Source organism: Bubalus bubalis, chromosome 2, assembly GCF_019923935.1.
Source record: "Bubalus bubalis isolate 160015118507 breed Murrah chromosome 2, NDDB_SH_1, whole genome shotgun sequence".
NCBI classification, from domain to species: domain Eukaryota; kingdom Metazoa; phylum Chordata; class Mammalia; order Artiodactyla; family Bovidae; genus Bubalus; species Bubalus bubalis.
Genome location: NC_059158.1, coordinates 26,370,380 through 26,510,913, shown reverse-complemented (window position 1 = coordinate 26,510,913; position 140,534 = coordinate 26,370,380). Strand labels below are relative to the sequence as shown.

The window sequence follows — 140,534 nt, the reverse complement described above, 5'->3', positions numbered from 1 at the left end:
ATTACATCAGTCAGTATGTCTTTCAGGGACAGTGGTGTTCAACAATATTCTATAAACTTCTGTACATTACCCAGCCTCCTCTGCAGTTAGATTGGAGTCATGTGACTGGCACCAGCCAATGAAACTTAAAAGTGGGTGTAAGTTCTGCTTGCTCTCCTTGTTATTGCAAGCCTGGAAGCCATTGTGGAGGTGATGGTATACAAGATGTTGGAAACTCTATAACCTGAATCCCTTGAATGACTGCAGAATGGAGTCCCTTTTAGTGAGCTAAGCCATCGAGATTAAATTTATACTGCAGTTTAACATCTTACTGTAACATAACCTTGCTTTTCTATAATGGAATGCTTAACTGAAGAATAAAGGTCATAAGTTAGAAGATGAGCCAGTGGAGTTAATGGAAGTTAAGAGATGATGAATTTTTAAAAACACTTGTTTGTTTGTTTTCTTCTACTGACAGTATAAGTATTCCGTGACTAGAACAGTGCTTCTGCAGGGCATGCTGTTGAGAGGGTAACAGGCAAGAAGGCCAGGGGTCTCCAAATGGAGGAAGCAAGCTGCAAGTGTCTCTTGAAATTCTGTGTTGCCATGACGACACCTGGTTCCACCAGAACTTAGCTTTTTCTCAAACATTGGGCTGATAATAGCTCAACAAGCCAGTATTCATATCAATTGTTTTATGGCTGGGGGATGACACACCTCACGCCATCCTAGCTCAAAAATGCATATTGTGGGAGAGGGGCCTGGTGAAACTCCATCAACCTTGAGGTGTCTCTCTTATCTGATTAATAGTTTTCTAAACATCCAGCTAAAGACTAGCGGGGGAGCACTCTCTGTCCCCCTTCTGATGTCTATGTCAGAAGCTTTGTCCCTTTTCATACTTTAATAAAACTCTGCTATGCAAAAGCTCTTGAGTGATCAAGCCTGGCCCCTGGTCCCAAAGCTAAATCTTCTTTGAAGATAAAGAATTCCACACTGCTCACTGTAAGCTAGCACTGTCCTGATCAACCTAGTCTCCACCCTTTGGGAATGAAGGGTTTATTCCCTCAGTTGTTGGGAATGTTTCTGACTGATACCTCTCAGTTGTTTGTCCCCCTTTGGAATTACTTTAGGTGAGAAGAGCTGTCTCATCCAGTTTTATTCTACTTCCCAAGGAAATTCACCTCCAGTGGCAACTCATTGTAGGGCTATAAAGGCCCTGAGTCTTGCCTTAACTTGTGTCAACTCTGAAGGACTCATAGCTTTGGAACTCCCTGGAGTTAATTTGAGGACATTTTCTTGACTGCATAATAATCCAACTTCTAAAATCAAGAGTCATCCTATGTAATTCTTGTTTTAGTTTCTATTATAATTTAAATATATTTATTTTTGTGTCTTCTTCCCTTCAATATGACCAGTGTTTTTATCACTCTTCTTAGAAGATGAAGGTATTGGTGCCACTATGCTTTCCTTCACCTCTTCTTTATGCTTCCACTTGCCAAATTGTGGTGTCAGGTATTTTAAAAAATATATTGTCAAAGCTAAAAATATTGGCATTCTTCTGTAATAGTAATTGTCTTTGGTCTTTGCTCATAGCTTAATTTTAAAAGTTGGGTGGGGGGAAGTTATCACTTTTAAACAACTTTATGTAATCATCTTAGGCTTGCCTTGGAGCTGCAGTAGTATGCTTTCTTTTCAGTGATGTCCTGGGTTGAATCCACTGTTGGATTCCTTACTTTCCTATTTTCTGAATAACAGCCTCCCTTTTCTAAGTCATATTCTTAATCAACAAGTCATAATCTTAATCAACAATCAGTAAAACTATGTGTGGTAGGCAAATTTATATCCTTTCATTTCTAACACTATTTTTATTCTTTCTTCATGCCTGATCATGATTTTGAAAAGATACACATTTGTTAATAGAAAACATTTTCTTTAGAACTTCCAGACCTGCCGGGGTCCAGCCCTGGCGGATCCAGGGAATTCGAAGCGGGGACGGTGTTGGCGAGGATCAGGAAACAACTGCTTAATTAAACGTTAATTAAGGATATAAAGAGTAATAGAATAAGGATAGCTCAATATAAAGAGTAATAGAATAAGGATAGCTCAGTAGGAAAATTCAGTGAAGAAAAGAGGCTGAAATAAGGATAGCTCAGTGAGGAAATTCAGTGGAGAAAAGAGGCTGAATAATTCAGTCAGAAGGTGAGAGAAAGAATGACATGGGGAGACCAAGTTTCGGTGAACGAGGCCCGCACTTTATTTTCCAAAGTAGTTTTTATACCTTAAGTTGTGCATAGAGGATAATGGGGGAAGGGGTGGAGTCATGCAAGGACAGCAGTTCCTGGTCCTAATCGAAGCCAGGCTTTCAAACTTATCATATGCAAAAGTTCAGGTGAATTACATCATCTTCTGGCCAGGAGGCCTGTTAACATTTTAAGAAACTTATCTTTCTCTAAAGGTGATTATTCCAAAGTCAGGCACCAGCCTCCAAAAAAACACTGGACAAATTCCTATAGGGCAAAGGTGAGGTGGGCTCAATCAAGAAAAGAATTAACTCAAGGGTCCAAGGTTACAAACATTGAGGCTACTACTTACATTTCTATACACCCATTATATCAATCAATACACTGCCAAGGACACAGTAGGTAAGGAGTATGGAGACTTAGCAGCAAACATTGGCCCAATAAGTGAAAAACCCTTCACCAATACAATTTCTAATCAATCTTTTAACTACTCAAAGGAATCTGTGTTTAGACAGTTTAGAACATCTCCTGCCTCTCACAGTTGGGAGGCTCTGAACAATCACATGTGGCCGGAAAAACCTATTCAGGCAGGCTAGAGGATTTCCAAAGGAGTTTGTAGGTTAAACACTGTCACACCCAGGAATTATTAACTTGGAGCTGTAAGCTAACTCTTTTTTCAGAGAGAGGTAGTGGGGGACAGCCCCCCATAAAGTCAGAGGTGTAGGTGAAAGCACAAAGCAGAAAGTAGGCAGACTCTGGTTTTGAGGGTAGATGCTCGAGAATTTCCAGGGGGACTCCTGAGGCTCGATCCCGCCTTTGCGTACGCCGAGCCTCCTTCCTCATGACCTTTGCCATGGGCGGAGCTGGCTCCCAGCACAAACCTTTCTAATTATCTTAATTATAGCTAATTATATAATTATAGCAATATAGTACAATTAATTATAGTAGTATCTGGCAATCTGATTTTTGTCTATTGTAAGTTTATTTTATTTTTTTCCACCATCAGGATGCTTTATGGTCTTCTTTTAAGCCTTGAGGTCCTGAAAATTTTTAAATGATATATTTAGGAATGAGTCTTTTTTCACTAATTTTGCTAAATATATGACAGTCCCCTTCCATGTAAAGAGTTAAGTTCTTCATATCTGGAAAATTTCCCATTACTATTTGTTTTGGTAATATTGTATTTAAAATTTTTGTTCTTCTCTCTAGCTCTGTTATTTGATGTAACAATAGACTTTCCTGAATGTATTCTCTATGTCTTATCTTTTCTTCCATACATTACATTTCTTTGTTTTCTTTTTTTAACTTCAGAGAGATTTTCTTGGTTAATTTTCCAAGCTTTATGTTAAATTTTTCATTTTTAGTCCCCATTATTACTTTTATATTGGTAAACAACCCACTTGCCAATGCAGGAGACATAACAGACATAGGTTTGATCCCTGTGTCGGGAAGATCCCCTGAAGTAGGAAATGACAATCCACTCCAGTATTCTTGCCTGGAGAATTTCATGAACAGAGGAGCCTGGTGGACTACAGTCAAGGGGGTCACAAACAGTCAGACATGACTGAGCACACACAAGCAAGCAAGCGTTACTTTTATTAGATGCAATATCTTTTTTCCCTTCTGATAATTCTAATTAGAAAGGTTTTAAAGTTTGTTTAAACAATTTTGTTTGCTCTTTTTTTCCAGTTTATTTGCTCTTACATTGAACGTTCTTTACTATGTGATGATTTTTATTCTCATCTTTTATTTCATGTTGTAAGATTTTCTTAAACATTTGCTCTGCCCTCCTTAATTTGTTCTTTAACTACTATGCACCATCTTATTTCATCTCAAGATACATTTCTTTAAGTTTCTTCTAAACTCTACCAAATTTTGCACAGTGTCTGTGCAATACTCTTTTGTGTTGTCTTTTATTTTTCATTAAATTTTTCAGAGCTTCTGATTATATCTTTGTGGAATTATTTCATGTGTGTATATTTCCTCCCCTGGAGTGTAGATTTTTTGAAGACAATGAATATATCTCTTTTCACATTATTTTAATATACTGAGAACATAGAATGATATGTATGATAACATTGGTACTCAATAACCACTTTTGCATTACTAATTAAAGTAATCATCAGGTTACCAAAGTTTGGGGATTCAGTTCAGTCGCTCAGTCGTGTCCAACTCTTTGCAACCTCATGAACCACAGCATGCCAGGCCTCCCTGTCCATCACCAACTCCCAGAATTCACCCAAACCCATGTCCATTGAGTCGGTGATGCTATCCAACCATCTCATCCTTTATCGTCCCCTTCTCCTCCTGCCCTCAATCTTTCCCAGCATCAGGGTCTTTTCAAATGAGTCAGCTCTTCACATCAGGTGGCCAAAGTATTGGAGTTTCAGCTTCAGCATCAGTCCTTCCAATGAACACCCAGGACTGATCTCCTTTAGGATAGACTAGTTGGATCCCCTTGCAGTCCAAGGGACTCTCCAGAGTCTTCTCCAACACCACAGTTGAAAAGCATCAATTCTTCTGTGCTCAGCTTTATAGTCCAACTCTCACATCCATATATGACCACTGGAAAAACCATAGCCTTGACCAGATGGACCTTTGTTGACAAAGTAATGTCTCTGCTTTTTAATATGCTGTCTAGGTTGGTCATAACTTTCCTTCCAAGGAGTAAGTGTCTTTTAATTTCATGGCTGCAATCACCATCTGAAGTGATTCTGGAGCTCAGAAAAATAAAGTCAGCCACTGTATCCAGCCAATAATAAAGGGAAAACTACTTTGCTTACCTTTACTATTATTCTTTGTTGCATCTATCTATCTATCTATCTATCTATCTATCTATCTATCTGTCTTTAGGGTTACATTTTTGAGAGGTTCCTGTAGTCTGGATTAGCATTTGTATACTCAAAGTTTCCTAAGTATGATAAAACTGAATAAAACTTTAAAAAAATGACATAACTTTAAATAGAATGCCCCTCTGCCTACTATTTTTTGCTTTCACTGAATATTTTTTTAAAAAAACTTTGAATTATTCAAAATTTCAACTATATACCGTAGTAGGGAGCATAGTACCATGTATTGGCAATCCAGCTTTAACAAGTATCAACTCATGGGGAATTTTGTAAACCCATCTACTTAATCTTACATGCAGACTTGGAAAATAATCTCAGAATCATATCATTTCATTCATAAATATTTTACTACAGAAATATAAAATGCAATGAGTTTTTAGAAATAATAATGCCATGAGCACACCTAAAATTAGATACATAATTCCTTAGTGTGTTTAGTGTCCAGTTTTTCTGATTGTCTCACAAGAATTTTTTAAGTTATTTTATTTGTATATGAATCCAAACAAAGCCTAGCATTTGGTCCATATATTTCTTTTTTTAATTTATAGTTTATCTGTTCTCTATTTTTCCTAGCAAATTATTTGCCGAAGAAGTGGAATTATTTGTCCAGTAGAACTTCCCATGTGCTGAATCTTGTTGGTTGCATCCTTCTAATATAATTTACCCTGAGATTTATGGTTTGGGTTCCAGAAAATAACAATAACACAAACTGTTAACATTTTTTGACTGCTTAGTATGTGCCAAGGAGAAGGCAATGGCACCCCACTCCAGTACTCTTGCCTAGAAAATCCCATGGGTGGAGGAGCCTGGTAGGCTGCAGTCCATGGGGTCGCGAAGAGTCGGACACGACTGAGCAACTTCACTTTCACTTTTCACTTTCATACATTGGAGAAGGCAATGGCAACCCACTCCAGTGTTCTTGCCTGGAGAATCCCAGGGACGGAGGAGCCTGGTGGGCTGCCGTCTAAGGGGTCGCATAGAGTTGGACATGACTGAAGCGACTTAGCAGCAGCATTAGCATTAGCATGTGCCAACTAAATGTGAAGTGCCTGATTTGTATATTAAATCCTTCAAAATCCTTGTCTGTATGTGGTAAGTACAAACGATATATTTTTATGTGGTTTTCAGTTTGTAAATTTAAAATAGCATATTAAATGTTAAAGTCTTATTTTATGCATATACTCTGAAATAATTCAAATAATTGTTCAAGAATCATGTAATTTGACATCATGAGGACTGATTTCCATCTTTGTTTATAGTAATGTCATATGGTGGCTGATAACAATAAATATTTGCTCTTATTTTTTGGAATTAATTTTATTTCTGCTAAACTTACACAAAGACTTAATGAATTAATCCCTTTAATAAAATGTAACTACCATGAAATGTGCTTTCCTTAGTATCTCATGGGGAAGGAGAACAGCATTTGTCTTTTTCCAGGACACTGATAGTAATGCTATACAATATAACCTGATATTATGATAACACATATAATGTAAACACACACACTACCTCCAATATTCTGGGTTGTTAGCTGATGAATCATTATATTTACATAACATTTACTTGAAATTCTATTGCCAAGAAATTCTCAGCATATTTATGTATTTTTAGGTGATCTACATTTCTTTCCATATTAAAATTGTTATTTTATACATTTGGGATGATAATTACCAATCTAATTTTATTTAATCACTCATTTTAGAGTAGGTTTAGTTTCATAGCAAAATTAAATGGAAGATAAAGAGATTTCCACATATCTCCTGCCCTTACTATAAGTTCCCTATTATACACCTCTCCTAATAGTGGCACATTTCTTACAAATGATGAACCTACATTGACACATTGTTAGCATGCAAAGCCAATAGTTTACATTAGGATTCACTCTTAACGTTCATTCTGTGGCTTTGTGTGACATGTATGTACTATTGTAGCATCATACAGAGTAGTTTCATTGCCCTAAATATCTCTTATGCTCTATTACCTATATTTTCATGATCAGCTCTGGTTCAGATTCCCTGCATTTACTAATTCCTTGCCTGGACTTTAAATTATTCTCTTGCTTCTACCTTACAGTCAGCTTTTAATTCTACTCCTCGCTTCTCTTCAAAATAAGCATGGATAAAGATCCGTTGCATATACCATAGCTTGACTAAAAATTCATAGGCCATAAGGAGGAGACATATTTTTTATTAGAGAGTAAAAACACAAAGTCAAATATTACAACTTTCCCTGAGTTCTCTCAGCAACCCCTTCACCAGTAATGTGTCACTAACCACTATACCCTGTCTATTCTCGAAGTCTAACCCAATCCCACTCCCACCTTATTTTGGAGAGGAAAAAAAATTCTCCAAAAACATATGAAAAGAAATTCATCTATAGCTCCAAGTTTGAATCTCCTAAATCATTAAAGGTCTCAGAAAAACAATTTTCATATAATATAATCCATTCTTTTAAAGAAAATATGGATATAACTAGCAATGTTTTCTTATTTATTTATATACTATGTATAAAGTACTTTCTATATGACAAGATTATTTAAATTCTGTCAATAACTCTGCAAAGAAAGTGTTACCACCCCACTTTATGAATGGGAAAATAAGATTCAGAAATGCTAGATACTTTGCCTAATGCTATAATTTAAAATCCTAGCTGTAAAGTGCTGAGTCCTGTATTTGGATTTAGGTTTCTTTGCACCAAAGTCTACTCTATCAGTTGCTGTGCTCATATTGTGTCTTTTTTTCCCCAGACACACTTTTTCTATTTTTGGATTTAAATATATTAAAAAAAATCTTTACAAGGTAAGTCAGAAAGAGAAAAACAAATAAAGTATATTAACACATACATATGGAATCTAGAAAAATGATATGATGAACCTATTTTCAGGGAAAGAATGAAGACACATTCTCTCAGGGAATGGATTTGTGTTCCAATCACATTTTAAGCTCAATGATGTAGATGGCCTGGGCAAGGACAGTTTCATACATTTCATAGTTGTTCCATAAAATAATCTGCAATGCAATGCAATGTATGGACTTAGTAAGACTGAGGCAATGAACCTAAATAATTTTCAATGGCAAAATGACTCCAAGTCAAGTCACATACTTGGAGTGAGGCCTTGGACACACTGAGGAGAGCCAGAGAATCTCATCTGTTGATCCACCTCCACTACAAGGACTTCCACTAGGAGACAGTGAGTCTAGAGGAGGATATGGTCCATTATCCCATCTATGCTGTTCCTCCAGAGATTTCTCTCTTGTAAGCTTATATTTTCCTTTGCCAGGAGGGGTGAGGGGCAGGAGCTGAGGATATCAATTGGTTATTTCCAGGGCATACAGGGATGCACAGAGATTCAGTGAGCCTGACTTCAGCTTATCTGCCTAGGAGCATCCTGGAGCCATATTCACTCTATAGTTCCACACATGCCATGTCAGGAAAAGTCTACACGGTTTTCTAGCAGGGATTCACGTAAGACATGAAGCAAACAACAGCTGTGTTCTTAAATATGTCTGTGGTTTCTACTTTAATCCATTTTCCTATTGTTTCTAACTCTAAATAAGGACAAAGTATTTGGTCCTTCTCAGATACCTGCTTTATTTTCTTATTTTAATGTTTTCCTAACAAACATATTTTTTTTCCTACCTAGATAATTCTTATCTTTTCAAGTGTGAGAGGGGAAGAAGAAAGTTTCTCTTATCACCACTAATTCTTTTTTTTTTCCTTAAGAGATTACATTATTATTATTATTTTATTTTATTTTTTAACTTTACAATATTGTATTGGTTTTGCCATATATCAAAATGAATCCACCACAGGTATACACGTGTTCCTTAAGAATTAAAAGTTCTGAAAACTAATTTTGACTCCTGGTACTTTAGAGATTCAAAATTCCTTTTTCCCAACTTATTTCTCTGTCAAAATTTTAAAGTGATATTAAAATAAGTATCACTTTACTTCTTGGTTTTTGTATTTTTGTTTTAACTGATCTGCACCAAAGGCAGAGAGTATATATTACTTTCATTGATGTCTTAATTTAGGGGTGGGTGGCAGCGGCTAAGGATGGAAAAAAAAGGAAGACAGAAATATTAACTCTAGTTAAGATAGCAAAATATTATCAGTCTCTACAAGCTGCTCCAGTGTTACTGGGCATGAAACATAATCTGGGAATTGAGGTTAAAGGGGCCTGAAGCAGAAGAGGCCATGGTTCTAATCAGCCCTGAGATGAAAGATGGGAAAAAGTCAGTAAAGACCTCATAAAGACATTTATTTCTTCCATGGATATATTAGTTTAGGGTCATTGGTGGATTAGGTAGCTGGGTGGGATATCTCAAGGATTCCATAATAGGTAACAATTGAGAAAAGAAAAAATTAGAAGGTCAGGGGGAGAATCCCAAATGTATGTGAGCTCTGAGATGATACAGCACCTTAAGTCCCAGAGAAGAAGTATGAGGAGGAGGGTAGGAGGAGAGAAGGTACATGATGTACTTGGCCAGAAAATAGTTCTATGTCATCTAGCAAGTCCATTTTGTCTGTTCTCGAAGATGGACAGTGCACCTGCAACAGGAAAGACATGAGATCAGTGGGTTCCAGGGGGCTCCTGTGCCACTGTCATGCTGTTTTCCAGTTCAGCAACTTTCAACCACATTTGTGTCCACAACCTCTTCCCACTTTCCCCTGTCTGTACTATGTCCCCAGATCTAACAGATCGGAATTCTTACCTTCCTTCTGGAGTGTGACTCACAACGGCCCCTGGTGTCTGGAGGGGCCACCTGAACGCAGACCTCGGATGATGAGGACGGTGCCCACCACGATGCCCACAAGGCCCACGGTCAACCCCAGGGCACAGACCACAGTCTCTGTCAGCTCTGACATAGGGGCTGGAATCTCAGGTTCTGTGAAAGTGAAATTGTGGAACTCAGAATACAGAATGTTTCTGTGCATGTGGGTGGGATGGGACGAGGAAGGGTTGGCTCTGCAGACTTGGGGTATGGGGCTTAGGAATGAGAGTGAGGTCTGTCATTAGAAACCCTTGGAATGGGAAGTTTAGGGCCATGAGGTTTAGCAGATAACAGGCAGGGTGTTCTGGACTTGAAAGAGAAAAGAATGTTCCAAAAGGGTGGAACTCATACATACCCCAGTGTTTTAGCAGTGGCTCATCCAGGCCCCAGTGCTCCACTTTGCAGTCATAAACATCATCATCAGAAGGGAGGAAGGTGAGGTAACTGATCTTGGAGAAGGAATGATCATCCTTGGAGAGGAAGCTGGTCTCAGAAACACCTTCTATCACTGAGTGTCCATTCCTAAGCCATGTGATGCTGATCACAGGAGGAAAGATGTTGTCCACGTGACAGATGAGAGTGTTGGGCTGATCCAGCATCACGGGAGACTTGGAAAACACAGTCACCTCAGGAACCTCTGTGGTGAGGAAACAGCACAGATTTGAAATGGGAATAGCTCTGCACTGCCTCCTGGGGGAGCCCTCCCACCAACAGTTACCAGTCTGACAGAGGAGGAGCTTTTCTTTCCATTCTGTTTGGGAGGCACCATATGTTGCTTCTGTTTTATGCCTATGCCCCTGTTTTTGATGACCTGCCTGTCAAGTGGGAGGTCTGTGGGACCTCTCCATGAAATATTCAAAGATTGCATTATGGGAGTAGGGATCTTTCTATCATATGGAAATACGTGAGTTGAAAGAAGGCAGAGGATGAGGGTTCAGCTATTACCATGAGAAAATGTGGTGACTCCTTGGAAAGGAGAGAGTTTTATAAAGTGGTGAAGGGTATCTATCCTTAGGGAAAAAGGGAGTGAGGCCTGGTTTGAAGGGGTAGATTAATAAAGAGAGGCAGAGTGGGGAACACATACTGTTGGTAGCAGCAGTAGAGTTGGACTCTTGAATCATAATCTCCAAATTATATTTCACAATAGCTATGTTTCTCAGCGCACCCTGAGGGTCAAAACTTCTAAATTTACTAAACAGAGGCAGATGCCAGACAGTCTCCTTCTTTTCCAGGTCCACGTAGAACTCTTCATCTCCATCAAATTCATGGGTATAGTAGCCAGAGGGACCATATGAGTGGTAGACGTTTATGCCATAGGCGCCAATGTGGTCAGCTGAGTCGGAGTGAGGAGCAAGAAAGGGAAAAATAGAGATAAGATCCTTATTAAGCAAAGTGAAAGAAGAAATTGACCATCAAACATTGTGGGCTTCATTTGTGGCCCAGTTTCTAGACAAAATTCCCAGTACCTGCTCCTTCTTCGCTCTGTGTTGGTAGTTGTTTAGTTAGTTAAAAAGCCTTGCAACAAAGCCTCCTTATCTTTGCAATGCATCTTGACTCCTTTTCCAGACAGGAATATATGTAATATCCTTTTCCTCTGGTACCTGTCCTGGACTACCAACTGTTGCTGAAGAACATCACTCCACTGTGTCAGTTGGAACTAATTCACTTTTACAGTTTTAGCCTCAGCTGGATCCATGGTCCTGCTCAGTCGTGGTCCTTCTGCTTTCCTGAATCATTTCTTTTCATTGCTAATCTGTATACCCTCTAGGGGACAGAAATCACGTCTTTTCATCTTTGAATCCCCAAAATTTAGCTTGCTGTGTTCTCAAAAATGTGTATTAAACATTGATTGTTATTCCTGAGAATTACAGAGATTTGGGGGAAGACTGACAGACATAGGTAGCCTAACCATATGAAGTCAAAATCAGCAGTGACCAGAGCTGCATTATGGCTTGTGAGCCTTAAGCATTGTTGTTTTTGTGAGTGCCTCCTTTTATAAAAATATTAAAAATGTATTTTATAGCCATATGATACAAAGATAAACATAATTCAGCTTGGATTAAAATTTAAAGCATTTCCCCCTATTCTAAAAGTCTGTTTTTCTTCTAATTTTTAAGGAAACAATTTTTATGAGCCCCACAAGCAATGCAGGCCCTCAGCACTGTGCCCACTGTGCCTAATGTGTAAATCAAGGCTGACAAGGATGCTCTGGTGCGATGAGGAAAAGAGGAAAATTGGAAGTGCTCTGGAGAAGCAGTTGAAACTAGCACTACCATACAAAATTAGAGTGGTAGCTGCCGTGGTTAATAACGTTGTTGAAGGTTAGAGTAACCTTTCTTTCACCTCCCCTTTAAACCATTTGGCTTTTCTACTTTGGTTTTTACAAACCCACTTTTCCTGTCTATGAAACAACAGAGATATGAGCCAGGGATGGATCCTGGAAGGAAAGGAAGATGAAGAAATGTAAGAAGAGCAGGTGGAAAGAGGGGGACAGCAAGGCAGAGGGTCCTAAGGGACCATGTAATTAACTTGTGCTTGCCCAGTTTCCTTATACAGGTCTTCATCACATGAACTGAAAGATAGGCAATTTGGGCTGACAAATTGAGAATAATATAATTTAATTCTCCAAATTTTTCTTCATAAAGTTCTTAATTTTAAAAGTGAATATATTCTCTACTTTGTTTTAGAAAAATATGAAGTTATACTTGTGATAGTAATAATTTAAAAATAATAATCATTGATATTTATGTGACTTCATTACTTGGAAAGCATTTCTACATGCCTTTTTTATTTGATTATTTGTGAGGTGACACAAATGAAGTAACTGAGATTAAGTGAGAACCATGTGGTAAAATGCTTTGTCTAAGACGCTCAGCTGGGCTTGCTCACCTACCTGTGCTAGAATGCCAGCATAGAAATGTATGTAGATCTGAGACCAAGTAAAGGTTACTCTTCTTCATATCCACACAGTATTCATAATTCATGGAACTATATACCCCAATATAAACTTTAAGAGAAATACATGAAAAGCTTCAAAAGTTATTCAGAAAATTTGGGAGCAATAGCTCATGAAATTTTTTGTAACAAAACATCTACTTGTGAAAACATCTCTAATCTTTGAGACAATTGTGAATGAATGCCCTAGAGCCCTCCAGAACGTATTCACTGGATCCAATATCAGAAACAGAGCATGCAACAGCACAGGCAACAGAGAGAGTGGGTCTGGACCCTGATTTCCTGAAGGTGCAATGACGGTAACTTTTATATTTGCTTAATATTGAGAATGCTTCCAGGAGTCTCTATTTCTAGGCCAACCCCCACCCCCCACCCCTCCAATTCCCTGCTCCCTAACTTCAGTCTCCGTATCCTTCAACCGTGCACTCACCCACAATGTCTTCACCTCCACAGGGGCTCATCATGGTGGTCAGGGCGAGGGCCCCCAAAATCAGGGCTCTGTTCAGGATCATCCTGTTCTCAAGGTGGTCTCAGAAGTTGCTGTTCTGAGTTGCAGAGCAATGATGTGGGCTGAGTTGAGAGGGAATTCTAAAGATACCCAAGCCACACTCTGTCAGGTTAGGTTTTGACCAATCAGAAAAATCCTCTATGATGACACCTCAGTTGCCAGATGAAGACTTTGTACTAAGAGGCCTGGAAGGGACTGGGAAATCCCCTGGTTCTGATGCAGCCTCCACTCACAGTGGACCAGAGGGATCTGTCCATGAAAGGAGGGAGAGTATTAAATCAGAGTCTTCTCATGTATGTGTGTATGCCTGTTGGTGATGAGGGGTGGGGATTTCTGAACAGCCTCATGGATAGATGAAGATACAGCTAATTTGATATCCAACAGGACATTCTGGGCTATAGCTTCCAAAAAAATCTGCCCTGAGTTGGTCCCCCTCCCTGGCAGGTCCCATTCCTTCCCCTTTCCATTGACTCTGTATGTAGGTTAACTGTCTTTCTCTTTGCTTCCATAGTGCATATGGAATTCTCTAAATATTGAGTTGATCTAAGTGATTTCTGCCAAGTGGTAGCCAAGGAATACCTTTGGCTTTTCTACTTGTAGAAATCCAGTTGAGTAAATTATTCTTCTCATGCTCTCAAAAGCTTTAGTATTTGCACTCAGGGGAAAAAAAAGACTTGTAAGGTCATATAGTGCTGCCTAAAGTAACTGCATGATCTTTCATTTGAATTTTTCCCCTGCCTTGAGTATTCTTTATGTTCTATATTTTGATGAACCTATCTACATTTAAAGGAATTTGGGTATCATTGTTTATATTAAAGGACATTCTTGTTGACTTGCTGTACAATTAAGTATGTCAACTCAAATATTGAGGGTAGAATTCAGGGAATTGTCCTGACTTAGAAAATTAGTTTTCTTCCTTTACTCTATATTTTAGTATTATTTATCCTGCCATATTAAAACTCCAGATATTTGTGAGGGACTAATGATCGAGCTAAAGTCAAAGACAATTTTTATAGGGGGAACTTATTTTTTCAAAATAATTTATGTTTGTGTGTGTGTGTTATGGAAGCCATAGGTTAATAGGGGTTGAATTTGGAATCAGTCTCCCTGTCCCTGTTAGATGTTCCTCAGTTTCTCAGCACTGTCTTATCTCACAGTGACAAAGACTATAAAGAAGAGTGAGACAGAAAAAGCCCTGGTGTCTAGAGCTGCTTGTAATTAGGCCTTGTTGCCAGGGGCTGGCCTGCTACTCACAGCTAGGTTTTTGGTGTTTTCTTGTTGAACATAAGCAATGTTGTACAACAGCATCAGACAGCCATTCTGTGACCAGGATGGATCAAAACAGAAAACAAGGACTCTCAGAAATCATAACACAGACAAAACATGAATATGAACAGTGTCCAAATCATGAAAATGACCAAGCATGCTTCTGTCCTAGATAATATGAATGACCTCTGCTTCGTTACTAATTACAGCTTTAGCCTCAGTACCTTCTAGGTAAGAGTTACTTAGATGCCTGATTATAGAATTACCCCACTCCACCACCTATTATAATTCCTGACAGAATCTAGTTGAGAACAAAGTCACTGTTTCTTAAATCGTCCTCAAAATCACCAACACAAGCCTAAATCCTATAGTAGTTTAAGGGTCAGTTTCATGTGTTGCCAAGGCTATGGTCCTCAGTTATTCACTTAAATACTTATCTAGATGTTATTCTGAAGATATCCTGTACATGTGATTAAAGTCCATAATCAGTTGACATCAGGTAAAAGAGATTATTTTAGATAATCTGGGTGAGCCTGGACCAATAAGTTGTAAAGCCTCAAGAACAGAACTAAATTTCCCTAAGGGAAAAGAGATTCCACTGTGGGCTACAGCATCAGCCTGTGGTGAGAGTTCCTGTGCTGAGAGTTCCAGCCTGCCTTTCCTGACAATAGCCCACCTTATGGTCTTGCACTTTTCTAGTTCACCCTCAGTTCAGTTCAGTTCTCAGTCATGTCCGACTCTTTGCAACCCCATGGACTGTAGCTTGCCAGGCTTCCCTGTCCATCACCACAGCCCGAAGCTTGCTCAAACTCATATCCATCAAGTCAGTGATGCCATCCAAACATCTCATCCTCTGTCATCCCTTCTCCTCCTGCCTTCAATCTTTCCCAGCATCAGGGTCTTTTCCAATGAGTCGGTTCTTTGCATGAGTCAGTTCACCCTCACATTGTGTAAACTAATTCCTTGCAATAATTCTCCTAATAGATCTCTCCAAAAAATTCTGCTTCTTTGATTCCAACATCATCACACGAAGATACCCCATGATTCTCCATGGTGAGTTTATGAGCAATAAAACCAACTTGTTCATCCATGGATGTATTTCTGATGGACTTTGACTGAAGACATTAACAGAACTTCATTATAATGTTGTGAGGAACATACATATACTGCACCTGGAATGAAAAATTCCCAGGACTTTTTAACTATACTTGTAATACATTAATATTAATATCATCTCCATTTGACAAGGAGGACACTGAACTTCAGAAAATTGAAAGTATTTGTCCAAGGTCGCACAACTGATGAGTGCAGAGCTGAAAAGTGGCAAGGGCAAACAATGAGTAGGGAGGGGTCACCTTTGTGGCTTCAGAATACAATGTCCTAACATATTTAGGATACATATTTGACCCTATAAGTGGTTTAATCATTCTTTTTAGTCTCTTCTGTTATGGATGGATCAGGAGAAATTTTCAGGTTCTACTTGAGATATGCTCTTTTTACCACACAGCATCCTCCTTTCTATGCAGTAAATAACATATTTCACTCTCTCTCCCTCTCTCTTTTTTTTTCTGTATCCAGACTTACCTGCTTGACATTTTACAGAAATCACTTTTGATTTAGCAAATGGTCAGAAGTTTTCTTGCTGGTGCGTCAGAATTTCACATACTAATACTATAGTTAGAAAATACAACTCAAATAAAAGCAAAAATAAACAAATGGGACCTAATTAAACTGAAAAGCTTCTGCACAACAAAGGAAACTGTAAGCAAGGTGAAAAGACAGCCTTCAGAATGGGAGAAAATAATAGCAAATGAAGCAACTGACAAACAACTAATCTCAAAAATATACAAGCAACTCCTACAGCTCAATTCCAGAAAAATAAATGATCCAATCAAAAAATGGGTCAAAGAACTAAATAGACATTTCTCCAAAGAAGACATACAGATGGCTAACAAACACATGAAAAGATGCTCAACATCACTCATTATCAGAGAAATGCAAATCAAAACCACTATGAGGTACCATTTCACGCCAGTCAGAATGGCTGCGATCCAAAAGTCTACAAGCAATAAATGCTGGAAAGGGTGTGGAGAAAAGGGAACCCTCTTACACTGTTGGTGGGAATGCAAACTAGTACAGCCACTATGGAGAAGAGTCTGGAGATTCCTTAAAAAACTGGAAGTAGAACTGCCTTATGATCCAGCAATCCCACTGCTGGGCATACACACTGAGGAAACCAGAATTGAAAGAGACACGTGTACCCCAATGTTCATCACAGCACTGTTTATAATAGCCAGGACATGGAAGCCACCTAGATGTGCATCAGCAGATGAATGGATAAGAAAGCTGTGGTACATATACACAATGGAGTATTACTCAGCCATTAAAAAGAATACATTTGAATCAGTTCTAATGAGGTGGATGAAACTGGAGCCTATTATACAGAGTGAAGTAAGCCAGAAAGAAAAACACCAATATAGTATACTAATGCATATATATGGAATTTAGAAAGATGGTAACAATAACCCTGTCTACAAGACAGCAAAAGAGACACTGATGTATAGATCAGTCTTATGGACTCTGTGGGAGAGGGAGAGGGTGGGGAGATTTGGGAGAATGGCATTGAAATACATATAATATCATATATGAAACGAGTCTCCAGTCCGGGTTCGATGCACGATACTGGATGCTTGGGGCTGGTGCACTGGGACGACCCAGAGGGATGGTATGGGGAGGGAGGAGGGAGGAGGGAGGAAGGTTCAGGATGGGGAACACATGTATACCTGTAGCGAATTCATTTCGATATTTGGCAAAACCAATACAATATTGTAAAGTTTAAAAATAAAATTAGATTTTGCATAGTTAAAAAAAAAAAAAGAAAATACAACTCAAATTAGGAAGTTAGGATGTTAAACCTCAGGATCAGAATTGTATCTTTGGTGGGAAGTTGAAGACCAGTCTCAGATCTCACATTCTGTGGGATGCAGGGAAAGTCCAAGCAAGGCAATGTCACTCACTAAGAGAAGATGGGGCTCTCTGCATTTAACTTGACTCCGTATTTTCTTTCTCTGCTATGAGACAATGAATTTTGTCTTACTTGCTTCTGTCTTCAGGTCATAATTTTAACATAAAGTAAAATTATTAGTGAATTAGACTCAGATAGAGGAATGGTATACCACTTTGACAAAAACCAATTGCCACCTTTGTCTAAGAGGAAAATAAAAGACCCTATTCATAAATTAATAGTGGAAATAAAAATTGCACTAGAAAATATTAATTTTGTCCAATAATTTTCCTAAAAATTTCCTGCTATGGATTTAATACCTAAAATTGGCAATGTAAATGGAATGTGTCATTGTAACTTACATCTTTGGTCTCCCTCTAAGAAATTACTTAGGTAGAACTCATGTTACTTCTAATTAACATTTATAACATTCTCTATTTCTGCTTCATTGACTACGCCAAAGCCTTTGACTGTGTGGATCACAACAAACTATGGAAAATTCTTAAAGAGATGGGAATACCAGACCACCCTACCTGTCTCCTGAGAAACCTGTTTGCAAGTCAAGAAGCAATAATTAGAAACAGACATGGAACAACTGACTGATTCAAAATTGGGAAAGGACTATGGCAAGTTGTATATTGTCTCCCTGCTTATTTAATTTATATGCAGAAAACATAATGTGAAGTGCAGGGCTGGTTGAGTTACAAGCTGGAATCAAGATTGCCAGGAGAAATATCAACAACCTCAGATATGCAGATGATACCACCCAAATAGCAGAAAGTGACGAGGAACTAAAGAACCTCTTGATGAGAGTTAAAGAGGAGAGTGAAAAAGTTGGCTTAAAACTCAATATTAAAAAAACTAAGATCATGGCATCCGGTCCCATCACTTCATGGCAAATAGAAGGGGAGAACACGGAAGCTATGACAGATTTTATTTTCTTGGGCTCCAAAATCACTGCACACAGTGACTGCAGCCATGAAATTAAAAGACACTTGCTTCTTGGAAGAAAAGCTATGACAAACTTAGACAGTGTATTAAAAAGTATAGACATCACTTTGCTGACAAAGGTCTGGATAGTCAAAGCTATAGTTTTTCCAGTAGTCATTAAAGGTGTGAGAGATGGACCATAAAGAAGGCCAAGAGCTGAAGAATTGATGCTTTTGAACTGTGGTGTTGGAGAAGACTCTTGGAGAGTCCCTTGGACTGCAAGGAGATCAAGCCAGTCAATCCCAAAGGAAATCAATCCTGAATTTTCACTGGAAGGACTGATGCTGAAGCTGAAGCTTCAATTTTTTGGCCACCTGATGCGAAGAGCTGACTTATTGGAGATGACCCTGATGTTGGGAAAGATTGAAGGCAGGAGGAGAAGGGGATGACAGAGGATGAGATGGTTAGATAGCATTACCAACTCAATGCACATGAATTCAAGCCAGCTCCAGAAGATTGTGAAGGACAGGGAAGACCAGTGTGCTGTAGTCCATGGGGTAGCAAAGAGTTGGACAGGACTTAGCAGCTGAACAACAACTCCTTGTATGTTGAAATGATAATATTTTGTATATATTGGATTAAAGTATATTATTACAATAAAAAAGACAACTTAGTATTAGCATAAGATTCAGTTCAGTTCAGTCGCTCAGTCATGTCTAACTCTTTGTGACCCCATGGACTGCTGCATGCCAGACTTTCTTGTCCATCACCAGCTCCTGGAGCTTACTCAAACTCATGTCCATTGAGTCAGTGATGCCATCCAACCATCTAATCTTCTGTTGTCCCCTTCTCCTCCTGCCTTCAATCTTACCCAGCATCAGGGTCTTTTCAAATGAGTCAGTTCTTTGCATCAGGTGGCCAAAGGATTGGAGTTTCAGCTTCAGCCACAGTCCTTCCAATGAATATTCAGGACTGATTTCCTTTAGGATGGACTGGTTGGATCTCCTTGCAGTCTAAGGGACTCAAGAGTCTTCTCCAAAACCACAGTTCAAAAGCATCAATTCTTCAGTACTCAGCTTTCTTTATAGTCCAACTCTCACATTCATTCATGACTACTGGAAAAACCATAGCTTTGATCAGACAGATCTCTGTTGCAAAGTAATGTCTCTGATTTTTAACATCCTGTCTAGGTTGGTCATAGCTTTTCTTCCAAAGAACAAGTGTCTTTTAATTTCATGACTGCAGACACCATCTGCAGTGATTTTGGAGCCCCTCAAAATAAAGTCTCTCACTATTTCCATTGTTTCCCCATCTATTTTCCATGAAGTGATGGGACCACATGCCATGATCTTAGTTTTCTGAATGTTGAGTTTTAAGCCAAATTTAGACAAATCAATAAATGGAATAGAGCAGTCTAGAAATAGAACTACTTTTATTCTGTCAATTGACATTCAATATAGGTTCAGTTCAGTGAGTTCAGTTGCTCAGTCTTGTCTGACTCTTTGCGACCCCATGATTCACAGCAAGCCAGGCCTCCCTGTCCATCATCAACTCCCGGAATTCACTCAAACTCACGACCATCGAGTCGGTGATGCCATCCAGCCATCTCATCCTCTGTCATCCCCTTCTCCTCCTGCCCCAATCCCTCCCAGCATCAGAGTCTTTTCCAATGAGTCAATTCTTCGCATGAGGTGGCCAAAGTACTGGAGTTTCAGCTTTAGCATCATTCCTTCCAAAGAAATCCCAGGACCGATCTCCTTTAGAAAGGACTGGTTGGATCTCCTTGCAGTCCAAGGGACTCTCAAGAGTCTTCTCCAACATCACAGTTCAAAAGCATCAATTCTTCGGCGCTCAGCTTTCTTCACAGTCCAACTCTCACATCCATACATGACCACTGGAAAAACCATGGCCTTGACTAGATGGACCTTTGTTGGCAAAGTAATGTCTCTGCTTTTGAACATGCTATCTAGGTTGGTCATAACTTTCTTTCCAAGGAGTAAGCGTCTTTTAATTAAATGGCTGCAGTCACCATCTGCAGTGATTTTGGAGCCCCCCAAAACAAAGTCTGACACTGTTTCCACTGTTTCCCCATCTATTTCCCATGAAGTGATGGGACCAGATGCCATGATCTTTGTTTTCTGAATGTTGAGCTTGAAGCCAACTTTTTCACTCTCCACTTTCACTTTCATCATGATGCTTTTTAGTTCCTCTTCACTTTCTGCCATAAGGGTGGTGTCCTCTGCATATCTGAGGTTATTGATATTTCTCCCGGCAATCTTGATTCCGGCTTGTGCTTCTTCCAGCTCAGTGTTTCTCATGATGTACTCTGCATATAAGTTAAATAGCAGGGTGACAATATAGATATCTGATAATTTAATAGGGGAAGACTGATCTTTTCAATATATGGTACTATATAAGTTAATATCTGTACAGAAAAATGAATCCTGACTCCTAATGTATACAAAAATTAATTCAAAAGTGTCTCGAATTTATTAGCTAAAACTGTGAAGTGTGTAGAAGAAAACAGGACAATATCCTTGGATCTGAGGTGGCAGTGACTTAGAATGCAAAATCACTAACCATAAAATATTGATTTTTTATAAGATTGGTTAATTGCATTTCATGGAAATTGAAAACTTCTTAAGAAACACCATTGAAATGCAAGCTACATAATAGGGGAAAATACTTGCTTTATATATCTAATAAACTGTATCCAAACTATTTCAAGAATTCTAATAATTCAGTAATAAATAGACAAAGATGTTAATAATAATAAAAAGTGAAATATTTCATAAAAGACTTTAGGTACCTTGCCAAAAGATGAATAACAAATGGTCAACACCTTTAGTCATCAGAGACAAGCAATTGGTATTGTCCCTTCTCCCTTTCCCAGAGTAGCATACAATATGATCCTTTCTTGAATGTGAATGTGTTAGTCACTCATTCGTGTCTGACTATTTGCAACCCCATGGACTGTAGCACACCAGGCTCCTCTGTCCCTGGAATTCTCCAGGCAAGAATACCAGACTGGGTTGCTATATCCTTCTCCAGGGGATCTTCCTGACCCAAAGATCGAAACTGTGTCTCCTGAATTGCAGGCAGATTCTTAACCAAATGAACCACTCGGGAAGCCTTACATGCAGACTAAAGCAGATAACTATTTGCTCTGAGTTTCTGGAACAAATGAATTAGGGAGAGGATTTGCTGAGGTGTTATTTTTAGTATTTTGGAATTAGACTTTGTGATCAGGCTGTCTGTGTCAGCCACCGTAGCCTGAGGTCAGGGTTCTGCTCCTTCTTTCTTTCCTGTAGTTCTGTCTTTGACTCTGCATCTACCCTAACACCAGATGCCTCACCCTGTTTGTTTCCTATGTGCTCACTTGGATCCCAAAGTCTGTAGCTCAAGAGTCTTTCTCCCATCTGATTGTGACTGATTGTAAAGTAGACTAATTGTAAAGCTTTAGTGCAGAGGTTCTCAGCCAGCTGGGTGTAAGAATTACCTGGGAGATTTTAAAATATGCTTGAGCTGTACTCTCATATGTTCTCATTTAACTTGCTAGGAAGGAGTCTGAGCATCAGATGATTTTTATGTGCAGCTCTGTTTGAGACCACTGCTATGAAGCAGGGTTTCTAGAACTTTATTGTACATCCAAATCATTTGGGGATATTGTTCAAGTACAGATTCTTATTTACTAGGTCTGGATGGGTCCTGAGATTCAGCTTTTCCAACAAACTCCCAAAGTCTACAGATCCCTCTTTCAGGGGCAAGTCTCTGCAATAAGATTTCTAATCTCTGCACTATTTTATTTAATTATAATTTAGTTTTAAACATTTATTTTATTAAAACTACTCACACTAGATGCAGTATAATACTTTGTTGTTAGGAGACTGTCTTGTGCTTCGTAGAAAGTTTAGCAGCATCCCCTAGAGCCATCCAGATCTTTAGATGTTTTTTAAAACCAAAAATGCCTCCTGTGTTGTCAAATATCCTCTTGGCAGAGAGTGGAGGGGACTGCTTTGAGAATCATTGCTCTATAGTACTAGTCCCAAAGTTGGCTGTATCCTGGCATCATCTGGAGACCTTTAAAGATACTGATGGTTGGCTCATAGATCCTCTCTCTCTCATAGATTTTGAATTAATTGATCTATGGTGTATCTGGGCATCACAGGCTGAATCTCCTTTGGAGAGTGGAAACTCCAGGATACTCTTGTATTTCATTTTCCTTAAAAGCAGATTCGTGGAGGGATATACTGGTGGTGGCTTGAAGGAGATGATAGTTCTAGTTTGCGTAGTGATAATCAGTCAGTCCTAAAGAAAATCAACCCTGAATATTTATTGGAAGGACTGAACCTGAAGCTCCAATACTTTGGCCACCTGATACGAAGAGCAGACTCATGGAAAGGATCCTGATGCTGGGAAAGACTCAAGACAAAAGGAGGAGAGGGTGGCAGAGGGTGAGAGGGTTGGATAGCATCACCAACTCAATGGACGTGAATTTGAGCAAACTCCGGAAGATAGTGGAGGACAGCCTGGCATGCTGCAGTCCGTGGGGTCACAAAGAGTCACACATGTCTTAGTGACTGAATAACAACTTGATATTCAAGGTATAGTAAGCTTCTTTTATCCAAAGCTTCATTACCTCAAAACTGTTTACTACTTCAAGTTCCCCCTGATAATAAGTAAATAGATTCTCTGGTATAGTTGATTAGTGGAAGAAATAAGTATAAAATACAGTCTCTGGTCAATAATGTATATGGGTATGGATCAGTCTAAGAGTTGAGGAATCTGTCTCTAATATATATGAATGTGTCAGGCTGGACTATTAAGAGATGCCTTGCATTTCACAACACCTAGGGTGTGGCTGGAGTTCAGGTGAACTCTGATTCTTTATTGGGAGACTGATGGCAACCAGAGTGGGTTGGGGCTGGATGAATGGGGTGAGTGGGTGGGGAGGGTGTTAGTCAAGCTGTTGAAGTTCAAAATAAAATATTAGTAGCCTATGAAAATGATGTCTCTGATATTTTTTAGAAGTTTGTCAAGTGAATGTTATCACTTTACTTGTAGAGTCATCTAGATACTTAAACATAGAGGCTGTGCTTTAGGACCTGTAGATCTAATTTTTGTTAAGTGGGCAAAGTCTGGACAAGAGACATGCACAAGTCTAGAGCCCAGATTCAATTAACCATGTCAATCAAGTACACAGTTTTCCTTCTCCTACTGTTGCCAACTTGGTTTTCTTCTTTCTGAGTCTAGAAGATCATGTGACCTGTAAGTCATGAGCTTTTAGGACATGGTAGTGAATGGCCCAATTAGCAATGAGTCTGTCTTTAGTGCCATAATCACATTAAAAAGATGATGTTGCAACTACTCTTCTATAATATGTAAATTGGTTTTCTCACTCCCCACCCCATGGATTACTATAGTGAATAAAAAGAGCATCTTAGAACCATTCAGATCTTTGCGGCTGAAAAGGAGAGATTCTTGGTCCTTCAGAAAACTGAATACAAGCTGTCATAAACCTGGAAAGTTTATTTCTTTAAAATACCCTTGTGGTTTAGACTTCACTTTCTAATGCAGGGTGTATGGGTTCGATCCCTTGTTGGGAAGCTAAGATCCTACATGCCTCATGGCCAAAAAAACAAAACATAAAATGATATAGTAACAAATTCAATAAAGATTTTTACAAAAATGATCCATATAAAAAATTCTTTAAAAAAAAACACCCAAGCAATGGAGTTTGAAAGACTGATGAGACACATTTTTGAAGGTGACAGCCTGAACATCTGGTATGGAAAGGGTAGATATGTTTGTGAAGGTCCCTCCTCCAGGCTGCAAGCATATAAGGCAGTCATAGACTTAGAAAAATGTATTTATGTATTAGACTCTGTGGGGTCTTAGTTGTGGCACATGGGATCTTCACTGCTTCATGTGCGATATTCTGTTGTGATGCATGGACTCTCTAGTTGTGGCACAAGGGTTGTGGAGTGCATGGACTCAGTAGTTGTGGTTCATGGGCTTAGCTGCTTCGTGGCATGTGGGATCTTAATTCCCCTACCAGTGATCAAACCCATGTCCCCTGAATTGCAAGGTAGAGTCTTTACCACTGGACCATCAGGGAAGTTGCAAGCATAGACTTTTGAGAAGGTTTTTTTCAGCCTTGTATTTCTCAAATGCCTTGCAGATACCGCTGACATTACTGGTTGGGTGTGAGGTGACAAGGGATTGTCAATTTACAGTCAGAACAAAGGTGAAATTCACTATTCAAGTGTACAGCTCACTTCCAAGATAAATGCAGACACCATGAAGTCCCGTCTGCCTTTGTTTTATCAAGTAGGGCTGGAGAGTTAGTTCATACTTGTGTGTCCCTTCCAACTACTGACTTTAGGAAAAGTTTCATCCCCTCAAAATACAGAAATATTTGAGAAATTATTGTCTCTTTAAGAAAAGGAAATGAGTGCTTAAAAAGGAAACATTTTTGAAAATTAGTGTAGTTGAGAAGATAGTAATTATAAACCAAGTGGTGAAGTTAATAAAGTGTTCATTGGTCTTATCTAGTTATCATGCCTACTGACTTTTAGAATCACATTGTTAATTTTACAGTTTCAAGTGGCATTTGATTTATATTTTATCTCTTCAGCTCTTCATGTTACGTTAAATACATTAGTAAAGTTCGGTTACGTTTTTTGCTTCTTACATATTACATTGTGTTGTTATTGTGAAGACAGATACTTCTGTACACTGTAGTTCCATTACTGTGAGTTCTTTGGATAACTTTGTTTTCCAGAGACAAGTGATGTTACTCTATACCTGATCCTCATTGGCTGGAGATAACATGTTCAATGTCATTTTGCTGTTCCACTTAAATGTAACTTCTGCAAATGTTATTTGTCAGTTTTAGCTTATGTTTTCTTTGTGGGCAAGAGGTGGTGGTGGGGTGGGGCTTGAGCTGAGCAAGAGAAGGCTGTAAAGCTACTTTGGATGTGTTTTTTCTTTCCCTCTGATAATTTGAATCTGTCTCTGGGATTTATTTCTTTAGGTCCAAACTGTAATTACTAATATGGTGATCAGAGATAATGGAATAAATCATCTCCATATAAGAAAAACAAAATAATACAAAAAAGAAACAGCAGCTTTGAAAATTAAGCAATACAGTAGAAAAGAAAGCTAATTATTTTATTAAAAATTGCTCAATAGAGTAGCAACCTTATATAAGTAGATACTTTTTAATATTGATTTTTGAAAGCACAATATCCCATGTAGCTTTTGATGGAAGCATCATGATATCTATGTGTTATATTCTTTTCTCAGAACAACATATTCTTCTCTGCTTATTCATCTTCTTTTGTGGTCTCAGAAAAGTTTTATAATATTTTCAGTAATGACTCCTTGTTAAATGTATGACTTTTGCTCTCGCTGTTGTTGTTCAGTCACTCAGTCGTGTCCGACTCTTTCTGACCCCATGGACTGCAGCATTTGCCCTCATTAACAGATATTTTTTTCTTAAAAAAATTTTTTTTAATTAATTACTTATTTACTGGCTGCACTGGGTCTTTGTTGCAGCTTGTGGGCTTCTCATGGCGGTGGCTTCTCTTGTTGCAGAGCACAGGCTCTAGGTACGCAGGCTCAGACAGTTGTGTTACATGGGGCTCCGTAGTTGTGGCACTCGGGCTCTAGAGTGCAGGCTTAGTGGCCCTGGGCTTAGTTGCAAGTGGGATCTTCCTGGACCAGGATTCAAACCCATGTCCCTTGCGTTGACAGGCAGATTCTTAACCATTGCACCACCAGGGAAGTCCTTCTTTTTCTATTACTACTTTTTCTTATAGTCTTTCATGGTTAAAAGAAAAAGAAAAGAAAAGTCTGCCAGAGACAAATGATGCTGCCTCCCATATGGTCTTAACTTGCCTGAGAGGCAAATTTTCAATGTCTCATTTTGGTTTCAGCTAAACCCAACTTCTGCAAAGTTTGTTTGTCATCACAGTGTGGCTAGAGGAGAAGCATTGTGGAGACTGAGGGTGAGGAAATGTAGATAGCACTTATGTGTGTTCCTTCTAGGGTGCTCTGCTTCTCTGTCTAGAAAAGTGTACCATGTGAAAAGAGAAGAGACTGGCTTAGCAGTCAGCTGAGGGAACATGTATTGTGTTACCCCTATAATGTAAGTCACAATCAAGTGCTATAATTTAAACCAAGAATGGGCTCTCACCCATACACCTGTAGAGAAATGACAACCGTAAATACGAACATCCTAAAGTGTTTCTATTTCTGGAAATGCTGAGGATGCTTCATTTCTTTATGTCCACTCAGTACTAAGTGAGTTTCCTGATATGCCAATTAGGTCTCATGGTGTAGGCTCCTATTTACTAAACTGTATTTGTTCATATATATACAGTTAAGTATATGAATAACTATTTGTAGTCCACAGTTTAGGACTGTAGTGTTGGAGAAGACTCTTGAGAGTCCCTTGGGCAGCAAGGAGATCAAACCAGTCAACCCCAAAGGAAATCAACCCTGAATATTCATTGAAAGGACTGATGATGAAGCTGAAGCCCCATTTACTTTGGCCACCTGAAGTGAAGCGCCAAGTCATTGGGAAAGATCTTGATGCTGGGAAAGATAGAAGGTAATAGGAGAAGGGGACAACAGAAGATGAGATGATTGGATGGCATCACTGACTCAATGGACATGAGTTTGAGCAAGCTCTGGGAGATGGTGAAGGATAGGGAAGCCTGTCATGCTGCAGTCCGTGGGTTCGCAAAAAATCAGACACTACTGAGTGACTGAACAAATATGCTCATAGAATTAACTGTGAATTTGACCCACTGACGTGACAGTGACATTCTTTGGCATTGCCTTTCTTTGGGATTAGAATGAAAACTGACCTTTTCTAGCCCTGTAGCCACTGCTGAGTTTTCCAAATTTGTTGACATATTGAGTGTGCACTTTAATAGCATATCTTTTAGGATTTTAAGTAGCTCAGCTAGAATTCTACTTCAATTAAAAAAAAAAAGGCCAAAAATATGCAAAAGGATATAAAAGTATGCTTGAGAACTCACTAAGATTGGAAATTTACATATTTAAGGCCACAATCCCAGGGGAACCATGAATGCCTGTGGGAGAAGAAGAAAGAGAATAGACACAGTGGGGATGGTGTGGGTAGATAGCTTCACAGAAATTCTACATAATGCTCCTTATTCAAATATTACTTATGATAATTTCACTAAAGTGAGATGTAAATGGAATTTCTTTCCCCTCATCCCCGCCCCACCACCATGACTTTGAGTGTGCCTTTTGAAGACTTTAGTCTGCCGGAGACAAATGATGCTGCCTTCCTTTCTTCATCCTATTAGCTAGAAAGGAAAGTATTTTATAATACATCACAATTCATGTAAACGTGGTTTATGCAAAGATTTACGTCAATATCCTTCCTCTTCAAACACAGCCCTGGCCTAATATCCACTTCCCAAATATCTCCTCTCTTCCTGATGCTGCTGCTAAGTCACCTCAGTTGTGTCCGACTCTGTGTGACCCCATAGACGGCAGCCCACCAGGCTCCCCCGTCCCTGGAATTCTCCAGGCAAGAACACTGGAGTGGGTTGCCATTTCCTTCTCCAATGCATGAAAGTGAAAAGTGAAGGTGAAGTCGCTCAGTCATGTCTGACTCTTCATGACCCCATGGACTGCATGCAGCCTACCAGGCTCCTCCGTCCGTGGGATTTTCCAGGCAAGAGTACTGGAGTGGGGTGCCATTGCCTTCTTCTCCTGTCTTCCTACAAGAGTCAAATAGATTATTAGTTTCTCCAAGGTTTTTCAATAGTGATATAGTCTTCGATCAATCCTCCAACAACCTTCATATAAGATGTAAAGAGCATAAGAAACTATTAATAAGGAAGTGAATCAAAGGAATGTAGGTTAAGGCTCCCAACTGTGAAGGCAGTTTTCACTAAGACTATTTTACAGGGTACTTTCTGAGCATATGAATCCAACATATCAGTAATAACATTGTAGAAGCGTCTCAAAAAGAAAAAAAAGCATTTAGGAAACCCATTGCAGTAAGAAGGATCTGCAATTGGCATAATAGTGAGGACTGTGTCCAGCTCTCAGTCGAACAGAATGAGGGCCCCTGTTTCAGTATCTGACAGAGGCAGGTTTTGAATGGTGAGGACTGCATTATCCAGGGGGCAGGATCTACACAGTTCACAGTTGAACGGGGATTGGAGCAAGGCTGACTGCCAGCTCTGGGGCCCAGGCCGTGGAAAAAGCTCCCTGCTGGAAGCCAAACCTCAAATTCTGTAGAAAAGGTTGGACCATAGTAAGGGTACAAGTATTTTTTCTGAAACAGTAAACCCTTCAGGGTCTGCATTAAATTAGCCAATGCCCTCTCTCCCTTCACCCCCCCCCCCCCAATGGTAAATCTGGTAAAGCGACCCTAATTTGCTTTGTATTACAGGATTTGCTAAATGTGAGGGCTGATATTTTGAGTCAAATAGCTATTGCTACTGATTCAAGAACAGTGTATAGTGGTAACTTGAGTATAAGAATAGAATTATCCATTGATATAAAAATTTACCTGATAGCTCAGTTGGTAAAGAATCCACCTGCAATGCAGCAGGCCCTAGTTCAATTCCTGGGTTGGAAGGATCCACTCGAGACAGGATAGGCTACCTGCTCCAGTATTCTTGGGCTTCTCTTGTGGCTCAGCTGGTAAAGAATCTGCCTGTAATGCGGGAGAGCTGGGTTTGATCCCTGGGTTGGGGAGATCCCCTGGAGAAGGGAAAGGCTACCCACTCCAGTATTCTGACCTGGAGAATTCCATGGACTGTATAGTCCATTGGGTGGCAAAGAGTCAGACACAACTGAGCGACTTTTACTATGCACCATAACCTCTGGAGAGATGACCATTGTAGTTTCTTGCTTTATAAATGTGGTGTCGCCAGGTGGGTGACATTTGCAAGTTCCCCCAGGGTTAGGTAGCAGCCACTCCTAACCATCCTTCTCCCTATTGCTACAGGCACTGGGCCCCAGTAGTCTACAGGGTCGCAAAGAGTTGGACATGACTGAGCAACTTTCACATACAAATTTACCAGTGACAAATAATCTGTCTGACTGCCTACACTTATACCTGTTCTTTTCGAGTGTTGAATAAAGATAAACATAATTTTAAACAGAGGGACACTGCTTGGGCTTCTCTGGTAGCTTAGCCGGTAAAGAATTCACCTGCAATTCAGGAGACCCCGGTTTGATTCCTGGGTCTGAAATATCCCCTGGAGAAGGGATAGGCTACCCACTCCAGTATTCTTGGGCTTCCCTTGTGGCTCAGTTGGTAAAGAATCCTCCTGCAATGAGGGAGACCTGGGTTCAAGCCCTGGGAAGGGAAGATCCCCTGGAGAAGGGAACAGCTACCCACTCCAGTATGCTGACCTAGAGAGTTCCATGGAGTATATAGTCCATGGGATCATAAAGAGTTGGACATGGCTGAGTGACTTTCACTTTTCACTTTCACTGTAACAAGATTGGTACCACAAAGTGCTCATTTTTAGCTTTCTTGGGTTTTCTCTCTTGTAGTTTGTTCCTTCTTACTTCTGCTGAGGCATTCTCAACTAAGCTTGTAAATTTTGTAGCCTCTTTCTTCCAGTAATTTCCTATATCTAAATTTTAAGTCTAGTAATCCTTTCTGACACCTGGACACCTAAAGGCAGCATCTCTCTCTTCCCTTTACTTACCAATCTTTCTATGAGCTGGTGAGTCTGGAGGTCACCAATACAACCTGGCAATGATAAGTTTCTCTGCTAGTTATCTTCACTACTGAGATCTCCTTAATATGGGAGTCCTCCCTATGTCCCTTGGGGAAAATGGAGGAGATGACTGGCTTTGTGGGGTCGGTCACGGGAGATCAGCTGCACTGCGTCAAGTAGTTCAGTGACAGGCACTGGTGTGTTCCCCTACTCTGAGTGTTTTGATCTGAATGACTTCATATCAAGGCTCTGAGGATCCCTATAAATGGTAAAAAGATTCTGAGAATGTTTCTGAGAACCTTTTCCATAACAGAATTCTGATTACTTCCATTTTTTTTCATTTGCTGTTATCATCTTTGCCTCTCTGAGCATCCTGGCATGGCTCCTGGTCCAGGTGTGTAAAGTTGTTTACTGCATGTGTAAGGGCAGAATTTCTGTGCATTGTATGTGTATTTATACCTTTACTAAATTTAACTGCTAGCTGTATGAATATATACCTCCACTACCAGTGTATAACTAATCCCATAATGGACTTTCTTGCAAGTAGTTGGTATTTTCAGACTTTTTCATTTTGTCCATCTCTTGAGTATTAAATGGTGCCTCTTGCTGGTTTCAGAATGCATTTTACTGATTACTAGTAAGGTTGTGAATCCTCACAGTGTAGTAGAGTGCTGTATTTCCTTTTTATAATCTAAATCTAGCCCTTCCAGTGATATTGTTTCTTATTATTTTTATAAATATAAAAGTAGACACATATCTAGATAGAAATAAGTTTATAGGATTTGGAGTTTATTCAATTCAAATTCAATCTCAATTTTCTATATAAGTTCTATGTATTAAAATGATTTCTCCCAATTTGTTACATCTTTCAAAAACTGCCTTAAAGTTGATATAATTTTAAGAAGCATGTAATAAAGTCAATTTATCAATATTTTACAATGTTTTTGCCATTGTGTTCCTGTTAAGAAATGCTTCTTCACCTAAGCTCATAGAAGCAAACTACTTTTTTTACTGGAAGTTAAAAAATTTTATTCTTCACATTTAGTATTTATTCTGCATAGCACTGACTTTTGTTATGTGGTCTGGGTCCAATGTTGAGTGTTCCCTCTGTGACCAAATCTCACAGGATGATTTATGAAAAACTGCACTATTTCCTAAGTGAATTCCAGTGCTGACTCAAGTATGAATGGGTTGGTTCTGGGCCTTGTTTGTGTCTATTTGCCTGTCCCTGGACCAATCTCAGTCTCTTATTTATACTCGTTTCATACCATTTTGGTCAGAGTAAAAATTGAAGACTTGCTTTGTGACCTAAACATATGGTCTATCCTGGAGAATATTCTGTGTGTGCTTTTGGATGTTCTATTTATGTCCATTAGAGCCATTTGATCTAAACTGTCATTCAAGTCCATTTTTTACTTATTAATTTTTAAATATGATAATCTATTTGTTGTTGAAAGTGGGTTATTGAAGTCTCCTACTCGTTACATTGCTGTCTGTTTCTCCTTTCTGATACATTAATAATTGTATTTTAATCAAATATATTGGGATTCTTCAAGCTGAAACTCCAATACTTTGGCCACCTTATATGAAGAGTTGACTCATTGGAAAAGACTCTGATGCTGGGGGGGATTGGGGGCAGGAGGAGAAGGGGACGACAGAGGATGAGATGGCTGGATGGCATCACCGACTCTATGGACATGAGTTTGAGTAAACTCCGGGAGTTGGTGATGGACAGGGAGGCCTGGCGTGCTGCGACTCACGGGGTCACAAAGAGTTGGACACGACTGAGCAACGGAACTGAACAGCCATTGATTTCAACAATTCCCTGAGGCATAAATTCCTCTATAAACAAATCCAATCAAGTTGTGACTTCTTCTGTGGGATAGTTTCTGAGGTCAGTGTTTGATATTTGTTCTGACTCCAAGAGGGCACCTCTCCACTGTCTTATTCCCTGGTTTTTACTTGCAAACTAGTCAACCTTTAGTCTAGGCTACATCTTCATTAGATCCATGAAAGACAACTCCCAGTTGTCTTTCACTGCAGCCACTACCTCTCTGAGAGTACCTTTCTGTAATTATTTTCAGCTAGTGAAATGATCAGTGACAGTGGAATAAAGGTTCAGTGTTTATTAACATTTCTCATATTCCAGGAATCAGTTGGGTGTTAACATGGGAAATGATGTAATTCAGTCTCTTGATGTTAGTGATGAAGAATTAGAAGCTCAAAAGAGTAAGTCATTGGACAAGGCTACAGATTAGGCCCCAGAATTCCAACCTTATGACAATCAAAACTGCTTTTTCCACCCTATGGTACATATTCACTAACTTAGCTCCAGGGTTCTCTGATCAAGTGAAATGTTGCTCTGTATGGAGGACTTTTAGAAGAAGAAATATTAAATTGAGGTGTGTGAAATTCATAGAATGAAGGTCCACTCAATTTTTATTCCAGATACTCTTCTGAGCTCAGAAAAACTAATATTTTCTGGATTTTTGAACTTACAAAGAACTAAGTTTGGATCCTAATAATTATGACCTTATATTTCTTAAATTCACTCATTCTTAGTTGCTTATTCATTTATTGATTATTTGCCTAGCTAGTTATTGCATGTTAAGAACTATTCTGGGTGCTACAGATTCAGCTGTTAAAAAAGATGCAAGACTGTCATGATGATTAATAGAGAAAGATAATACATCTGGAAGCACTGCTTTTCTAGAGCAAAATCATCAGCATGTGGTAATGCGACTTTCCCTCCAATTGTCCTGTGACAATCAGCAGGTGGGCTTGTGGACTTTTTCATAATTTCCATCTCGTCCACCACAGGTACGTATGCATCAGAAGCAGGGAAAGTTCAGTGTCATAACTGTTTCCTCCTCTTTAAAACCTGAGCAGGGACTTCCCACAGATGCACAAAAAAATCAGGTTCCCTCTTCTTTTCCACCCAACACTAAATACTTAGATGTGTGTGTGCATGCTCAGTCTGCAACCTCATGGAGTATAGCCTGCCAGCCTCCTCTGTCCATGGGATTTTCCAGGCAAGAATACTAAAGTGTTCTTGCCATGCCCTTTTCTAGGGGATCTTCCTGACCCAGGGATCGAACCCACATCTCTTGCATCTCCCTCATTGGGAGGCAGATTCTTTATCACTGAGCCACCTGGGAAGCCCCGTACTTAAATACTCATCATATACTCTGCTTCAAACTACAAAATGTGGTTTCTTGGTACTTAAACATGGAATATCATTTTTTCCCCATGACACTAGGGTGTCAGCCACTCCTCTCACCATATATGAGTCATTCCATCCCTTCACCTTCTCCCCAAGACCTGGGATCAGATTGCTGCTACTGCTGCTGCCTTCTTAAAAGATTCATCTGCTTAGAGACGAGTGATGCTGTTTCGCTTTCTTTTCCTATTGGTTAAAGACAAAGTTCAAAGGGGTGGGGATTTCTGGAAATGCTTTTCTTTCTTAAAATGCCTCAATGTGAAAAGCTCTAATACCTTCCTAAAAAGGAATTAACCTGGACCTGAATGAATGGATGAGGCAGATCCTGGGTTTGAGTGCTGAGCCTGTAGATGCTGCCTTTGAAAAGATATGATTCAGAAGAACAGTAAGGAAAAATAAATAACCATGAATCACATGAGCAAAAATAGTACTGGCTTGGGGTTGGAAGTACTGGAGGAATGAGGTGTGATGTAATTTAAGGAGAAGCCCTGATTGACTGGAGTGAATGTCCACATTGAAGAACAGTGTGGGATAAGAGTAGACAGAATAATTCTATTGCAATAGTCCTAGTATTAGTCTGGTTTCAAGATTCTGTGAGAAAGGGACGGGTTATGAGTTATGTGCTGAAAGGAGTTTGTGAAAAGAAACAGGATATGACTATGTGGATTGCCAAGAACTCTCCCCTTTCGGTTTTAAGCATAATTTAGATAGGTGTAGAGCCGTCTATGGGGTCGCACAGAGTCGGACACGACTGAAGCGACTTAGCAGCAGCAGCAGCAGCAGAGTGCTATAAGGGCTTTCCAGGTGGCGCTACCCGCCTGCCAATTTGGGAGACATAAGAGACACAGGTTCAATCCCTAGGTCAGGAAGATCCCCTGGAGGAGGGCATGGCAACACACTCCAATATTCTTGCCAGGAAAATTCCATGGACGGAGGAGCCTGGTGGGCTACAGTCCATGGGGTCACAAAGAGTCAGGCACAACTGAAGCGACTTAGCACACATGTGTACACACACACACACACACACAGTGCTGTAATCAGGATATCTGTTCCTTTTTGAGCATCTCTGGAAAGCCCCTGGAGGGATTAAATGGAAAGGAAATTGCTATGATACTAGTATCTCATTGCTGGTAAAAATTTAATCTTTGTGGTGGGGATAAGATGGAAAGGGGAGAGAGGTATTAAGGGCTATCTCTCCACCTGCTGGTTATCATGAGAAAGTGCAGGGACAATGATAGAGAGATCAGTAGTTCCAGGTCCCGATTAAGCATTTTTCAATTATCTCATTAGCGACCCCATGGACTGCGGCCCACCAGGCTCCTCCGTCTGTCCATGGGATTTTCCAGGAAAGAGTGCTGGAGTGGGATGCCATTGCCTTCTCCATTAATCTTTATAACAGATCTGCAAATAACATTTTATACTATTTTTTGGAAGTGATAGTAGGAGTAAAGAGTTTCTATCATGATTTCAAAAAGAAAAGAAGATTCTCTCTCTGGAAGCTATAAATTAGTAGAAATGTATTAGTTGAGCAAAGTATTCTTCAAGGCTTCCTGTGTGGCGCTAGTGGTAAAGAAACGGTCTGCCAATGCAGGAGATGTAGGAGACTCAGGCTTGATACCTGCTCCAGGAAGATCCCCTGGAGGAGGTCATGGTAACCTATTCCAGTATTCCTGCCTGGAGAATCCCCTGGACAGAGGAGCCTGGTGGGCTACAGTCCGTAGGGGCACAAAGAGTCGCACACGACTGAGGCAACTTAGCACACACACACGTTCTTCAAGGTGCTGGCATTGCCAGCATGAATGGGACCTACAGACTTGTACCTAGGAGTTCAGAGCCTACCTACTCTTGTTATAATGCACTGTAACAAGAGCTGTGATAGATTTGCAGTTAACTGAAAATATAATGTGATATGACACAGCTATTTCAAGGTTATGATGAGAACTAAATGAACTAAAGCATCTGGAAGTACATAACTCAGTGCCTTGTAGAAAATAATTGACAATTTGTTATTTGATTTTCCCTTCATTTGTCTGTGAAACCAGAGTTGGGACAGTAGACTTCATTCACAGTCTCCATCTCTTCTAGGCTAGGAACGGTGGGGAGACACCAACATCACAGCTTTTTTTTCGTGCTTTTAAATCATAGGAAGGGACTTCTCACATAGTTTGAAAAGTCAGGCATCATAGCTCTATTATTCTAGATGCCTATCTCCTCCAGTCCTCATTCTACATTTTGCTTTACTCTGCAAACCCTCTTTCCTTGACAACCACCTAACCATGTCCAGGATATTTTTGGCTTTTATTATCAATATCTAAGTTAGTCATCCCATCCTTTCCTAATTTCTACCCAAGACTTTAAATAAGACTTTGTGGTTGTGTGTATCTTAGTATCTGCTGGAGATAAGTGATGCTGCCTCATTCTTCATCTCCATTGGTTATATATATATAAACAGTTATCTGAGAAAGGATGTGGTTTTTCCAGAAAATCTTTCTCTTTCTCTTTATATTTCTCCAAAGTCTTACTCAGAAGGAAAGAACCAACACCCAGACTAATACGAGGAATGATCTTTTGGGTGCTATATCCAAAAGGAAATAAGAGACACTTATGAAAGACCTCAGGTTCCTCCCTTTTTTTTTAATCAAATATTAGTTGTAATACATGCCAGGAAGTCCAAAAATGCATAATATTCCTACTGTTTATTCCTACTGTTATCACACTAATCTCTTTGCCCAACTCATCATAACTAACCTTGGACTGCTAAATGTTTTCCTAGTAAATATTTTTTATAATCTCATTCCTTCATTTCTGAACAATGTAACTTCTTTATACTTTTTCAATGCCTTACCTAGCATAGTTTAAACTTTGCATATCGGCTCTGATCGCCCAGTGTTACTAAGGAAGAAATTTTAATTCTGTCAAAAGGACTCATCACTATTTACCACCTCCTGACCATCCCTCCCCCTACACACATGATTTCACTGTGGTTCCTAATCCCCAGATGTCTCTAGACAATCTGAAACATAACCCCTTCCTCTATGTTCTAAGTCTCACTTCCTCCAGAACTCACATCTCTACGAATACTTCCTTTTTGTTGTAAAGTATGTTTTTACTTATTTTTAATTATTTTGTTTTATCTTGAAAATTAGTGTCACCAAGTTGTGTTTTGCTTGTTTTTTAACAGATGTGTCATGGTAGGTTTCGTCACATTTAAAAAAAATATTTTATATCTCTATCTTTACTATGGGCTTTAGTCTTTTTAAAAGTAGAATCTAAGTCATGTGTATATTTTAAGCCTTAGCATTAGAAGAATTCTATGCATATAGGAAGCACTCAATAAACATTGTGAATTGAATACCCCCAAAACTAGGGCTTCCCTGGTGGCTCAGTTGGTTAAGAATCTGCCTGCGATGAAGGAAACCTGGGTTCAATCCCTGCATCAGGAAGATCCCCTGGAAAAGGAAATGGCGACTCACTCCAGTATTCTTGCCTGAGAAATCCCATGGACAGAGGAGCCTGGAGGGCTACAGTTCATGTGGTTGCAACAGTCGGACATGGCTTACTGACTAAACCTACCTACCTAACTAGATTGCATGTGTAATGTACCTGTACATGTGGTAGGTTCTCAGCTAAAATTTGTTAAATGGTGGTGAATGGTTAGTATCATTGTAGGGAAAATATATGAGGGATAGGCATCAAGAATATTTTGCTGACTGTGAGGATATGAGATTTGGAAATGTGTGAAAGAGGGACAACCCCAAAGTGTCTTTTCACCAAATTACTGCTTCCTACTGCCAATCTGTGTGACGCCAGCAATTTCTCCTGTGTAGAAACAGATAATTATTTCTTCCTAGAAAATGAGAGAATAAACTGACTAGTGACCAAGGGTTAACCAGTCCCAGGATCATTTCCCAGATTACACCCAGTGCTCCTCATTGCGGGGAGCTGCCCGTGAGAACGGGGTCCTTCGTCTGAAGGACACAGCTCTGGGAGCTGCCTCAGTCCTTGAGGGTTTGATTGCAAACATAGCTCTCTGTCCTGCCACCCCAGAGATTAGGCGCTTATTTACTGCAGACACCTGGAGTTCTGGACAAACTTCTCATGCACAGGGAAATGTTATCTGGTGTAAGAAATAATAACAGGGTGCCATTCCCATGCTCTCAAGATTTCTTGTGACTTTTTGTAAGATGTATAGGTCAACAAAGAAAATGTTAACTGTCTTGTCTTTCTCACGCTCTCCTGTATAAATATAAGATGCTGAATAAAGTCGTGGTCAGACCGCTTCCCTTTGTGGAGACGTGTCTGAACCTCTCGACCCCATCTTTGTTGTAGTATTCCTTTGCTGTAGTTTTCTTTCTCAGCCGCGCCGTGCACGTTCTCGGGACCTGATCGACTTTGCCGGCTGGCACCGGCACCTCATTTCATAATTTCTTATTAATCACAAAACATTTTCTGGATTTAGGGTGTTTGGTCTTTTGGATGTCCTTTATTCTACTTTCCCTGACTCCTTAATGTTTCCAAAAAAGTCTCATCAAAACATAATTTTGATATTTTATAGAATTATCTGTTTCAGAGTGTCTTGAGATTGATCTCTTGTCTCTATTCTCCTATACCAGTGGAGAAGTGAAAAGAGACTCTTAAAGGGCAGATTCATTTGCTCCAGGCACCAACACCTTAGCAGACATTGAAAAGTGCCCATGTGCAAAAGATACTCAATCTTAGAGCGTTGACCTGAGGGACAGGGACCTGTTGGGATCCTCTCTAGGGACAGAGGCAAGAGCAGGCTCCATTTTGACCTCTCCCTCTGCCTTGCTAAAGCTGGCAGGCACTATTTTATTTTATTATAGATTTTACTCCAAATTTTTTTCCCTTGGTGAATGCTACTTCACATTTCAACCGACAAGCATTGTCTCTGTGCTCTTGGTCTGCCTTACTAAATCTAGTGGGCACCATCTTTTTATTTTCTCCTTCAGCAGGTGCCAGCTTCATGCTCTCCATCTGTCACACTCCACAGATCCAGTGTCTCCCAGAGCGGGGCTCTTACACATGTCTAGTGCGCCTGCTTTTATGTCTGGTTGTTTGTGGAACTGTGACCAGGGGACACCTCCAGATTAATTGGTTCTGGTGGCTGTCAGGGTTTATGCTCACAGGTCCTGCAGGACAATAACCAGCAGAGAAAGATTTCTTAAATAGCTCCCACCCTTAGGGCACAGCAAGAGACAACAGACTCAGGAGCTCAGTCTTTCTGTGAAAGAAACCTCTAATTTATTATCATACTTGCAGCCTGAAGGGCGCGGTTCTCGTTAAATACACACCTAAGGGCTAACTGGGATAAACATCTACTTCTGCTTTATTGACTATGCCAAAGCCTTTGACTGTGTGGACCACAACAAACTCTGGAAAATTCTTAAAAAGATGGGCATACCAGACCACCTGACCTGCCTCTTGAGAAACCTATATGCAGGTCAGGAAGCAACAGTTAGAACTGGACATGGAACAACAGACTGGTTCCAAGTAGGAAAAGGAGTATGTCAAGGCTGCATATTGTCACCCTGTTTATTTAACTTCTATGCAGAGTACATCATGAGAAACGCTGGGCTGGATGAAGCACAAGCTGGAATCAAGATTGCCAGGAGAAATATCAATAACCTCAGATATGAAGATGACACCACCCTTATGGCAGAAAGTGAAGAAGAACTAAAGAGCCTCTTGATGAAAGTGAAAGAGGAGGGTGAAAAAGTTGGCTTAAAGCTCAATATTCAGAAAACTAAGATCATGGCATCCGGTCCCATCACTTCATGGCAGATGGGGAAACAATGGAAACAGTGACAGACTTTATTTTGGGGGGCTCCAAAATCACTGCAGATGGTGATTGCAGCCATGAAATTAAATGACACTTGCTCCTTGGAAGAAAAGTTATAACCAACATAGACAGCATATTAAAAAGCAGAGACATACTTTGCCAACAAAGATCTGTCTAGTCAAAACTATGGTTTTTCCAGTAGTCATGTATGGATGTGACAGTTGGTCTATAAAAAAAGCTAAGTGCCTAAGAATTGATGCTTTTGAACTATGGTGTTGGAGAAGATGCTTGAGAGTCCCTTGGACTGCAAAGAGATCCAACCAGTCAATTCTAAAGGAAATCAGTCCTGAATATTCTTTGGAAGGACTGATGCTGAAGCTGAAACTCCAATCCTTTGGCCACCTGATGCGAAGAACTGACTCATTAGAAAAGATCCTGATGCTGGGAAAGATTGAAGACAGGAGGAGAAGAGGATGACAGAAGATGAGATGGTTGGATGGCATCACCGACTCAATGGACATGAGTTTGGGTAAACTCCGAGAGTTGGCAATAGACAGGGAGGCCTGGCATGCTGCAGTCCATGGGGTTGCAAAAAGTTGGACACGACTGAGCGACTGAACTGAACTGAACCAAAGGGCTAACTGTAAATCTTTCCAGGGACCCCAGAAGGCAGGGACTGTCTTTGTGCTCTTCCTGTGCCAACCCAGAGCACCAGTGTCTCTCAGAGGGACACTCTTACAAATATCTGGTTTTTCATCTGCTTCCTTGTTTATTTTTTGTGGCTGCCATTCAGGGATACCTTTTGATCTCTTGACTCTGGTGGCCAAGGGGGCTTGAATCCCTGTACACATTTCCAAGACAGTTTGTATTTAGGCGCAACAGGTGATTTTATGACACTGATTTGCCAGAGGTGTGCTAAAGATTCATACATGCCGCAAGTTACTCCCAACATTTCAAGGCTTCCTTAAACATTCCTGAAACTATCTCATTTCAGTTCAGTTCAGTTGCTCAGTCATGTCTGATTCTTTGCGACCCCATGGACTGTAGTATGCCAGGCCTCCCTGTCCAACACCAACTTCTGGGGCTTGCTCAGACTCATGTCCATTGAGTTGGTGATGCCATCCAATCATCTCATCCTCTGTCATCCCCTTCTCCTCCTGCCTTCAATCTTTCCCAGCATCAGAGTCTTTTCCAATGAGTCAGTGCTTTGTATCAGCTGGCCAAATATTGGAACTTCAACTTCAGCACCAGTCCTTCCAGTGAATATTCAGGACTGATTTCCTTTAGGATTGACTGGTTGGATATCCTTGCTGTCCAAGGGACTCTCAAGAGTCTTCTCTAAACTATCTAGAATTTTACAATTCACTTAACAGTTTGAATCGCTATCTTAACTAATAGAAAGGGGCAAACAGAGATACCCTTAGAATCCTATCTAGGTATACACTCCAGTGAATTGTTCATACAGGAACAAAACAAGAAATTGTTTTGGATGGTGTGAAGTCACATAGCTATAAGATCATATAATAGATGAAAAGAACACTGTCGAGACTAGAGATATTGTATTTAAGAAAAGCAGTAGCATTGAAGGAATTGTAGACAGCTAAACACTCCTGGTGTTTCATTCCTGTTCTGAAAGGAAAATAAACCAACTGCTATATATTTTGCTTGGATGGCAGAAACAATCTGGTAGGACTGATTCTTGTCATGCTTTTGCGTTTCCCATAGCTAAGAATTTTTATTCAGTAAAAAGCAACAAGTATTTGTCACTCCTGGAGAAGCTTAATATTTTCAATAGTCATTATGTTATGTTCTGCTATGATTATTAAAAAGCATTTTTCTCTTGTTATTGATGTAGGCATGGTTTAGATGATTTTTTAAATTAACTGGCCACTTCATTCTTATTTTAACAGTTTACTGAACTTCTCTCTCTTCTGAAAGTATTTTTCAAGGTCAGATTCCAAATTCTGAACTACAGAGACTGACAAGCGTTTCTGTACCTGGATCACCTTTAGCATCTCTGGATGGGTATTAAATAGCACCAAGTTTTCCTCCTTTACCTTGCTTGTGTAACATATGGAATGAACATATGACTTAAAAGTGGATGCTAGCAATAATTATTGAGGGTCATTTGCTTCAGTGTTCTCAAAATTGCTCTACAGTATTGAAAAATTGATTTTTTTGACAGGTACACCATGTAGGAAGAAATGTCCTTTCCCACTAAGGGAGAATCATTACTAATAAACTTACTTTGTGAGGGTACAAACTTGTTTATAAGGATGGAGTACTAGTGAAATAACTGCTGAAATATTTTATTGTGTATTGTGAGTAAAACAGACAACATTCCAGATATACACCTGAAATCACTTGGGAATTTGCTAGTGGAAAATCTAAGTGGAATTTTGAAAAATAATTAGACCAGTATTTGTACCTTTAATAAAGAGGTGGATAGTTTGACACAGCACAGTTAGATGAATATTCTGGCGATGCCATTAAACTCAGTGACAGCATCAGGTACAAATGTGAAAGATCTTTTCATTCAGGTTAATTATTGACTAACTTTAAGTTTCCTTTTGTTTATCAGAGACACCCCTACCTGTCAGGAAGTACAGACTATATAGTCTCCAGTCAGCAATTATAATTCTGTAACATCATCTATTACCAGAGATACTGTTTCTTGAGGCGTTCACAGAACCATAGCACATGCAGTACTGAAATTCCTGGAAGACTGAAGTGACTTCTTTTCAATTATGAGAGTTTAAGTAATTTTCCAAAATCTGCACCACTAAGTTATGGTGCAAGTAGGACAAGATTTAAAATCTTTGCTTGCAATCATTTTCTCTCCACTCCCTTCTCTCCTAACACGCTCACATACATTTGTCAAAACAGCTCTGTTTCCAAGTGAGAGGAATGAATGCTCCTAAAGAAACAAGTGTGTGACCATCACTGACCAGCACAAAGCTAGATCACAATAGGGGCCCAGTTAAAATATTTCAGATGCAACTGGGTCAAACCTTTAGAGTACTAAATTAAAGCAATCCTTTTAGTGGAGAAAATTCTACGTTTCAAAAGAGGACCTTCATATTGAATCTCTGACCAGCAACTGATGATGCTATTTGCCTCTGATGTTGATTGGTTGCCTAGACTGGGCTCACCCAATCCAGGAGCAAATGAGTTCCTTGGTTGGTATTATTTGGGATGTGGGTGGAGGAGGGTCACAGTACCCATTTGAGAGGGACTTGCCTGCTCCTCTCACTCTGTATCCTCTGCTGTTCTCCGGCATTGGTGTGCCTGTATTTCTCTGGAGGCTCCTGGATGGCAGCTCTGATAGTGATGCTGATGGTGCTGAGCCCTCCGCTGGCCTGGGCCAGGGAGATCCAACGTAAGTATATACCTTGGATGGTGACCTATCATGGGGTGGGGAGGAACGGAGTTAACTTTGTCACTATATCTAGGCCAGGTCCCTTAAAAATTGTGATACATTCTTATTGACCACCTATCTTTATCATATGGATCCTTAGTTCTTTCCATAGTAAAGGAGCCTGGGTGCTTCCCCACTTAATGAGAGTTGTATAAGTTGCTACCATATATATGAACCATTTCTTCAATAAAACCTATCCAGCCTTGCATTCAATTCTCTTAGGGTCTTAAGATTTATAAATAATAATGTCAAAATAATTCCTCATACAGTAGTTTCCTTTATTTATAGTGCATGTGTGTGTGTGTGTTACTCAGTCATGTCCGACTCTTTGTGACCCCCATGGACTGTAGCCCACCAGGCTCTTCTGTCCGTGGGATTCTCCAGGCAAGAATACTGGAGTGGGTAGCCATTTTCGTCTCCAGGGGATCTCACGACCCGGGGATTGAACCTGGGTCTCCCACATTGCAGGCAGACTCTTTATAGTTTTAGCCACCAGTTATGCAAAAAAAAAAAAAAAGGGTTTCCAGTGGTGCTAGGGGTAAAGAACCTGCCTGCTAATGCAAGAGACATAAGAGATGGGGTTTGATCCCTGGATCGGGAAGATCTCCTGGAGAAGGAATGGCAAACCACTCCAGTATTCTTGCCTGGAGAATCCCATGGATGGAAGAGCCTGGTGGGCTACAGTCCATGGGGTCGCAAAGGGACAGGCATGACAAGCAATTTAGCATTCATGCCAAAAAAGGGAAATTTTCACCAAAACTTTTCTGTGGATTCAAAAGGAATTAGAAAGATCTCTCCTAGAAGATCCTGTGTTGTGTCCTCAATAGGACCTATGCTGTCTCTCCTTAATATGTAAGAATATATCAAAAGGTCTCTTCCCATTAAGCTGTTTCCTTTCTCCTGAGCTCCAGTGTTTATAAGGGTTATGTCCCTGTAATGGAAGTCCTCTGACAAAAGTTGGGGTTGGTTTTCTCTCTGTTCTGTGGAAAGCACCCTAAAGCTTAAGCAGAGATTCTTAGTACTTGGAATGACTCTATAGATAAGGAGCACCTTATGGGATATTCTATGACACTTGAAGAATTCACATATATTCTTAAAACCTGACATAGGTTAGTATTCATCATGAATCTATTTTGAATCTTTCTGCACAGTTTCTCCTATGTCTCCCCATTCTCTGCCCTGAACCCATGAGAAGGGATTTAACTAGTAGAGCACAAATTATATAAAATTCTGGTTTTATAAGTCAATAGCAATCAATTATCAGCAATTTCATGTTGTTCAAACCATAAACCCTAAGCAGGGTACAGAGTATGAAGGTTGTTTCCATCCCATAGGGTTGAAAGTCAAAAAGCAAGTCAAGAGTGTTCATTGGCCTATTGAGGTCTTGGCCTCAAATTTCATAGCTTCATTTATCATGTAGTCTCTGTTCCTTAATTATTCATGTTCATAAATCTTTCCAGTTATTCCCTACTCCTTTTCCAGTTATGTCATCACCATTATTGAAAATCCCCAAGTTTACACAGACCATCAGCACTATATAGTCCATTAGATGAGATGAAATTTAGTGAAAATTTCTCTCTTTCTTAAAAATCACCTTTTACTTAACTTTGAAGGTTTCTTACAACTAGTGGGAGGAGAAAGAGGAAATTTGTCTGAATTTGAAATGGAAGGTAGAAGGAATTTAATGTGTCATCAGAATAAAAGTGTTGGAGCTGGAGTCCCTTCTGGATGCTTTCCAAGATCCCCACCACAAAAATCAGCTTCCGAAACTCAGGGTTTATTTTTTTAGACCAAAATCTGTTTTTTTTTTTTTTTTTTTTTTTTTTCTGAACAGCTATTATATATTGGGCTGTGTTATAGGCCCAGAAAATTCTATTTGAATAAGAAAGAAAAGACCCCTACTATCATGGAGACAGGAAAGAAAGACAACAACCCAATAAACTTTAACAAAGAAAAAACATTTCAGAGACAAATAAGTGCTCTGAAAAAAAATGTCAGGATCATGGAACAAGGAGAATTGCGTTCACCTGATTTCAGTTCAGGTGGCTAGTAAAAATGACAGTTAGTTGAAATATGAATGATGGAAAGCCAGTCATGTGAAGGATGTAAGGGAACAGGGAAAGAATGAAGTAAGGAAGATATTTGATTTTCTAAAGGGACAAAAAAGAAGGCAAGAAAGTGGCTGAAGCATAGAAAGCAAGTTGGCATGTGGAATAAGATGAGGTTGAAAATGAAGTCAGGGGACAAATCGTATTAGGTCCTGATGGCTGTGGTAAAACATTTAAATTTTCTTTAAAAAGATATGTGCAGAAGCTTTTAAGGTTAATTAGGTCCCATTTGTTTATTTTTGCTTTTATTTCCAATATTCTGGGAGGTGGGTCATAGAGGATCCTGCTGTGATTTATGTCAGAGAGTGTTTTGCCTATGTTCTCCTCTAGGAGTTTTATAGTTTCTGGTCTTACGTTTAGATCTTTAATCCATTTTGAGTTTATTTTTGTGTATGGTGTTAGAAAGTGTTCTAGTTTCATTCTTTTACAAGTGGTTGACCAGAGTTCCCAGCACCACTTGTTAAAGAGATTGTCTTTAATCCATTGTATATTCTTGCCTCCTTTGTCGAAGATAAGGTGTCCATATGTGCGTGGATTTATCTCTGGGCTTTCTATTTTGTTCCATTGATCTATATTTCTGTCTTTGTGCCAGTACCATACTGTCTTGATAACTGTGGCTTTGTAGTAGAGCCTGAAGTCAGGTAGGTTGATTCCTCCAGTTCCATTCTTCTTTCTCAAGATCGCTTTGGCTATTCGAGGTTTTTTGTTTTTCCATACAAATTGTGAAATTATTTGTTCTAGCTCTGTGAAGAATGCTGTTGGTAGCTTGATAGGGATTGCATTGAATCTATAGATTGCTTTGGGTAGTATACTCATTTTCACTACATTGATTCTTCCAATCCATGAACATGGTATATTTCTCCATCTGTTAGTGTCCTCTTTGATTTCTTTCACCAGTGTTTTATAGTTTTCTATATATAGGTCTTTAGTTTCTTTAGGTAGATATATTCCTAAGTATTTTATTCTTTCCGTTGCAATGGTGAATGGAATTGTTTCCTTAATTTCTCTTTCTGTTTTCTCATTATTAGTGTATAGGAATGCAAGGGATTTCTGTGTGTTGATTTTATATCCTGCAACTTTACTATAGTCATTGATTAGTTCTAGTAATTTTCTGGTGGAGTCTTTAGGGTTTTCTATGTAGAGGATCATGTCATCTGCAAACAGTGAGAGCTTTACTTCTTCTTTTCCAATTTGGATTCCTTTTATTTCTTTTTCTGCTCTGATTGCTGTGGCCAAAACTTCCAAAACTATGTTGAATAGTAATGGTGAAAGTGGGCACCCTTGTCTTGTTCCTGACTTTAGAGGAAATGCTTTCAATTTTTCACCATTGAGGATAATGTTTGCTGTGGGTTTGTCATATATAGCTTTGATTATGTTGAGGTATGTTCCTTCTATTCCTGCTTTCTGGAGAGTTTTGATCATAAATGGATGTTGAATTTTGTCAAAGGCTTTCTCTGCATCTATTGAGATAATCATATGGTTTTTATTTTTCAATTTGTTAATGTGGTGTATTACATTGATTGATTTGCGGATATTGAAGAATCCTTGCATCCCTGGGATAAAGCCCACTTGGTCATGGTGTATGATCTTTTTAATGTGTTGTTGGATTCTGATTGCTAGAATTTTGTTAAGGATTTTTGCATCTATGTTCATCAGTGATATTGGCCTGTAGTTTTCTTTTTTTGTGGGATCTTTGTCAGGTTTTGGTATTAGGGTGATGGTGGCCTCATAGAATGAGTTTGGAAGTTTACCATCCTCTGCAATTTTCTGGAAGAGTTTGAGCAGGATAGGTGTTAGCTCTTCTCTAAATTTTTGGTAGAATTCAGCTGTGAAGCCGTCTGGACCTGGGCTTTTGTTTGCTGGAAGATTTTTGATTACAGTTTCAATTTCCGTGCTTGTGATGGGTCTGTTAAGATTTTCTATTTCTTCCTGATCGAGTTTTGGAAAGTTGTACTTTTCTAAGAATTTGTCCATTTCTTCCTCGTTGTCCATTTTATTGGCATATAATTGTTGATAGTAGTCTCTTATGATCCTTTGTATTTCTGTGTTGTCTGTTGTGATCAACCTTAAAAGCTTCTGCACATCAAAGGAAACTATTAGCAAGGTGAAAAGACAGCCTTCAGAATGGGAGAAGATAATAGCAAATGAAGCAACTGACAAACAACTAATCTCGAGAATATACAAGCAACTCCTACAGCTCAACTCCAGAAAAATAAATGACCCAATCAAAAAATGGGCCAAAGAACTAAATAGACATTTCTCCAAAGAAGACATACAGATGGCTAACAAACACATGAAAAGATGCTCAGCATCACTCATTATCAGAGAAATGCAAATCAAAACCACTATGAGGTACCATTTCACGCCAGTCAGAATGGCTGCAATCCAAAAGTCTACAAGTAATAAATGCTGGAGAGGGTGTGGAGAAAAGGGAACCCTCTTACACTGTTGGTGGGAATGCAAACTAGTACAGCCACTATGGAGAACAGTGTGGAGATTCCTTAAAAAACTGGAAATAGACATGCCTTATGATCCAGCAATCCCACTGCTGGGCATACACACTGAAAAAACCAGAAGGGAAAGAGACACGAGTACCCCAATGTTCATCGCAGCACTGTTTATAATAGCCAGGACATGGAAGCAACCTAGATGTCCATCAGCAGATGAATGGATAAGAAAGCTGTGGTACATATACACAATGGAGTATTATTCAGCCATTAAAAAGAATACATTTGAATCAGTTCTAATGAGGTGGATGAAACTGGAGCCTATTATACAGAGTGAAGTAAGCCAGAAAGAAAAACACCAATACAGTATACTAACGCATATATATGGAATTTAGAAAGATGGTAACAATAACCCTGTGTACGAGACAGCAAAAGAGACACTGATGTATAGAACAGTCTTATGGACTCTGTGGGAGAGGGAGAGGGTGGGAAGATTTGGGAGAATGGCATTGAAACATGTAAAATATCATGTATGAAATGAGTTGCCAGTCCAGGTTCGATGCATGATACTGGATGCTTGGGGCTGGTGCACTGGGACGACCCAGAGGGATGGAATGGGGAGGGAGGAGGGAGGAGGGTTCAGGATGGGGAACACATGTAAACCTGTGGCGGATTCATTTTGATATTTGGCAAATCTAATACAGTTATGTAAAGTTTAAAAATAAAATAAAATTAAAAAAAAAAAAAAAAAAAAATAAAAAGATATGTGAATGCTACTGAGGGATTGCTTCCCAGGTGGCGCTAGTGTTAAAGAATCTGCCTGCAAATGCAGGAGATGTAAGAGACTCGGGTTTGATCCCTATGTCAGGAAGGTCCCCTGGAGGAGGAAATGGTAACCAACTCCAATATTCTTGCCTGGGGAATTCCATGAACAGAGGAGCCTGGTGGGCTACAGTCCATGGGGTTGCAAAGGGTCAGACATGACTTGAGAACAGCACAGCACTGAGGGATTAGGAGGAAAGTCACTTGGTGGTGCTGTTTATTGAAATAGGAAAAGTTTTGGAAGGAAATAATTTGAAGTGGGTGGATAGAAGAATAAGTTTTGTTTAAGTTTGAAATAATTTATTAACATGTATGTGGAGCCTTCAAGAAGTCAGTCGAAAACATCAAATTGGAATTCAAGGGGAGGCCAGAGCCGAAGGTATGAGTGTCGGGGTCACTGACATATGCACTGTTAAAATATAAGAAAGTAGGGGAAGGAGAGAGTGTGTGTAGATCAGAAAAAGAGAGCAAGGGCCATGTCTAGAGGGCTAAGGGCTTATGAATCTGTAAAAGAGCCTGCGAAGGGATACTGTTGATGTTGGGGAAAACCAAGAGAATATGATGCATGCAAGTGAAGAAAATAGATTTTTCAAGAAGGGAAGGAGTGGCAGTTGTGGTGAGTTTGACTAAGGAGGGTCAAGTGAGAACATGACAAAGAAATCAACACTGGGTTTGGTGGACTTGTTGTTTACAGTCAACAGAACGTGCAAGACAGGAACTAGATTGGACCCTTTGAATAAAGAATGAGAGCTGAAGAAGTGAGGAATGGATTACAGATGCCACATTTGAGTAGCTTAAATCAGGGGGAAACTGTGCCCTGGAATCAGAGAGTAAGCTGGACCTAAAGCTCAGCCATTAAAAAGAATACATTTGAATCAGTTCTAATGAGGTGGATGAAACTGGAGCCTATTATACAGAGTGAAGTAAGCCAGAAGGAAAAACACCAATACAGTATACTAACACATATATATAGAATTTAGAAAGATGGTAACAATAACCCTGTATACGAGACAGCAAAAGAGACACTGATGTATAGAACAGTCTTTTGGACTCTGTGGGAGAGGGAGAGGATGGAATGATTTGGGAGAATGGCATTGAAACATGTATAATATCATATATGAAACAATTCACCAGTCCAGGTTCGATGCACGGTACTGGATGCTTGGGGCTGGTGCACTGGGACGACCCAGAGGGATGGTACAGGGAGGGAGGAGGGAGGAGGGTTCAGGATGGGGAACACGTGTATACCAGTGGCGGATTCATGTTGATATATGGCAAAACCAATACAATACTGTAAAGTTAAAAAAAAAAAAATAAAAGAACCTGAAGAAACGCTGGGAGGACTTGAGAACCAGAGAGGTTCAGTCACCAGAAAAAAACACTAGAATGCCCTTGTATGTATGCAGGGGTGACTTTATGGAAAAAGCCATTGATTTATACAACCTTATATTTATTAGTCACCTAGAGTACAACAGTTTTTCCCCTCGCTGATGAGGATGGAGTAACAAACAAAACAACCCAATCTCTATCAGCATGGAACATCAAAACACTTCATAGTTGTTATGTACCAGGTCCATAAATTTCAGTATGTAATTCTTATAACTGTCCTATCAAATCTGTAGCAATTAAAATATATCTATGGAATCTAATATTCAAAAAGTTTCAATAATTTACCCAGTGTCACATAGTTGCTACTAGAGCCCAGATTATATAGTGTGAAACTGAGTTTATGGAAATTCCTTTTCTTTTATGTCAGCATACTCTGTGTTAGATTCATATATACATTATTATTTTATAGAAAGCAATGTTTCTGCTCTTTTGTGCTCAAAATGGTCATTAGTGATAACATTAATTGAAGACAATTGACAAATGATGATGAAGATATCGCTTTAGAAAGTAAACAAATAGATCTTGTGAGCTTACATTCATAAGGTTTATAAAAATTAAAATGGCAATGTATTTATTGAGTACTTATGAACAGCACTAGAAAGACTGCTAGAAGCAATAAATAAGAGGAATATTCATTAATTTTGCATTTATTTTACAAGTTTCATATGGGTTCACACTATGTGCAGGCTGTCATGGGCATGTGAAGAAGAAGAAAAAGAAGTATTAAATGTACTCCTGAAATTTTGTTAGCAAGTTGGGCTAAGGTTGCCAAATATAACACAGGATCCAGTTAAATTTAAATTTCAGCTAAACAACAATAATTTCTGAAATACAAATTTAACTGGGAAACCTATATTTTTATTTACTAAATTGACAACCTTAAATTGGGCACATGAGTTGCAGTAACAATGCTAACCATATAAGCTACCATAAAAAAATTGACTTCACACAGTTTTATTTTTTAACTTTGTCATTGACAAGAAGGTATTAGAGAATTTCTGAATATTAAGATAGACTTGATCTGATTCACTGTGCACTTTCTGCCATCATTTATAAGTGAAAGTCTCTTCTCAGAGTCTGGGGAATTGCTCATTTCTTGTTAACTGTCTAAATGAGGTCACTTTCTCCCTTACTTTCTTCCTTTCCAATGGGACTTGACTACAGAAATAAGAATTATTTGTATGACCATGGCTGATAATTTAATGCCTACTGGTATTATTGGGAGTAGGAGACAAAGTTAGAAAAGGAATAATTGGGGCTTTGAATGGGAATAAAATGTCTGTGACTGTAGTTTACTCCTATACTATAGACAAGTAGTGGGCCAGTGGCAGAGAAATTAAGAAGGAAGATGATGTGAAGGGTAAATTACATGACTTTGTAATTTGTTGGTGAGGGAAACAAAGAAGGCTTTGTACTGAATAAATGTGTTTTACTGGAAAAGTAGCTCTCCACTGGGGCTGGATTCTTAAAAAGTATAGATTTGATGTAGGACCAAGAGAGACTATTGGCAAAACTTTCAATATAATTCTCAGCTGCTCCAAAATTAACAATGGTTTTTGCACTGTAGATTTTTTCAGATGGTTTATATAGGTGGAGCTCATCTGGTGACAGACCACCACCCTTTACCCCCACTCCTTGACTCCTAAACATTTGGAAATATCTGGAGGCATTTTTGGTTGTTACACGGAAGGTTTCTTCTGACATCCATTGTGTAGGGGTAAGGGATGCTACCAGCCTACCATCTACCGAACAGACCCCACCCCAACCCTCAGAGCCATATTTGACCCCTTAACTCATCAATTCAGATTTGCCAATTGAGATTTGTTACCAATTTAAAAAAAAATCTGTTTTTCTGAGCTTTCTTAATTTGAAAATGCAGAAAAGAGATTGTAGCACTGTATTAGGGTTATGGTTTTAATTTCTTTAAAGCTCCTCAGTAGTTCTCCTTACATACAGTATAAAGTCAAAATCCTAACATCACCTACAGGATTTTTAAGTTACTGGCTCAAGTACTTGATTTCTCCAGTATATTCTTTTACCTCCTCCCTCTCACTCTCTGTACTTCAATGAAATATTTTTTCTAGTTCTTTAAAGAAGTCCGTCACTTCTTCCAAGCTTTTGTACATGGTATTAATGTACAAAATACAGACACCTTTTACCCTAAACATACACACACACCCAGTTTCCTCCCTCAGTACATGCCAACTTAGCCTTTCAGGTTACATTAAATGTCACTCTCAAGAGACCACTTTTTGGCACCTAATGTAATTCAGGTCATCCTATAATTGATTGTTACAGAAGTCTAGCACTTCTGATATTTCTCACTCTTGTATAAATTCTTTTATGGTTTAATTTTGTCTATCATTTTCACTAAAATTTAAGCTCCATGATTGGAGGGGACATGTTTGTTTTTGTTTCTTTGGATTCTCAGAGAGTAGCACAGGCCTGTGGCAAGGTCAGCCCCGACAGAACATTTGCAAAATGAGGTGAATATGTTTAAGGAACTGTTAAAAGAGCTGCAGGATGACGGGAGAGGGCTGGTTTTCTGGTGGAGGATTTAGGAAGAGGTGGTGATGCGGAAAATCCTCTAAGTCCTCAGGCTTAGAGGACTCAGGCCTAGAGGGCTCCAGCCAAGCATGGAAGCTGGACTAGGTCGAGAAAGGCTTGGATAGGAGAGATTTCCCCAAGCCTCCCGCAGCCTCCGTCTGTTGAACGAAGATGAAAGAACCCAAGGTGTGCTGGTAGTTGGGGTGCCGGTGGAGCCAGCAAGGGGGTTAGGGCTAGTGCTAGCGGCCCCAACTGAGCCTGGGCGTCCCGCATTGGTGGGTGTCGCCACTGCCTTCCATCCCTCATTAGCCTCTCCCCAGGAGTCCGCTCCTGTGACCAGATCTATCCTGTCTCTGCAGCACATTTCCTGGAGTATGCTAAGAGCGAGTGTCATTTCTCCAATGGGACGGAGCGAGTGCAGTACCGGCAGAGATACATCTATAATGGAAAAGAGTACGTGCGCTTTGACAGCGACTGGGGCGAGTTCCGGGCGGTGACCGAGCTGGGGCGGCCGGACGCCAAGTACTGGAACGGCCAGAAGGACATCCTGGAGCGGAAGCGGGCCGCGGTGGACTCGTACTGCAGACACAACTACGGGGTCGGTGAGAGTTTCACTGTGCAGCGGCGAGGTGAGCACAGGGGTGGACGGCCATTGTGGAGCAGTGTGTGTGTGTGTGTGTGTGTGTGTGTGTGTGTGAGAGAGAGAGAGAGAGAGAGTGGGAGAGAGAGAGACAGAGAAAGAGAGACAGACAGACAGAAACAGAGATACTTCACTCACTCTGGGTCGAGTGTGTACGACTGTGAGTGGGTACAAGTTAGGAGGATTCCTGTGAGAGCCTGTTGTCAGCAGACACTGATTTTGTCAATGTGTGATTGTGAGACGGGAGAGACAGAGAGAGACAGGGCCGGAGACAGAGGTAGACTGAGTCCAGGGTAAGTATTAACATGTAGGATGTGAGCAAGTAGAAGTTGGGGTTCCTGTGAGAGTCTGTTGTTGGAGAGACAGTGTGTGAATTTGTTAGTGACTGTTGAGGGGAGTGTGTGTGTGTGAAGTGGGGCGAAGAGAAGAGTGTGTGTGATGGGAACAGTGCCCTGGGGTCTGAGTGGGCCTGGAGGGAGGGAAGGTGTTGGGGAGGGATACAGGAGGGAGGTTAAGAATTTGTCCATTTCTTCCAGGTTGTCCATTTTATTGGTGTATAGTTGCTTGTAGTAGTCTCTTATGATTCTTTGCATTTTGTGGTGTCTGTTGTAACTTCTTTCTTGTTTTCTAATTTTATTGATTTAACTCCTCCCCCCCCCTTTTTTTTTCTTGATTGAATCTGGCCACAAGTTGATTAATTTTACTTATCTTCTCAAGAATCAGCTTTCAATTTCATTGACCTTTGCTATTGTTTTCTTCATCTCTATCTCATTTATTTCTGTTCTGATCTTTATGATTTCTTTCCTTCCACTAACTTTGCATTTTGTTTGTTCTTTTTTCCTCTAAAGTTGTAAGGTTAGGTTGTTTATTTGGGATCTTTCTTGTTTCTGAGTTAAGATTGTACTGCTATAAACTTCCCTCTTAGAACCGCTCTTGCTGTGTCCCACAGGCTGTGGATTGTTGCATTTGCCTTGTCATTTGTTTCTAGGTATTTTTTGATTTCTTCCCTAATTTCTTAATTAATCCATTGATTATTCAGTAACATACTGTTTAGCCTCCATGTGTTTGTGTTTTTTACAGTTTTTTTTTTCCTATAATTGATTTCTAATCTCACAGTGTTGTGGTTGGAAAAGATGCTTTAGATTAATCTTAAATTTGTCATCTTATGATATTGTAAAAATGCCTTTTCCTCAGATTTTTTTTTTCCAAGAAAATGTTTTTATTGAACCTGTTAGCTTTAGGGATTGTATAAGGCACTAAGCATACATATTAATGAGTCTCCCATCCTCTTTTGAACTCAAATATGAGCTTAAAAAGAAAGAAAAATGTAAAATAATAATAGTTCCAATAGTAAATATGCTTGTTTTGCAAAGGATATGGGTTGATCAGTGGTATGTAAGAATTTATATAAATTAAAAAAAAATTAATGGCTTTCCCTCTCCTTCAGGACTCACCCTTTTCTTGAGATTTAACTCAGAGTACAATCACATTCATCTTTTGTAGGGTAGAACCATTTCTGAGATATTCTAAGATATGAGTGCCTTGAGAGAGCTTTCCCAGGATTTCATCCTTTCTCTCCATACCTATCCCACTGCTTTCCCCCAATTTATCCACATGGCTTTGAATTAAACAAGGATAATAATAGCTAACACATAATGTAGGGTAAATTTCAGTTACTGTGTTATATACTTTAGGTATATTAATCCTCACATAATGAATGCTAAGAGATAAGTTAGTACTATTATCCTTCTTTATAGATGAGAAAGTTAAGGCACAGAGGAATGTAAAAATTCTCCCAGGGTCAATCAGTAAAAAGTAGAACCTGGATTTGAACCCAGGCAGTCTGGCTTCAGAAATTATGCTTTTAATTAATATGCAATATGCCTTGCAGAGATGTGTAAACACTTAAATTCAACAATGAATAACTATTTCAATGCATGAGAAAACACACATTTTCTCAACGTCTTTCAAACTAATGGTCCAATGTGTAAATGTTAAAGATAAAGCTCATGGCACTAATTCCTCTTGTGCCACTGGGCCAGCTATGAGGGAGGCCTACCCAAAGCTGCAGTCTGGAACTTGAGAGTGGGGGCTGAAAAGCAGCTAACCAAGGAGACTTACTCTGTTGTCCTCACTGATTCCCTCCACCTTTTCTCTCCCAGTGGAGCCTATAGTGACTGTGTATCCTACAAAGACCCAGCCCCTGCAGCACCACAACCTCCTGGTCTGCTCTGTGAACGGTTTCTACCCAGGCCACATTGAAGTCAGGTGGTTCCGAAACGGCCATGAAGAGGAGGCTGGGGTGATCTCCACAGGCCTGATCCAGAATGGAGACTGGACCTTCCAGACCATGGTGATGCTTGAAACAGTTCCTCAGAGTGGAGAGGTCTACACCTGCCAAGTGGATCACCCCAGCCGGACGAGCCCTATCACAGTAGAATGGAGTGAGCTTTCTGATCTCATAAATCCCTCACCCACCGTGGAGGGGGCTTGCTTTCCCCTGAGTCTCCCCTGAGTGCCTCCTCTCCCTACACCATGTGATCATTTGCTCCTTGTTCTTCTGTCTTTCAGCTGAGGTTATTGGGGGAGCCCTGAGATAGCCTATGATAGAAATCCTCTGATAGTTTACAGATATCCTGGGATAGTTTCTCCAAATACCTACACCTCCTGGGGAGGCACTTCTGCCTGACAAGGAGAAAAGAGGTGTCCCTGTTCTGAGCTTCCCATGATATCACAAGTCACGGACACTACCTGGCCCTGGACACCAGTCCCCTGCCTCAGATTGGGCTTCTGACACTGTTGTTCTGAGTTCTTCACTGTGATCTGAAAAGAGATGCACCCTCTACAATGTACGGATGTGCTTGACATGAGTGGAGTCCAACCTCAGCTATGCTTTTTATTACATCTGTCACCCTAGACAAGCTACTTAACCTCATCGAGTCCTTGGCTCCTCATCCATTAGATGAAGTCATGTGACCTAATAGCATGGCTGTGATATTTAAATAAGTTCACTGTCTGAACCTTGTAGCTACTCAATGTGATTTTTAATCTCTTTTCCAGAAATGGCCAATTATTCTAATTCTTCCAGGGCAGACTTCTTTCCTCATTCTCATAGTTCACAATTTCAGTCTCAACTGGAGAAGAGAATTTGGGATAAAAATGACTAAAACTGGCTTCTTTTCTCAGGGGCACGGTCTGACTCTGCTCAGAGCAAGATGATGAGTGGAGTTGGGGGCTTTGTTCTGGGTCTGCTCTTCCTTGCGGTGGGGCTCTTCATCTACTTCAGGAATCAGAAAGGTAAGGAGCCTTTGGGCAGCTGAGCCTCCCCACTGACTTTTGGAGGAAGACATATGGTTTTGCTCAAGTGAGTTCTCTGTATATCAATGGCCTTTTCTAAAGCTTATTTCCCTAACTGACTTTAATATCCTGGAGATCCAGAAATCTGTAGTCCATGGTTACTTATGCGTGAAACATAAGAGACTGTGGCTTGTGGAGAAAATAAAAGGTTAACATGCATGGGGATTTGGGGTGGAGATCCTGGGACAAATGAAGGAAGAGACAATAAGGCTGACTTAATTGCATTGGATTGGTATGAGAGAAATTTCATGGGTCACATGCTGTCAGTGTTTGCCCTCGTATAAACCCTGAAATCAGATGATATGGGTTATGGTATTAGGAAGATCTCTGGTGGGGCCCCGGGGCTTGAGGCATTGTTTTGGGGATGGATCAACCTCTATATCTTTTAAGTATATATCTTCTTTTGTCTCTCCTAGGACACCCTACACTTCAGCCAACAGGTATGCTCTTTATCTTTTAGAATTGTGTTTAGTCTCCCTGGAACAGATGGTAAAGGAAACAAGACAGAGGCAGAAATAATGAAAGACTTTGGATCTGACTTCTCATCAGGCAGTTTACACTAAAGCTTCTCTCTTAACTAAATAAAAGGCTTATGCTCTAAAGTACCTTTGCCTCAGGAAACTTAAGGATATTTTCCCCTTCCAACTGTAATGCTTTAATATTAACATTAACATTCCCCTGTAGAGTTATGTCTGGAAGCAATCCTCTCCTCTGTCTCTTGCAGGGCTCCTGAGCTGAAGTGAAGATGGTCACACTCAAGGAAGAACTTTCTGTCCCAGCTTCTTCACAGCATGGAAAGGTTTCCTGCTTAGCGCTAACTCTTCCACAATGAAGTACTTTCTCAGGATCTCATTTGCTCCTGGCTCAGTGACCCTGTAGAAACTGTCCTCCTTGATGGCTTTCTCAGTCACCCCCAGCCCTTCTGCCCTCAGCCTTTGACCTGGTAGTTCTCAATATTGATTCCAGTACCTTATGTTCTTTCTTCCTTGGTTCCCTTTGTTTTCAACTTCTGTTTCCTGTGCATCTGAGCTCATCTGTTCATTTTACTTTATAATGTGTTCCCTCAAATAAATACAGAGTGAAAATCATCTGCTTCATATATTTCAAATAAAGAAGTCAAAGAAAAGATAAAGGGAAGATTACATCACACAGCAATAACATTTTTATTTATATTCCTGAATTTTGGTCACCTGTAAATCTAGAAAGTTTCCTTTCCTCCTTTATTTTTCTCTTGGATTTTCTGCCATTTGATTATTAGACATGTTTTCCTGAGCTAGCCCTTAATGAACACATTTTCCTGAGAAAACCCTTAATGAACCCATTTCATGATGGTCCTTTATGTCTCTGCATTTTCAAAGACAAGTTCCTTTACACTATTGGATACAGAATTGGGACGACAAATGTAAGAAATGCAGGTAACTTGTAAGGATGTGATGCCCTCAACATTTTTGTAATCATGCTATTTTTGTCTCTTTTCACTGATTTTTTAAAAGAAAGTATATAAACTAGGGTATTTCTTGAACACTTTTTTTTTTTGTTATACTGATAGTGGGCTATAATACTTCAATCTTTTTATTTCTCTCCAATAAACATCATTGATGTGCTGGTTCTTTGGCTGGGATGCATTCTTCACCATAAATAGTTCTCAGAAGTATATCAGGACAAAGCTACAAGTTGATAACATGCATTTCTGAGGCCCTCCAGTTTCTCTTACAAACTTACTGTCTGTCACAGGGAAATCCCATATGAGCCTTAGCAGAAACCAGAGACCGTGCTGGGAAACAAAAGGGGTTACATGAATAAAGTGATGTACATCCAACAATGGAATACTCTGTATTTTTAGAAAAAAATGAGACTGTCTTGCTATGGAGTAATTTCCAAAATTCACTTTCAGTATGTACAGAAGTGTGTGTACCATACACAGCATTTTGTTTAATGTAGAAAAGGATAATAGGCACATGTAACTAAACCCATTCATTCAATGTACTTACATATCATCTGCTGCTGCTGCTGCTGCTAAGTCGCTTCAGTCATGTCCGACTCTGTGCGACCCCATAGACTGCAGCCCACCAGGTTCCCCTGTCCCTGGGATTCTCCAGGCAAGAACACTGGAGTGGGTTGCCATTTCCTTCTCCAAAGCGTGAAAGTGAAAAGTGAAAGTGAAGTCTCTCAGTCGTGTCCTATTCCCAGCGACCCCATGTACTGCAGCCTACCAGGCTCCTCTGTCCTTGGGATTTTCCTGGCAAGAGTACTGGAGTGGGGTGCCATTGCCTTCTCCAACATATCATCTACTTACATTCATAAGTAGAGACAAAGGAAGGATTTTTTTAATGTTGCCTTTAAAGCAGAGTGAAGGGATAAGTTGAAGGGGACAAAGATGAAAGCTGGACTTTACCAAATAAATCTTATTTAATATTTTATCGAGGCATTTCTGAATATTTTGTGTAATAAAAATTTAAATAATATGTAAAAGGTGATATCAAAAACTAAAAACAAGCTGTAATGATTGAAACAGACTTGTCAAAAATATATGATGAGAAACAAGCTAGAAAAGTAATTTTTTACTTCTCTTTTTTAGCATTTTTTTTAACTCTTGCATAGAACATTGTGGAACTATAATTGTAAATCAGCATTTATCTATAAATTCCACAGACTTCAGTTGTATAAAGGAGTTGGGTAGGTTCCGAGAAAGGTGACTACATTGGATAGGCAGATAGTGGGTTTTGCTTTTATATTCCTTCTGAAGAGTCAGCTTTAAATGTAAGTCAATAACCCTGTGTACGAGACAGCAAAAGAGACACTGATGTATAGAACAGTCTTATGGACTCTGAGAGAGAGGGAGAGGGTGGGAAGATTTGGGAGAATGGCATTGAAACATGTAAAATATCATGTATGAAACGAGTTGCCAGTCCAGGTTCGATGCACGATACTGGATGCTTGGGGCTGGTGCACTGGGACGACCCAGAGGGATGGAATGGGGAGGGAGGAGGGAGGAGGGTTCAGGATGGGGAACACATGTATACCTGTGGCAGATTGATTTTGATATTTGGCAAAACTAATACAATTATGTAAAGTTTAAAAAATAAAATTAAAAAAAATAAATAAATGTAAGTCAAATCTAAAGAGTAGATAGTAGATTCAGAAGCTCATTTCAGAGTAATGGTAATTTGAACACAATTTCTCCATAGTCAGAAGCAACTATTATTTTGTTTTCAACCATAGTCAAAATTTATTTTAGGCATATGTTGATTATGTGTGAAACAGGTTATCGTCTTAGAGGAATTTGATAAGCTGATAGTCATATCTGCATTATGTATACATTTGGTGTAAATTTTGTTTGATGCTAGGGTTGAAGATTTACTCTCAGTTTGTTCTTCAAGATGAAGAAATAAATGGCTTGTCTCATTTTGTTTGAGATCAGTGTTCTGAAAAATAATGTAGAAAAGTGAATGGTGTGAATATCTGAATTAAGATGCTTTCTGTTAGAAAACCCATTTTGACTGGCTTTACTTTTAATTATTATCTCACATAACACATAGACCTAAGGTAGTAAATCTGCAGAGTTGGTTATCAGGCTGGTGGCATCACCAATTATCTGAAATGCAGGAAAAGGCAACTGTTTCTTCTCCTGTGCTTTCATAGAAGGAAGGTGTAACTACATTTAGAATAGCTAAAAGACTGCAAAATGCTGAAAGATGGTTGTCTTCACTGAGGAGAACAATTGGACTATTGCAGGGTCTATAAAGCTATTTAAGCAGAGATTAAAATAATGGCTATTAGAAGATAATATCAAGAAGCAGAAATATGCATTTTAGCCAGGGCCCCTATGAACCAAATCATTTTGTACCAAATAAAGAATGTACCTAAAGACATAAATTTCATCAAGTAGCTTGTTAGTTCTTTACTTGTATTTGTATTTCTTTAATAGCAGAGGTATTAAGCCAGGTATAACAGGAGATATTTGTATAACAGGAGATATTTGTGATGGCACAGACTCCTCTTTGTTCAGCCAACAAGTAATCTAAAACAATTCTATTATCTAAACCCCTATAAGCTCAGAATAATTCTTAGGCCTATAGGCATATTTTGGGGTAGCATACTTTGCTCCCCTTCAAGGCCAGGCTGCCTTGCTTTCTGCTTTGTGATTTTATTTTACTTATCTCAGATTTTTGTCAGCAAGCTGTAAAAATTTTGAGAAAAATAATGGAATTATATTTTTTGCAACTTTATTATTACTAAGCAATGTATCAAATTACTTTGCTTGAATTTTTCTGTTAATTCTCATTACAATTCATCAGTGTTTTCATAAGAGGAATCAGGCTAATTTAAGTAGACACCAGTGAATATCTAACTAGCAAATGACAGAGTCAAGATGAAGCCCAAGTTGAATTCATTTCAACAGCATAATTTGCCAGTCTACCACACTATCAGGGATAATTTTATTGAGTAACTTAGTTGCGTCCCACTCTTTGTGACCCCGTGGACTGCGGCATGCTGGGCTTCCCTGTCCTTCACTATCTCCCAGCGTTTGCTCAGACTCATGTCCATTGAGTCGATGATGCCATCCAACCATCTCATCCTCTGTCGCTCCATACTCCTCCTGCCCTCAATCTTTCTCAGCATCAGAGCCTTTTCCAATGAGTTGATTCTTCACATCAGGTGGCCAAAGTTTTGGAGCGTCAGCTTCAGCATCAGTCCTTCCAAAGAATATCCAGGACTGATTTCCTTTAGGATTGACTGGTTTGATCTCCTTGCTGTCCAAGGGGCTCTCAAGAGTCTTCTCCAACATCACAATTTGAAAGCATCAATTCTTTGGCACTCAGTTTTCTTTATGGTCCAACTTTCACATCCATACATGACTGCTGGAAAAACTATAGCTTTGACTAGACGAACCTTTATCAGCAAAATGATGCCTCTGCTTTTTAATATGCTGTCTAGGTTAGTCATAGCTTTTCTTCCAAGGAGCAAGCATCTTTTAATTTTGTGGCTGCAGTCACCATCTGCAGTGACTTTGGAGCCCAAGAAAATGAAGTCTGTCCCTGTTTTCATTTTCCCCCCATCTATTTGCCATAAAGTGATGGGACCAGATGCCACGATCTTAGTTTTTTGAGTGTTAAGTTTTAAGCCAACTTTTTTCACTCTCTTCTTTCACCCTCATCAAGAGGCTCTTTAGTTCCTCTTTGCCCTCTGCCATTAGGGTGGTATCATCTATCATCTATATCATCTCAGATATATGAGGTATATCTGAGGTTGCTGATATTTCTACTGGCAACCTTGATTCCAGGTTTTGATTCATCCAGCCAGTACATCACATGATGTACTCTGCATATAAATTAAATAAGCTGGGTGACTTAATCCCTTTGATTTGGGGTAGGTTTTGTCGATCATTTTGGAAATAGGTTAATCAAGTCATAATTTCAAAGATAAATGAGAAATAGCTCATTGTGACTCAAACATTCTTTGCCCCCACTTTAAGCTGTATCTCCTCCAACTTTTACTCAGGTTTTTCACTCAGGAACAGATCTTCAAAAACAAGATGGCTCTAAGAATAAGGCAGGCTAGTCTCTTGTTAATGAAACAGGTATCCCAGTATATATGAATGAAATGGGTAATGTCAATCCTCAGTGTCCAATCTCAATCCTCATTAAGTCTGGAGTGGGTGATGTTGATGTATAAATTCTGTTGTATGTAAATAGATACTCCTCTATTCTGCTCCCCAATCCATTGCCATTTCCTTCCCATCATCTGTCTTACTCCTTATCAGAGGCCAAACCCTAGGCTTTCAGATTCATTCTATTGAAGGCACAAATATTTCATTGACCTGGAGAATCAAGAACCAAAACCAAACTCTGAACCTAGAGCTAAGCAGAGATCTCCCAACAAACAAACACTGCTCTAGGTTTTTCCAGATGAGAACTGGACCACAGCAACTGGATTGTTTGCAGATCCTCTGAATGAGACTGAGCCCTGATAAACTGGGATTTTATTTGGAAAGTTAGCTGACTGAAAAGATGGCAGGCTAGTGCCTGAAAAGAACCATCTTGTCAGGGCCTGAATGTTGGGTTCTTTTCAGAGATGGGTGGAGATGAGGAAACAAAGTAAAAAGACCATTTAATTCTTGCAAATACTCCTAGAATGGCAAGCCTCCAGCAGGAAATATGTTAGCTTCACTTCTTTATAGCCCTTCACAGTGGGCAGGGTCAAGCTATCTCCCTGTTAGCCAAAAAAAAAAAAAAAAAAAAACCACCTTAGAAAAAGAGTCAAGTGAAAGGGGCTGGGCAGGGCTCCCTGAGGCAGGTTGTTATGTATGCCTATAATAAGAAAAACCAAATAAGAATTGAAGTCACAGATGCAGATCCAGTGTGGATTCAAATGAACCCTTACAGTTACAGAGTTACTATGGAGTTTAAATTGAATATATTGTGCTCTCACCTTTAGATTCCTGCCTCTTCTCTCCTCAGCCTTTGATTTTGGAAAAGTCTCTCAATAGTCTCACCTATAACAAATACAATATTTCCAAATGAACTGCTATTCCCTACACACTCCATGATTTCAAATAATAATACAAAGCTAAATATTGGCAGAGAAATAGACACAAACAGATAAGAAAGAGAAGAGAGAGCCCAGAGATAAACCCATACTTATACAGACAATTAATTTAAAACAAAGGAGCAAAAAATATAAAATGGAGAAAGAATAGTTTCTCCAATAAAAGATGTTGGGAAACAAGACGGCCACATGCAAAATAATGAAACTAAACCACCTTCTCACACCTTATACAAAAACAGCTCAAAATCAATTAGAGACTCCTACATTCATAGAAAGTGAACCCATAAAACTCCTAGAAGCAAACATAGACAGTATGTTCTTTGACGTGAATCTTAGTAATATCTTTCTGTGTATGTCTTCTTGGGAAAGGAAATCAAAAGCAAAAATAAATGAATAGAACTGCATCAAATTAAAGAGTTTCTGCACATCAAAGGCCAACATCAACAAAAACACACAACCTACTAAATGGGGGGAAATGTTTGCAAATCACATATCAGCATAAAATATCCAAAACAGATAAATAACTCACACAACTCAACAATAACAAAAACTCAAATTTAAAAAGATACATGCACTCCAATGTTCACACCAGCATTATTTACAGTATCCAAGATAAGAAAGCAGCTTAAGTATCCAACAACAGATAAATGGTTAAAGAGGGTGTTTTACATGTATGTATACATATATAATATATACACAATGGAATATTAGTCATAAAAAGGAATGAAGTCCTGCCATTTGCAACAATATGAATGGTCCTAGAGGATATTATGTTTAGTGACATAAGTCAGAAAGAGGAAGACAAATACCACATACTGTTACTTCTATAGAGAATATAAAAAACAAAAAATGAATTAATATAACAAAATAGAAACAGATTATCAGTGTAGAAAACTACTAGTGATTACCAATAAGGAGAGAGAAAGGGGGAAAGACAAGATAGACTAAGACTAAGAGGTACAAACTACTATGTATAAAATAAATAAGCTAGAAGGATATATTGTAGAGCACAGGGAAATAAATCCATTATTTTATAACTTTGAACAGAGTATAATATACAAAAATATTAAACAACTATGTACACCTGAAGCTAATATAATATTGTAAATCAACTATACTTGTCCTTCTCCTTCTTGCCTTTCATGATTGATCTCCTGAGAGCTTGCATGCCACTGGGAGGTGACCCCCTTTCCATTGTTACTTCATAGTAGAAAGAAAATTAATGAAACTGTGAGAACTGATCGGAGGGTGTCTGATTGATCGCTTAGTTTTCACAGGCCGAGGCAACACGGATCTGTGGGTGTCACCCTCACGACCGCACTCACAGTGGCCTTCCCTGCCTGTGGGCAGTGCTTCCTGATGACAAGTACAGCGTACTTATCAGTGAAGGGCCTGCGACATAACGCCTTACAGAGAAACACACACACGGGAGAAAATTGTCCAACCTTGAACACTGTTATTTATATTTTTAAAAATGAAAAAGATCATTGTGTGCTAACCACTTACTTGATTCTGTTCTGTGGTGGATGTGGACAGTTATGTTTGAGCTTTGTATTTTGTGAGAATCTCAATGAAACGAAGAACTCCAAAGACAGTCAAAAAAAAACGAAAACTATACTTGTTATAAAAATAAATACTAGAACATTAACTTATTTCATTTTTATAACATATGTGGCTAAATTACTTAATCCACTATGGTTCCTTATAATTTTAAACTTTGGAGTTCTATCATCTGCATTTTTTGTCCTAAACAACATTTTTTGTCTTTTTTGCTGTGTTAAGATTTTAGGACTTTCTTTTCTACTGAATATCTCTCTTTTCAACCTACAACAAGATTTAATTTATTTTACCTAGTGCAATAAAAAGCTATGCAATTTATTGCATTTAATTTTATCACTGTTAATTTTTAAAGTTAAAAACATAACACTATACACATATTATTCACTTCAAGGAAAAATACTCCTACATATATAAAACAGATTAGAAGCCTGTTGCTTCTGTTGTTCTTTTCCCACTGACTTCTAAATATTTAAAAAATAAAGAATGTTTATATACTATATTAATTAGGAATTTAATTCACATATTAATAAAGTAATCTTACACATGATACCAATAATAGTTATTTCTAACAATTATATATTTCATTAAATGATTTTGCATTTGATTAAAGTTTGCAAAACACATGTTACAAACTGGACCAGAGCCTTGTATAACACAATGGAACTATGAGCCATGCCATCTAGGACCATCAAAGATGGATGGGTCATGGTGGAGAGTTCTGACAAAATGTGATCCAATGGAGAAGGGAATGGCAAACCTCTTCAGTATTCTTGCCTTGAGAACCCCATGAACAGTATGAGAAGGCAAAAAGATAGGACACTGAAAGATGAACTCCCCAGGTCAATACGTGCCCAATATGCTACTGGAGATCAGTGGAGAAATAACTCCAGAAAGAATGAAGAGACAGAGCCAAAGCAAAAACAACACCTAGCTGTGGATGTGACCAGTGACGGAAGTAAAGTCTCATGCTGTAAAGAGCAATATTACATAGGAACCTGGAATGTTAGGTACACGAATCAAGGCAAATTGGAAGTGGTCAAACAGGAGATGGCAAGAGTAGATGTTAACATTTTAAGAATCAGAACTAAAATGGACTGGAATGGGTGAATTTAACTCAGACCACCATTATATCTACTACTGTGGGCAAGAATCTCTTAGAAGAAATGGAGTAGCCATCATAGTCAACAAAAGAGTCTGTGCAGTACTTGCATGCAATCTCAAAAAAGACAGAACAATCTCTGTTTGTTTCCAAGGCACACCATTCAGTATCATAGTACTCCAAGTCTATGCCCCAACCAGTAATGCTGAAGGAGCTGAAGTTGAACTGTGCTATGGTGACCTACAATACTTTCTAGAACTAACACCCAAAAAGATGTCCTTTTCATTATAGGGGACTGGAATGCAAAAGTAGGAAGTCATGAGATATCTGGAGTAACGGGCAAATTTGGTCTTGGAGTACAAAACGAAGCAGGTCAAAGGCTAGCAGAGTTTTGCGAGATAACACACTGGTCATAGCGAACACCCTCTTCCAACAACACAAGAGAAAACTACACATGGACATCACCAGATGGTCAATACTGAAATCAGATTGATTCTATTCTTTGCAACCAAAGATGGAGAAGCTCTATACAGTCAGCAAAAACAAGACTGGAAGCTGACTGTGGCCCAAATCATGAACTCCTTATTGCCAAATTGACTTAACTTGAAGAAAGTGGGGAAGACCACTAGACCATTCAGGTATGACCTAAATCAAATCCCTTATGATTATACAGTGGAAGTGAGAAATAGATTCAAGGGATTAGATCTGATAGACAAAGTGCCTGAAGAACTATGGACAGAGCTTCATGACATTGTACAGGAGGCTGTGATCAAGACCATCCCCGAGGAAAAGAAATTCAAAAAGGCAAAATTGTTGTCTGAGGAGGGCTTACAAATAGCTGAGAAAAGAAGAAAAGTGAAAGGCAAAAGAGAAAAGGAAAGATATACCCATTTGAATGCAGAGTTCCAAAGACTAGCAAGGAGAGATAAGAAAGCCTTCCTCAGCAATCAGAGCAAAGAAATAGAGGAAAACAACAGAATGGGAAAGACTAGAGATGTCTTCAAGATAATTAGAGATACCACAGGAACATTTCATGCAAAAGGGGCACAATAAAGGACAGAAATGGTATGGACCTAACAGAAGCAGAAGATATTAAGAACAGGTGGCAAGAATACACACAGAAGAACTGTACAAGAAAGATCTTCATGACCCAGATAACCACAAGGGTATGATCACTTACCTAGAGCTAGACATCCTGGAATGCGAAGTCAAGAGGGCCTTAGGCAGCATCACTACAAACAAAGCTAGTGGAAATGATGGAATTCCAGTTGAGCTATTTAAAATTCTAAAAGATGATGCTGGGAAAGTGCTGCACTCAATATGCCAGCAAATTTGGAAAACTCAGCAGTGCCACAGGACTGGAAAAGGTCAGTTTTCATTCAAATCCCAAAGAAAGGCAATGGCAAAGAATATTCCATCTACTGCACAATTGTACTCATTTCACACACTAGCAAAGTAATGCTCAAAGTTCTCCAAACCAGGCTTCAACAGTACATGAACCGTGAACTTCCAGATGTTCAAGCTGAATTTAGAAAAGGCAGAGGAACCAGAGATCAAATTGCCAACATCCACTGGATCATAGGGAAAACAAGAGTTCCAGAAAAACATCTACTTCTGCTTTATTGACTACGTCAAAGCCTTTGACTATGTGAATCACAACGAACTGTGGAAAATTCTCCAAGAGGCGGGAATACCAGACCACTTGACCTGCCTCTTGAGAAAACTGTATGCAGGTCAGGAAGCAACAGTTAGAACTGGACATGGCACAACAGGTTGGTTCCAAATTGGGAAAGGAGTACGTCAAGGCTGTATATAGTCACCCTGCTTATTTAACTTATATACAGAGTACATCATGAGAAATGCTGGGCTGGAAGAAGCACAAGCTGGAATCAAGATTGCCAGCAGAAATATCAATAACCTCAGATATGCAGATGACACAACCCTTATGGCAGAAAGCAAAGAGAAACTAAAGATCCTGTTGATCAAAGTGAAAGAGGAGAGTGAAAAAGTTGGCTTAAAACTCAACATTCAGAAAATGAAGATCATGGCATCCGGTCCCATACTTCATGGCAAATAGATGGGGAAACAATGGAAACAGTGACAGACTAAATTTGGGGGCTCCAAAATCACTGCTGATGGTGACTGCATGCATGAAATTAAAAGACGTTTGCTCCTTGGAAGAAAAGCTAGGACCTACCTGGACAGTATATTAAAAAGTAGAGACATTTCTTTGCCAACAAAGGTCCGTCTAGTCAAAGCTATGGTTTCTCCAGTAGTCATGTATGGATGTGAGGGTTGGACTATAAAGAAAGCTGAGCACCAAAGAATCGATGCTTTTGAACTGTGGTGTTGGAGAAGACACTTGAGAGTCCCTTGGACTGCAAAGATTTCCAACCAGCTCATCCTGAAGGAAATCAGTCCTGAATATTCATTGGAAGGACTAATGCTGAAGATGAAACTCCAATCCTTTGGCCAATTGGTGTGAAGAACTGACTCATTTGAAAAGACCCTGATGCTGGGAAAGATTTGGGGCAGGAGGAAAAGGGGATGACAGAAGATGACATGGTTGATGGCAAATCTGACTCAATGGACATGAGTTTGAGCAAGCTCCAGGAATTGGTGATGGACAGGGAAGCCTGGCGTGCTGTGATTCATGGGGTCGCAAAGAGTTGGACACGACTGAGTGACTGAACTGAACTGAACTGAACTGAATGTATACAACACATAGAATTTAGGTTGCAGTAATTGATTCATTCTTTTTAAAAATAAATTAGTATGATTTGTAAATTGTGTAATTTGTATGAACAAGTTTTGATAGTGTTCTCTTTAATTGTAATTCAGAATGTTCTTGATATAGAATTACATTTTTTTTTTGCCAGTCCTATTATTCTATGAAATGGTGGACTTTAACTTGGCTTTACCCAATTACCATGTCACAGTAGTGAACTCTGAGTAAATTATGATTTTCTATTTGCCAAATTAAACATAATATTTTCCTGGTTGCAATAGCACAATTTCCAATAGTACTAATTATTGTTGGTATCTAGCAACATAGCAGAGAAGGCAATGGCACCCTACTCCAGTACTCTTGCCTGGAAAATCCCATGGATGGAGAAGCCTGGTGGGCTGCAGTCCATGGGGTCGCTAAGAGCTGGACACGACTTCACTTTCACTTTCATGCATTGGAGAAGGAAATGGCAACCTACTCCAGTGTTCTTGCCTGGAGAATCCCAGGGACGGGGGAGCCTGGTGGGCTGCCATCTATGGGGTCACACAGAGTCGGACACGACTGAAGTGACTTAGCAGCAGCAGGGACATAGATTCTTCTCAGATCTAGAAACAATGGTGACTGCTACCCAACCTCTCCAAGAAGTGTGGAACTTTCCATATTAAGAGAAATACATTTTTCCAAAATAAGGGAGATACTATTTATATTGAATTCCAAAATTTCAAACTTGCATTACATTATGCTGAGAAATCAGAAGTAGTGGTTGAGAACAATAGATCGGATTTAGGAATTTTAAAGACACTGTTATCTTCAATGAGGTGGAGACTTGTGGGGACCTATGGGGTCATTACATAAGATCAACTCAAATTTTATTATTTCCAGAGGAGAGTAACAATGCTGATGAGGGCAGCCTTTAAGTAACTAGAATTGCTATAAGTAGCTGCCTCAATTTATATCAAGAGCAGTTCAGCTCGGTTGCTCTGTCATGTCTGATTATTTGTGAGCCCATGGACTGCAGCACGCCAGGCTTCTCTGTCCATCACCATCTCCTGGAGCTTGCTCAAACTCATGTCCATCAAGTCGGTGATGCCATCCAACCATCTCATCCTCTGTTGACCCCTTCTCCTCCTGCCTTAAATCTTTCCCAGCATCAGGGTCTTTTCCAGTGAGTCAAGTGTTGGCATTCATTAAAAGTAGTTTTATGGATATGTATATCCAGGAAATTAAAGTTATAAAAATAGATTCAATATAAGGGGCACTATTCTCTTTGGAAATTGAACATAAGGTGGTATGATGCAATGGCTGAGCTTGTGGAGTTTGGAATCACATAAAATGGCTCAATTTAGCAGCCTTGCATCATTGCAAAAGTTACCTTCCATTTATCGTTTTTTTATCTCCATCTGTAGAAATAGAAAGTGTATTTCACAGAGATGATGTGAGAATTAAATTTTCAAAAGATGTATTAAAAAGCTTAGCAAAATTAATTCATGGTAGAAAATAAAAGGCTTAAAAGTTGCTCAATAAATCTTGGTTATTTTTATTGTGATATGGCGAGTATTGTCAAAAGAACTATTAAGGTATGTAAAGAAGGATTGCTTATCAGAGTTGTAGTGAAGTGTAAATTAATTCAGAACTTTAAGATGATAATTGACCTCTAAAGTCCATTCTGAATGTGAGATATTTACATTACTGTGTACTGTTTATCTGAAAATAAAATTATGTATTAAATTATATATCACAATACGCAATTCATAGTTTTTCCAAGGTGTTCCATTTCCTGAACACTCTGTAATATATTCATTACCAAGGTCTATTAATTTATTTTCTTTTTTTTAATTTTATAAATTAAAAAATTTAGTTGGGGAAAAATTGCTTTACAATGTTGTGTTAGTTTCTGCTGTACAACAATGTGAATCAGCTATAAGTATACATATATCCCTGGCCTCTTGAGCTTCCCTTCAGCCCCCTTCCCCATGCTACCCCTCTAGGTCATCATAGAGTACTGAGCTGAGCTTCCTGCATCATACAGCACTTTCCCACTAGCTATCTATTTTACACATGGAAGTGTAAATATGTCAGTGCTAGTCTCTCAATTCGTCCCACTTTTCCTTCCCCTATTGTGTCCTTAAGTATTTTCTGGAGGTGCCGCTAAACTCAGTGACAGTAACAGGAGACAGACCTGACAGAAAAGAAAGAAAAACCTTTTCACTCAGGTTAAATAATTGACTAACTTTAAATTTCCTTTAGTTTATCAGGGACATTTCGACCGGTACGGAAGTACAGACTATGCTCTAATCAACAGCTATAATTTTGTCACATCATCTGTTACCAGGAGATGCTATTTCTTGAGGAGTCCACAGAATCACAGCACTTCTCAGTATTGAAGTAACTGAAAGATTATAATGCTTTCATTTCTACTGTAGAGGATAAGTAATTTACCCACATCTGCAACCCTAAGTTATGGTGCAAAAAGGGCTGGATTAAAGGTCTCCTAACTTGCAATCATTTTCTCTCCAGCACCTCAACTCCTAAACACATGCACACATACATTTGTCAAAATAGCTCAGTCTCCAAATAGAGAGGAATGCAAGCTCCTAAAAGGCTCAAATGTGTGATTCTTCACTGATCAGCACAGAACTGACTCACAATAGGGGCCTAGTTAAAATATTTCAGACCCAACTGGATCAAACCTTTAAAGCACTAAATTAAAACAATCCTTTTGTTAGAGAAAGAGGACCATCATACTAAATCTCTGACCAGTAACTGATGATGCTTTTCATCTGTGATGCTAATTGGTCTCTAATACTGAGATCACCCAGTTCAGTTCAGTTGAGTCACTCAGTATTTTCCGATGCTTTGCGACCCCATGGACTGCAGCATGCCAGGCTTCCCTGTCCATCGCCAACTCCCAGAGTTTACTCAAACTCACATCCATTGAGTCAGTGATGCAGTCCAACCATCTCATCCTCTGTCACTCCCTTCTCCTCCCGCCTTCAATCTTTCCCAGCATTGGGGTCTTTTCAAATGAGTCAGCTCTTCATATCAAGTAGCCAAAGTATTGGAGCTTCAGCTTCAACATCAGTCCTTCCAATGAACACCCAGGACTGATCTCCTTTAGGATGGACTGGTTGGATCTCCTTGCAGTCCAAGGGACTCTCAAAAGTCTTCTCCAACACCATAGTTCAAAACAATCAATTCTTCAGTGCTCAGCTTTCTTTATAGTCCAACTCTCAGATTCATACATGACTACTGGAAAAACCATAGCTTTGACTAAACAGATCTCTGTTTGCAAAGTAATGTCTCTGCTTTTTAATATGCTGTCTAGGTTGGTCATAACTTTTCCTCCAAGGAGCAAGCGTCTTTTAATTTCATGCCTGCAGTCACCATCAGCAGTGATTTTGGTGCCCCCCAAAATAAAGTCTGGATTGGATCACCCAATCCAGAATCAAATACTGAATTCCTTGGCTGCTATCACTTGGGTGGAAGAGGATCACAGAACCCATTTGAGTGGGACTTGCCTGCTCCCCTCACACCTTGCCCTTTCCTGTTCTCCAGCATGGTGTGCCTATATTTGTTCAGAGGCTCCTGGATGGCAGCTCTGACAGAACAACTGGTGCTGAGCCCTCCCCTGGCTTGGGCCAGGGAGACCCAGTGTAAGCATATACCTTGGATAGTGAGCTATTGTGGGGTAGGGGAAGAAAGGAACTTAGTTTTGTCACTGTGTCCAGGTCATGTCCCTTAAATATTGTGATATAATCTTCAGTGACCAGCTATCTTTGTCATATGGATCCACAATTCTTTCTACAACAAAAAGTGTGTAGATAAGTTGCCCTCTATAGAGCTGCATCAGGGGCTTCCATATGTATAAGACACAGTTTTTTTTTTTCTCACTTCTCCTCCAATAGAACATCCCTAGCCTTCCATCCCATTCTTTCAGTGTCTTAAAAGGATTTAGAAATAAAATTGTCAAAATAATTCCCCATTGGCATTTTCCTTTATTATGTTGAGTTATGACAAGGAAAGGGAAAATTTCTCTCAGAATTTTATGAGAAACTGTAAAGAATTAGAAAGATCCCTCCTAGAAGACTCTGTGTTATATCCTCGAGAGCATCTGTGATGTTGGTGCCTCTCTCTAATATGTGAGAATATATCAAAGGGTCTCCTCCATATCTTTTCTTACTCCTGAACCCTAATGTTAAAAATGTCTGTATCCCTGCCCTGGAGGTTCTCTGGCAAAAGCTGGGACTAGTTTTCTCTCTGTGTCTTCAGGATAAAGCTGGATAAAGTTTAAACAGCTTCTAGTAATCTTTAGTACTTGAAATGACTCTTTAGATGAGGACCATACATGGGATGTTCTTTGATGCTTTAAAGAACTTACAGCATCTTCTGAAAACCTAATACAGGTTAGTGTTCACTAGGAATGTATTTTGAAACTTTCTAGATTATTTCTCCTACATCTCTTCATTCTTTGATTTGAGCACATGAGAAGAGATTCAACTAGTAGAGAATAAATAAAAGGTTCATTCATCATGCCTACTATGTTCCTTAATTAATCATGTTTTGTTATCTCTCCTTCTAGTTCTTCCCTACTTTTCCCCAGCTTTGTCATTGCCATTACTGAAAGTCCCCAACATTTGTACAGACCCATACCATTATAATAGATCCACTGGATGAGATAAAACTTAATGAAAATTTCCCTTTTGCTTAAAAATCACCTTTTTCTTTCCTGTGAATGTTTCAGGCAAATAGTAGAAGAAGAAAGAGGAATTTTGTCTGAATTTGTTACAGAAAGTGGAAGGGACATAATATCATTAAAATGAGAGTGTTGGAACTGGAGCTCCTTCTTCTTTTCCAAGATCCTCATAATAATCTATTCCCCAGACCATGAATTTATTTGTTTAGGTCACTGATGTTTTTCTGAGCAACTATTATATATGGGGCTCTGTCTGGACTCAGAATTCTATATGAATAATATTGCTAGAAAAATCCCAATTATCATGGAACTTGGCTAGTGATAGGAGAGGAAGATAATCCAATTAACAAAGAAAAATATTTCAGAGAGCAATAGTGTTGTGATAAAAAATATATCAGGGTCATGGGACAGAGAAAATGGGATTCACTTGACTTCAGTTCAAGTGGCTAGGGAGGCCTCCCTGAGACAGTGACTTTTATTAATAGATGAAAAATGAGTGATGAGAAGGAAGTGGTTATGTAAAAGACATAAGACAACTGAGAAAGAACCAAGTGTGGCAAGATATGTGCTGTGTTTAAAGGACTGAAAAAGGCTAGAGTGGTTGAAGCAGAGTAAGTAAGTTGATGAGTAGAAATATGAGGTTGGAGAGTAAATTAGGAGCCAAATCATTTGGCCCTGATGGCTAAGGTAACTTTTTTTTTTAATTTATGGAAAAAGATATGTGAAGCTACTGAAGGGTTACAAAGAAAGTCAGTTTATATTTACCAAAAAAATAATTCTAGTGTATATTGGATTATAGGGATTCATCAGGGAGACCACATAGGGTTGCAATAGAATTCTCCAGGGAAGATGTGCTTAAGTCCTCATTTATTGTGGTGGTGACAAAGACAGTGGTAAAGAGAAAGGGAATAGATTTGAAATAGATATTTGTATATAAATTATATTAGGGAGGAGTAGAAAATCAAGCTTATCCCTCAAGACTCTGTCTTGAATTGCTGGAATAAATGTAAGGATCCTGCTTATTGAGATAGGGAAGACTAAGGGAGGAAAAAACTTGAGGTAAGTGGTCAGGAATAAAAGTTTTATTTAAGCTTAAAATAATTTTTTGGACATTTATGTGGAGCTGTCAAGGGACTAGTTGTATTTATGAGACTGGAATTCATGGGGAAGCCAGGGCTGAAGATATATATATATGTTGTGGTCATGGACAACTGTGTTAAAGTTGCACATGGAGAGGGAGTAAGTAGCAGAAGACAAGAAGCAAGCCAGGGTCAGTAAGTCAGCAAAGGGGTCTTAGTAGGAGTACCAGTGATATTGATGAAAACCGAGAGAATGTGATGCAGAGAGCAAGGGAATTTAGATTTTTCAAGGAGGGGGAGAGTGGCTATTTGTGGTATGACTAAGAGGAGGGTGAAATGAGAAGAAACGTGACAGAAGTGAGCACTGGGTATGGTGGATCTGACATTTGCTGTCACTGCAGGAGACCCAGATTTGGCCCCTGGGTCAGGAAGATCCCCTGGAGGAGGGTAAGCAACCCACTCCAATGTTCTTGCCTGGAGAATCCCATGGACAGAGGGGATATAGTCCATAGGGTCGCAAAGAGTCGGACCTGTCTGAAGCAACTTTGCACATATGCACGCAGTATTTAAGACAGAAGCTTGACTGGATTGTTGAGGAAAGAATGGGAGCTGAAGAAGAGAGGAATGGATTACAGATGACTCTTCTGACTAGCTGACCTCAGGGACAAACTGTGCTCTAGGACAAGGGAATCAACTGGACCCAAAGCATAAAGATAAGGGCTTGACGAGAAGCTGGGAAAACCTGAGAATCAGACATGTTTAGTCACCAGCAAGGAAGCATTAGAGTGCCCTTGAATGCTGAGGTGACTGGTTATGCAAAATGTGTTTAATCAATACAGCCAATATTTATTAGTGTCCTAGACTACACCACTTATTTTACCCTAATGTTGGAGTAACAACAAACCTGATTTCTGTCAACATGGAGCATCATAACATTTTGCAGCTACTTTGCACCAGGCCTATAAATTTCAGTATGTAATTCTTATAAGTAGCATATCATATCTGTAGCAACTAAAAACATGTATATCTATGGAATCTAAAATTCAAAAAGTTTGAGTTATTTACTCAGGGTCACATTGTTAATTCTAGAATCTAGATTGTATTATCTAAAATGAGTACATAGAAATTCCCTTTCTTCTCTTTCAGCATAACCCTTTTATGTTAGATTCACACATACTGCATTATGATATATAAAATGTTTCTATTCTTACTTCGGAGAAGGCAATGGCACCCCACTCCAGTACGCTTGCCTGGAAAATCCCATGGACGGCAGAGCCTGGTGGGCTGCAGTCCATGGGGTCGCTGAGGGTCGGACAAGACTAAGTGACTTCACTTTCATGCATTGGAGAAGAAAATGGCAACCCACTCCAGTGTTCTTGCCTGGAGAATCCCAGGGACGGGGGAGCCTGGTGGGCTGCCGTCTCTGGGGTTGAACAGAGTCGGACACTACTGAAGCGACTTAGTAGCAGCAGCACTCTTACTTGCTCAAAATGGTAATTAGTGATAAAATTAGCTGAAGACAATTTCCAAATGATGATGAAGATACTTCTTGCTTTAGGAAGTTAAGTAATAGAAAGATCTTGTGAGTTAACATTCATAAGGGTTATAAAAGTCAAAATGTCAATATATTTATTGAGCACCTATTTTGTGATCAGCACTAGGAAATGCCGCTCTTTAATTTCACACTTAATAACATTCTGTGAGGAATATACTATCATCAAATCTGTTTTAGAAATAAAGAAAAAAGGCTCATGGATGGTAAAACAGAGCCAAGTAGAAGAGCTCATGTTCAAATTCAGAAGCTCTGATTCTACAACTTGTGATTCTAACTACCGTTAGTGAACAGTGGCTTGATTGTGTCTGAATTACTGATAAAATTTCTGATATTTATATACACAGTGTCTTGGGCATGTGTATATTTGTGGTTCAGTGGTGCTATAAGAGCTGCTAAATCCAATATAAATGAGAAATTTGCATTCATTCTGCATTTATTATTTGACGAGTTCATATAGTAGGTTCACATGAGCAGATGGTCATGGGCAAGTGTTAAAAAATACAAAGAAGTTTTATCTTCCTTCTTGTGAGATTAACAAATTGGGCTAATGTTACCAAATTAAAAACAGCATGCTCAATTAAATCTGAATTCAGATAAACAACAGTAATTTATCAAAAGTACTGAGAATCCTGTATTTTTTTTGCTGAATCTGGAAACCTTAAGTCGGAGACATGAACCGGATAAACAGTGCTAACCATACAAGCTGCAGTGAACAGTAACTTCACACATCTTAATTTTGTAAGGTTGTCATGCCTCAGGAAGATATTTAACAATGTCAGAATAGTAAAGTAGATCTGGTCCACCCTTCTTTCTGCCATCATTTCTAAGTGATGGTGTCTACTTAAAGTCTGAGGACCTGCTCGTTTTTTGTAAATTATCTATATGAGAATATCATCTTCTTAGTTTCTCCCCTTTGAGGGGACCTGACTACAGAAACAGAAGTTCTGCATCTGACCAATGGTAGTGTTTGATGCCTATTTGTATTGTGGGAACTAGGAAACAAAGAAAATGAAATCGCTGAAGAATGAATAGGAATAAAATGTCTGTGCCTGCAGTTTACTTCTGTAGAGAAGTAGTGGACCAGAGACAGATAAAATAAGAACAAAGAAGATGTGAAAGATAAATTATGACATTGCAATTGGTTGGCAAGCAAATAAATGAATAAACCTTGGTCCTGAACAAATTAACTTTGTTAGAAAAACAGCGCTTCACTGGGTCCTGATTCTTAACAAATATAAGCTTCGGTGGCACCAATATTTTCAACAAATATAATGTCGGGTGCGCGTGGGCCTGTGGGCCCCACAGCCTGACCGAGAGGCTGTCTCCTCTCAGAGCACTTCGTGCACCAGTTTAAGGGCCTGTGTTACTTCACCAACTGGACGGAGCAGTGTGGAGTGTGGTCAAATACGTCTACAACAAGCAGGAGTACTCGCGCTTCGACAGCGACGCGGGCGAGGACCGCGCGGTGACCGAGCTGGGGCGGCCTCAAGCCGAGCACTGCAACAGCCAGGACGTCCTGGAGCGGACGCGAGCCGAGGTGGACGCGGTGTGCAGACACATCAACAGGACTGGTGAGCTCTTCATGGTGCAGCGGCGAGGTGAGCGCGGGGGGTGGGGGTGGGGGGGGGCGGCGAGCGGGGTGTGTGTGTGTGTGTCAGAGAGAGAGCGCGAGCGCGAGCGAGAGATAAACGGACAAAGAGATACAGAGATACTTGACTGAATCCAGGATGAGTGCATACAATGGGAACCACTACAAATCACGAGAGCCTGTTGCAGAGGAGACAGTGTGAATTTGTCAGTGATGGTGAGGGCCGACTGTGTGAGGTGTGCGCTGTGAGGTGAGGTGTGATAGAGAGCGTGTGCCGTCCGGGCAGTATCCTGGGGTCCGAGAGGACTGGGACGGAGGAGAGGTGTGAGCGGAGCGCTGCAGGAGGGAGGCTCCAGGCACTTGGTGTCGGGGGAGGTGAGGGGAGGGGAGGAAAGGCTGACACGGGTGGGTGTTCAGAGGGGCCAGCTTCTAGGTGGCTGTGCTTGCGGGAGGGTTTGAGGAGGAGAGGTGAGGAAAGGAAAAGGATTGGGAGCACGTGAGAAGAGTCACAGCCTGCTCTTGGCACCCACCCTCTTAATACTGACATCCCAGAAATGAGTGTGCAGGCATTTGTGTGCAAGAGTGTTTCATTGAGAAAAACTTAACAGACTACTTTCTGAAAGGTGGGGGAAGGGAGCCTCTGTAGCTCCTCTGATCTTTCTGAGACTTCTTTTCTGTGTAAATCTTTTCCTCTTTCCCCCTTTAGTCTATGTATTTTTACATAGTTGAAATGATTGTGTAACCGACTTTTGAATTATGATTTTTTAATATACGGACATTACTATTTTTATAATGCTAATACTATTAGGGTAGTTTCATATCATTTGTTTTTATAATTGTAAGAGTTTACCTCACAATACCCTTTATCAGATATCAGATCCTTTTTCAAAGATGTATAGTGCCAAGTACTCAGTTTAAATTTTACATTTATTAAAACATTTGTATTTCTTTGATTTCTAAGATTCTTGAACAGCTCTCACATATTTATTGGCCTCTTGTTGTTATTGCTCTAGCAATTATTTATTCGCTATTATTTCTAGGGTCCTGGTATTTTTCTCAGTGATATGGGTTCTCTATCCAGCAAAATTAACACTATTGATATTTGATTCATCTTTTTCTCAAGTGTGGTTTATATTTTTGACTCAGTTTATTATTTTCAATGACAGAAATTTAAACATTTTGTTTAATGAAATATGCTGCAAACTTGTTAGGAATGATTTACCATCAATTTTAAACTTACCATTTTAGAATATTTTAAATTGTTTTCTTCCAAGTTTCTCCATTATTGTATTTTAAAATTGTATTTATTAAGGCTGATATTGTCAGAGATTATCTCAGACACTAGGCACACATACTAATGAGGCCCAGACCCTGCCCCTAACTCAAGTGTCAGCTTAAAAAGAATGTGCATGCTAAGTTGCTTCAGTCGTGTCTGACTCTTTGCAACCCTATGGACAGTAGCCCTCCAAGCTCCTCTGTCCATGGGATTCTCCAGGCAAGAATACTGGAGTGGGTTGCCATGCCCTCCTCCAGGGGATCTTCCTGACCCAGGGATGGAACCCTCATCTCTTATGTCTCTTGCATTGGCAGGCAGGTTCTTTACCACCAGCTCCACCTGGGAAACTCTTGAAAAGGGAGAAAATTATAAAGTGATAATAATTCCAATAGTAAATTCACTTGTTTTGCAAAGGAGAGGGATTGACCAGCAGAGTTTAATTACAAGAATTCTTTTTTAAATTAATGACTTTCTTTCCTTCTCCTTCTGGACTCATGCTTTTTTTGGAATTCAACTCAGAGTTAGAGATTCACCTGTGTCTTTGCATCTTACCAGGGTAGAACCATTTCTGAGGTGTTCTAAGGTGTGAGTGCCTGGAGACAGCTTTCCTCCAGGACTTCATCCTCTGTCCTTGTAGCTACCCCACTGCTCTTCCCTAATTTACCCACCCCACTTTGAATCATAGTTTCTCTCAAATTGAACAAGGATAATAAATAGCTGTGATCCACTGAAGGCTAAATTCCAGTTACCGCTTTACATACTTTGGGTGCTTTAATCTTCACATAACCCTAGGAGGTGAACTAGTATTATTATTTGTTTCTGTAGGTGAGAAAGATGGGCACAGAGCAATGTAAAAATCTCCCAGGATCAATCAGTAAGTGGCAGAGTCTGGATTTGAGTCCAAGAACATGGATTCAGAAATGACACCTTTAATTAAATACTATATGCTTTACGCAGATTTGTAAAAATTCAGCAATAAATGTTTCCTGAAATGGGAAAAAAAAAAGACACATAAGTATGCTCAACATCTCTCAAACTAATGTGCCAATGCTGTAAAGGTTAATCAGGGTCGTGGCACTAACTTCCAAAGTTGGCCAGTTGGCTGGTTTTGAGGGAGACCTGCCCAAGGCTGCAGTCTGGAAATGGAGAGTGGATTCAGAAAGGCAGCCAACCGGGGAGACTTACTCTGCTTCCTCACTGATTCCCTCCATCTTTTCTCTCCTAGGGGAGCCTACAGTGACTGTGTATCCTGCAAAGACCCAGTCCCTGCAGCACCACGACCTCCTGGTCTGCTCTGTGAACGGTTTCTATCCAGGACATGTTGAAGTCAGGTGGTTCTGGAACAGCCATGAAGAGGAGGCTGGGGTGATCTCCACAGGCCTGATCCAGAATGGAGACTGGACCTTCCAGACCGTGGTGATACTTGAAACAGTTCCTCAGAGGTCTACACCTGCCAAATGGATCACCCCAGCCAGATGAGCCCTCTCCCAGTAGAATGGAGTGAGAAGCTCTCTTATCTCATAAATTCCTCACTCACCAAGGAGGGGGCTTGATTTACTCTTGAGTGTCAGGTGTCTCCTCTCCCTGCAGCCTATTTTCATTTGCTCTATTTTCCTCTGTCCTTCAGCTTAGGTTATTAGAATAGTCTAATGAATACCCTGTGATAGAAATCCTTTGATATTTATAGATATCCTGTGATAGTTTGGACTAATACCTATATCCGTCATGAAGGCAGTTATGCCTGACAGCAGAATAGAGTTGTTCCTAGTTTGAATGTCCCAGTGATATCACAGTTCATGGTCACCCCATGGCCCAGGACACCAGTTCCCTTTGTCAGGCTGGGCTTGTAATTCTGACCCTGTTGCTCTGAGTTCATTGTTATTTGACAAGGGATACATCCTCTACAATGTAGGGCCCTTCTGGTTATGAAGTGAGTCCAGTCTTAGCTCTGCCTTTTATTAGCTCTGTGATGCTAGACAAATTACTTTATCATTGAGTTCCTGGCACCTCACCCTTAAGATGTTGAAGTAGCAGCCTTATGTGATATTTAAATGAGTTTAATGCTCAGCTTGTATCTGCTCCATGTGATTCTTAAATCTCTTTTCCAGAAATGGTGAATTATTCTTCCAGGGTAAACTTTTTCCCCCCTAATCTCACAGTTTTGAATCTCAAAGTCTCAGAGAAGTTAGAATTGGGCTAAAAATCACTAACACTAGCTTCTTTTCTCAGGGGCACAGTCTGACTCTGCTCAGAGCAAGATGATGAGTGGAGTCGGGGGCTTTGCTCTGGGTCTGCTCTTCCTTGTGGTGGGGCTGTTCACCCACTTCAGGAATCAGAAAGGTAAGGAGCCCGTTGGCAGCTGACACTCCTTACAGACTTTGAGGGGAAGAAATATGACTTTGCTCAGTTAATTCTCTATAAAGGGTCTCTCAACAACCCTTTATAAAATCTTTCTTTTCCTAGTTGACCTCGAATTTCCTGAAATCCGGAAATTGACAGTCCATGGTTAACTATGGTTAAGTATGAGGTGATGGCTTGCAGATATAAGAAAAATGTTAACATGCATGGAGATTTGTGGTAGAAATCCTAGGGTAAATGCAGGAAGAAACACTAAGACTGAAGAAGTTACACTGAATTTATGTGACAGAAGCTTCTTAGGTCACAAGCTCTCAGTGTCTGCTCTCCTTCTTGCCCTGGCATCATGTGATATGGGTTTGGTATTAGGGAAATCTGAGGTCAGAGGCTGGGAATATTGTATCTGGGGACTAACTTGCCTCCATATATTTTTAGCATGTATCTTCCCTTCTCTTTCCTGGGACACCCTGCACTTCAGCCAACAGGTAATGTTCTTTAACTCTCTTTTAGAAACACGTGTAGTCTCCCTAGAACAGGTGGTAGAAGCTACAAGACAGAGACTGAAATAATGGGAAGGACTATGGATCTGACATATGATCAGGTGTTTCCACTAAAGCTTCTTCTCTCTACTAAACAGAAGGCCTATGCTGTAAAGTAGCTTTTGGCTCAGGGAGACTTAATTTGTGTTCCTTCTTACTACAATGCTTTAACATGAGGCCCTTGAAAGAGGAGCAAAAAACTGCTTGCAGAATTAGATCTGGAAACAACTGTCTCTTCTATCTTTTGCAGGACTCCTGAGCTGAAGTGAAGGTGGTGATACTCAAGCAAAAACCTTCTGTCCCAGCAGCATAAAAAAGTTTCCTTATTCACTCAATTTTTCCACAATAGTACTTCTTAGGGTCTAGTTTCCTCTTGGTTGAGTGACCCTGCAGAAGATGTGCTTCTTGATGGCTTCCTCAGCCCCTATTCTTGACCTGGAAGTCCTCAATATTGATTGCAATACCTTATGTTCATTTTTTTTTCTGGTGATTTCTGTTTTTAACCTTTACTGCCTCCTGTGCATCTGAACTCATTTTCTGCCCACATTCTTCATAAAGTCTTTCTCAAATAAATATGGAGCAAACAACTTCTACTTTATACAATTTCAAGGAAGGAAGTAGAAAGAACAGAAATGCATCATAAAATAATAATGGCTTTATTTACATTACTGAAGTTTTGTCACTCCAAAGATTTTCCTGTTTCCTTTCTTGTTTTTTCTTGGATTTTTTTGTATTCTCTAATTAGGAATATTTGCTTAAACTAGAACAAACCCTTGTTGAACCCATTTCATGGCAGTCTCCTACATCTTTGTGTTTTCAAAGACAAAAACACAAGTTTCTTCATACCATGGGCTACAGAAAGGGGCAAAAAAAATCGAAGAAATATAGGTGACTTGTCAGGGCTTGATGCCCTGATAATTTCTGTAATCCTGTTCTTTTTTCTCTTTTCCTTGTTTTTTTTTTTTTTTTTTTTTTTTTTTTTTTTTAAAGAAAATATCCAATCGTGGGTATTTCTTGACCTCTTTTATTAGGCTAATGATGGGCTTCAACACTTACTGAGTCTAAGCTCCTACGGCTTGCCAATGCAACAGGCCAGTCAGTCAATTGAGAGACAGTGTGTTAGGACAAGGAATAGGGACCTTATTTAGAAAACCAACAGCCCAAGAAGGTGGTGGGCTGCCGGCATTCGAAGTATTGGTTAACTCTGGAGCAATGAACAGCCAAACTTGAGTTCCATAACATTCATTGTGGTGGCATGGGAAATTGGAAAGTAGATGAAATGAAGTATTAGTCGCTCGATTGAGACCTACTCTTTGCGACCCCATGGGCTGTAGCCCACCAGGCTCCTCTGTCCATGGAATTCTCCAGGCAAGAATACTGGAGTGGATTGTTGTTCCCTTCTTCAGAGGAAGTAGATAGAAGACAGAAAAACATCTCTGTAGATTCATGCAAACAAATATAAGTAAAGAAATCAAAGATGTAAAGAAGCTAAAATTTTAAATTTATAGCTGACATGAATTTGACTACCTCCAATAACTACAGGGTATGTATTTCCTTAATTGTTACAAAGAATATCTACAAAATAAACCATATGCTATGGCCATAAAACAAGTTGCACAAAGGGTCACAGGAATACAATCATATAGAATATATTCCCTGACAACAATCTGTTTAAATTATAATTAATAACATTGAGAAAATAGCCAAACTTTTGGCAGTGAGGTAATACACTTCTAAATAATATATGGCTTATGAAAGAACAAATCAAATGAGAAATAAGAAAATATTTTAAAGAAATAGTAAAACAGGTTTTTGAGATTTGTGATATGAAACCAAAACTGTTCCTAAAGAGAAATTTAGAGGTTTAAATGCTTAAATTATAAAAGGACAAATACACAAAAATCAGAGATACAAAAGCTTAAGTTAATCAGGAAAAAGTGAATTTAATTTTAAAAAGTAGAATAAAAAATAATGCAAGAGAGAAAATAAATACAGTTGAAAATTGATGTTTATTAAAAAAAGAAAGAAACAGAGTCAAAAGTTGTTTATTTTATTTTTTTTAATAAACCTCAAAGATTGATAAGGAAAAAAAAGAAGAATCCAAATAATGAACATTTGGAATTTAAAAGATGCAATTCTTTCAGATTCTATAGGTATTAAAAAGATACCAATAGGATATTATAAAGAATTTTGTGCCAGCAGATTTGCTATTTTAGGTGAAATTCATTGAAAGACAGGAAATTTCAAGATTTATTTCTATATAACAAATCATACCTTGAGGTCTATCCAATGAAGAGAGGACTATCACTGCTGCCCCATGACAGCAGTCCCCAGCCTTTTTGGCACCAGGAACCAGTTTCGCAGAAGACAGTTTTTCCATGTACAAGGGCAGTGGGAGAGGGCTATGGTTAAGGCGGTAAATCCAGTGATGGGGAGTGCCAAACTAAGCAGCTTTGCTCACTAGCTGGCTGCTCACCTCCTGCTGTGTGGCCCAGTTCCTAACAGGCCAGTGGTCCACAGCCTGGGGGTTGGAGACCCCTACCCTATGAGATAAGTCTGAATTATCCAGGTTTCTGGTTTTATTTCAGGGCAGATTTGTACAGTCACAATTTTCAACACTTCTTGCTTAGGAAAGCTGTGGAGAATTTTTCTACATCTCTTTGCTTTCGCAAGACGTTTTATAGTTAAACTTCACCGATGATACTTTAACAGTGATTTACCAGAAATGGGCCACAAGTTTTCCCCAACATTTCGTGGCTTACTTCAGTGTTATCAAGACTATCAAGAATTTCACAACACACTTAGTGTGAATCTTCTTATAGCGACTATGTCTTTAACTAACAAAGAGGGACAACCAGAGGCACTCTTAGATGCCCATCTGGGTAAACATTCCAGTGATTTGTCCATATAGGAGCATAACAAGGAGTTTGTTTTGCCGAGCTTGAAAACACATGCCTATAGAACTCTAGGGTGTGGAAAGGATCATGGTCAGACTGGAGATATTGCAATTATCCCAGTTAATAACAGCAGTAGCACCAAAGGAGATGATGACAGCTAAAAGAGGTTAGTTTTAACTCTTGTTCTGGAAGAGTTAAAACCAACTGCTATGTATTTTTCCCAGATGGCAGAATCAATTCCTATAGGACTGATCCTTTTTATCCTTCTGTGTTTTGCATAGTTTACAATTTTTAGAAGTAGTAAGTTTTCCTCACTTTTGGAGAAGTTTAATGCTTCTAATAGTTATTATGTTATCTTTTGCTGTAGTTATTAGAAAACATTCCCTGCCCCCCTCTGGTTAACAATATAGCAAGGTAATTTTTTAAATTAACTGAGCCATTGGTTCTCATTTTAACAATTGACTAGAAGCCTCTGAAAGACTTTTCTTTAAGGTCAGGTCCCAAATTCTGAACTATAAATTCTGGCAGGGTGTCTTTCTCACACAGCTCATCTTTAGATCTCTAGGTGGATGTTTAATAACATCAGTTTTTATACACTTATCTTCCTGGTGTAACTTATGGAATAAACAAATGACCAAATTATGCATTGTAGCAGTTTATTAGTGAGGGCTACACACTAGTAAAGTAATACTCAAAATTCTCCAAGCCAGGCTTCAACAATATGTGAACCATGAACTTCCTGATGTTCAAGCTGGTTTTAGAAAAGGCAGAGGAACCAGAGATCAAATTGCCAACATCCGCTGGATCATGGAAAAAGCAAGAGAGTTCCAGAAAAACATCTATTTCTGCTTTATTGACTATGCCAAAGCCTTTGACTATGTGGATCACAATAAGCTGTGGAAAATTCTGAAAGAGATGGGAATACCAGACCACCTGATCTGCCTCTTGAGAAATATGTATGCAGGTCAGGAAGCAACAGTTAGAACTGGACATGGAACAACAGACTGGTTCCAAATAGGAAAAGGAGTACATCAAGGCTGTATATTGTCACCCCGCTTATTTAACTTATATGCAGAGTACATCATGAGAAACGCTGGACTGGAAGAAACACAAGCTGGAATCAAGATTGCCGGGAGAAGTATCAATAACCTCAGATATGCAGATGACACCACCCTTAGGGCAGAAAGTGAAGAGGAACTCAAAAGCCTCTTGATGAAAGTGAAAGAGGAGAGTGAAAAAGTTGGCTTAAAGCTCAACATTCAGAAAATGAAGATCATGGCATCCGGTCCCATCACTTCATGGGAAATAGATGGGGAAACAGTGGAAACAGTGTCAGACTTTATTTTTCTGGGCTCCAAAATCACTACAGATGGTGACTGCAGCCATGAAATTAAAAGACGCTTACTCCTTGGAAGGAAAGTTATGACCAACCTAGATAGCATGTTCAAAAGCAGAGACATTACTTTGCCAACAAAGGTTCATCTAGTCAAGGCTATGGTTTTTCCTGTGGTTATATATGGATGTGAGAGTTGGACTGTGAAGAAGGCTGAGCACCAAAGAATTGATGCTTTTGAACTGTGGTGTTGGAGAAGACTCTTGAGAGTCCCTTGGACTGCAAGGAGATCCAACCAGTCCATTCTGAAGGAGATCAGCCCTGGGATTTCTTTGGAGGGAATGATGCTAAAGCTGAAATTCCAGTACTTTGGCCACCTCATGTGAAGAGTTGACTCATTGGAAAAGACTCTGATGCTGGGAGGGATTGAGGGCAGGAGGAGGAGGGAACGACAGAGGATGACATGGCTGGATGGCATCACTGACTCGATGGATGTGAGTCTCAGTGAACTCCGGGAGTTAGTGATGGACAGGGAGGCCTGGCGTGCTGCGATTCATGGGGTTGCAAAGAGTCGGACACGACTGAGCGACTGATCTAATCTGACATACTCCTCCAACATTCTCAAAATTGCTCTATGATATTGAATGTAATATTCTCCTGGTTGCAACGACACAACTTCCAATTGTACTGAATTCTCACTGGGGTCTGGGGACATAGCTTTTCCTCAAATTCAGGGTCAATAATGATGTTCACCTAACCTCTTCAAAAAGTTTTGAACTTTCCACATTACTAGAAATATATGTTTCCAAAGTAAGTGAGATACTATTTCTGTTCTATTCCAAAATGTTCATACTCGCACTACATTATACTGATAAATCCTGAGTTGAAAATAAAATTTGATATAGGAATTTGGAGTGCTCTCTTATCATCAGTTAGAAGGAGATTAGTAGGGAGCTATGAGTATCATCAGGAAATGTCAACTCACTCCAGTGTTCTTGCCTAGAGAATCCCAGGGACAGGGGAGCCTGGTGGGCTGCCGTCTATGGGGTCACACAGAGTCGGACACGACTGAAGCGACTTAGCAGCAGCAACAGCAGCATAAGTATCATCACATAAGAGAAATGCAACTTTTTTTCATTTCCAGAGGAGACTAACAATGCTGGTCATGGGAATATTCTGAATAAACTGTAATTGTACCATATCAGTTCTCTCAATTCATATAAAATGTTGCCATTTGTTAAAAAAAAGTAGTCTGATTGATACATGTATCCATGAATTAAAGTGAGGAGAATGGTTTTGATCTAGGGGCACTATTTTCTTTAGAAATTCAATGTGAGGTTGTATGAGGTAATGGCTGAGCTTATGCGGTTTGGTGTCACCTATCTCTTTGCGACCCCATGTACTATAGTCCTAGGAATTCTCCAGGCCAGAATACTGGAGTGGGTAGCCTTTCCCTTCTCCAGGGGATCTTCTCAACTCAGAGATCAAACCCAGGTCTCCTGCATTGCAGGTGGATTCTTTACCAGCTGAGCCCCAAGGGAAGCCCACAACTTACTAAAACTTGACTCAATGAGGGTTTGTATCCTTGCAAAGGTTGTTTAACCTCTGACAACCATTTTATTCTTACCTATGTATTTTGAGACGACTACTTAAATCACTCAGATGATGTGAGAATTAAATTTTAAAAATGTGTAAAATGCCATTGTGAATTCCGTATACAAAGTCTCAAATATTGCTCAATACATTTTAGGAATTTTAATTGTAGCATGGAGAGTACTCTGTCACTAGACATATTAAGACGTGTAAAGGAGGCTTGCTTATTAGAACTGGGGTGGAGTGTAAATTAACACAACTTTAAACAGGGAGTTGTACTTTAAAGTTCATTCTGCATCTGAGAGATTGTATTTATATTCACATAAAGTGTAAGAAACCTAAAAGTAGAATTATAGTGTTTAAAATTATATAACTATAATAAAGGCTGTAACATAGTTTTTCAATAGCATTCTGTTTTATTTTAAATTGAAGTATAGTTGATATACAATATTATATGATACAGGTATACAACATAGTAATTCACACTTTTAAAAGGTTAAACTCCATTTATAGACATTATAAAATATTAGCTCCACTCCTTCTGTTGTACAATATATCCATGTAGCTCATTTTTTATTTTATACATAATAGTTTGTACCTCTTAACCCCCTTCCCTTTTTTGCCCCTCCTCATTTCCCTCTTCCAACTGGTAACCACTAGCTTGTTCTCCATATCTTTGAATCTGATTCTTTTCGCTATAAATCCTAGTTTGTTTTGGGCTTCCCAGGTGGCACTAGTGGTAAAGAACCCACCTGTCAACGCAGGTAGACATAAGAGACACAGGTTCGATCCCTGGGTTGGGAAGATTCCATGAGGAGGGCATGGCAACCCACTTCAGTATTCTTGCCTGGAGAATCCCATGGACAGAGGAGCCTGGCAGGTTGTAGTCCATAGGATCGCACAGAGTTGGACACGACTGAAGCGACATAGCATACAAGCACATGCTAGTTTATTTTAGTTTTTAGATTTCCACATATAAGAGCTATCATACAATATCTGTCTTGTTCTCCCTGACTTCACTTAGTATAACACCACTCCAATTCCATCTATGTTGCTGCAAATGGCAAAATTTCATTATTTTTTGTTGGCTATATATACCACATCTTCTTTATCCATTCATCTGTTGATTGACACTAAACTTGTCTCCATACCTTGGCCATTATAATTAATGCTGCATCAATCATTTTGAATTAGTGTTTTCTTTCCTTTTTCTTTTTAGATATATACTCAGGAATGGAATTGCTGGGTTCTATTTTTAGTTTCTTGAAAAACCTCCATGAAATCTTCCACAGTGGCTGCACCAATTCACATTCCCACCAACAGTGTACGAGTGTTTCCTTTTCTCTACATCCTCTCCAATATGTGTTACTTGTGTTCTTTTTGATGATAGCCATTCCTACAGGTGTGAGATTATATCTCATTGTGGTTTTAATTTGCATTTCTTTGATGATCAATGATGTTGAGTATGTGGGCCGCAGTCCATGGGGTCGCTGAGTCAGACACGACTGAGCGACTTCACTTGCACTTTTCACTTTCCTGCATTGGAGAAGGAAATGGCAACCCACTCCAGTGTTCTTGCCTGGAGAATCCCAGGGACGGGGGAGCCTGGTGGGCTGCCGTCTATGGGGTTGCACAGAGTCGGACACGACTGAAGCGACTTAGCAGCAGCAGCAGCAGTGGCCATCTGTATGTCTTCTTTAGAAAAATACATATTCAGGTATTTTGCTCATTTTTAAATTGGGTTGTTTGGTTTTTTAATTTAATTTTGAGTTATATGAGCTGTTTATATATTTTTGATATTAATTCCTTATCATTTATGCTATTAGCAAATATTATCTACCATTCAGTCTTTTCATTTTGTGAATGGTTTCCTTTACTATGCAAAAACTTTTAGGTTTAATTAGGTCCCATTTGTTTATTTTTGCTTTTATTCCCTTTGCGTTAGGAGTCAGGTCCATAAAATTCTGCTATGATCTATGCCAAAGAATGTTCTGCCTATGTTTTTGTCTAGAACTTATGTGGTTTCTGGTCTTACATTTAAGCCTTAATCCATTTTGAGTTTATTTTTGTATATGGTGTTAGAGAATGCTCTGATTTCATTTTTTTTACATGGAGCAGCCCTGTTTTCCCAGCACTAATTATTGAAGAGACTGTCTTTTCTACATTGTATATTTTTGTCTCCTTTTCATAGTGTTCTATTTCTTGAACACATCATAATAAATTTAAGAGCAAGGTCTTTTCATATCTTTCCTTAGGATAAAGCACAAGAGGAGATGTATTTAGGGGACATATTTCCAATAAAATGAGGAAATCATAATGAGCACTGGGAGTAAAAAATTGAACACATTTTCATACTAACACTAATTATGCTAAAACTGAGTTATAGGGCCAGAGATTGACTTTGAGTCCTTTATCAATTCTTCAGTTCCCTGCATATTTTGATTTGGACAGTTGGCCTTTTCACACTGTTAGATTGTATACTCTACAAAGGTATCTTTAATACCTTCTAGTCCACGAGATTGTCTCTTTTAAGCTTCTTTATGTGTTTTCTGGAGGTGTCACTAAAGTCAGTGACAGTATAAGGAGTCATATTTGAAAAACCTTTTTACTCGGGTTAAATTATTGTCTAGCTTTAAATTTTCTTTAGTTTATTGAGACGTCTCAAGCTGTTAGGAGGGACAGGCTGCTGTCTAATCAACAGCAATAATTCTGTCATATCATCAGTTACCAGGAGATACTATTCCTTGAGGAGTCCACAGAATCACAGCACTTTTCAGTACTGAAGCAACTGAAAGGTCACAGTGCCTTCATTTCAACTGTAGAGGGTAAGTAATTCCCCCAAATCTGTAAGACCAAGTTGCAGTGAAACAAGGGACTGATTAAAGGTATCCTAACTTGCAATCATTTTCTATCCACCACCTCAACTTCTAAACACATCCACACATACTTGTCAAAATAGCCCTTTCCAAATGCAGAGGAAAGAAACCATCCTAAAAGTCAAACTGCTGTATATTAATAATTCACTGGACAGCATACGATGGCTCACTACAGGGGCCCAATTAAAATGTTTCATATGTGACTGGACAAACCTTTGAAGTAATAAATGAAAACCATTTAAGAGAAAAAATTCTAAAGTTTCAGAAGAGGACTCTCATACTAAATTTCTGATCAGCAACTGATGATGCTTCTCATCTCTGGTGCTGATTTGTTCTCCAATACTGAGCTCACCCAATCCAGGAACAAAGATATGAGCCCTTAGTTGGTATCACTTGGAATGTGGGTGGAGGAGGGCTCATGTCTTCACTAAATGAGACTTCCCTGCTCCCCCACACCTTGTCTTTTCCTGTTCTCCAGCATGGTGTGATTGTGCTTCCCCAGAGGCTCCTGGATGGCAGCTCTGACAGTGGTAGTGATCGTGATGAACCCTCCCCTGGCTTGGGCCAGGGACACCCCCACATAAGTGTCTGCCTTGGGGCGGGGGGTGAGCTATCATGGGATGGGGGAAGGAAGGGAGCTAGCTTTGTCACTGTGTTCAGGCCATGTCCCTTAAAATTGTGACATATTCTTCATACCTATATATAGTGGCTAAGCTGGGTCTGAATAATTGGTAACATTTCTGATGTTCATATGTAATATCAGTGTGCCTTATGGAATATTTCAATATGTAGGGGAAATTTTAATTCATTTCACATTTATTATTTGAAAATTTCCATAAAGATTTACACTATGTACTAGAGATCATGGCTATGTGTTGAGGAACATGAATTCTTCTCTGGAGTTTATTATCAATTTTATTATCAAGTTGAGCTTTGGTTGCCAAATAAAATATAGGACAGTCAGTTACATTTAAATTTGAATTTCAAATAAACAGCAAATAATTTATCCAGAATCTTTAATTGGGCACACTGTATTTTTATTTGCTAAATGGCACGTGGCCAAGGGATGGCCAACTATATGTATGGCCATACATATAGTTCTGTTACTATATAGACAGAACATGACTGTGGACTAACATTGCTCACCACAACCATGTAGGTTGATATATATAAGCTACAGTGAACAGCAACTTCACACTTTATTTTTTAACTTTCTTGTCTGTTAAGTAGGACCTCAGAGGATTTGTGAAAAGTAAGACATGGATGGTTTGATCCAGGTTCCTTTCCTCCCTAAAATCATACCTAAAGGGCTGGAGAGCTTTAGGAAGGTCTGTTCAGTTTTGCTAAACTGTCTAATCGAGAATGTCATCTTTTCTTAGTTTCCCCCTTCTGAGGGGACTTGATTACAGAAGTGAGAGTTCTATATCTGACCAAGGCTGGTGATTTGATATCTACTAGTATTATTGAGAGTAGGGAATCAAAAGTTAGAAAATGAGTTAGTTTGGTCCATTGTACTGGATGAAATGGCTGTGGCTGAAATTTACTACTAAATATAAGTAATGGCTCAGTGGAATGAAAATCAAGAAGGATGATGATGATGTGCGGAATAAATTAACATGGCTTAGTGACTGGGACTTCCAGGTGGCACTAGTGGTAAGGAGATTTAAGAGGTGCGGGATCGACCCCTGGATGGGGAAGATCCCCTGGAGGAAGGCATGGCAACCCAGCTCAGTATTCTTGCCTGGAGAATCCTATGGACAGAAGAACCTGGCAGGCTACCATCCATGGTGTAGCAGAGATGGACACAGCTGAAGCACAACTTAGCACACATGTACTGACTTGTTGACAAGGCAAAGAAATCAGTAAACCTTCCTTTCAAACAAATTCAGTAACAAATGTGCTGGAAAAATAGCTTTGCACTGGGTCCAGATTTTAAGAAAACACATTTAATGTAACATCAATGTTTTTAACAGATATAATATTGCATTTAAAATGCAGTTCTCAACATATCATCATTAACAATGTTTTTCTTTTTTAATTACAGATTTTTCAGATGGTTTACCCCATGATTCTTATCCAGAGACAGTACATCCCTTTCATCTCCTTCCTTTGCCAAGCAACTTTAGGCAATATCTGGGGCTATTTTTTATTGTCACAACTGGCGGATTGTTCTGATATCTATCAGAGTATAGAAGCCAGAGATGCAGGAAAACAGACTAAAATGTTCAAAACAGCACATTCACAGCAAAGAATTACCTGATCCAAAAATGTCAACAGTGTTGAAGTTGAAAACATTGAATTGTACTGTGTTATATCTAAAAAGTCTAGACCCATACTTTTACTCACCTTTCAATTCAATTCCTTACTTTACCATGTTTTTACCAAAAAAGCTAGGCAGTTGTATACAGTCACCATTTTCTTGAACTTGTTCAATCAATGCAAGTTCAGTTCAGTTCAGTTCAATCACTCAGTCATGTCCGACTTTTTATGATGCCATCCAACCATCTCATCCTCTGTCTTCCCCTTCTCTTCCTGCCTTCAATCTTACCCAGCATCAGGGTCTTTTCCAATGAGTCCGTTCTTCACATCAGGTGGCCAAAGTATTGGAGTTTCAGTTTCAGCATCAGTCCTTCCAATGAGTATTCAGGACTGATTTCCTTTAGGATGGACTGGTTGGATCTCCTCACAGTTCAAGGGACTGTCAAGAGTCTTATCCAGCGCCACAGTTTAAAAGGATCAATTCTTCGGTGCTCAGCTTTCTGTACAGTCCAACTCTCACATCCATATATGACTACTGGAAAAACCATAGCTTTGACTAGACAGACTTTGTTGGGAAAGTAATGCCTCTGCTTTTTAATAAGCTGTCTGGGTTGGTCATAGCTTTCTTTCAAGGAGCATCTTTTAATTTCATGGCTGCATTCACCACCTGCAGTGATTTTGGAGCCCCCCAAAATAAAGTCTGTCACTGTTTCCATTGTTTCTGCATCTATTTGCCATGAAGTAATGGGACCGGATGCCATCAGATCAAATCAGATCAGTCGCCCAGTTGTTTCCAACTCTTTGCGACCCCATGAATCGCAGTACACCAGGCCTCCCTGTCTATCACCAACTCCCGGAGTTCACTCAGACTCATGTCCATCGAGTCAGTGATGCCATCCAGCCATCTCATCCTCTGTCATCCCCTTCTCCTCCTGCCCCCAATCCCTCCCAGCATCAGGGTCTTTTCTAATGACTCAACTCTTCGCATGAGGTGGCCAAAGTACTGGAGTTTCAGCTTTAGCATCATTCCTTCCAAAGAACACCCAGGCTGATCTCCTTTAGAATGGACTGATTGGATCTCCTTGCAGTCCAAGGCACTCTCAAGAGTCTTCTCCAACACCACAGTTCAAAAGCATCAATTCTTCGGAGCTCAGCCTTCTTCACAGTCCAACTCTCACATCCATACATGACCACAGGAAAAACCATAACCTTGAGTAGATGAACCTTTGTTGGCAAAGTAATGTCTTTGCTTTGGAATATGCTATCTAGGTTGGTCATAACTTTCCTTCCAAGGAGTAAGCGTCTTTTAATTTCATGGCTGCAGTCACCATCTGCAGTGATTTTGGAGCCCCCCAAAATAAAGTCAGCCACTGTTTCCACTGTTTCCCCATCTATTTCCCATGAAGTGATGGGACCGGATGCCATGATCTTCGTTTTCTGAATGTTGAGCTTTAAGCCAACTTTTTCACTCTCCACTTTCACTTTCATCAAGAGGCTTTTGAGTTCCTCTTCACTTTCTGCCCTAAGGGTGGTGTCATCTGCATATCTGAGGTTATTGATACTTCTCCCGGCAATCTTGATTCCAGCTTGTGTTTCTTCCAGCCCAGTGTTTCTCATGATGTACTCTGCATAGAAGTTAAATAAGCAGGGTGACAATATACAGTTTGACATACTCCCTTTCCTATTTGGAACAGTCTGTTGTTCCATGTCCAGTTCTAACTGTTGCTTCCTGACCTGCATACAGATTTCTCAGGAGGCAGGTCAGGTAGTCTGGTATTCCCATCTCTTTCAGAATTTTCCACAGTTTATTGTGATCCACACAGTCAAAGGCTTTGGCATGGTCAATAAAGCAGAAATAGATGTTTTTCTGGAACTCTCTTGCTTTTTCCATGATCCAGCGGATGTTGGCAATTTGATCTCTGGTTCCTCTGCCTTTTCTAAAACCAGCTTGAACATCAGGAAGTTCATGGTTCAGATATTGCTGAAGCCTGGCTTGGAGAATTTTAAGCATTACCTTACTAGCGTGTGAGATGAGTGCAATTGTGTGGTAGTTTGAGCATTCTTTGGCATTGCCTTTCTTTGGGATTGGAATGCAAACTGACCTTTTCCAGTCCTGTGGCCACTGCTGAGTTTTCCAAATGTGCTAGCCTATTGAGTGCAGCACTTTCACAGCATCATATTTCAGGATTTGAAATAGCTCAACTGGAATTCCATCACCTCCACTAGCTTTGTTCGTAGTGATGCTTTCTAAGGCCCACTTGACTTCACATTCCAGGATGTCTGGCTCTAGGTCAGTGATCACACCATCATGATTATCTGGGTCGTGAAGATCTTTTTTGTACAGTTCTTCTGTGTATTCTTGCCATCTCTTCTTAATGTCTTCTGCTTCTGTTAGGTCCATACCATTTCTGTCCTTTATCGAGCCCATCTTTGCATGAAATGTTCCTTTGGTATCTCTAATTTTCTTGAAGAGATCTCTAGTCTTTCCCATTCTGTTGTTTTCCTCTATTTCTTGGCATTGATCGCTGAGGAAGGCTTTCTTATCTCATCTTGCTATTCTTTGGAACTCTGCATTCAGATGCTTATATCATTCCTTTTCTCCTTTACTTTTTCTTCTCTTCTTTTCACAGCTATTTGTAAGGCCTCCCCAGACAGCCATTTTGCTTTTTTGCATTTCTTTTCCATGGGGATGGTCTTGATCCCTGTCTCCTGTACAATGTCACGAACCTCATTCCATAGCTCATCAGGCACTCTATCTATCAGATCTAGGCCCTTAAATCTATTTCACACTTCCACTGTATAGTCATAAGGGATTTGATTTAGGTCATACCTGAATGGTCTAGTGGTTTTCCCTTCTTTCTTCAATTTAAGTCTGAATTTGGCAATAAGGAGTTTTGTCAAGAGGCTCTTTAGTTCTTCTTTGCTTTCTGCCATAAGGGTGGTGTCATCTGCATATCTGAGGTTATTGATATTTCTCCTGGCAGTCTTGATTCCAGCTTGTGCTTCTTCCAGCCCAGCGTTTTTCATGATGTATTCTGCATATAAGTTAAATAAGCAGAGTGACCATATGCAGCCTTGACATACTCTTTTCCCAATTTGGAACTAGTCTGTTGTTCCATGTCCAGTTCTAACTGTCGCTTCTTAACCTGCGTACAGATTTCTCAGGAGGCTGGTCAAGTGGTCTGGTATTCCCATCTCTTGAAGAATTTTCCAGAGTTTGTGGTGATCCACACAGTCAAAGACTTTGGCATAGTCTATAAAGCAGAAGTAGATGTTTTCCTGGAACTCTCTACATTTTTATTTTTTACTTTATTCAATGTTTTTTAGTATTGCATGATTTCATCATCTGTTAACTTTCAACAACTTGCTTTTGTAAGTCATAAGTAGTAGTGACTGCACAAATTTTTCAGTAAAATGCTTCAATCTTCTGTAGTAATTGTATATTCTATGTTATTGAAAGGGCTTCCCAGGTGGCTCAGTGGTACAGAATCTGTCTGCCATGCAGGAGACAAGAGTTCGATCCCTCTGTCAGGAAGATCCCCTGGAGAATAAAATAGCAACTTACTCCAGTATTCTCACCTGGGAAATGTCACGGACAAAGGAGCCTTTGCGGGCTACAGTCCATGGGGTCACAAAAGAGTCAGACATGACTTAGTGGCTAATCAACATATTGAAATTGTTAAATATTTTCATTTATTCATCTTAATCGCAGGATTATTCTTTAACTCTGTTTTGACAATTTCACAGTTCAATTAAACAGAAAGATAAAAGAAAAATATATACATATATATGATATAAAGGGGTATTTATGCATGTGTGTGTGTTAGTCACTCAGTTGGGTCCAACTCTTTGTGACCCCATGGACTGCAGCCTGCCAGGCTCCTCTGTCCATGGAATTATCCAGGCAGGAATGCTGGAGTGGGTAGCTTTTTGCTTCTCCAGGGGATCTTTGCAACCCAGGGGTTGAACCCATGTCTCCTGTATTGCAGGCAGATTCTTTACCATCTGAGCCAATCCCAAATATACGCATACATATATATATGATGTTTAAAATATTGAAAATATAGAAGCACATATGATGATAAGAACTGAAACACATCTAACCTTCTCAGGTCAGATTTTCCAAATGGATTTTTGCACCAATTTTTTTTAATCTGGTTTTCTGAGTTTTTTGGATTTAGAAATGCTATTGTGGGATTTTGGACCTGTATTGCGATGTTACTTTTAATATCCTCAAAACTCTTCAGTAGTTTCTCATTATATTTTTCGATACCATAAAGCCAAAATCCTAACACACCCAGCTCCCTGTGATTTCTCTTCTTTACTCTCCTTCCTCTCATTCTCAGTGCTCCAGTGAACTGTTTTCTTGTCATTTCTTGAACTGATGAAGAAATTCATCAATTCTTTCATATTTTGGTCCATTGTATTATTTTATCTAAAATGTGACTCCTTTTTCCCAAAAGTGAGATTCATACCCACTTTTTCTCTAGCTCATATCCACTTAATCTTTCATATCACATCATCGCCATCTTCCTTTAGATATTACTTCTTTGGCACCCTAATGTAATTTAGATCATCCTGTAACTCTGTTATAAATTTGCACATTTCTCTTTTGACATTTCTCACTCTCATATAAATCCTTGTATGGTTGAATTTTTTCCATCACTTTTACTAGATATTAAGCTTCTTTGGATTCTTAGGGGGCAGCGCAGGCCTGAAGCTCACCAGTAAAGAAGTTAAGTGCTCTGGAGGAAGAGCTAAAGAACTTGTGGGGGTGAGAGGAGGGAGTCATGAGTGTCTTTCTGGTTGGGGCTTCAGGGAAGAGTGGTGATGGGGAAAATCCAGTCAACCACTGAAGCCACTTGGAGAACAGAGGGGGCTCCTCTGCCCACCTTCACCTCCCTCCACTGTATACAGATGAAAGAAGGACCCGTGGTAGTTCAGGGGTGCCTGTGGAGCCAATGAGGGAGCCCTAGTGGCCCTCCTGTGCTTGGGCAGCCCCCATTGTTGGCCATCACATCAGTTCCTTCCTGGAAGCCCACCAGGGTGACCGAATCCTGCTGTTCCCACAGCACATTTGATGGTGCAGGGCAAGTCCAAGTGTCATTTCTCCATCCAGACTGAGCAGGTGCGGTTCTTGGCCAGATACTTCTATAACCAGAAGGAGTTGGTGCATTTTGACAGTGACGACGTGGGTGAGTTCAGGGCAGTGACCAAGCTGGGCAGGCTCTTTGCTGAGAGTTGGAGTCACCAGAAGGACTTTGTGGAGTGGACACGGGCTGTGGTGGACACGTTCTGCAGACACAACTACTGGGTTGGTGAGAGCTTCACAGTGCAGCAGCAAAGTGAGCGTGGGGGTGGGCGGCCAGGGGACTGGGGACAGTGTGTGTGTGTGTGTGTGTGTGTGTGTGAGAGAGAGAGAGAGAGAGAGAGAGAGAGAGAGACAAAGAGATAGAGAGACTGAGTCCCGGTGAATGTGTTGTATTATGAGCAAGTATGCTTAAGGAGGGTTCCTGTGAGAGCATGTTGCCTAGAGAAATGACACTTGGACTTGCCCTGCACCATCAAATGTGCTGTGGGAACACCAGGATTTGGTCACCCTGGTGGGCTCCCAGGAAGGAACTGATGTGACGGCCACCAATGAGGGCTGCCCAAGCGCAGGAGGGCCACTAGGGCTCCCTCATTGGCTACAGACACCCCTCAACTACCACGGGTTCTTCTTTCATCTGCCTGTGCGACTTTGTCGGTTATTGTGAAAGGAAAGAGACAGTGTGTGTGGTGAGGGGAGTACCCTGGAATCTGGGAGGACCAGGAGGGAGGCTGTGTGGGGGGAGGGGGAAGGGGGTGCAGAAGGGAGACTCCAGGCATCCTTGATGGTTCTTCTGGGAGAAAAGAGGTGAGGCAGGGGAGTCAACACAGGTGGGTGGGTGGTTAGAGACGCGGGAGGGGACTTCAAGGTGTCTGTGGTTGTGGGGAGGGTTTGGGAGACGAGAGGTGAGGAATGTTCAAGGATTGGCAGCATGTGAGGAGAGTCACACCTGCTCTAGGTACACAACCTCTTAATACTGACCCCCCAGAAATAAGAAGTGTGCAGGTGTCTGTGTGCAGAAGCATTTCATTGACAAAGAGCTAGCAGACTAATTCTTGAGAGATGGGGAACTTCTGAAGCACTTCTGATTATTCTAAGGCTTTGTTTATGTCTAAATTTCTTGCTTTTTTGGTTTTCTTTATATGTACTTTTACATAGTTGAAATGCTTGTGAAACCAGCTTTCTGAATTATATTGATAGCTTTGCCACTTAACACACTGTTACTTTTTTTATAATGAATGCTAATAGTATTTGTGTGGTTACATATTTATTTTTATAGTTGTAAAATATATATTACATTCCCTTTTGTTAGATATTTCTTTCATTATGGCCAAATACTTAATTTAAAATTTACTTTTTAAAATTTTTAATTAAAAATTTTTTATTTCCAAGATTCTTGAACATTTCTCACATATTTATTGGCTAATTGTTATTACTGCCTTAAGAATTACATATTGTCTCTTATCTCTCTGGTCCTAGTATTTTCCTCTGTGATTTTATGGGTTCTTTATGTGTTAAGATGAACACATTGATGATTTTCTCCAGTTTGTGGTTTATATTTTGATTCAGTTCATTATTTTCCATTTTAGAAATTTAAATATTTTAATTTAATGTAATAGACTGAGAAAATGTTAGTAATGGTTTACCATCAATCTTAAATCGTATTTTGTGAAATTGTAAAAATGTTTTCCCCCAGGTTTCTCCTTCTTGTTTTTGTTTGTTTGTTTGTTTTAACTGTGTTTATTGTGGCTGGTGGAGTTAAGAATGAGGCACTAAGACCATGTTTCAGTGAATTCCAAACCCTGTCCCAAACTGAGGTGCTCTGAAGTGTGAGTGCCTGGACACAGCTTTCCCAGGATTTCATATTCTATCTCTACACTTACCCCACTACTCTTTCCTAAGTTATCCACATTACTTTGAACCATATTTTCTCTCTAATGAAATAAAAATAATATGTAGCTAACACATATTGAAGGCTAAATTCCAGTTGTGGCTTAACATACTTTAGGTGCAGTCATCCTTAGATAACCTTCAGAGATCACTTCGTATTATTATCCTCCTTGGTAGGTCATAAAGCTGAGACACAGAGAATGCGAATATTACACTAGGATCCCTCAGTAAGAGAGAGAGAGCTTGGAACTGATCCCAGGCAGCATGGTTACACAAGTTGTGCTATTAATGAATATACAATTGCTTTGCAAAAAATTGTAAACACTTCAATTGAATAATGAATAAATGGTTCATTGGATAAAGAAACCCACAAATTTCCTCCACATCTCTCAAATCTAATGTGTTCACACTGTAAGGATTAAAGACAAGGCTCATGGCACTAACTGATATTTGGCCACATGGCCAGTTCTACGGGGCCTGTCCAAGCCTGCAGTCTGGAACAGCAGACTAAATGAAGAAAGGCAGCCAGTCAGGGAGACTTAATGTCTCCTTCACTTAGTCCCTCTGCTTTTTTCCTCCTAGTGGAGCCTGCAGTGACTGTGTATCCTGCAAAGACCCAGCCCCTGCAGCACCACGACCTCCTGGTCTGCTCTGTGAATGGTTTCTATCCAGGACACGTTGAAGTCAGGTGGTTCCAGAATGGCCATGAAGAGACTGGAGTGATCTCCACAGGCCTGATCCAGAATGGAGACTGGACCTTCCAGACCGTGGTGATGCTTGAAGCAGTTCCTCAGAGTGGAGAGGTCTACACCTGCCAAGTGGATCACCCCAGCAGGACGAGCCCTCTCACAGTGGAATGGAGTGACAAGCTTTCTGATCTCGTAAGTTCCTCACCCACCAAGGAGGGGCTTGCTTACCTCTGAGTGTCAGGTTTCTCCTCGCTCCACACCATATTTTTTATTTGTTTCATGCTGTTTCTTTCTTAGCACAAATTGTTGGGGAGTAGCTCTGTGATATCCTGTGATAGAAATCCTCTGATAGTTTACAGATATGCTTTGATAGTTTCTATCAATACCTATACCTGCTGGTGAGACAGTTCTTCCTGGCAGGCAGAGAAGAGGTGTCCCTGCTCTGAGTCTCCATGATATCACAGTTCATCAGTCCCCTTTGTTGGGCTGGACTTGTACATCTAATGCTGTTGCTCTGGGTTCACTGTTATTTGAGAAGGAGCACATCCTCTATAATGTAGGGACCTTCTTGATATGAGAGGAGTCCAGTTTCAGCGCTGCCTTTTATTAGCTCTGTCATACTAGACAAGCTACTTTACATTTTTGAGTCCCAGGCTCCACAACCATGAGATGGAGAAGTCATGGCTTTATGTCAGGGTTGTGATGTTTAAATGAGTTCGATGCCTTAAACCTAGCTACTCTGTGTGATTTTTAATCTCTTTTTTGTAGTGACCAAGTATTCTAATTCTTCCAGGCAACCTTCTTATCCCATCCTCAAAGCTTAGGGAAGTTGGATTGGGATAAAGATCACTGAAACTGACTTCTTTTCTAGGGGCATGATCTGACTCTGCTCAGAGCAGGATGATGGGTGGAGTCAGGGGCTTTGTTCTGGGTGTGCTCTTCCTTGGGATCAGGTTGTTCATCTACTTTACGAATCAGAAAGGTAAGGATCCTGTTGGCAGCTGATACTCACTTTTGAGTGAAGAAATATGGCTTTGCTCACTTAGTTCTCTGTATATCAATGAACTCATCTAAAGCCTTTCCTTCCCTTGCGTGCATGCCTGCTAAATCACTTCAGTCATATTTGACCCTGTGATCCCATGGACTGTAGCCTGCCAGGCTCCTCTTTTCATAGGATTCTCCAGGCAAGAATACTGGAGTGGGTTGCCATGCCCTCCTCTAGGGGACTTTCCCCACCTAAGGATCGAACCCACTTCTCTTATGTCTCCTGCATTGACAGGCAGGTTCTTTACCACTAGATCTACCTGGGAAGCCCCTATTGACCTCAATTTCCTGAAAGTCTAGGATTCAATAGGCCTTGGAAACTTAGAAACTTATGTTTGAAACATAAGAGATTATGACATTTAGAGATAAGAAAAAGCTTAGCATGCATGGTGATTTAGGGTGGAGACCCTGGGACAGATGGACACTAAGACTGATGAAATTACATTCCATTTGTGAGAGGAAAGCTTCATGCTCTTGATGTCTGCTCTCCTGTTTGGCCTTGCAGGTTGGCCTCATGTGATGTGGGCTGTGGTATTAGAGAAATCTTAGAAGACTGATCTGGGCCTGGGGACACTGTGTTTTAGAGACTGACTTTCCTCCATTTATTATAAGTATATTTCTTCCCTTCTCTTTCCCAAAACACTCTGGACTTCAGCCAACAGGTAATGCTCTTTAATTCTCTTTTAAACTAGTATTTACTCTCTCCATAACAGATGGTAGGGGGTAACAAGACTGGAAAGAGAAATAATAGAAAAGATTTTGAATCGGACTTTGATCAGGCAGTTGATATTAAAGCTTCTTCTCTCCACTGAACAGGAAGGACTGTGCTCTAAGGTAGCTTTGGCTCAGGAAGACGTAAGAATTTGCTTTCCTTCTTAATATAATGCTTTAACATGATGCCCTGAAAGAGCACACGTGCACACACACACACAGACAAAGCCTGCTTGCTGAGTTAGATCTGAAAACAACCCTCTCCACTGTCTTTTGCAGGACTCCTAAGCTGAAGTGAAGATGGTAACGCTCAAGCAAAAACCTTCTACCAGCTTCTTTGCATCATAAAAAGGTTTCTTGATTAGCTCTTACTCTTCTTCAGAGAGTGCCTTCTTAGGATCTGGTTTGCTCTTATTCCAGTGACCCTGCTGAAAACGTTCACCTTGATGGCTTCTTCAGTCCCCAATCCTAACCTGGAAGTTCTTAAATTGAAGGCAACACCATATCTTCATTTTTCCTAGCACCTTTCTGTTTTCAGCTTTTACTGCCTTCTGTGTATCTGAACTCTTCTTCTGCCAACATTGCTTTATAATGTCTTTATCAAATAAATATGGAGTGAAAATCTGCTTCACATAGTGTCAGGGAGTAAAATGTAAAAGGAAAAATGTAAAGAAAGAGTCAATTGCAATCTAATGATGTTTTTATTTATTTTCCTGTAGTTTGGTCACATTTGAAAGGTTCTTTGCTTTAGATCCCATTTTAACTTGAGTTTTCTACATTTTGTCATTAGGTAAGTTTTCCTGAGCTAAGAGAAAGTCCTTAATGAACTCATTTCATTGTGGTCTCCTACATCTTTGTGTTCTCAAAGACAAACACAGACATTCCTTTACACCGTGGAATACAGAAAGCGTCGTGTCTGACTCTTTGCAACCCCATGGACTGTAGCCTGCCAGGCTTCTCTGTCCATGGAATTCTCCAGGCAAGAATACTTGAGTGGGTTGCCATTTCCTTCTCCAGGGGATCTTCCCGACCTAGGGATAGAACCCATGCCTCCTGGCTTGCAGGCTGATTCTTTACCACATAAATCATTGTGAAAATATAATTGTAAGTCAGTATATAGTTCTAAATTCCATATATTTTAATAATATTAAGGAGTTGGATAGATTTCAGAGATAGATAACTTAACTGGTTAAAGTGAAAGTGTTAGTCACTCAGTTGTGTCCAACTCTCTGTGACCCCATGGTCTGTCCCTAGAAATCTTCAGGCAAGAATACTGAAGTGGGTTGCCTTTCCCTTTTCCAGTGGATCTTCCTGACCTAGGGATCACACCCGGCTCTCCTGTATTGTAGGCAGATTCTTTATTGTCGGAGCTACCAGGGAATTGTTTGAGAAGATGATTCAGTTCAGTCAGTTCAGTTAAGTAGCTCAGTCATGTCCAACACTTTGGGACCTCATGGACTGCAGCACACCAGGCTTCCCTGTCCATCACCAACTTGCAGAGTTTACTCAAACTCTTGTTCATTGAGTTGGTGATGCCATCCAGCCATCTCATCCTCTGTTGTCCCCATCTCCCCCGGCCTTCAATCTTTCCCAGCATCAGGGTCTTTTCCAATGAGTCAGTTCTTCCCATCAGGTGGCCAAAGCATTGGAATTTCAGCTTCAACATCAGTCCTTCCAATGAATATTCAGGACTGATTTCCATTAGCATAGACTGGTTGGATCTCCTGGCAGTCCACGGAACTCTCAAGAGTCTTCTCCAACACCACAGTTCAAAAAGCATCAAACTTCAGCACTCAGCTTTATTTATAGTCCAACTCTCACATCCATACATGACAACTGGAAAAACCAGAGCCTTGACTAGACGGACCTTTGTTGGCAAAGCAATGTCTCTGCTTTTTTATATGCTGTCTAGGTTGGTCATAGCTTTTCTTCCAAGGGGCAAGCATCTTTTAATTTCATGGTTGCAGTCACCATCTGCAGTGATTTTGGAGCCCAAGAAAATAAAGTCTCTCACTGTTTCCCCATCTATATACCATGAAGTGATGGGACCGGATGCCATGATCTTAGTTTTCTGAATGTTGAGTTTTAAGTTAACTTTTTAACTGTCCTCTTTCACTTTTATCAAGAGGCTCTTTGGTTCTTCTTTGTTTTCTGCCATAAGAGTGGTGTCATCTGCATATCTGAGGTTATTGATATTTCTCCTGGCAATCTTGATTCCAGTTTGTGCTTCATCCAGCCCAGTGTTTCTCATGATGTACTCTGCATAGAAGTTAAATAAGCAGGGTGACAATATACAGCCTTGACATACTCCTTTCCCGATTTGGAACCAGTCTGTTGTTCCATGTCCAGTTCTAACTGTTGCTTCTTGACCTACATACAGATTTCTGAGAAGACAGTTCAGGTGGTCTGGTATTCCCATGTCTTGAAGAATTTTCCACAGTTTGTTGTGATCCACACAGTCAAAGGCTTTGGCATAGTCAATAAAGCAGGAATAGATGTTTTTCTAGAACTCTCTTGCTTTTTCAATGATCCAGTGGATGTTGGCAATTTGATCTCTGGTTCCTCTGCCTTTTCTAAATCCAGCTTGAACATCTGGAAGTTCATGGTTCACGTACTGTTGAAGCCTAGATTGGAGAATTTTGAACATTACTTTACAAGTGTGTGAGATGAGTGCAGTTGTGAAGTAGTTTTAACATTTTTGGCATTGCCTTTCTTTGGGATTGTAATGAAAACTGACCTTTTTCCAGTCCTATGGCCACTGCTGAGTTTTCCATATTTGCTGGCATATTGAATGCAACACTTTCACAGCATCATCTTTTAGATTTGAAATAGCTCGCTGGAATTGCATCACCTCCACTGGCTTTGTTTGTAGTGATGCTTCCTAAAGCCTACTTGACTTTGCATTTAAGGATGTCTGGCTCTAGCTGAGTGATCACACCATCGTGATTATCTGGGTTATAAAAATCTTTTTTGTATAGTTCATCCATGTATTCTTGCCACCTCTTCTTAAAATCTTCTGCTTCTGTTAGGTCCATACCATTTCTCTTTTATTGAGCCCATCTTTGCATGAAATTTTCCCTTGGTATCTCTAATTTTCTTGAAGAGATCTCTAGTCTTTCCCAATATATTGTTTTCCTCTATTTCTTTGCACTGATCGCTGAAGAAGGCTTTCTTATCTCTCCTTGCTATTCTTTGGAACTTTGCATTCAAATGGGTATATCTTTCCTTTTCTCCTTTGCCTTTTGCTTCTCTCCTATTCACAGTTATTGTAAGGCCTCCTCAGACAACCATTTTGCCTTTCTGCATTTCTTTTTCTTGGGGATGGTCTTGATCACTGCCTCCTCTACAATGTCATGCACCTCTGTCCATAGTTCTTCAGGCACTCTATCAGATCTAGTCCCTTGAATCTATTTCTCACCTCCACTGTATAATCATATGGGGTTTGATTTAACTTATACCTGAATGGTCTGGTGGTTTTCCCTACTGTCTTCAATTTAACTCTGAATTTGTCAATAAGGAGTTCATGGTCTGAGCCACAGTCAGCTCCTGATCTTGTTTTTGCTGACTGTATGGAACTTCTCCATCTTTGGCTGCAAAGAATATAATCAATCTGATTTCGGTATTGACTATCTAGTGATGTCCATGTGTAGAGTCTTCTTTTGTGTTGTTGGAAGAGGGTGTTTGCTATGACCAGTGTGTTCTCTCGGCAAAACCCTATTAGCCTTTGCCCTGCTTCACTCTGTACTCCAAGGCCAAATTTGCCTGTTACTCTAGGTATTTCTTGACTTCCTACTTTTGCATTCCAGCCCCCTATAATGAAAAAGACATCTTTTTAGGCTGTTAATTGTAGAAGGTCTTGTACGTCTTCATGGGATCATTCAACTTCAGCTTCTTCAGCATTACTGGTCGGGGCATAAACTTGGATTACTGTGATGTTGAATGGTTTGCCTTGGAAACGAACAGAGAAGATGGTTAAGTTCTGCTATTGTATTCCATCTAAGGAGTCATTTCCAAATGTAAATCAAATCTATATACTAGATAATAGATTGAATAGTTCATTTCAAAGTAATAGATATTTAAAGCAATTTCTCCACAGTCAGGGATAACTATTATTTTATTTTCAAGCAAATTCAAAGGTTATTTTATGCACATATTAATTATACAGTTTTTATAGGAAACAGTATATCATTCTGTAGGAGTTTGATAAGCTGATAATAACATCTCCAATATACATTCAGTTAAAATCACTGCAGATGGTGACTGCAGCCATGAAATTAAAAGACGCTTACTCCTTGGAAGGAAAGTTATGACCAACCTAGATAGCATATTGAAAAGCAGAGACTTTACTTTGCCAACAAAGGTCCGTCTAGTCAAGGCTATGGTTTTTCCAGTGGTCATGTATGGGTGTGAGAGTTGGACTGTGAAGAAAGCTGAACACTGAAGAGTTGATGCTTTTGAACTGTGGTGTTGGAGAAGACTCTTGAGAGTCCCTTGCACTGCAAGGAGATCCAACCAGTCCATTCTGAAGGAGATCAGCCCTGGGATTTCTTTGGAAGGAATGATGCTAAAGCTGAAACTCCAGTACTTTGGCCACCTCATGCGAAGAGTTGACTCATTGGAAAAGACTCTGATGCTGGGAGGGATTGGGGGCAGGAGGAGAAGGGGACGACAGAGGATGAGATGGCTGGATGGCATCACTGACTCGATGTGAGTCTGGGTGAACTCCGGGAGTTGGTGATGGACAGGGAGGCCTGGCCTGCTACAGTACATGGGGTCACAAAGAGTCGGACACGACTGAGCGACTGAACTGAACTGAACTGAAAATCACTGCAGCCATGAAATTAAAAGACCCTTGCTCCTTGGAAGGAAAGTTATAACCAACCTAGACAGCATATTAAAAAGCAGAGACAGTACTTTGCCAACAAAGATCTGTCTAGTCCAGGCTATGGTTTTTCCAGTTGTCATGTATGGATGTGAGCGTGGGACTATAAAGCTGAGCACCAAAGAACTGATGCTTTTGAACTGTGGTATTGGAGAAGACTCTTGAGAGTCCCCTGGACTGTGAGGAGATCCAACCAGTCCATTCTAAAGGAGATCAGTCCTGAGTGTTCATTGGAAGGACTGATGTTGAAGCTGAAACTCCAATACTCTGGCTGCCTGACTCATTTAAAAAGGTGCTGATGCTGAGAAAGATTGAAGGCAGAAGGAGAAGGGGACAACAGAGGATGAGATGGTTGGATGTCATCACTGATTCAATGGACATGAGTTTGGGTAAATTCTGTGAGTTGGTGATGGACAGGGAGGCCTGGCATGCTGCAGTCCATGGGGTCACAAAGTGTCAGACACAACTGAGCTACTTAACTGAACTGAACTGAATCTTTATGAAGAAAGATGTATTTCCCAGAGAAATTTTTGAAAAAAGATACATAATTAGAAGTGACTAGCTTTGTTTTTGTTGTTTAGTTGCTAAGTCGTGTCTGACTCTTCTGCGACCTCATGGATGGTAGCTTGCCAGGCTCCTCTGTCAATGAGATCTCCCAGGTAAGAATACTGGAGCGGGTTGCCATTTCCTCCTCCAGGGTTCTTCCCTACCCAGTGATCAAGTCCATATCTTCTGCATTGACAGGTGGATTCTTTACCACAGAGCCACCTGGGAAGAGTGATTAGCTTTATGAGATGATGTATTTTCTTTTGCATTGATTCATTATTCATTATATACACCAGTAATACAGAGTCCAGATTTTACCGCTGACCAACTGAGGTTTAGTTTAGTACAGAGAGCTTCAGGTTGTTGGTAATATATATCCCAAGCTCATTCCTTTCAACAAAATGGTTCCCTGATAAATAAAAATTGAGAAAGCAAAGAAAAATGAGAAAGAAAAAAATGAATAAAATAATGGTTACTATTATTTCCATTACTTTCATTGTCATAATTCTGTTTGAAGCAGCTAAGTCTTTATAATTCCTGATGGGTAGCTGCTGAGAATGTATAATATTGCAACTACTTTGAAAGACACTTTGACAGTTTCTTGAAAAGTTAAAAGTTATATTTACCATATGATTGAGCAGTTCTCCTTGGAATATCCTCAAGAGATATGAAAATATATGTCCTCACAGATAGATGTGTGCAAAAATTCATAGCCATATTACTCATAATCATCAAAACTGGAAACAATCCAAACATCCATCAGTTAGTGGGTGGATAAACAAAATGTGCCACATTCATTCGATGGAATAATTCAGCCATGAAGGAGAATAAATTATGTGAAATGACAATATTTAGAAGAAATGATGATACATGTTACAAAATGAATGAGCTTAGAGAATACTGTACTAAGTGAAATAAGCCAGGCACAAAAATCTATATGTCACATAATTCCATTTACATGAAGCATCTAGAAAAAGGTAAATTTATAGGCAGAGAAGTCAGATGAGGGAGGTATAAGGCTTTAAATATTTACTCTTACAATCTCCAAATGTGTAGTCTCATCATTTATATAAGACCCTTGATTTTTCCCAATAATGTGTTCCAGTTTTCAGTATAGAAGCCTTATTTATCTTTTTGGTGTATTCATTACTAGATACCCATTATTCTTGGTTATTATTGTGAATGGTACCATTATCTTGACTTTGATTTTGATTTGTTTCTGGTAAAGCAGAATATAATTGGTTTTATGTATCCAGATATATTGGTAGTTATTAATCTATAAAATTACCTATTATTTTTATAATCAAGATAATGGTAACTTTAATTCCTTTGCCACATCTTTGTATCTTTTTTTTTTTTTTTTGACATTTTTTATTGTCAAATGATCCCCTGGTGGCTCACACGGTAAAGCATCTACCTGCAATGCAGGATACCTGGATTCGATCCCTGGGTAGGGAAGATCCCCTGGAGAAGGAAATGGCAACCCACTCCAGTACTCTTGCCTAGAAAATTCCATGGATGGAGGAGCCTAGTGGGCTACAGTCCATGGGGTAACAAAGAGTCGGACACGACTGAGTGACTTCACTTTCTAACATCTCAAGTACTCTAGATATCATGGGGAAATTTTAAAATATTTCCCCATTGAGTCTGATATGTGCAATGGGGTAGCTATCCTTTCTTAGACTGAAAAAAATCACTCTTTGTTCTAGTTTTTAATGGAGTAAAAAATTAAATGCAAGTGTTGAATTCTGCCAATTGATATTTTATAATTTAATCAAAATGGTCATATGTCTTTTCTCCTTCTTTCAGTTAATATAGTGAATTACATTAATTTTCAACTGTTAAAGGAACCTTCATTTCTGGAATAGGCTCCATATGACATTGATGCATTTTGCTTTTTATAAAGCACCTGATTTAATTTGCTAATATCCTCTTAAAGTTTGACATCTATGGTTATAAGAATGATGAATCTGTAAATTTCTTTTTGTTTAGGGTCCTTGCCAGTTTTTGACATAAAGACTATACAGGTTTCATAAAAGTATTTGAAGTGTCTTTTCTTTAGACGTTTGCATTAAATTAGCATGGTTTCTTTCTTAAATATTTAAAAAAATTTACTGAAGAACAGGCTGTTTAAAAAATTATACAAAGAGAGACACCCAAGAGCACTATAAATAAATCAATGTATTCTAAAAAACATTCTAGTAACTCATAGGAGGCAGAGAAAAGAAAAAATACATATAAAATATAGAAGGAACAAATAGAAAACAATGATAAAATGGCAGATTTAAACCTCAACTAACAACTACAATAAATGTAAATGTTTACCACAATAGAGATAGTCCCCTACCACTAATGATGGTTCAGCTTATGATTTTCTGACTTTTACAATGGTGCAAAAGTGATATACATTCATAGAAATTGTGGATTGAATTTTGATCTTTTTCTGGGTTATCAGTATGCAGTATGATACTCTCTTAAAATGTTGGGCAGTGGCAGTGAGCTCCAGCTCCCAGTCAGCCACACTATCTTGAGGATTAACAATCAACACATTTACAACCATTCTACACCCATAAAACCATTCTGTTTCCACATTCAGTACAGGGCTCAATATATTACAAGAGGCATTAAACAACTGTTATAAAACAGGTTGTATGTTAGATGATTATACACAACTGGGGGCCAATATAACTGTCACATTTAAGTTCAGTTCAGTCGTTCAGTCGTGTCCAACTCTTTGCTACCCCATGGACTGTAGCACGCCAGGCCTCCCTGTCCATCACCAACTCCTAGAGCTTGCTCAAATTCATGTCCATTGAGCTGGTGATGCCATCCAACCATCTCATCCTCTGTCGTCCCCTTCTCCTGCCTTCAATCTTTCCCAGCATCAGGGTCTTTTCCAATGAGTCAGTTCTTCTCATCAGGTGGCCAAAGTATTAGAGTTTCAGCTTCAGCTTAACATTTAACATTTAAGTTAGTTTAGGGTAAGCTATGATGTTTAGTCGGTTAGGTGTATTAAACACATTTTTGACATTTTCAACTTTTTTAAAATTGTTTTTGTTTTTGGTGTTTTGATATTTTCAACTAATCAGTAAATAACACTATCATAAATAGAGGAAAATCTGTAATCAAACTGCTAGATGGATAAGATAATGACCCACTAATTAATGTCTATGAGAAGTTCACTTCAATTACAGCAATATAAGTATGTTGAATGAGAGGGCAATGGCACCCCGCTCCAGTGTTCTTGCCTGGAAAATCCCATGGATGGAGGAGCCTGGTGGACTGCAGTCCATGGGGTCGCTAAGGGTCGGACACGACTGAGCAACTTCACTTTCACTTTTCACTTTCATGCATTGGAGATGGAAATGGCAACTCACTCCAGTTTCTTGGCTTGGAGAATCCCAGGGACTGGGGAGCCTGGTGGGCTGCCGTCTATGGGGTCACACAGAGTGGGACATGACTGAAGTGACTTAGCAGTAGCGATGCAAAAAAAAAAAAAAAAAAAAGAAAGAAAGGGGTATAATGTGCAAATATTATCAAAACAGAGCAAAAGAGTCTGTATTAATATAAGGTAAAGTAGATTTTAGAACAAATAAAATTACCAGGAACAGAGGAGGAACATTACATAAAGATAAAAATATTCTCTACCACATAAACAATGCAATCCTGAATGTGTTGCACCCAACAACGGAGCTGAAAAATAGGTGAAGAAAAAACTGATCAAACTAAAATGAGAAAAAAACATATTCACAATTATAGCTGGAGATTTCACTATTCCTCTCAAAACAACTAAACAGAAACTCAAGAAGGATGGAAAAGAACTGAACACTATAAACAAATAGGATCTAATCAGTATTTAGAGAACAATATTTACAGACCAATGTTTATAAATAATCCAAAGATCTAAGTGGAGGTTTTATATTCCCAATAAAAATGTAAAAACAACATACCAAAATTTGTGAGATACAGCTAAAACAGTGCTTAGCAAGAAATTTACAGCACTAAATGTTGACTGTAGAGAAGCTGAGAAATCTCGTATTAATAAAGTAAGTTCCCACCTAAAGGAACTAAAATAAGAAAAGCAAAAAATTCAAGGCAGGCAGAAGGAAGGATTGAGATTCAGACATGCGCAGAAATTAGTGATATTGAAAACAGAACAATATAAAATATCAATAAAATGAAAATTGACCTTTTGAAAAGATCAGTAAAAATGACAAGCTTTTAGCAAGACTGATAAAGAAAATAGTATTTGCAAGTATCAGGAAGAAAACAAGAGATACCCACAGACCCTACAGATACCAAAAAATAATAAAGTGATACTATAAACAACTTTATACACACAAATTTGATAACTTCTGCAAAATGAGCCAACGCCTCAAGAAGTATAAATAAAAAAATTCTCACAAGATGAACTGGATAATCTGAACACCTCTACAACTATTTTCAAATTTTAATTCTTTATATTTAAACTCAAGAAAAAGAAATCTCCAGAGCCAGGTGGTTTCATAAAATGGATAGTTCTATAAAATGTTTAAAGACTTAAAAATATTTCTAAAATAACAACTGAGTTTAGCAGCGTCTCGGGATGCAAAATAAACCTACACACATCAATTCTATTTCTATATACTTGCAGTGAATACACGGAGTCAAATTTAACAGTAAAATATTATGACCAATCATTCAAAAATGAGATAAATACATACAAACCTAACAAACATGTATAGAACTTGTATGCTTAAAGTGTTTTAAACACTTGCTTAAATAATCAAAAGTTGTAAATATTTGGAGAGACATACTATGTTCTTGTATTGGTAGATTCAACATAGTAAACACACTAATTCTCCCCCTTCCCCAATGATCTTTAGGTTTAATGCAACTCCTATAGGTTTGTTTGACAACATTAGAAAGAGATGTCAAGACAAGGGGAGTAGCTCCTTTTCCTACCTGGTGAGAATGACTAGTAAATTTGTGTTTTGAAGGTAGAAACTTGTTTGTCTATGGTAATGAACCAATGGCAAAAGAACTGATAAAATAATTCATTATTTATTTTGAAGTAGACAACATTTCAGATGCACACCTGGGATCACTGGGCAGTTGCTAGTGGAAAACCAAGATGGAGTTTTGAAAAATAATGTGGCCAGTAATTATAATGGATAAAGAGGTGTATGTTTTGCTCCAGCACAATGAACACAAGATCTAGACCAAAGAGAAAAAAAAAAAAAAACCTCTTTCTACATATGATATTAATGGACAAGTCTATGAGAATTCTAGCTGATCTCTCTGTGACTACTTAACAGAAAATGTTTTGGTTCTATGGCTTCCCTGGTGGCTCAGACAGTAAAGAATCCACCTGCAATGTGGGAGACCTGGGTTCGATCCCTGGGTTGGGAAGATCCCCTGCAGAAGGGAATGGCTACCCACTCCAGCATTCTGGCCTGGAGAATTCTGTGGACAGAGGAGCCTAGCAGGTTATAGTCCATGAGGTCACAAAAGTCAGACACAACTTAGCGACTTTCACTTAACTTCACTCATGATCCAATATTTGAGCTTGTGTTATTTGGAGTCACATATATCTTGGTTCAGTCTGAAATGTGCCATTTTCTACTCCTGTATCCTTGCAAAGGTTATTTAACCTCCAACCATAATTTTACTCTTTTGTAGGATTAGAAAGAGTACTAAAATCACTGAAATGATGTGAGAATTATGTTTCAAAAAGATGTATAAAAAGGTCCTTGTATAATTCTGGGTATAAGGTAAAGAGAGCAAAAATTGCTCAATTAATTATAGTCATTTTTATTGCCAAATGGTGAGTACTATCACTAGAACTATTAATGCACATAAAGGATAAATGCTTATCAGAACTGGGTGGAGTGTAAATTAATGCTGAACTTTAGACAGATAGTTGGCCTCTAAAGTCCATTCTAAATCTGAGATATTACATTTATTCTAAAATAATGTGCAAGAATTATCTAATATAGATTTATATGTTTAAAATTATGTGATTATATCAGAAGATATAATTCATAGTTTTCCCATAGTGTTCTCTTTCCTAAACACTCTGTAATGTATTCATTAGCAAAGTCTTCTTTTCTTAGGATAAAGAAAGAGAAGTTGATAAATAAGGGACATATCCCCAGTAAAATGAGCAAATCCTAAGGGGAAACAGGAATAAGGAACTCAACACTTTTTTAAGGTAAGATATTACATTTTAAAGCTGAGTTATTGTGCCAATGGCTGACTTGAAGTCCTTTATCCATCTCTCAGTCTCTTGCATACTATGATGTGGGCAGTTGGTTTTATTACCTTGTTAGATAACACACTATAAAAAATACCTTTAAGACCCTCCATTCCACATAGGTCACATCATATAAGTCCCCCTTTATCTCTGTGTTTTCTGGAGGTACACTAAAGTCAATCATAATATCAGGGACAAACCTGAAGACATTTTCATTTACATTAAATTATTGACTAATATTTAATTTCCTGTAGTTTATTGGAGACAATCTTATCTGTAAGGAGGTACAGTCTATATTCTCCATACAACTGTTATAATTCTGTTACTAGGGACACTGTTCTTTCAGTTGTCCACAGAATCACAGCATTTTTCAGAATTGAAATACTTGAAAAATCAAAGTGCTTTGTTTTCAACAAATTCAGTAATTTCCCCAAATCTACAACACTAAGTTATGATGCAAAAAGGATGAGATCATAGGACTCTTAAAATGCAACAAATTTCTCTCCACTTCCTCAATTCCTCATACACTCACACCTACATTTGTGAAAGTATCTCAAGTAAGAGGAAAGATTTCCTAAAAGGCTCAAGCGAGTGACACATCAGTGACCAGCACAGAACTGGTGCACAAGAGGGGCCCAATTAAATTATCTCAGATACAATTGGATCAAACCTTTAAAGTACTAAGTTAAAATAATCTTTTTAAAGGAGAAAATTCTAAGCTTCAGAAGAGGACCTTCCTACTGAATCTCTGACCAGCAAATGATGATGCTATCCATCTCTGATGCTGATTGGTTTTTCTAACACTGAGATCACCCAATCCAGGAAGAAAGAGTTCATTGGTTAGTATTGTTTGGCCACGTGGGTTGAAGAGGGTCCTAGTCCTCACTGAGGGACTCTCAGCTGCTCCCTCACGCTCTGTGTTCTCCTGTATGATGTGTCTGTGGTTCACTGGATGGCAGCTTTGGCAGTGCTACTGATGGTGCTCAGCCCTCCCTTCTCTTGGGCCAGAGAAACCCAAAGTAAGTGCACACCTTTGAGGGGAGGGTGAGCTATTATGGGTGGGAGAAGAAAGGGAGTTACCATTATCTGTGTCCAGACTACATCTCTTAAAAAACTGTGACATTCTCTTCAGTCATCACCAGTCCTTATCCCATGGAGCCTTCATTCCTTCCACAAGAAAAGGGCTTTGGATGCCTGCCTTCTGAATGCTGCTTAAGGTAACTCCATATACATGGGATAAGTCTTCTCAATTCTCCTCCGGTAAAACCTCTCTAGTCTTACAACCCATTCCTCTAAGGATCTTAAGAGGATTGAGTCGCAAAGATACCCTGGAGGAGGAAATGGCAATCCACTCCAGTATTCTTGCATGGAGAATTCCATGGACAGAGGACCCTGGTGAGCTACAGTCCATGGTATCACAAAGAGTTGGACACGAAAGAGCACACACTCAACACACATATCAGAAAAAAGAAAACTTTCTCTGAAAATTTACAGGGACTCTCGTGGAATTATAACGGTCTCTCCTAGGAAGATACTATGTTTGTCCTTAACAGAGTCTATGATGTTGCTGTCTCTCCCTAATATGTGAGAATGTATCAAAGGACATCCCTCACTATATCTTTTCCTATCTCCCTGAACCACAATGTTTAAAATGCCTATATCCCTGCCCTGGAGCTTCTCTGACAAAAGTTGGCGTTAATTTTCTCTCTTTCTCCTGGATAAAGCATCCTGGAGCTAAACCAGGGATCTTTAACTACTTGGAATGACTCTGTAGATAAGGAGCATCCATAGGGTGTTCTTTAGTGCCTTAAAGAATTTATGGCATCTTCTGAAAACCTGATACAGGTTAGTGTTCTTTATAAATCTATTTTGAATCTTTCTACATGATTAGTTTCTCCTCTATCTCCCCATTCTCTGGTCTGAGCACATGCAAAGGGATTCAGCTAGTAGAGGATAAATTACAGGAAATTCTGTTTTTGTAAGTTACAAGTAGTCAAATATCAGCATTTTCATATGGCAAACCATAAACCCTGAGAAGGGTCCTGAGAATGTGAGGTTGTTCCATCCTACTGGGTTGAAAGTCAAGAAGCAAGTCAAAGGAGCTCATTGGCCTATCAGATATTGGCCCCAAACTTCGTAGGTTCACTAATAATGCCATTTAATTTCCTTAATTAGTCATGTTTGGTGTCCTCTCCTTTCTGGTTCTTCCCTATTCTTTCCTCAAGCTATGCCATAACCATTAGAAAAAATCCCCATTAGAGAAAAAAGTTTGCACAAACCCTCAGCACTATAACAAATCAATTGGATGAGATGAAACTTAATGAAAGTTTCCCTGAATCTTAAAATCACCTTTTCCTCTCTTGTGAATGTTTCTTCCAGCTAGTAGGAGGAGCAAAAGGAAGTTTGCCTGAATTCCTCACAGGAAATGGAAAGGATATCATATGCCTACAGAATAAAAGAGTTTTAGAGCTGAGCTCTTTCTTGCCTTCCAGGAGTCACACAAAGACGCATTTCCAGAACACTGGGTTTATTCATTTTGAACTCAAATGTCTTTTTCTGAGCAACTATTATATACTGGGTTTGTTCTTGGCTCAGAGAATTCTATTTCAGTAACTTAGGAAAGTCCCCTGCAGTCATGAGCTTACCTAATGGCGGGAGAGGAAGACAACAACTCAGTAAACACTTAACAGGGAAAATCATTTCAGAGAGCAATAAATGTGCTGAAAGAACACTTCAGGGTTGTAGAACAGAGAGAACTGTATTCACCTGACTTCAGTTCAAGCGTCTAGGAAGCTCTCCCTGAGAAGGTGACAGTCGACTGAGACATAAACGATGAGAAGAAGCCAGACACGTGAGGGATCTTAGGGACAAGTGCCCCAGGGAGACGGAGAAGAGGAGAGGCTGAAATGTGAGAAGATGTTTGCTGTGTTTAAGGGACAGAATGAAGATTAGAGCGGCTGAAGCAGAGCAAGCTGGTTGGACCGTGAAATAAGATGAGATTGGAGAGGAAACTAGGAGCCAAATCATATTAGGCTCTGGTGGCTGTGATGAGAACTTAAAAAAAAAAATTTATTCATGTATTTATCTTTGGCTATGCTGGGTCTTTGTTGCTGAGCACGCTTTTCTCTAGCTGTGGTGCACAGGCTGCTCATTGCGGTGGGTTTTCCTGCTGCCGAGCGCAGGCTCTAGGGCAAACGGGTTTCAGTAGTTGTGGCTTCTGGGCTCTGGAGCACAGCTTCAATAGTTGTGGCGCACGGGCTTCATTGCTCCACAACACGCGGGATCCTCCCTGATCAGGGATTGAACTCATGTCTCCTGCATTGGCAGGCAAATTCTTCACCACTGAGCCACCAGGAAAGCCCCCGTGGTCCAAACTTTGACTTTTATTTATGGAGATATGTGAAACTACTGAGAGATTAAAGGAGAGTCAGTTTGTTTATTTTAAAAAATAATCTAGCTACCACGTGGAGACTGGACTCCAGAGGTTCACAAGTGGAGTGGAGGACACCATTTAAGAACATGGCAGAATTCTACAGGGCAGGTATACTGTGGCTTCACTTAGAGTGGTGGTGACAAAGACAATAGTAAAGATAAAGGGAACAGATTTGGGGAGATTGTTGTGTGACTTGCTCTTTTCAAACTTTATCATGTGACAAGAAGGTATTAGAGAATTCCTGAATAGTAAGTGGACCTAGTCTGACCCAGAGAACACTCCTCTCTGCTGTCATTTCTAAGTGAAGGCCTGTATTCAAAGTCTGGGGTCCTGTTCTTTTTCTATAAGCTGTCTATATGAGAATGTTATTTTTTCTAACCTTCTCCTTTTCTAAGGGTTCAGTTCAGGTCAGTCGCTCAGTTGTATCCGACTCTTTGTGCCCCCATGAACCGCAACATGCCAGGCCTCCCTGTCTATCACCAACTCCCGGAGTCTACCCAAACCCATGTCCATCGAATCGGTGATGCCATCCAACCATCTCATCCTCTGTCATCTGCTTCTCCTCCTGCACTCAATCTTTCCCAGCATCAGGGTCTTTTCAAATGACTCAACTCTTTGCATGAGGTGGCCAAAATATTGGAGTTTCAGCTTCAACATCAGTCCTTCCAATGAACACCCAGGACTGATCTCCTTTAGGATTGACTGCTTGGATCTCCTTGCAGTCCAAGGGACTCTCAAGAGTCTTCTTCAACACCACAGTTCAAAAGCATCAATTCTTTGGTGCTCAGCTTTCTTCACAGTCCCGCTCTCACATCCATACATGACCACTGGAAAAACCATATCCTTGACTAGACAGACCTTTGTTGAAAAAGTAATGTCTCTGCTTTTTAATATGCTGTCTAGGTTGGTCATAACTTTCCTTCCAAGGAATAACTGTCTTTTAATTTCATGGCTGCAGTCACCATCTGCAGTGATGGGCTCCAAAGGAGCCCAGAAAAATAAAGTCAGCCATTGTTTCCACTGTTTCCCCACCTATTTGCCATGAACTGATGGGACCAGATGCCATGACCTTCGTTTTCTGAATGTTGAGCTTTAAGCCAACTTTTTCACTCTCCACTTTCACTTTCATCAAGACGCTTTTTAGTTCCTCTCCACTTTCTGCCATAAGGGTGATGTCACCTGCATATCTGAGGTTATTGATATTTCTCCTGGCAATCTTGATTCCAGCTTGTGCTTCTTCCAGCCCAGTGTTTCTCATGATGTACTCTGCATATAAGTTAAATAAGCAGGGTGACAATATACAGCCTTGACGTACTCCTTTCCTGATTTGGAACCAGTCTGTTGTTCCATGTCCAGTTCTAACTGTGACTTCTTGACCTGCATAGAGGTTTCTCAAGAGGCAGATCAGGTGGTCTGGTATTCCCATCTCTTTCAGAAATTTCCACAGTTTATTGTGATCCACACAGTCAAAGGCTTTGGCATAGTCTATAAAGCAGAAATAGATGTTTTTCTGGAACTCTTTTGCTTTTTGATGATCCAGTGGCTGTTGACAATTTGATCTCTGGTTCCTCTGCCTTTTCTAAAACCAGCTTGAACATCTGGAAGTTCACAGTTCACGTATTGCAGAAGTCTGGCTTGGAGAATTTTAAGCATTTCCTTGTTAGCATGTGAGATGAGTACTTTCTAAGGGTACTTGACTGCAAAGATGAGAGTCCTACATCTGGCAAAGGCTAGTAATTCAATATTATTAATACCAATAATACTGGTATTATTGGGTGTAGCAGGCAGAGTTAGAAATGAGTTATCTGGGGCTTTGAATAGGACTGAAATATCTGTAGTTGTAGTTTACTAATATAGATTAGTGGACAAGTGGCAGGGAAATTAAGAAGGAAGATGATGTGAAGAATAAATTATATGTCTTTTTAATTGGCTGGTGAGGCAAAGAAATAAGTAACTCATACTCAAATTTATTTTGCTGGAAAAATAGCTCTTCATTGGGAGTGGATTCTTTAAAAATAGAAATTTCATATAGGAACAAGATTTTCAACAGATAAAATATTGGCAAAACTTTTAATGTAATTCTCAGTACTCCAAAATTAACCGTGGCTATTGACCACATATTTTCAGATGATTTATACTAGTTGAACTCATCCAGTGACAGATCACCAACACTTCCCCCAAATCCTTGACCCCGAATATTTGGCAATATCTAGAGCCAGAAGCAGAAGCAGAAGATTTTAAGAAGAGGTGGCAAGAATACACAGAACTATACAAAAAAGATTTTCATGACCCAGATAACCATGATGGTAATGATCACTCACCTAGACCTCGACATCCTGGAATATGAAGTCAAGTGGGCCTTAGGAAGCATCACTACAAACAAAGCTAGTGGAGGTGATGGAATTCCAGTTGAGCTATTTCAAATCCTAAAAGTTGATGCTATGAAAGTGCTGCACTCAATATGCCAGCATATTGAGAAAACTCAGCGGTGGCCATAGGACTGGAAAAGGTCAGTTTTCATTCCAATCCCAAAGAAAGGCAATTCCAAAGAATGTTCAAACTACTGCACAATTGCACTTATCTCACATACCAGCAAAGTAATGCTCCACGCCAGGCTTCAACAGTACATGAACTGTGTAGTTCCAGATGTTTAAGCTGGGTTTAGAAAAGGCAGAGGAACCAGAGATCAAATTGCCAACATTCGTTGGATCATCAAAAAAGCAAGAGAGTTCCAGAAAAACATCTGCTTTATTGACTACACCAAAGCCTTTGACACTGTGAGTCACAACAAACTGTGGAAAATTCTGAAAGAGATGGGAATACCAGACCACCTGACCTGCCTCCTGAGAAACCTGTATACAGGTCAAGAAGCCACAGTTAGAACTGGATGTGGAGCAACAGACTGGTTCCAAATCAGGAAAGGAGTACGTCAAGGCTGTATATTGTCACCCTGCTTATTTAACTTATATGCAGAGTACATCATGTGATATACTGGGCTGGATGAAGCACAAGCTGGAATCAAGATTGCTGGGAGAAATATCAATAACCTCAGATATGCAGATGACACCACCCTTTATTGCAGAAAGTGAAGAAAAAGTAAAGAAAGAGCCTTTTGATGAAAGTGAAAGAGGAGAGTGAAAAAGTTAGCTTAAAACTCAACAGTCAGAGAAGGAAACGGCAACTCACTCCAGTGTTCTTGCCTGGAGAATCCCAGGGATGGGGGAGCTGGGTAGGTGCCGTCTATGGGGTCCCGTAGAGTAGGACATGACTGAAGCGACTTAGCAGCAGCAGCAGCAACATTCAGAAAATGAAGATCATGACATCTGGTCCCATCACTTCATGGCAAATAGATGGGAAAACAGTGGCAGACTTTATTTTTGGGGGCTCCAAAATCACTGCAGATGGTGACTGCAGCCATGAAATTACAAGACGCTTGCTCCTTGGAAGAAAAGCTCCAACCAACATAGACAGCATATTAAATAGCAGAGACATTACTGTGCTGACAAAGGTCCATCTAGTCAAAGCTATGGTTTTTCCAGTAGTCGTGTATGGATGTGAGAGTTGGACTATAAAGAAAGCTGAGTGCCTAAGAATTGATGCGTTTGAACTGTGTTGTTGGAGAAGACTCTTGAGAGTCCCTTGGACTGCAAGGAGGTCCATCCGGTCCATCCTAATGGATACCAGTCCTGAATATTCATTGGAAGGGCTAATCCTGAAGCTGAAACTCCAATCCTTTGGCCACCTAATAGGAAGAACTGACTCATTTGAAAACACCCTGATGCTGGGAAAGATCGAAGGCAGGAGAAGAAGGGGATGACAAAGGATGAGATGGTTGGATGGCATCACCGACTTGATGGACGTGAGTTTGAGCAAGTTCCGGGAGTTGGTGATGGACAGGGAGGCCTGGTGTGGGACAGTCCATGGCATCGCAAAGAGTCGGACCTGAATGAGGGACTGAACTGAACTGAGAGCCATTTTTGGTTGTTACACTGAGGGTTTCTTGTGACATCAGGTGAGTAGAGGCCAGAGATGCTGGTAGACAGCCTACAATGTTTAGAATAGCCACCCTCACCTAAGAGACATATTTGATCTCTTACCTAATCAGGTCAAATTTGAAAAGACAGTTCTGTCACCAAATTTAAAAATAAATTGGTTTTTAGAGCTATCTGGATTTGAAAATTCCAAAAAGGAAAGGTAGAAGTATACTGGGATCATGGTTTTAATTTCCTTAAAAGTCTTCAAAAGTTTCCCATTTATCATAAATTCAAAACCCTAACATCAACTATAAGACTTAAGAACTGGCTTCTGTGATTTTTCTAGTGAAAAATTTCACCCTGCTTCCTCACTCTCTGTGCTTTTAGTGAGAAGTTTTCCTCTGGATTCCTGCAGAAACTCATTATCTCTTTCAAGCCTTTACACATGCTACTACCTTTACCTGAAACATGCCTCCTATTTCTCCCAGACATACACACACTTCTTGCCTTCAGCCCATCTAAAGCTAACCTTTCATGTCACATCTTAAAAAAAAAAAAAAAAAAAAAACAACCCTGAAGTATAGTTGATTATGAACTTCCCCGGTGGTTCAGCTGGTGAAGAATCTGTCTGTAATGTGGGAGACCTGGGTTCGATCCCTAGGTTGGGAAGATCTCCTGGAGAAGGGAACAACTACCCATTCCAGTATTCTTGCCTAGAGAATTCCATGGACAGAGGAGCCTGGTGGGCTACAGTCCATAGAACCACAAAGAATAGGATAGGACTGAAATGACTGAGCTCACACACATTGTATCAAATGTTTGTTTATATATTCCGAAAGAGGTTAGGCTACAGTCCTTGGGGTTGCAAAGAGTTGGACACAACTGAGTGACTTTCACTTTCATAGTTGATTTACAAATTTGTGTCATGTCACGTCTTAAATATCATTTGAGACAACTTCTCTGCCACCCTAATGTAATTATTCTCTCTTCTAGAACTCCTCACTTTTCTTCTGATATTTCTGACTCTTGTGTAATTAACTCTTGCGTGGTTGGGTTTCCTCCATCACTCTCACTAAATGTTATGCTCCTAGATAAGGTAGGGGAGAGGTCTGTTTTTCCTTCTTTGGATTTCCAGGGGCAGCAGCACAGGCCTGGCACAAGGTCAGCACCAGGTAAGGAAGTCTTTCAGGAACTGCTGAAGGCCTGTGGGATGAGAGGAAGGAGCAGTGAGTGTTTTTCTGGTGACAGCATTCAGGAGGTGGAAGCAATGGGGTAAATCCTGGCCCAGCTCAGGCTTGGAGGTCTCTAGCCAAGTGCAGAGCTGACTGCATCCCACATGGCTTAGGATCAGAGGGGCCTTCCCCCACCACCATGGTCTGGATTGACCCTGCAGATGAAAGATGAACCATGAGTGCTGGTAGTTAGGGGTGCCAGTGGAGCCAATGAAGGAGTTCGTAGTGCTCCCTTCTCTCCTAGCGACCCCCTTCTCCCTCGCCCCTTGATGGGCGTTGCAGTTAGTCATTTCCAGGAACCCGCCCAGTGATCAGATCTTTCACGTCTTCACAGCGCATTTCATCCATCAGTTTAAGGGTGAGTGTCGTTTCTCCAACGGGTTAGAGCGGATGCGGTTCTTTGCCAGATACATCTACAACACGCAGGAGGATGTGCACTTCGACAGCGATGTGGGGGAGTTACGGCCCTGACGGAGCTGGGGAGGCTGGATGCCGAGTACTGGAACCAGCAAAAGGACTTCATGGAGCAGATGCGGGCCAAGGTGGACACGTTGTGCAGATCCAACTACCAGGGCATTGGTAGCTTCCTGAGGCAGCGCCGAGGTGAGCAGGCCAGTGGGTGACCTCGGGGAGGTTGTGTGTATGTGCGTGCATGTGTGCAGGAATGTGTGTGTGAGAGAGAGACAGAGAGACAGGAGGACAGAGACAGAGACTGTGTCCAGGTGAGTGTTGGATTGTGAGCAAGTTCAAGTTAGGAAAGTTGCTGTGAGAGGATGAGACTGGGAGTCTCACATGCTGTCGGGGAGACAGTGTGTGATTGTGAGAGGGGAGAGAGCATGTGGCGGGGGAAGGGGCCGGGTGTCTGAGAGGACCGGAGAGGGTAAGAGGTGTGGGGGACTGATGCAGGAAGGAAAGATGGTGGCAGACTGTGGGAGAGGTGAGGTGGCAGAAAGGGGAAGGGGATATGGAGGAATACTGACTGGGAGGGGTGGTTAGGCTTTCTTGGTGGCTCAGACATAAAGAATCTGCCCGCAGTGCAGGAGACCTGAGCTTGATCCCTAGCTGGGGAAGATCCCCTGGAGAAGAGAATGGCTACCCACTCAAGTATTCTTGCCTGTAGAATTCCATGGACAGAGAAGCCTGGCAGGCTACAGTCCATGGGGTCGCAAAAAGTTGGACGCGACTGAGTGACTAACCCTCTAGGTGGTTAGAAAGGAGGAGAAGGCATTGAGGTGTCTGTGATTGTGCTACCCAACAAAGGGCTGTGGAACTTGGACATTCATGGTCAGCTGTGGTACAGGAGCTTCAGCACCTCATCTTCCTGGATGATGGACCCTTTGCTTCACATCTGCGACTTTTGCTTCTGTGGTCAGGGAGAAACTTTGGTTCTGGGTCCACATTTTCACCTTTGCTCATGCTTCAGCTGCAGGACTCATGGTTTTGTTCTTTCGTCTCTGAAAAGCAACTCAGTATCTTGCTTGAAACAGAATAGGGCCAGATTGGAGCTGGTTCTGGGGTTATACAATTAGAAGAAATTTTAAGTTTTGTACTCTTTTAAGATTTATTAATTTTTGACTGTGCTGGGTTTTCCTTTCTGCGTGCAGGCTTTCTCTAGTTGCAGGGAGCAAAGACTGCTTTCTAGTTGCAGTGCATGGGCTTCTCACTGCAGTGGGTTCTCTTGTTGCAGAGCATGGGCTCTAGGGTGTGGGAGCTTCAGCAGTTGCAGCATGTGGGTTCAGTAGTTGTGGCATGGGTTTAGTTTCCTTGGAGCATGTGAGATCTTCCCAGATCAGGAATTGAACTTGCATCCCCTGAACCAGTGGGTGGATTGGCAGGTGGATTCTTAACCGCTGGACCACCAGGAAAGTCAAAGAATTTTTTCTTTTTAATTAGTGACTTTCCTTCCTGCTTTACCTCTCCTTCAGGACTCAAGTTTTTCTTGGGATTCAACTCATAGACTTAGAGAATCACCCGTGTCTTTCCTTCTTCCCAGGGTGGAACCATTCTGAGGTGTTCTAAGGTGTGAGTGCCTGGAGACAGCTTTCCCAAGACGTCATATTCTATATCCACACCTACCCCACTGCTGTTCACTAATTTATCGACACTTTGATTCATATTTTCTCTTCAGTTAAACAAGGATAACAATAGCTAACATATATTGAAGACTAAGTTCCATTTATTGTTTTACATACTTTACATGGAATAATCCTCACATAGCACTGAGAGGTAAATTAGGATAATAATCCACTTTTATAGATAGAAAGCTGAGGCACATGGAAATGTAAAAATTCTCCCAGTCACTAAGAGGAAGAGCCTGGATGTGAATCCAGGCTGTCTGGCTTCAGAAATCATGCTTTTAATCAGTACACTGTATGCCTTGAAAGATTTGTAAATGCTTCAGTTCAACAATGAATTATTTTTCAAGCTATGAAACACACACACATATTTTTTCAACATCTTTCAAATGTAATGGGCCAGTGCTGTAAGAATTAAAGTCAGGGCTCACAGTACTAGCTCCTAAGGTTGGGCCAAATGGCCTGTCTGGCCTACCTGAGACTGCAGTCTGCTCTGGTGATTGGTTTAGAAAGGCAGCCAATCAAGGTGACTCACTTTGTCTTGCTCACTGATTCCCTCCACCTTTTCTCTCCCAGTGGAGCCTACAGTGACTGTGTATCCTGCAAAGACCCAGCCCCTGCAGCACCACAACCTCCTGGTCTGCTCTGTGAACGGTTTCTACCCAGGCCACATTGAAGTCAGGTGGTTCCGGAACGGCCATGAAGAGGCTGCTGGGGTGATCTCCACAGGCCTGATCCAGAATGGAGACTGGACCTTCCAGACCATGGTGATGCTTGAAACAGTTCCTCAGAGTGGAGAGGTCTACACCTGCCAAGTGGATCACCCCAGCCGGACGAGCCCTCTCACAGTGGAATGGAGTGAGAAGCTCTCTATCTTATATGTTCCTCACCCACTGTGGAGGGGGCTTGCTTTCCCCTGAGTTTCAGGTGTCTGCTCTCCCTACAACATGTGTTCATTTGCTCCTTATTCTCCTGTCCTTCAGCTGAGGTTATTGGGGGAGTCCTTTATCCTGTGATAGAAATCCTCTGATACTTTACGGATATCTTGGCATAGTTTCTCCAAATACCTACACCCCCTGGGGAGGCATTTCTTCCTGACAAGGAGAAAAGAGGTATCCCTGGTCTGAGCCTCCATGAAATCTCAAGTCACGGTCACCCTGTGACCTGGGCACTAGTCCCCTGACTCCGGCTGGGCTTGTACTTCCGACACTGTTGCTCTGAGTTGTTCACTGTGATCTGAGAAAAGGTGCATCCTTTACAGTGTAGAAACCTTCCTGACGTGAGTGGAGTTCAACCTCAGCTATGCCCTTTATTGGCTCTGTCACCACACACAAGCTAATTAACCTCATTCAGCCCCAGGTTCCTCACCTATCAAATACTGAAGTCCTGTGGCCTTATATCAGGACTGCAATGTTTAAATGAGTTCAGTGCCTGAATCTTGAAGCTACTCTGTGTGATTTTTAAGACAAATTTTTGTAGGAATTGCCAGTTATTCTGGTCAGGGCAGCCTTCTTTCCTCCTTCTCAAAACTCTCTGTCTTATAATAGGTCTGCTCAATGTTATGTAGCAGCCTGGATGGGAGGGGAGTTTAGGGGAGAATTGTTATTGTTTAGTTGCTAAGTCATGTCCAACTCTTTGTGATCCCATGGACTGTAGCCCACCAGGCTCCTCCATCCACGGGATTTCCTGGATAAGAATACTGGAATGGGGAGTCATTTCCTTCTCCCTTGGGGGAGAATGGATACATGTATATGTCTGGCTTAGTTCCTTTCCTGTCTGCCTGAAACTGTCACAATATTGTTAATTGGCCATACTCCAATACAAAATAAAAAGTTTAATAAAAATTTCTCAATCTTATGCAGCCACTTTGGAAGGTGGTATGGAGATTCCTTAAAAAACTAGGAATAAAATCACCCTATGACCCAGCAATCCCACTAGTAGGCATATACCCTAAAGAAACCAAAATTAAAAAGACACATGTACCCCAATGTTCATTGCAGCACTATTTACAATAGCTAGAACATAGAAACAACCTAGATGTCCATCGACAGATGAATGGATAAAAAACCTGTGGTACCTATATACAATGTACGTATATACAAATTGACATTTGGCAGAAACTTAATCATATAAAGGGACACATTTGAGTCAGTTCTAATGAGGTGGATGAACCTAGAACCTAGTATACAGAGTGAAATAGGTAAGAAAGAGAAAGATAAATATCATGCACTAACACATATATATGCAATCTAGACAGATGGTACTGATGAAAGTTTCTGCAGGGCAGCAGTAGAGATACACACATAGAGAACAGACTTATATGCACATGGGACGGGGAAAGGAAGGAGAGAGTGAGTTGTATGGAGAGCGTAACATGGAAACTTACATCACCATATGTAAAACAGATACCTGTATGACTCAGGGAACTCAAACAGGGGCTCTGTAACCTAGAGGGGTGGGATGGGGAGGGAGATGGGCCGGAGGTTCAAGGGGGAGGGGACATATGTATACCTTGGCTAATTCATGTTGACATTTGGCAGAAACCATCACAATTCTGTAAAGCAATTATCCTTCAACTAAAAAAAAAATACATTAAAAAATTCTCAGTCTTGGAGATTGAAATAGAGAAGTTGTATTTGGGATAAAAATGACTAAAATTAGCTTCTTTTCTCAGGAGCACAGTCTGACTCTGTTCAGAGGAAGCTGATGAGTGGAATCGGAGGCTTTGTTCTGGGTCTGCTCTTCCTTGGCGTGGGGCTGTTCATCCACCTCAGGAGTAAGAAAGGTGAGGAACCAGTTGGCAGATGATATTCCTCACAGGCTTTTGGGAGAAGAAATGTGACTTTGCTCGGGTGGTTCGGTGACCCTGTACAAAGTCTGTCATTACCTAGTTACCTCAAATTTCCTGAAAATCCAGACACTGACAGTCCATGATTAGCCATGGTTGAAACATGAAAGGTGATGGCCTATAACAATCAGAAAATGGTTAACACACATGAAATTTGGGGTGGAGATCCTGGGGCAAATGCGGGAAGAGACACTAAGGCTGATGAAATTACAATGGGTTTGTGTGAGAGAAGCTTCAGTTTCTCTCTATCCTGGCATCCAGTGATGTGGGCTGTGGTGTGAGAGAAATCTTAGGAGAGTGCTCTGGGTCTGGGAACATTGTGTTTGGGGATGGATTTACCTCCATCTTTTAACTATATGTCTTTCTTCCTCTTTTCCAGGACACCCTGCACTTCAGCCTATTAGGTAATGCTTCTTAACTCTCTTTTAGAATCATATTTAGTCTCCTAGAGCAGATGGTAGAGGTGACAAGACAGGAGACAGAAATAATGAGAAAGACTGTGGATCTGACTTCTGATCATGCAGTTTACACTGAAGCTTCTTCTGTCCACTAAACAGAAGGTTTGAACTGTAAAGTGGCTTTGGCCCAAGGAGACTTAAGAAAATTTCCCCTTCTTACTGCAATGCTTTAACAGAAGGCTCTGAGAGGCAGAGACAAGGGGAAGTGCTGCTTGTAAAGTAAGACTGGAAATGACACTGTCCTCTGCTTCCTGAAGGACCCCTGAGCTGAAGTGAAGATGGTAACACTCAAAGAAGAACCTTCTGTCCCAGCTTCTTCACGGCCTGAAAAGGTCTCCTGCTTGGCTCCTATTCCTCCACAACAAGAGTGCTTCTCAGGATCTCGTTTGCTCCTGGTTGAGTGACCCTGCAGAAAATGTCCTTCTTGCTGGTTTCCTTGGCCCCCATGTTTGACCTGGACATTCTCAGTATTGATCACAATACCTTATCTTCATTCTTTCCTGGTCCCCTTTGTTTTCAACCTTTAGTGCCTCCTGTGCCTCGGATCTTCTGTCCATATTATTATATAACTTTTTATCTCAAATAAATATGGACTGGCAATCATCTGCTTTATACAGTTTCAAGGAAAGAAGTAGAAAGAAAACAGAAGTGGAGGGTGGCATCATAAAACAATAATGGTTATTATTTCTTATATATTCCTAAATTTGGTCATTTGTGGATCTGGAGGTTTCCTTGCTCCCTTCCCTGTTTTTTCCTTGAGTTTTCTACATTCTGTCGTCAGGCATGTTTTCCGGGGCTAGAAGAAAGGCCTTAATTCCCTCTATCATGGTGGTTTCCTACATCTTTGCAACCTCAAAGATAAACACACTTTATAGTAATCTGCTATTATTTAAAAGTTACAAAATGTATATTCCTGTTTTTTTTCTCCTTTGCCATGATTTTAAAACAAAGTATCTAATTCTGGGTTAGTTCACTCCTTGAACTCCTCTTTAATTAGACTAATAGTAGGCTTCAATATTTAAATCTTTTTCTGTCTCTAAGATAAACATCAGTGACGTGCTGATGCCTTGGCTGGGGTGTATTCTTCCCCGTAAGTAGGTTTCAGAAGGCCACTAAGACAAAGCCACAACTCTAGTGGAAAATATGCATTTCTGAGTCCCCCCAGAGTGTGTGATAAACTACTGTCTGTTACAGGAAAATCCAGTATGGATCTTACCTTAGCAGAAATCGGAGACAATTCTGAAAAACAAAGGAAAATTTAGGAATACAGGGATGTTCATCCAAACAAAAAAATATCCTACAACTGGAAGAAAAATGAGATTTTCTACTCTAGAATAATCCCCAAAATGTACTTTCAGTAGGTTTAGGAGATTTGTACAGTCTATAACATTTTAAAAACTAAGATAGAGGAGGAGAATATCTATCATCTACTTACATTTGTAAATAGAAACAATGGCAGAACTATTTTTAAAAAATTGTTATCATTTGGGCAAATGAGAGAATAGATTAAAGGGTACAAATATGAAAGTCAGACTTTTTTGAATTTATCTCATTTAATAGTTTTAACTAGAGGAACGTTCAAATACTCTATGTAATAAAAATAATTTTAAATTAAAAGATTAACAAAGTGATGCTTAAAAACTAAAAGCAAACTGGAATGATTCAAACAAGTTTGACCAAAAGTATATAATAGAAAACAAGCTAGAAAAGTAAATCAAAATTTTTTTGACCCTTGTATAAAAGATTGTTGAACTATAATTGTAAGTAAGTATATAGTTTTAAGTTCCAAAGACTTTAATAACATAAAAAAGTTGGATAGGCTCAGAAACCATGGTGACTTCTCCTAGCTCAAGAAACCACCATGATAGAAGGAATTAAGGCCTTTCTCCTAGCTCAGGCTTAGGCAATTAAATTGCTGACAAAGTTGGTGGGTTCTGCTATTGTATTCCTTCTGAAGTCAGTGTGCATGCTCAGTCGTGTCCAGCTCTTTGTGACCCCATGGACTGTAGCCTGCCAGGCTCCTCTGTCCATGTTTTCCAGGCAAGAATACTGGAGTGGGTTGCCATTTCCTCCTCCAGCAGATCTTCCTGATCCAGGGATTAAACCCACGTCTCCTGCATCTCCTGCCTTGCAGGCGGGTTCTTTACTCATTGAGCCATCAGGGAAGCCCATTCCATCTGAAGAGTCAATTTCAAATGCAAACTAAATTGAAACAGTAGGTAATAGATTCAGAAGTTTATTACAAAGTAATTGTTGAATTCTTCACAGTCTTGCACATCTATTATTTTCAAGCAAATTCAAAGTTTGTTTTTGCGTATGTTAATTATACTATGTGTTATTTGTGTGAAACAGGTTATCATCCTGTAGAGATTTGATAAATCATGTCTGCCATGTGCATACAGTTGGGATAAGTTTTATTTGATCCCAAGGTTGCAACTTTACTGTCATTTTGTTCTCTGATTTGAATAAATAAGTGTTTCATTTTGTTTGAGACCTGTGGTGTGAAATTACAAGGTAGAACTGAGGTCTATAGTATGAATGTATCTATGAAGACACTTTCTGCTACTAATAGCAGAAGAATCCAATCTAATTAGCTTTACTTTCCTTTAACTTATCTCACATAATGGATAGACCAAGGTAGGGAATTTCCAGAGTTGGTCGATTTATCAGGCCAATGGCATCACCAATGATCTGAAAGGCAGGAAAAGAGAACTGTTGCTTCTCATGTGGTTTTATGAGAAGCAACCAAACTTTTCCCTTAGTGTTCCCAGCAGACCCACTTCCTCACACATTAGGAGGATCACGGATGACGACGGCAGTTCACATAAATCACGTTTCACCCTTTGTGACATGGGCCTGCCTGCTCTGATACACAAGGGAAGGAGAGGTTTAAAATCATCTTTCTCTTTTAAGAGAAAGAAATGGTCCATGAGGTAAGGAGGATGATTTTACAGCATTGAAATACAGTGTCTGGTACTATTCGATTGTATTTTTGTAACTGCCTCATGAAGGATGATAGGTATTTAAATAACAGTGTCATTTCAGGGATTTTTTTTTAGCACTGAGACTTAAGTACCAGCCATAAGCCACTTCCTTCCACCTCAAAAGCAAATAAGCAGGAGGATTATTTGTTTGATTTTAGAATATATGCTGGCTCTTAATTTTATGAGGAAAACTATATTTTTCGGGGAATTGTTTTTTTAAAGGACATGTAATCAGGAATTACTCACTTCTTAAAATGCTAAAATCTATTATACATCTATTTTACCAAGCACTTTTTTGCATTGACTTATTATTTGTTATGTTTGTGCTCAGTTTCTCAGTCATGTCTGACTCCTTGCGACCCCAGGGACTCAAGCCCACCAGGCTCCTCTGTCCATGAAATTTTCCAAGCAAGAGTACTGGAGTAGGTTGCCATTTCCTACTCTAGGGGATCTTCTTGAGGAGGATTAAGAGATCGAACACCCATCTCTTGCATCTCCTGCATTGGCAGGCAGATTCTTTACCACTGTGCCACCTTGGAAGCCCTATTATTTGCTATATGAGTCCAGAATTAGATCCCTGGACATTTGAGGTTTAGATTAATACAGAGAGTTTCAAGTTGTTTGTCAAGAATAACCCAAACTCATTCCTTTAAGCAAAATGGCTACTTCCCCACCCCCACACACATATGAAAATGTTCATAGCAATATTAGTCGTTATAACACAAAACTGGAAACAATTTTAATATCCATCAGTTAGCGAATGGAAAAGCAAAATGCATTGTATCTATGTAATGGAAAACTATTTAGCAATAAAAAAAGAACAAGTGAAAAACATCTAAAAGAATTTGTGATACATGCTGCAAAATGGATGACCTTCAAAAATAGCCTAAGGGAAATAAGTGAACGTTGCTCAGTTGTGTCCAACTCTTTGTGACCCCATGGACTGTATAGTCCATGGAATTCTCCAGGACAGGATACTGGAATGGGTAGCCTTTCCCTTCTCAGGGGATCTTCCTGACCCAGGAATCGAACCAGGGTCTGCTATATTGCAGGAGGATTCTATACCAGCTGAGCTATTATCAGAGAAATAAGTCAAACACGAAAGACTACTTTTCATAGGATTCCATATACATGAACCATCTATAAAAAGCAAATTTACAGACTGAAAGCAAGTCATTGGGTCTCTAGAGCTTGGAATGGAGTAAAAACTACCTATAAACAGGAAACCTTTGGGGGTGTTAGAAATATTCTAAAACTGGATTGTGGTGGTATTTGCACATATTTATAAAATTACTAGAAATTTTCCAGTTGAGTATGAGGTAAACTGTGGATGTGCTGTATAGATAGCCTTTATTATGCTCAGCTCTGCTCCTTCTAGATCCATCATAAATCAGTGTTGAATCTTGTCAAGTGCTTTTCATGCAGTTCTTTAAATGACCATGTAAGTTTTATCCTTCAGTTTTTAATGTGGTGTATCACGTTGATTGATCTGCAGACGTTGAAACATCCTTGCATCCCTGCAATAAATCCCACATCATGGGGTATGATCCTTTTAATGTATTGTTGTATTTGGTTTGTTAATATTTTGCGGAGGATTTTTACTTGTATGCTCATCACAGAAATTGGCCTATAATTTTGTTTGTGTGTGTGTGTTTTGTGTGTATCAAACCTGGTTTTTCTCTCAGGGTAGTGTTGGGCCATATAATGAGTTGGAGGCATTCCTTCCTCTTCAGTGTTTTGGAATAATTTGAGAAGAATAGGTATTAAATCATTGAATGTTTGGTAGAGTTCACCTGTGTAGCCATCTGCTCTTAGATATTTGTTTTTTGAGATGTTTTTAATTACTCTTTCAATCTCTATACTCGTAGTTGGTCTATCAGATTTTCTATTTCTCCGTGATTCAATCTTGGAAGGTCGTATGAGTCTAGGAATTTATTTTCGAGGTTGTCCAATTTGTTGGAGTACAGTGTTCACAGTATTCTATTATAATCCTTTGTATTTCTGTGGTATCTGATGTTATTTCTCCTCCTTCATTTTGGATTTTATTTATAAAATCCTTTTCTCTTTTTTCTTAGTAAGTCTAGCTAAAGATTTGTCAATTACAAAAAAAGATTTGTCAATTTTATTTATCTTCTCAGTGAACCAGCTCTCAGTTTCATTAATCCTTTCTATTGCCTTTTTAGTCTCTATTTCATTTATTTCCACTCAGATCTTTAGTATTTGCTTCCTACTGTCTTTGGGATTCATTTATTCTTTTTTCTAGTTCCTTTAAAAAAAAAAAGAAGAATATTTACTTATTTATTTGACTGCACAGGGTCTTAGTTGTGGCACGTGGGATCTAGTTCCATGACCAAGAACAGAACCTTGGCCTCCTGCATTGGGAGCACAGAGTCTTAGCCACTGGATTACCAGGGAAGTCCTTTTTCTAGTTCCTTTAAGTGTAATGTTAGATTGTTTAGTTGAGATTTTTCTTGTTTCTTGAGTTAGGCCTGTATTATTATAAGTGTCCCTCAGTATTTCTTTAACTGCATCCAAAGATTTTGGTATTTCATTTTTTAATTTTCATTTATCTTTAGGTATTTTTAGATTTCTTCTTTGATTTCTTCATTGACCTATCTGCTATTCTTAGCATGTTGTTCAGTCTCTGCGTATTGATGACTTCTCTAGATTTCTTCTTGTAATTGATTTCTATTTTCATACCATCGTTAGTCACTTCAGTCATGTCTGACTCTGTGCCCCACTGTGGACTGTATAGCTCTCCAGGCTCCTCTGTCCATGGGATTCTCCAGGCGAGAATACTGGAGTGGGCTGCCATGCTTTCCTCCAGGGAATCTTCCTGACCCAGGGATAGAACCAGTGTCTCTTACCTCTTCTAAATTGGCAGGTGGGTTCTTTAACACTAGTGTCACCTGGAAAGCCCCATATTTGCTATAATTTGAATCTTCTTAAATTTACTGAGACTCTTTTTTGGTCTCAACATATGGTCTATTCTTGAAAATTTTCCATGTGCACTTGAGAAGAATGTGTATTCTACTACATTTGGATGGAATGTCTTTACATCTAGCCTAATATTTTATTTAAAGCCACTGATTCTTTGTTGACTTTCTGTCTAGATGATCTATCCACTGATATAAGTGGGGTGTTAAAGTCCCCTACCATTATTGTATTGCTGTCAATCCCTTCCTTTAGACAGGTTAATATTTGGTTTATGCATTTTGGTACTTCTGTGTTATTGTGTGGGCTTCCCTGGTAGCTCAGTGGTAAAGAATCCAGTTGCCAATGCAGAAGACATGGGTTCAATCCCTGGGTCAGGAAGATTCCCTGGAGGAGGAAATGGAGCCAACTTCAGTACTCTTGCCTAGGAAAGCTCATGGACAGAGGAGCCTGGTGGGCTACAAACCATGGGGTCACAAAAGAGTCAGGCGTGACTTAGTGACTAAACAGCAACAATGTTATGTGCACATATATCATTAACTGTTATGTCTTCTTAGTGAATTGTTCCCCTTACCATTCTAAAATGTCCATCTTTGTCTCTTGTCATCTTTCTGGCTTGAAGTCTATTTTATCAGATATGAATGAGGCTACACCACTGTCTTCTGGCTGACATTTCCTTGGAGCATCACCTTCCATCCCTTCACTTTGAGCCTACGTTTGTCTTCAGAGCTGAGGTGCATCTCTTAGAGGCAGCACATCGTTGGGTCTTGTTTGTTACTCCATCCAACCATCATGTGTGTTTGGTGAATTCCTATCATTGACATTTAGTGTGATTATCGAGAAATGAAAAATGGCAACCCACTCCAGTATTCTTGCCTGGAGAATCCCTCAGACAGAGGAGCCCGGTGGGCTCCAGTCCGTGGGGTCGCACGGAGTCGGACACGACTGAGTGACTGAGCACAGTACCAACATTCGCTCTTTCCTGGCTGCTCTATACTTCCTTTTCCTTGTGCTTCTGTCTGCCATTTTAGTTTGCTGGTTTTGCATAATGTCTTTCTCAGTTTCCTCTTTTTTGTTTCATATCTCTGCTCTAGATTTATAGCATATGGTTACCATGAGGTTTATATAAAATGTCTTACAGATAAAATAGTCCTTTTTCTGCTGACATCATCGTATCTCCATTTGTCCAGACAGGTTCCATCCTTCTCCTCATCCTCGCTTGTGTTTCTGTTGTCTCAAAATGCCCCTTTCCATGTTGTGAACTTGTTACCAAATTGAGGCAGTTATAGCTGTTTTTACTGCTTTTTTTCTCAATTTCCCCTTCATACTATAAATAAGTGTTTAAAAATCTGTTGTGATAAAGAGTTGCAATTTTCCGATTCTGTCTGTCAATATATCACTTTCTTAAGTTTTGTGTACTTTTGCTTTTTTGTCTCAGGTAGAAGGGCGCTTTTAACATTTCTTATAAGGATTATGTTGATGGCCTCGTTCAGCTTTTGTTTGTCTGGGAAGGCCTTTATTTCTCCTTCTTACTTGAATGATAATGTTGCTGGTTAGACTATTCTTGACTGACAGTTTTTACCTTTCAGAATTTTGAGTTTGTCATTTCACCTTTCTGTGGAGTATCTGCTGAGAAATCTGCTGAGAGTCTAATGAGGGTTCCTTTGGCATATACCATCCTTTTTTCTTGGCCTCCTTTAAAATTCTCTTAGTCATTAATTTTTGGGAGGCTTAATATAATGTGTCTTGGAGAGGTGATTTTGCATTGAGATAGTTAGGTTTGTTCTTAGATTTGTGAACCTGCATATCCAGTTCCTTTCCCAAGTTTAAGAATTTCTCAGCTACTATTTCTTTGAGCAAACTCTCTACTTTCTTCTCCCTCTTTTCTTTTTCTGTAATACCCACTATCCTAATTTTTCCTTTGAAAAAAAGTCAGATAGTTCTTATAGAATTTTCTCATTTGTTTTTAGATCTTGATTCTCTTTCCTCTTCTACTTGTATCATTTCTAGATTTCTCTCTTTAAACTCACTAATTCTCCTTCCATGTGCTCTGCTCTATTTCCAATGCTTCTAATGCATTCTTCACCTAATTTATTGATTTCTTCAGCTCTAGAATTTTGGTTTATCTCTTTTTTTAGAGTTTATACCTCTTTTGTAAATATTCTTTCTGCTCATTACTTTTATTCCTGAGCTCACTGAACTGCCTTTCTGGGTTTTCTTGTAGCTTGCTATTTTGAATAGTCCTATCAGATCATAACAGTGCATGACTTTACGTTTGGTTCCTGGAGAACTGTCATTTTCTCTTTGTGATGCCATGTAACAGTGGTGCTTCATGGTGGTTGATGGGTTGTTCCTTTACTGGTACATCTGAAGTAACACCTTTCTTCTTTAGGTAAAACTTCGAAAAACTTTAAAACCTTAATTCTAATGATTCTCCCTTTAGAAATTAGAGTTCTTTCTATGTGTTCCAGTAGGTGGCGCTATATCGCAGCTGTTTGGTTTCTTCTACCTGCCCTGCCTCCAGTTGTATCTGAGATTCGGCAATTTCACTGCCTCTGTCGGAAGTGTTGGCCATCTGTACCTCCTGGGTCGCTGGTGCCTCGCTGCTGCCAGTGTCGCTAGCAATGTCACCTGGGGGCACTTCTGAATGGAGCGTGGGGATCTCCCGAGTCACAAGACCTGTTGCTATGGAGAGGGGAGGAAGAGGGTGGGGGATGGAAGGCCAGAGTCGAGGGCTTTTCCGCTCTAAAAGCTGAGGGAGAAGCAGTCCTGTTCAACTTCTGCTGTGTAAAGTTAAAGTGTTAGTTTCTCGGTTTTGTCTGACTCTTTGCAACCCCATGGATTATTATATGACTACATCAAAGGATATATATCTGATAGTTTTTTCATAGGATTCTATTTACTAATTAGCAACATATTCTTGTATATTTTCTTGATATAAAGCAAGAGAAGGTGAATAATAAAAGGACGTGTTCCCAGTAAAATAAGAAAAATCCTAATGGGGAGCCAGGAATAAGGAATTGAACATATTTTTGTTTTATTTTTTTTTGTTTTTACATAAAACATTAACAGGCTTCCCTGGTGGCTCAGATGGTAAAGAATCTGCCTGCAATGCAGGAGACATGGGTTTGATCCCTGGGTCAGGAAGATCTCTTGGAGAAGGGAATGGTTACCCGCTCCAGTAATCTTTCCTGGGGAATTCCATAAACAGAAGAGCCTGGTGGGCTATAGTCCATGTGGTGGGACCATAGAGTAGGACATGGTTGAGCGACTAACATGGTATTTCTATTCTCTATTAATTCTTCTAAAGCAAAAGTGCGCCAACAGCTGACTTTGACTTTTCTTGATCTTTCAGCCTCTTGGAAACTTTGATCAGGACAGTTGGCCTTAGCATATTCTTAGATTAAATGCTACAAAGATACCTTCAAGATCCTCCATTCCACACAGATCACCTACACTAAACCTCTTTTTCTATGTATATTTTGAGGGTGCCACTAAACTTGGACAGTATCAGGAGAAAAACCTGGGAATTTTTTTCACTCGAGTTAAGTTACTGACTAAATTTCCGTTTCCTTTAGTTTATGAACGACATTGCTTCCTGTCAGGAAGTACAGACTATACTCTAATCAGTGGCTGTAATTCTGTAACATCACCAGTTACCGGGGGATGGTGTTCCTTAAAGAGTCAACAGAATCATAGCATTTTTCAGTATTGAGAAAGGTACCTTCATGTCAATTGTAATTTCCCCAAATCTACAACAAGTGTAAAAAGGATCAAAGTTCTCCTAAATTGCAATCATCTGCTCTCTAGCACTTCAGCTCCTAAACACACTCTCACGTACTTTTGGTGAAATGTCTATACTTTAAGCAAGAGAGATGAATGCTTTTTAGGCTCAAACATGGAGCATACTGGCTCTCAATACAGGCCCAGATAAAATGTGTCAGATACAACCAGAACAAACATTTACAACACTAAATTAAGAACAGTTTTTAAAACAATATGTATTTATTGAGCTGCCCTGGGTCTTAGTTGTGGCATACAGGATCTTTGATCTTTGTTGTGAGTTCTTTCATTTGTAGCGTGGGAACTCTCAGTTGCAGCACATGGGATCTAGTTCCCTGACCAGGGATCAAACCTGGGCCCCTTGTATTGGGAGCATGGAGTCTTAGCCACTGGACCACAAGGGAAGCCTCCCCCCTCCCCCCATTTTCTTAATTGGAGTATAATTGCTTTACAATGTTTTGTTAGTTTCTGCTGTACAATGAACTGAATCAGCTATATGTATATATATATATATCCCCTCTCTCATGGCCCACCCTCCCACCACCATGCAGCCCATCCCATCCATCTAGGTCATCACAGAGGACTGATGATGTCTGTTCTTTACATCTGCATCTCTATTCCTGCCCTGCAGACACCAAAACAGAACAGGCTTAGAAAAGTCTAAGTTTCAGAGAAGGACATTCATACTGAATTTATGACCAGCAACTGATGATGTCATAGATCACTGATGCTGATTAGGTCCAACACTGAGATCACCCAATCCAGGAACAAAGAAATGAGTTTCTTGATTGGTGTTACTTGGGATACAGGTGGGAGGAGGGTTCTTGTCCTCACTGAATGACACTCACATGCTCTCCTCTCCCTTTCCTTTCCTGTTCTCCAGCATTACTTTATGTCTGTGTTTCTCCAGAGGCTCCTGGATGGCAGCTCTGTTAGTGATGATGGGGCTGAGCCCTCTCTTGGCTTGGGCCAGGGAGACCCACTGTAAGTGCACACCTTGGGTGGTGAGTTATTGTAGTGTGGGAGAAGAAAGAGTACTTTAGTCTCTATGTCCAGACCACGTCCCTTAGAGACTGTGACTCCAACCTACAACAAACAGTTCCTGAATACTTGCCGTCTCTATGACAGTGACATACGCAGCCACCATATATATACTCTATTTCTTCTCAACTCCTTTCCAATGAAGGAGTCTTGCATTTCCAGCCTTGCATCCCATCCCTTTAGGTATTTGAGAAAATTCAGAAATAATAGTGTTAAAATAATTTTTCATTCAATAGTTCTCTTTATTATATTGAATTGTGCAAGAAAAAGGGAAAGTTTCCCTGACGATTTTATGGCAGATCTAAAGAATTAGGGAGTGCTGTGCTGTGCTTAGTTGTTCAGTCATGTCTGACTCTTTGTGACCCCATGGACTGTAGCCCAGCAGGCTCCTCCATCCATCGGGATCCTCCAGGCAAGAATACTGGAGTGGGTTACTGTGCCCTCCTCCAGGGGATCTTCCCAACCCAGAGATCGAACCTAGATCTCCCACATTTCAAGTGTATTATTTACCATCTGAGCCACCAGGAAGCCCAAGAATACTGGAGTGGGTAGCCTATCCCTTCTCCAGGGCATCTTCCTGATCCAGAAATCAAACCAGGGTCTCCTGTATTGCAGGCGGATTTCTTTACCAGCTGAGCTACCAGGGAGACTTGTTATGTCCTCAACAGGATCTGTGATGATGCCATCTCTCCCAGTGGGAGGATGTATCAAGGGACCTCCCCCATCATCCTCTTTCCTTTTCCCCCAAACCCCAATGTTTATAAAAATTTGAATCCTTGTACTAGATGTTCTTTGACAGAGTTAATTTTCTCTTTATTTATCTTGGGTAAAGTACCCTGGAGCTGAAGCAGGATTTCTTAGTACTTGGAATGACCAGGTAGAAAAGGAGTAAATATGGGGTGTTTTTTGATGCCTTAAAGAACTGAAGGCATCTTCTGAAAACCCAGCACAGGTTAGTAACCAGCATGAATCTATTTTGAGCCTTTCTATGCTATCAGTTTCTCCTACAACTCCCCTTTCTCTGACCTGAGCATACAGGTATCCAATAATTCAAGGAGTATAGAATAAATTATATGAAATTCTGATTGTGTAGGTCATAGATAGTCAAATATCAGCCATTTCACATGGCAAGCCGTGTGCCCTGAACGGGTACAGAGAGTGTGATGGTTGTTTCCATCCCATTGGGCTGAAAGCCAATAGGCAACTTGCGGGAACTCATTAGCCTCTTGGAGTCTCAGGCCCACATTTCATAAGATCGGACATCATGTCCTCTGTTTCCCTTAATCAGTAATGTTTGCTTATATCAACTTTTAACTCCTTCCAATTCTTTTTCGAACCATGCCATCACCAGATTTGAAAATCCCCAAAGCTGGCGCAGACCCTCAGCCATAATAGATTCATTGAACTATTTAAACAGTGAACTCTCCCTCTTTCTAAATGACTGTTTCCTCCCTGTGAATGTTCTTTCCAACTAGTAGGTGGAGAAAGAAGAAATTTGTCTGAATTTCTCACAGGGAGTAGAAGGGATGTAATGTGCCATTAGAATAAAAGAGTGCTGGCCCTGAGCCTTTTCTTGCTTTCCAGGATTCTAGCAAAGATCAGTTCCTACAATCCTGGGTTTACTCATTTTGACCAAAAATGTTTTTCTGAGCAGCTGCTCTATTCTGGACTCTGTTCTTTGCTCAGACAATTCTATTTGAATAAGATATGAAAATCCTCTATCATCAGTAGAACTTATCTAATGATAGGACAGAAAGACAACAATCCAATAAGTATTCAACACAAAGCGAATATAAGAACATTTCAGTGAGAATGGGGCTCTGACAAACACAATCTGTGCTATGGGACAGAGAAAATGGGATTCATCCAACTTTAGTTCAGGTGTCTAGGGGGCTCTGTCTGATAGAGACATTCTGTTGAGATGTGAATGAGAAGAAGCCAGTCACGTGAAGCAGCTAAGGGACAAGTGTTCCAGAAAAGGGAACATGAGAAAGGCCACATGTGGGAAGATGCTTGTTGTGTTTAAGGGACAGAAAGAAAGTTAGAGTGGCTGAAGCAGAGCAAGCAGGTCGAGGGGTGAAATAAGTTGAGGTCAGAGAGGAAGTCAAATGATGATGAAGATATTATTCATTTCAGGAAGTTAAAAAATAAGAATATCTTCTGAGCCTGCATTCTTAAGGGTTATAAAATTAAAATTTCAGTATATTTATTGAATATTTACTTTATCAGCACTAGGAAGAGCCACTGTTTATTAATAATTTCACACTTGACAATATCCTATGAGGAACATACTATTGTTAAATCCACTAGGCTGCTGGATATTTTAACTTAGGTTAAAAACCCAAGTGGACGAGCTCGTGTTCCAAATTACACTTCCTAATTCTATAGCTTGTGCTTCTCAACTCAATGGACATGAGTTTGAATAAACTCCGGGAGTTGGTGATGGACAGGGAGGCCTAGTGTGCTGTGGTTCATGGGGTTGCAAAGAGTTGAACATGACTGAGCAACTGAACTGAACTGAACTGAACTATGATTAGCAAACGGTGGCTTAATTAAGTCTGAATTACTGATAAAATTTCTGAGGTTCACATGTACTAGTGTGTGAGGAGTATGCAAGGAATGCTAGTTCCAATATAAATGATCATTTTGCATTTATTTGAAAAATTCCATCCGGGTTCACACTATGTGCAGACTGTCCTGGGTTTGTGTTGAAGAATACAG

At 39.9% G+C, this 140,534-nt stretch overlaps 2 protein-coding genes and 3 pseudogenes across 2 annotated transcripts; 4 read left to right on the top strand and 1 right to left on the bottom strand.

Moving 5' to 3' along the window:
• Positions 1-9,596: 9,596 nt before the first annotated feature.
• LOC102409438 (SLA class II histocompatibility antigen, DQ haplotype D alpha chain) lies at positions 9,597-13,388 on the bottom strand. The gene is made up of 5 exons (XM_006047520.4): positions 13,232-13,388; positions 10,931-11,179; positions 10,202-10,483; positions 9,787-9,960; positions 9,597-9,622 (listed from the first exon to the last, which is right to left on the bottom strand). The coding sequence occupies exons 1-4, from the start codon at positions 13,311-13,313 to the stop codon at positions 9,806-9,808; spliced, it is 768 nt and encodes a 255-aa protein (XP_006047582.3). The 5' UTR covers positions 13,314-13,388; the 3' UTR covers positions 9,597-9,622; positions 9,787-9,805.
• A 29,068-nt stretch (positions 13,389-42,456) lies between these two features.
• LOC102408905 (DLA class II histocompatibility antigen, DR-1 beta chain) lies at positions 42,457-57,074 on the top strand. The gene is made up of 6 exons (XM_006047519.4): positions 42,457-42,637; positions 52,349-52,618; positions 54,792-55,073; positions 55,816-55,926; positions 56,403-56,426; positions 56,711-57,074. The coding sequence occupies exons 1-6, from the start codon at positions 42,571-42,573 to the stop codon at positions 56,722-56,724; spliced, it is 768 nt and encodes a 255-aa protein (XP_006047581.3). The 5' UTR covers positions 42,457-42,570; the 3' UTR covers positions 56,725-57,074.
• Positions 57,075-71,463: 14,389 nt separating this feature from the next.
• LOC102407936 lies at positions 71,464-81,248 on the top strand (annotated as a pseudogene).
• Positions 81,249-90,185: 8,937 nt separating this feature from the next.
• LOC102408247 lies at positions 90,186-100,512 on the top strand (annotated as a pseudogene).
• A 13,433-nt stretch (positions 100,513-113,945) lies between these two features.
• LOC102408590 lies at positions 113,946-124,700 on the top strand (annotated as a pseudogene).
• The last annotated feature ends 15,834 nt before the right edge of the window (positions 124,701-140,534 follow it).

What these genes read in the sequence shown, in the direction of transcription:
- LOC102409438 (XM_006047520.4), bottom strand. Translation starts at nt 13,313, where the DNA reads ATGATCCTGAACAGAGCCCTGATTTTGGGGGCCCTCGCCCTGACCACC. An exon ending in TGGAGGTGAAGACATTGTGG is followed by an intron (nt 11,180 to 13,231) that starts GTGAGTGCACGG and finishes ACTCCGACTCAG; the next exon opens with CTGACCACATTGGCGCCTAT. An exon ending in CTCTACTGCTGCTACCAACA is followed by an intron (nt 10,484 to 10,930) that starts GTATGTGTTCCC and finishes TCCTCACCACAG; the next exon opens with AGGTTCCTGAGGTGACTGTG.
- LOC102408905 (XM_006047519.4), top strand. Translation starts at nt 42,571, where the DNA reads ATGGCAGCTCTGATAGTGATGCTGATGGTGCTGAGCCCTCCGCTGGCC. An exon ending in CTGGGCCAGGGAGATCCAAC is followed by an intron (nt 42,638 to 52,348) that starts GTAAGTATATAC and finishes CTGTCTCTGCAG; the next exon opens with CACATTTCCTGGAGTATGCT. An exon ending in CCCTATCACAGTAGAATGGA is followed by an intron (nt 55,074 to 55,815) that starts GTGAGCTTTCTG and finishes TTCTTTTCTCAG; the next exon opens with GGGCACGGTCTGACTCTGCT.